Consider the following 140,876-nt stretch of genomic DNA (forward strand, 5'->3'; position numbering starts at 1 on the left):
GAATTTTTGGGCAGTGACATTTACATGAAATACTTGGACCAAACTGTCCAACTATTTAAGGAGGGTGCAGCACCATACACTCAAACTATTCAAAATATTGACGCTAATGAAGATGTTAAAGATATTAGCTTTACTCTACATGAGGATCCGAATAGTGAGCAATTTGCAAAAGAAACCTTCAATGTGGAAAGCCTAAATAAGCCATTTAAATTAAAAGCTACATTACAAGACGCTAATATTTTGTTACAAGTTGAATAAAAAATATTTAAGTATAAATTATAGTTCTGTTTTTATTGAACACTCGTTAAAACTAAGTTATTTATTATATAGATAGCAGTATTTTTTTCATGTAGATAATAAGCTTGTAAAAGATAGTAAGCTATACTTGTCTAAGTTATTATGAACTTTGTTATAACTAGCTGGAGCACAATATAATACACCATGCATTGTGTTCTCTATGTTATAATTATTTAATTATAAACAACTAGATGTCCCGCGCGGCTTCGCCCGCGTAAAGGAAGGAATTTCACAGAAACCGTATATTTTCGAATAAAAATAGCTATAAATACTCCCTTCACGTGGTCTGTGCCAAATATTGCTATAAAATTGCTCCAGTAGTTCGTGAGATAAACCCTTTCTAATATTTTCCCCGATTTTACTTTTATTTTAGTCTTTTTTTTTTACCCGATTTTACCCGATTTTAGTCTTAGCGTGATAATATAATATAGCCTATAGCCTTACTCGATAAATGAGATATCTAACACTGAAATAAGTTTTTAAATCGGCCTGTAGTTCCTGAGATTAGCGCATTCAAGCAAACATACCTACTCTTCAGGTTTATAATATTAAGTATAGATTTTTTTTAATTATCGCTTGGCAAACTCGAGCCTCGATCTAAAAGACTATGAAAAGGCACATAATCATGGGACGATGCATGGTATTATATAATGGTAGTGATGATGATGATGAATGTAATTTGCATAGTAGCATATACTTTCCGTTCTTAAAACAACGCTGAAACTCCCAAACTTGTATCTATAAAAAATCAAGAGTTCTCTCAGCACCTTCCGAACCACGGTATACCAGGTATACCTCGGTGCAAAATCTTACTTGTTTGTAGCCATATGCTTAGAATACTTCTCACGAAACCGAAGTCACCACATGTTTCCCCATAAATTTTATTTGAGGAGTTCCCTCGATTACTTATGGATCCTTCATCAAATCACCACTTTTGTGAATATAATACCAAATTGGGATGATACCCTACATACCAAAAGAAAAATTTTGAAAATCGGTTTACAAACGGCGGAGTAATCGTTGAACATAAGAAAACGAACATAACACCTCCCCCATTTTGAAAGTCGGCTAAAATTGTAGCCTATGTGTTATTCTGATGTATACGTGGGAGAGCCATGCTTCGGCACGAATAGGCCGGCTCGACCGGAGAAATACCACGTTCTCATAGAAAACCGGCGTGAAACAGCGCTTGCGCTGTGTTTCGCCGAGTGAGTGAGTTTACCGGAGGCCCAATCCCCTACCCTATTCCCTTCCCTACCCTCCCCTATTCCCTTCCCTTCCCATCCCTACCCTCGCCTATTACCCTATTCCCTCTTAAAAGGACGGCAATGCACTTGCAGCTCTTCTGATGCTGCGAGTGTCCATGGGCGACGGAAGTTGCTTTCCATCAGGTGACCCGTTTGCTCGTTTGCCCCCTTGTTTCATAAAATGAAAAAAAAAAAAGCTATAGGTATTATTGTAAAGTTTCATTAAAATCCGTTCAGTAGTTTTTGCGTGAAAGAGTAACAAACATCCATATATCCACACATCTATACATCCAAACAAACTTTCGCCTTTATAATATTAGTAGGTTACACTATTTTTTGTATACAAGCTTAAACAAGACTTGATTTTTTCAAGTACCTAAGTACTCTTAATTGTTAAACTTTTGCATAAAAATTAAAAAATGTAAAAAAAATCGGCATTAATTTTGGCGGGAAACGCATTTTTTTCAATGTGAGTCAAAGTTAGTTTGAATACCGTATTGGATTATTTTTGAACAATTTTTAATTAATTTAACTTATTTAATGGCGAGGCAGAATGGATTCAACTCAGAACCTTAAAAAATTCTCAGATGAACAAATAAAGAATTTAGTTAACAACCTGTCTAAATGTAAACTTGTTAGTATGAAACAAGTTTTATAATTAAATTGTTTACTATATACCTACTTAAGTATTATCCAGAGTGAAAAATGACAGGTAAGTATCTATGTATTTTAGGAATATACAAACTGGAAAGAAGAGTGTAAGAAACTAGAGGAAACAAAAAAGAAGTTAGAAATTGAATTGAAAGAGGCAGTTGAACTTGAGAAGTCCCATCGCTACCATTTGCTAACTTCTCGAGAGATGATAGGTAACCTGCAAGACACGGTGACACAGTTACTTTATTTGAAGAGGGATGTGAAAAAATTAAAGGAAGAAATTGGTTCTAAGGATATCACAATTACTTCCATGGAAAAGGTAAACTTAGTTTTCTAATATCATCGCGGATTCTTGGAAATCTGTTGTTATGTTGTCGCGGTCACCCAGGTCACCGGTGTCGTGTCCTTAATCCTTGATAGGTTAATCTCCCTGCTTACCTTATTACAATTATTATGCTTAATTTAGGATAAAGAAAACATTTTGAAACAATACAACCACAAAATAGATGAGTTGCGTAGTCTGCATGAAAATGAAATTGAAGAAGTAAAATCTATGCATGAAGAAAAAGGTAAGAAAGTAATATCATGATCATAAAAAATGAGCAGTTAATATAAATAATTGAAATATGATGTACCTACCTAATTAGTTACTTGCGTGTTTGGTGTAAGAAGATAGGTAAGTAATTAAAGCTCTTTTATAATTTTTCCTAGGAAGTAGTTTACTTTTCTACCGCCTAAACTTTTAAACAAGCTGTGTCTTATTATCGTTGTGGTCATATTATTTTCGTAGGCGTTCCACGTTTGCTAAATTTAAAGTAGGTTTGAATTGTACTCAACTACCTACTCACTTCTTCATTTGTTAGGTTGTGTACTCTATATATGCAAAGATATTATCTTAAAATTTTCATCTTTTTAAAGTCCAACAGGTGCAAAATGACTCGGAAACACAAATAGCACAATGTAACTGTCTCATTGAAGAGTTACGAGCCAAAATGAATGATATGGAAGTGGAACATAAGGAAAAGGTAACTTATATAGTCTTCTAGGTATAATTATATGGATAGGAATGCAAATAAACTAAAAGATTGAAAAAGATATACCTAGGTACTGATTCTATAAATCCAACTTACGGTTCTCAAGAACCCCCAACTTAGCCCCTATCCTCAGTTACTCCAGTTCCTCTTTCCAGATGAACATTCTGGTGCTGGAGTATGAGGAGAAGGTCCAGCGCAGCGCCGCCCAGGTGGTCCACCTGCAGGAGCAGCTGGAACACCAGGCGAGCCGCACTGATGCCAACATCGACGCCTACAGACGGGTAAGACGCATGATGATGATGAACATGCTAGTGCTGGAGTGCGAGGAGAAAGTCCAGCCAAAATGGTTTTTGTTACGTAATTTAAAAACCATAAATACATTTCATAATTATAAGCTATGGAGTATGGGCAAAATAAAGTGTATGCTTGAACCAATTTATGTACAAATTTTGGAAGCTTAAATCACTTTTGACAAAATAGGAATCCCTTTTTTTACAGAGGTCTTTTTGATTGATTATTCTGTGTTATAAAAGTTGACCAATCGTGTTATGCTACGAGTAATTCAAAGACAAAGACATGATGAATACTGACAATAAACTATAATTTCTTAGCTTTAGTCATTGCTGAGAAAAATCGACATCGCTACAGCCAAATTATCAAATAAAAGCGTCGCCTTAAGCTGCTGATATTTCGAGTCGTCAATCGGGAACCTTATTTACTAATTCTTTGTACTTTGTGACTGCTTAATAATAAATATTAATTTTTTATATCAGTATCCAAGAGGCTGGCTGAAAACTGACGTCAGATAACATTCTTTATCTGAACCATTTGTTTTAGAAATTGAAAGACCTAGAAGACAAACTCAAGCAGAGCCAATTCAAGGAGTATCTCGCCCAAAGCAGCTATCCCTCGTATGAGAATAGAGTAGAGAGACCTTATTCCGAAACCAGAGAGTACTCTGAACCGGAAACAATAGTTCTCCAGAGTCCAAGTGATAGAAATAGACTCTATGACAAACAGAAGAAAGCAACACCTATGTATAGAGAAAACAAACCTAAAGTAGACAAGAAAGGTCCATTCAATATTACAAAGAAGAGAAAACTTTATACTGATAAAGATTTTATGAATTAAATTTTGGTAGAGTATAGTTTGGCCACATGACAGATGACTATTCACTCTTTCCTATCGCTATTTCTTTTCATACATCGTGTGACGGATCTAATGCTAAGTACCTACTCACATACGGTTTTGCTATATTATAAGTCTATGGTTTTTCTCGATTAAGAGCCCATATGACCCTAACTTGACTACATACTTTAACCTAGATCTCAAAATCTGTAAGGTCTAGAAAACTGATTTTTTGACACAAGTAACTTCAGTTCATAAAGATTAAATGCTCAAGACGAAAACACGATTACTCAAAAAATGCTCGATAGTTTCTTTTTTACAAAAAACCTTGTTTTAGAAACATTTTTGCTTGGATCTTCGAAGTTTGCCGTCATTGCTTTAATATTTGTTAATATCTAAAAAGGTATTGATAAAACCTAAATTTGCTCAAAACACTTTTTTCATAATCATTATAGTTCGTCTTTTATTCAAGTAAAACTAACTCGGCGATGATTCCGCGCCGTCCTTTTTCACCTGGCATATGAAAGACGGGCGTGAGTGTGAAGAGAGAAGGACGATGTTTGATTTTTACAGTCAGGTGAGCTCTTAATAGTTTTACTCCGAATCGAAGGAAATTACATATTTGACATATTTAATTCCATCGATCCGGCTCGACGAGTCGAAGCCAGCCTTCGAGCTGTCAGTTTTGCGGTCCACACTAGGGTTGTTGAGGAAGTGATTATGAGGAAGAGGAGGAGGAAGAGGAATTGTCACGCGCAAATTTTGAGGATGCGGATGAGGAAGAGGATATTTTATGAGGAAGAGGATGCGGATGAGGAAGCGGAAGAGGATGCGGATGAGGAAGCGGAAGAGGAAGCGGATGAGGAAGAGGAAGATAGAAAATTATAAATACTAGCGGACCCAACCCAAACTTTTGTCCTGTCTGTACTTTGTACATAACGTACTAGGTACATACATTACACAAAAATTAATTAAAATGGCATTTTCCAGTGAACCAAACTATGAATCTAAATTCTAAACCATTCTCAAAACACACACAATAAAGAATCATCAAAATCAGTCTAGCAATAAGGGCCGTGCTACATCGGAATGACAGCGGCGAGGCGAGCGCTTTCAGTGTGTATATGATTTTAAACTTTATCTTCATTATTGTAATACATAGTACCGCTTGAGAAGTCTACGGCCGCCCGTGGCCGCTGTACTATGTATTACAAAAATGAAGATAAAGTTTAAAATCTTATGACACTGAAAGTGCTCGCGTCACCGCTGCCATTCTGGTGTGTCGCGGCCCTTAGGCTGTTTAGACACACGCCACAGCGGCGCCGCTGCAATACTCATCTTTACACTTCTATGGGCCCTCAGGGAGAAACCACACGGGTGCGGTGCGGCACCGCTCCGGCGCCGCGCCGCCGCGCCAGAGCGTGATTGGATACGCGACGCGCATGCGCAGTGTAATTCCTTATAAATTCCTCTTAAATTTTGAGGAAGCGATAGCGGAAGAGGAATTTTTATTTTTATTTATGAGGAATGCGGTAACGGTTGAGGAACCCAAAATATTGCGGAACTTCCTCATTATGAGGAAGCGGAAGAGGAATCCTCAGCAACCCTAGTCCACACTGTGGTTATTGCTCGATTTGGATTAAAACTATCGAGCGAAACCGTATGTCAGTAGGTACTTAGCATAATAAAATATTATCTTACTGCAATGTTTTCACGCGAGAGGCAGCACCAGCATTGACAGTAAACAAAAAGTTTTGTTTGACGTTTGACAACGTTTCTATCAAATGACATGTGTGATTTGCGACACGTCGGATTTTGGTCGGATTATTTACTGTGTGTGCTAGTAACGCCCTCTGCTCCGTACCTACCTTTGCGTAAGTAATGTTATCTGTTTGGTGCGCGTGGAACCGAGACAAATAGAGACCAATACCTTCTCTCTATCCGGCGACTGGACTTTAATTAAAAAAAAGCCCACCCGCGGGCGGCGGCTTTCAGGTTCATTAAATTGTTGCTTGTTTCTCTATATTTTTAGTATCTGCAGTATCCAAAGTAGGTAAGGTTATAAATTATAATATAAGTTAGTAACTACTAATCTTTAATTCCATTTGTGTAATTTTATTAACTTTTACCCAAACTTAGTTGAATTACTTTTACGATTTCCTGCATGATGCATCATGCATCGGCTTGACCACATAAACTAGGTACCTACCTAACTAGTAACTACTTACCTACTAAGTACGAAATATAAGTACTTACCTAAAGCTTTTCATATTCATTTTAGTAAGTATAGAATATTATAATATTGTAATCGTTGGTACAAAATTTTATTTGTTTACTAGCTGTTGCCCGCGACTTCGTCCGCGTGGACTTCAGTTTATAGCGCGCGATGTTCAAACAACAAAATTGGTGTCAAAAGCTTTTATAAAAAAACCCTGGTACCCTTAACCCTTCAGTAAGTGCCAAAATCTTTGCAAAAATGTAGGGTACGTGGTTTGCAAAAAAAAATTGCGCCCGGCCTACCCCTTTTTGTACAAATAATGTAATAACCTTACATCTAATCCATATTTTATGTTTGTGTGAAAAATATTATAATATATGTTAAATTTTCTATCTATCAAGCCATCATAATATAGTATTTAGTATTTAGTCAAAACACCCAAAAACAGCTGTGCAGTGTGCACATAACTTATTTCATTTTTTTAAATTAAACTTTATTTATGCCAAATTTTAAAGTATATTTAGCCCCCCAATTACACAACTTCACTCATAAACTATTTATCATTGATAGGTTTAAGGTTACGTCACTCATCACTGCATAGATAAAGTACAAAGTTATAATTTCATAAGGTAAATAAAGAAATGACAATCGAAATAACCGATAACCAAATGTAAGATGATACCACCTCTTATAGAAAGACTTTTGCGCAAGCGTCAGCGCGATGTAGGAGACGGCACGGCGCCATCTATTATGTTTTTTTGGAAGTAACTTAATTTGAACAAATTTACGGATTTTTACCCCCTTACAACCCTTTTTTCCAGTTAAAAAGTAGCCTATGTCCTTTCTTAGGCTTTAGACTATCTGTGTACAAAATTTCATTACAATCGGTTCGGTAGTTTTGGCGTGAAAGCGAGACAGACAGACAGACAGACAGACAGAGATACTTTCGCATTTATAATATTAGTATAGATTATGAACTCCAAACAGCTTTACCGTGTACTAGAAACACAAGCTATACCATCACAGTTTAACCTACATTACCTAATTGATATAATTTATATGCTAAACAAGATAACTAGAGTAATTAAAACATATTAAAAATCATTGCACGATTCTTGTTGATACTTTCTATACTTTCACTGTCAAGATGCTAACGCGAGTTAACAGTGACAACAGATAAAGAATTCACGCGAACACCTGTAATGTAAGTTGATATTAGCATGATAATACATTACAACTTGCGTATCCATACTAATATTTATTAAACGCCTCTGGTTCAGTGGTTAAAGTGACAAAATCGTTTTGGATATGTTTTAGATCGCTTATAGAAAACAAGAAATGGAACAGCAAGAAATGGAAAGGGCATAAGCGACAAAATGGTTTTTGTCACGTAATTTAAAAACCATAAATGTATTTCACATAAGCTATAGGCAATTAATAGTGTATGTTTGAACTAATCTATGTACAAATTTTGGAAGCTTAAATCACTCTCCTCTGTTGGCAAAATTAGAATCCCTGTTTTTATAGAGGTGCTTTTTGATTAATTATTCTGTGTTATAAAAGTAGACCAATCGTGTTATGCTATCGGTAATTCAAAGATAAAGACATGGTGAATACTGACAATGAACTTTAATTTCTTAGCTTTAGTCATTGTTAAGAAAAATCGATATCGCTGCAGACAAATTATCAAGGCGTCACCTTAAGAGGGTGGCTTTTGATTCGGCGGTCGTAGGTTCGATTTGGAATATATTGTTTTTATGTTTGGTTTGGACAATGCAAGTTGATCCTCTGATTGGCTGACAAAATGATCCATATGTCGGATGGGCCTATAAAAGTCTTGCCTCTCACAACTCACTAGTCAGTCATCCCTGCAGGTAGAGGTCTCCCTCTACCTTTACTTTCATAACTCATGACTCTTCATAACTTTTTAGAATTTCATAACTCACACACTTGGGCATTATAAAACTCCTACTTAGCTAGATTGGTTTCAATAAATCCGGCCACCATAACGGATATAGAATGCATTGTTATTTATAACAAAAAGTGTTAATTTCGTTGAAATACAGTACAGATAGATATCCCGTATCTGTACTTTATTTCGACGAAATTAGCACTAGGTAGTAGGTACTCTTATACATTATGTGGGTACCTACCTACTATTCTCTAAATTCTCATATTAATACGATACCTTGTGACTAGCTGAAAAAGGATACAATATGATAAATTACGTAGGTATGTTTCTTTTCTGAAAATGTAACTACGTTCTTTGCGCGATAAACTGCGAGAAATATCTAGTAATAATTTACAGATGGATTAATCATACATTCTGTTTGGCACTTCAACTAAAAGCGTTAAAAATATCAAAGTCATGGCATACTAAATTTTAACGCGTATATCTGCTAGAATAACGTGTTCAAGTTACATAAACCAAAAGTGATCAGTATAATTAATTGTAATTTGCCGAACAACTAACAAGTGGGTTAACTTAGATTACGTTAGACGAAATATGAAAGTCATTTTATAAAAATATAAGGTAAATTACTAGTAGATTGGACAGTACCAGACATTGGAAAAAGCACAAAAACACAATATTTATTAATGTTGCTTTAAAAATTTCCTGTTTTTAAAGTAAAAGAACGCCTGTTTTGAAAGAAGAACAGTCAGTTTTTAAAGCAAGTAGCAACATTAATAAATATGGTGTTTATGTGCTTTTTCCAATGACTAGTAATGTCCAATCTACTAGTCATTTACCCTACATCTTGGTATTTTTGTAAGGCTCCACCTTCATACTGTACTTATAGGAAAAAAATATTATATTTATCCACAGCCAAACAGTAGTCTTGTTTCTTAGGTTCTTGGTTGTAACAATAATAATAATATTAATATATATATCGAGTATGGACCCTTCACACCACGTCAGTCTGGCCCCGTGCTAAGTACCTAAAGGACTTGTGTTACGGGTACCAGACAACGAATTTAATACTATACATAATATATTTCAGATTTTTATTATATGACTAGATGACGCCCGCAACTCCGTTGCGTCAAAATTCGTTTATCACGCGGGTACCGTACATTTTTCCTGGTATAAAAAGTATCCTATGTCCTTTCCCGGGGCTCAAACTATATCCATACCAAATTGCAGCAAAATTTGATTCAGCGATTTGGGCGTGAAATGGTAACAGACAGACAGATAGACAGACAGACAGACAGACACACTTTCGCATTTATCTTATATCTTTTTATTGGAATCTCGGAATCGGCTCCAACGATTTTCATGAAATTTAGTATATAGGGGGTTTCGGGGGCTATAAATCGATCTAGCTAGGAATCATTGTCAGAAAATGACATTTTATTCGTGTTTTATCGAATACCGAGCAAAGCTCGGACAAATAGCTAGTAATATTTAATACACAATATCCATGACCCAGGAACTATTTGAAAACAAACACAGATTACTAAATAGTTAAATTACACGAACTTGAAAGTAGACTAAATTTATTAAGTGTGAATTATGAATTTATTACCTAATAGATTACTACTGCAGTAATCTGTAAAGTTTGTAAAATAATTTATTTACTACTATAATTTTATTACTTTAGTAATACACGTACTAAAGTAATAGAATTCTTGTAAACTTCCGTGTGTTATAAAATACTCGACTGAATTAAAAAAGCCAAGTGCGAGCGCAAATACTCGCGATGTAGGATTTCGTGTGAATGCATCCTGTTTTTATAATATAGGCATTGTATTTTTTTCGGCATCTCTTATCTCTGCCGCAAAATGCGTTTTTAATTTTAAGGTTAATCTTATCTTATACTTTAAACGAGCAATTCTTGTATATATATAATTGGAATGTCGGAATCGGCTCCAACGATTTTCATGAAATTTAGTATATAGGGGGTTTCGGGGGCGATAAATCATTTTTAGAAAATGTCATTTTATTAGTTTTTTATCGAATACCGAGCAAAGCTCGGTCAAATAGCTAGTAAGTATAATATGAATAAAGCATACCTTGTATAAAATTAAGATTTTTCTATATTTTTAAATATCTAACAGTCTACCTAATTATATATTACAGTCGCCAAAGGCATTACAATTTCCATAAACCAAAGTCTAGATTTATTTCTTGCACAACATAAGCTCACATTTTAAGGGTTTTCTATTGTTACCTACGGAACCCTAGAGAGATGAAGTGATGACATAGTTTCATAGTTTCATAATATGTGAGTTACTTACTGTTACGCTTAGGTACAAGTGCTACTTATGGGTACTTTTATGTACACTGATTATTTTATTACCTACTTATAATAATTTAAACACCTATTGCTCATTATATAATGCGTAATATTCTAATCTTTAAATCTCTAAATGCAATAAAAATGTTTATAGTTTAGACTTTAGTTTATTCCGTACGTGTTGCACGCAAATTCGTTTCGCTCTTCTGATGTTACGAATGTCCACGGGCGACGCTAGTTGCTTTACATCAGGTGACCCGTTTACTCGTTTGCCCCCCAAATTTTATAAAAAATTGTATGAAAAATGAAAATTTAAGTATCTACATATTATACACAGGATGTGTACCAATACTTTATAATATTGTGTTACTTGACTACTACGAGTACTTGACTAAAATACTTACCTACTGTTACAGTAAGTATTTTAGTCAAGTACTGTACTGTACTGTAGTCGACTTTTTGAACCTACAGTAGGTTCAAAAAGTCGCATTGCTCTTTTAAAGTAGTATTAAATGTAGCGTCCCACGCACTAGGAAGAGAAAGTGTCAACTCTCCTTAATAAGCTTGAAGATAATCTAATGGAAAGTGAACCGCAAGCAAAGAAATTCGTGTTATTATCAGTTTTCCATATGATACTCACTTATTACAGCATATAAAAGAAAGTTATATTAAAACCTCTTAAGCGGCCTCTCTACATGGGAAGTGTCTGATTCGTCTAAGATTGCCCATCAACGTTGATTGTGCTAGACAGTTTAGCAATAATAATAATATCTCCCACACCGATGTCGGTGACGGAGGCCGGTTTCATTGAAACCAGACCTAGTAGACAAGTGGCAAGCGATTATCGTAAACGCTAACAAAATGTATGCGATTTGACATATTATGTCATCGCTTCGCTAGCGAATACTAATGTCAAATCCCATACATTTTGTAGCGTTGGCGTTAGCGTTTACGATAATCGCTTGCCGCTTGTCTAGGCCCTCAGGCTAGTTAGGTCGGGGTAATTTTATAGTGCCCAAGTGTGTGCGCAGTACACAATAGCACTCTCAAATCTATTCCTTTACTCTCATAACACATTGGGACGGAAGACCAACAAGACTGGCGAGAGATCATGTGCAGGATCGACTTTTTACATGCCCATCCGTGATCCGACGCATGGATCACCTTACTTGTCAGACAATCAGGTGATCACTGATCAACCTGTATTGTCCTGACCAAAATTGGAAATTACATGTTTCCAAGTCAAGAGTCACAATCTAAACCACTGGCCCACGGAGGCGTTCCAAATTCGCAATCATGGTTATCCATCAAGGACCAATGTAGAGAGGGGCTTATAAACTGTTTTAAATTGCCCAAACTGTACAACCTTCAAGAAGAGAGGGTATTCCCTCTTAAAAGGCCGGCAACGCACCTGCAGCTCTTCTGATGTTGCGAGTGACCCATTTGCTTGTTTGCCTCCTTTTTTTATAAAAAAACTGTACAATATTATATCCATTTTCACCATGTATCTACCATCGAAGAAAATGATTCCTAGGCAGTTGACGGACATAAGGTCTAACAGAAACTGATGGCAATTTTTGACAGCAGATTTTCAAAAAATATCCTTGGTCATTGGATAAATTTTTATATTTGCATGTTTAACACACAGAAATCAGCCGCTATAAGAAAAAAAAGGATCAAAATGTTTTATTCCAATTTCTAAAATGCATTCTCTAATAAAATGACTCTAGGTCAATTTATTGTCTCACTTTTTCCCATCACATTCTGATAGACATATAGGTACGTCATTTGGTCGGCTTATGAGTTATGTCAACTCAATGTTAGCTGTCATCTGTTCGGTTTTGACGTAACCCAACCAAATTACAGGTCCTCCATATCTGCCTAGGAATCAACTTCTCTGATAGTACATTTGCTGAAAGATTTGGTGCTATTTCAGATCTATCAGTGATTTGTGTTTGTGCTATTCTCTTCTTTGGATCTTTATAAAATATATTTATTATCAAGTTTTAGAAAACTTTAATATTCAAAGGGTCAAAACTAGTAAACCCCATTATTTACTACTAGGTACAATGTATCACTAAATTTTACTATCCACCATTAATATTACCAGCCACGCAGGCATCTCAAGAAAATTTAATATCTTATAGGTACTAGATGACGCCCGCAACTCCGTTGCGCCAAAATTCGTTTATCGCGCGGGAACCGTACATTTTTCCGGGATAAAAACTATCCTATGTCCTTTACCGGGACTTCAAGTATGTCTATGCCAAATTTCAGCAAAATCGGTTCAGCGGTTTGAGCGTGACGAGGTAACAGACAGACAGAGGGATGAAAAGTTTCATATGTCCTTTCCTCCTTTCCTACTCAAAGTATCTCCACACCAAACAGCAAAATCGGTTCAAAGGTTTTTGGCGTGAAGAGGTAACAGACAGACATACACACTTTCGCATTTATTATATTAGTGTGGAAGTATGGATTTCAACTGCATTAATTCCTAAAACATCTTTTGTACAATGCCGTTTCAATATTACAATTTTCAAGTATTAAAAATAGGTGTGCACGCGTTGAACTCTTTTCCTTCGTGCAATCTTTTGACCTCAAACTATGATTGTTTCGAGTTGTTTAGAACTACAGACAAAATATTATTTATTATTTTGTTTTTATTACATTTATAATTTAACGTACTCTAAATAAGGTTAACTTCATTACAATAAATTTGCGACGGGAAAATAAAAATGAGTTGTTGATATAAATTTTATTAATCTCTTTGGCCAGTGCATAAAACATTATAATTAGTTATCATTACTTATTAAAATAATACAGATTAATTACAATATTAATGTACTTAACTACGTAAAAGAAACATCATAATGTTACTCATAAAAACATTATTTTATATGAAACAATGAATTTGATACCTCTTTATTCTCCAACTAAATACTCATTTCATATACATAATTCAACGGAAAAGACATAAAAATGTAATAAAATCAAAGCAGATTTCGAGATTCATTTCAATGATGTAAACTCTAAAATTAAAAATGTCAATCATAAACTCTTAAGAATACAAGAATAACCTAACAAATTATTACTATGACATTACTTTTATTAGGACGAACTTAATATAAAATAGGATGTTTACTAACAATAGGCTAATACTAACAATAGATAAAAGATTTAATGTTAGGAATGTATATGTAGGAAGGTTTATTATTATATAGAAGAAAAAAACTGACAATTCAGTGCTTGGTGATGAAAATTATCTATAATATATTCTATTCTAGCCTCTAGGTCGGTAACCTAGTCTTAATAATTCTGTCCAGCGATTTCCTGTAAAATATTCTGCGAAAATGTCCGCATCGTGATCGCAAAATCAGCATGGACACAATAGAAATGAAAAAATGGAGAAGACAAGAGAATTGATAAAATATGATGTGACTGAACAAACTGACTTCATTCATTGTCAAGCTGTCACTTCGCCTATTCTCCCTAAAGCTAATCAGTAATCACACATTTGTCAGCACCGTACGCGCCGTAGGGCCAGGCCACGACACTGAAATGCGATGCGATGTCGGAGCGCAAAATTTCATTGGAAATAGTCACTGTCGCATCGGAAATTTCCATGGTGCGTTCTGCGGCGTCGTAGATTTTTACGATGCGATGCGCAACGCAGTGTTGTAGCCTGGCCCGTACGCGCTGAGCACGCCGCATAGTATACAAAACGCGCGTACGGTGCGGACGAATGTGCGAGGTTTCACACGAGTGACGAATGTGCGTAAGGTGGATACGGTGCTGATAGCTTTAAGGAAATCTTTCTGTGGTCATGCTAAGCGTGCCAGTAGATGTTCATAGTCACAAATTACAAATTAACCTTTGCGATTCCTAACGTTACAGGCCCTTTAGCAAAGACGTTTTCTTTATCGCTCCTTTATAAAATTAACGATCAAAATGTATGAAATTGACGTAAGCGTTCGATAAAAGTTCAAGTCGACATTCGCCTCATGTCATGTCAATTGTAGATATTTTGATCGGCGATTTTATGAAGAAGTGACAATGAGTCTTGGCTAGGGGCTCAGTTCTTATTGGTTACTTCTTAACACCATATGGGCTCCCGCTCAAAACTGCGAATAAACATCGCATCGCAATATCATTTTTATTATGAGTTTTGTCGCAGATATTTGCGATGCAATGCGAATTCGCAGTTATGTGTGGGAACCCTCATGGTTGGGTACCGTTCTTCAATTCCTATTGGTTCCGTATAATCCTGTCGAGCGAGTTCCAGCTGCAGGAGTAGTCTATGCGCAGGTGTCCGTATCGTGACAGATGGAAGTTGTCCGGCGCCGCCTTCGGAGCCGGCCGCGCCCAGTCCTCGTACTCCGGGTTGACAGCTTCGTACGCGTATTGCTCGTACACGTCGGCAAGTCTGGAAAAGAAATTAACTTTTCATGAGGCTTTCTAAAGTCCGGTCGCTCTATAACCACACGTGGGAGAACCATGCTTCGGCACGAATAGGCCGGCTCGACCGGAGAAATACCACGTTCTCACAGAAAACCGGCGTGAAACAGCGCTTGCGCTGTGTTTCGCCGAGTGAGTGAGTTTACCGGAGGCCCAATCCCCTACCCTATTCCCTTCCCTACCCTCCCCTATTCCCTTCCCATTCCTACTCTCCCCTATTACCCTATTCCCTCTTAAAAAGCCGGCAACGCACTTGCAGCTCTTCTGATGCTGCGAGTGTCCATGGGCGTCGGAAGTTGCTTTCCATCAGGTGACCCGTTTGCTCGTTTGCCCCCTTATTTCATTTAAAAAAATATGAGAAATTCGTTCATTCACACGCGCATGTAAATATTGGTGTTCGGCTTAATGTGGGAACAAGATGTTGATCAATGATTCTGTTCTATAGAAGACAAGTTTGATGGCAAAATTTATCTGTATCTGGCGGCTGATTTTTTAAAAATGTTTCCTATGTTTTTGGGCATTCTTACATTGATACCTCATCTATATAAAATCGAATTTTACACGGTAGAATGATGACGAGTATAATGGCCGGTTTACATTAGGTATTTCAACAGAGTGATCCAATCCAACGCTTTTGTAAAATTGCATTCCAGTGCCTGTTTTCAGCCAACCAGCGCTGGATTTCACTGGATTGGAATAATGTGAACCGGCCGAAATAATTATTCTAATAGTAATCCAGCACTAGATTGGATCATTCAAATTTTATTGTTTTACTTTAAACCGGACATAAATATAATATTTATGTCCGGTTTAAAGTAAAACAATAAAATTTGAATGATCCAATCTAGTGCTAATGCTTTGTTTATTTTTCGACGGTCATTCTTGACATTTGCAAAATTGATTATTTGTTTAATTTACATACATTAATGATCAATTAGTTGCGAAATATCTTAATTACAATCCCAGTAGGTACTTATATAAATCTGGCGATTAGAAAACGTCCTTCGATCTTATCGAGTGTTAAACGCTGCATAATTTGTTTGTTACGTGCAAGCAATTTTAATTGAACTTTATCGAGTGATACTTGAAGATTAGGCAATGGAACACAACACCTAAAAAAATTTAAGTGCTTAAATTAGTTACCTACGCAAAAACATACAATTCTTTGCATCACAACAAAATATCCGCCAGTTTTCCGTACGTACGTACTATGCCTACATGAACCTTAATTTTTGTGACAAAAACATGATACAAGTCCAACAATAAGTTTATGATAAAAAAAGTTGTTGCAAAACAAAATATTCTGTAGACTATAGCATCTCAAGTCCTAATTCCTAATTGAACAGATTTTGATGCAGTTATTTGTGAAAGCGTCTTTAAACTTGAACGCGTGTCTACGCCGTAAACCGTTTCGGTTTAAAAATAAGAAACAGATGAAACTAATAAACTCTATAACTATAATATCCGTTTGTCGCTGATAATAATGATTGTTAACATTTTTCACTGCAATTAGTTCTCTCTGGAGAAAGAAATGTGCCACGCTTCGGTAGTCCCATGCTATTGATAGAGGATCGCTTAGTTTTAAAATTACGTTTTATCTGTTCTCGAAGAATGCACCATCATTAAAAACCTTGGATAATGAACAGCTAGCTCTACCCGCAGTATCGCAAAACCTATAAGGCGTCCATAATTACGTAAGGTGTTCTGGGGGATGGGGGGGAGGGGGTCAAGCTTAATCTTTCCAAATCTCACTTAAGGTGGAGGGGGGATCGTAGCAAGTATCACGTAATTTTATTCCAGACAAAAATTGTGCGAAAAATTTCTGGACTATGGCCAAATCTGAAGATTATCAAATTTAATAATAATAATCAACACATTTACAGCCAAAACATATATTTTGAAAATCTCACGTGAGTATGGAAGGGGAGGTAGTTGGTGAAAATCTCACGAAATCTCACCAAGAGGAAGAGGGGGTCAAAAAATTATTGGAAATGCCTCACGCAAATAATAGACGCCTTCTAAGTTATCCTAACTCTTGGGTTAACTCGGTATTTCTGGTGATTGTGTATCTTGCGACAGCAATGCAACAGGAGTTTGACAGCAGTTATAGTATTGCTATCGCAATTACCCGATTTGCGGGACCAAACTACTGCGCAAGTAGGACATAAAAGGATGAAGTTCAAAAACTACTTTAATTATTCTTTCTATTAATACAAGACACAATTTAGACCAGGAATCTCGGACCGAGAAATATTGTAATGTATTTTATACCAGGTATCAATTAATACATCTAAATAAGGTATACGTATACCTTTATTAGTTAAAAGAATATTATTAAGCTACATAGGACAAGTGTGTTTCTTTTCTGGACCTCGTTAAATTTTTCCCACATTATCCGGACCCCAACTAAAATTACTTGCCGACCCCTGTTCTAGGTATACCTCCTAAGTAAGTATCGTTTTAGACAATAACGCTTATTTAATTAGTTAACTCTACTGACCTGCGCCAATTAAACGCGTTACAAAACATTAACGATCGCATGTATTTCACATACATACCCCAAACGTTATTAGATAACTGTTACGACTTAGCACTCCAACAATGACGAGCAAACCCTGACTTTCTCCTACGTAACCTGTCACAATTAGGTCTCATTGTTTCCTGTATACTAATCTACATGCAAATCCATCAATACAGGTGATGCAAAACAAATCGCAGAGAAATCGCGAGAGAAATGAGTCTGTTTACTCCCACTTTTCATTGACAATCTGCGGAAGTTGTAATAACCTGTTTGATAGAAGTTAGCCTAAAATAGAAACGACAACTTTGTGATTAAATTTAAGCCAAGTTTAGGTACTTACACTAGCGAAAGTGAACAGATTTCATTAATATTTTGGCTTTGGTACTTTTAGAAATATAAAGAATCATACATTATATTATACTAGCTGTTTGACCGAGCTTTGCTCGGTATCCGATGTAAATGACATTTTCTAGAAATGATTCCTAGCTAGATCGATTTATCGCCCCCGAAACCCCCTATATACTAAATTTCATGAAAATCGTTGGAACCGATATATATATACAAGAATTGCTCGTTTAAAGATATAAGATACTTAATTAATTAAATAAAGGTTGCCCGCTATGCAAACGAAGAGCAACTAAAAATCCCGGTGGCATCATACCACCATAAGTTTATCATGTGATAAACTTATGGTCTTGGGCCAGATCTCATCAGCCCAGACTTCAGAAATTTCTTAGCCTATTCAATGCAAATTTAACTCTTTACTAAATTTATAATTATTCGTATGTCATATTATGTGGATAGTAAGTATATATTTTTGTCCAAAAATTTCACATGAAATTTCGACCAAGTAGAACAAGTTGACTATTTCTTAAACTTAAACCATCTGTCTTGATGAGCGTCACAGTGTTATCTAATTGTCTGAAGTAAGGTCAATGCTATGAACAAGTTTCTCCGGTAAGCAAAAAGTCGCCAAGTTTCTCACATGTAACTTTCATTTGGCCAAACAAGAACTTGGCTCGTTCGCACGCTCAATTGTTTCTGAATTAAGGTAAAGAACTACAATGGACATAAAAACACTTGGACTGTATGTAAGTACGTGATTACTATGTAAAGAAACGTCACGCCTGACTAGCGATTGCACTGCAGTGGACCAAGACTAAACTATTTTACTATCATTTAATCTGTTTAGCTATCATTTAACCGATTCATTGCGGCGCACATTTTTGAAAACTTTTAGTGCCGCATACAATTTTCTCGTGACACTTTAGCCCATAGAAGTTGTATAATATTATGTCTCGCCATAGATGTCTCAAACCTTTTTTTTCAATTTACAGAATATCCAGAAACGAAGCTTACCTATAGGCTTGTTTTACGTGGAAAATTAAGATGGTTTTGTTCGGAGTTAGAACCTTCTAAAGTGTAATTTGAGGGAGATACAATCGGTTTATAAAATAGGTCTACTTAACTCTTTTATCGCGCGGGAACCGTACATTTTTCCGGGTCAAAATACTTTTTGTCTTTTATATACTTTGAGTCCCAGGAAAAAAATATTAAAAAAAAAAAAACTTCCGCATGGGAGGTTGATATTAGCAGGTATTATAGTCAGGGCGAGCGAAGCAAGCCCTAGTAAGTATATCCCACAACCTGTACATTTTGTGGCACACTTTACGAAAAAACTATCAAGTATCAGGCCTATTGACTTGTGCTTTAAACATAGTAATTTTTATTTGTATGTAGATGTATAATAATCATCAGTCAGTCAAGGTTTGACCTAACAAAGCTCGGCTTTAGCTATAGTTATTATATTATTCAGAGTTATTTTAAAAGATTAATTTTTTTTACCTCACTTTTTTTGGTAAAAAAAGTGGGCCCCGTGCGAGTTTCTTACGCCGGTTCTTCTCGCCGGGATAGTTCCCGAACCGGTGCATGGTAGGCACCGTAGCTAATATTAACATTCTGAAAGTATTTTCTTAAAATCTACTCAGAAATAAAACATTTTTTATTTTATTTTGTGGCCTTTTTTGTTGTTGTTGTTAAAATAGTGCACATTTAGACCAAATTTTCTAATTTATGTTCAAGTTTGAAGTTGAGTGTTAATGTTTCATTAAACTTAATGTCACGCTTTATTGTGGGAATGGGAACGTTAGAGTTACTGTAGCAACCACGACTGTGATTTATCTATTATTAGTGCGATTAAGTAAAAGTTTAGACTTAAGATGTAACTCGATAGATTAATCGATTGATTCTGTTAAATCCATAATAATATCCATACATACTAAATTATAAATCCGCAAGTGTGTCTGCCTGTCTGTCTGTCTGTTACCTCTACACGCCCAAAAAATCGATTTTGCTGTTTGGCATGGAGATACTTTCGAGTCCCGGGAAAGGACATAAGTAGGTGATAGGATACTTTTATTCCGCAAAAAATGTAAGGTCCCGCGAAATAAAGGAATTTTGACGCAACGGAGTTGTGGTCTGTGGGTGGCATCTAGTTATTCAATACAAGTATGTACCATATTAGCATAAAATATTATAAAAGCCTAAATTAAATATCGTTAGAGACGAACTTCAATTCAAAACTCAATGAAGTCAAACATTTGAACTTAACTAGATATACCTCTAAGCTAACTAACGAAGTAGGTTAGTCCTAGTGTCTGCTTCATGTTTTACCTCTTGACTTGACCTTTTAGTGTCATGAGAAACATTTGAGTTACTTTAGATTAAGCTCTGAATGTGTCTATTGACTAAAATATTGTGTTCTTACAGTAAGAGTAAATAAAGTAACTTTACGAGTAACATACCAGATGTCACGCCAGTCCATCTGCCATTCTGTCAGTTTTATTGAATTCATAAATCGTGCATAAAGTATTGTGGTGGATGAGGACTCTTATTTTTTATGAAATAAGGAGGAAAACGAGCAAACAGGGCACCTGTTGGAAAGCAACTTTCGTCGCCCATGGACACTCGCAGCATCAGAAGAGCTGCAGGTGCGTTGCCGGCCTTTTAAGAGGGAATAGGGTAATAGAGGAGGATAGGGATGGGAAGGGAAGGGAATAGGGGAGGGCAGGGAAGGGAATAGGGTAGGGGATTGGGCCTCCGGTAAACTCACTCACTCGGCGTAACACAGTGCAAGCGCTGTTTCACGCCGGTTTTCTGTGAGAACGTGGTATTTCTCCGGGCGAGCCGGCCCATTCGTGCCGAAGCATGGCTCTCCCACGTCAAAACTCGTATTTTCTTTTCATTTCTTTGTATTTTTACAAGAGACCATCCTTTACAAATAACCGAAATTGGCTTTAAGTGATTATGGTGACGAAATACTAAATTAACCCTTTCTCTTCTTTACACTGCCAAGATAAATAATTTCATTTAAAACGTATGGTAACTTGATAACATCTCTGAAGAGATGACTTGGTTAGATGATTTTGATCCCATCGTGGACTCATAACGCGTAACCGTGCGTGGCTTGATTACACGTACCCAGAGACTAGATGCACGTACCGAGTACACTGGCGAGACAGTACCCTCGGCCGAGCACATTCATATAAAGTGAGTGAGTGCTTGACTGCTTGGCCGAGAGTACTGTCTCGCCACTGTACTCGGTAGGTGAATTTATGCCTGGGTTACATGGTGCGAGCTGACATTTTTTTTTTATGATATAGGGCAAACGAGTAAACGGATCACCTGATGGAAAGCAACTTCTGTCGCCCATGGACACTCGCAGCATCAGAAGAGCTGCAGGTGCGTTGCCGGCCTTTTAAGAGGGAATAGGGTAATAGGGGAGGGTAGGGATGGGAAGGGAAGGGAATAGGGGAGGATAGCGAAGGGAATTGGACCTCCAGTAAACTCACTCACTCGGCGTGTCACAGCGCAAGCGCTGTTTCACGCCGGTTTTCTGTGAGAATGTGGTATTTCTCCGGTCGAGCCGGCCCATTCGTGCCGAAGCATGGCTCTCCCACGTATGCATGCGAGCTGGCCTAGTCAGTTACTGAGGACAACTTTTAACACCGTGTGAGTTGTGACCGTATCATACGAGTTCCTTTCATGTACTAGTGGGTCAGTTGCTTGGGTGCGAGTTACTACAACACTTTTTATATTTTCATTCGCCACTCGCCTTCCCCCACCACGTCATATTATACAACTCGACAAGGCGATGTTACTGGGACATTGTACCTATATATACTGCGACGTCAGCAGCTTACATGGTGTGACCCAGGGAGGCGAGTCAAGCTGCTCTCGTGCGAGTATGTATCTACAGGCACAGTAGCTGCCTACTGTCACTTTAGCTGCTCGCACTGTGTAAACTTTCCTTTAGGCGTTATGGACATATCGTCAAGACTCAGGGCGCATGTAGGCAAGATGATTTATTACATTATCTAAGATTTTCCGATTGTTACGCTTGGAAATTGAGCTTGGAGATTTCTTCAGTCCGTATTTTCTCAACGGATAATAAGTTACTAGCTATTTGACCGAGCTTTGCTCGGTATTCGATGAAAATTACATTTTCTAAAAATGATTCCTATCTAGATCGATTTACCGCCCCCGAAACCCCCTATATACTAAATTTCATGAAAATCGTTGGAGCCGATTCCGAGATTCCAATTATATAGGGTAATAGGGTAGGGTAGGGATGGGTAGGGAAGGGAATAGGGGAGGATAGGGAAGGGAATAGGGTAGGAACTAGGGGATTGGGAGGCCCAATCCCCTAGTCCCTACCCTATTCCTTAACTAACTCACTCGGCGAAACACTGCGCAAGCGCTGTTTCACGCCGGTTTTCTGTGAGAACGTGGTATTTATCCGGTCGAGCCGGCCCATTCGTGCCGAAGCATGGCTCTCCGTCTAAAACGGTTTGCTAAAACGTACCTGGAATGTCTCCTATGTGGTCCATACACGTTAGCCACATACTCCGGATGGTGCTGCATGGAGACACGGTGCCTAGGGTGGATGTACGGCATTGGCGCGTAGATGCTCTCGTACAGTATAGGATGTGGCGCGTATATTGGCTCCTCTATATACATCGACGGTCGTCTTTCGGCTGTAAAAAAAAAACTCAATAAGATGGATTCAGTCGAATTTTTTACGCAGGTTATCTTCGGCGGGCTGGTACTATTGGACCTAAGTCAATAAGATAATCATTGCATAATATTCGAGACCAAAAAAGGGTACCTACCTAGTCCAGCGTTGCCAGACTTTTTTTGTGCCAAGTCGGGACTTTGGGACTTTTTGGGTGAAAAAGCGGGATTCTTCAGTTAAAAGCGGGACAAAGTAAAAAAAGGTATAAAATCAAAAGTTTTTGAATTTTTTATCTTTTTATTTGCGTTAAAATGACGTTTACAGATAGCTAAAGTAGCCAAAGAAATTCCACCCCTCCCCCTCTACCTCCCACATTCTTATGTTCATTACACACCTTTCTTTCTCAGCACGCTGCACGTACGTTCGGGCTTTCCCCGAAAAGCGGGACTGAGCGTGTCCCGCGCGGGACATTTAATTTTGATGAAAAAATCGGGACGTCCCGCAAAAATCGGGACGTCTGGCAACGCTGCTACCTACTATCAGAGAAAATTGGTCCAAATTATGTAAGTCGATGGATCGATACGACTTGAAAACGCACGACAAAATAGGTATATTCAGAAATAGATGTCATAATTAATCAATGATAGTGAATTAACTAGTTAATTTTTATGATCCTTAACACCAGTGGACTTCCTATATCAAAAATCTTTCCCGAATTAAATTAAATCCGAACCGTACCAGTAGAAAAGACGTCTTACCGCCGTACTCAGAGACATTTAATTGAGATTAACCTTCAATTTAATGAAGAGTTTGACAGGTATTGTATGGAGCTTAACTATGTCAAAATTTTGAATTAATTACATTTAAGTAATTAATGTTCCACTCTGAGTGCGGCAGTGAAGTGGTCGGTAATCATGATGATAATGAGTGATGGCTGGATGGATTCGGTGCTATCTTCTAAAGATAAGGAAGTGACGGTATGAACAAGAATTCCAGCAGTGCTTTATTGTCTACGCATCTGATTTTCTCAGGAATTTAAATAGAATTTTTGATTGTGTTAATATCCCTGAGAATAGATGATATCATTAACGAATTAACAATCATTGACCTACATTTGCATTTTACATCCGAAATATTGAGGAAATCTTGTAGTTTCGTAGTCTTGTAGTTAGAGGATTTCGTAGATAAAATTTTAATTACTTACTGTTTTGGCGTCTGTTGGGTCCAATTACGTCTTAGATATCTATGTAGTACTCGTATGTACACATGTCCAGATATTAAATTTGAGCTCGTACATATTATAGCTACAACCCCCGATTTGTAAATAGGCTGTAAAGGCCGCGGGCGGCTTAGGGGCAGAAACCTATACAATATACATTATACGGGGCCTCTTGATTTCATACATGGGTCGGCGAAAATAAGGTGGCCTACACTCATAGAAAATATTAATTCGGCACTGTATAGCTACATAGATATATGTAGGTATATTATATCAGACTTAAATTATTTCTTCTCTAGCGACTCTATCAAAATATTATACAGTCGTGCTATTTGCTACACGAGACCATTCTAAAAGTTTTTCTTTTAACCCTAATCAACTTGTTTCAATGACATAATACCACTTGAAACTCCCGCATTAGTTGGGCGTAGCTAGACACGCATTTAACCAGTTAAAAAAAAAACTAAGACACTGTTTACCTACATAATGTATGAAGTAATTTTTGTAATTCACATTGTTGAAAACCGGCTAAGACCTAGTCGGACACACGCGTTAAGAGTTCCGTACAAACGCCTAAAATTTACCTAGCTTAAAATATTTTCATTTCCCAAATCCCGTGATATAGGTACTCAGTATAATATTTTGTTCCATAATTCAAAACAAACCAAAAGAGGTTCCTCCATCAAAGAGTGTTTAGGTACGGTTAATTAAAAAAGACTATGGCACAGACAGACAGACGGCTATCCTAAGTTCCGGGTTAATAGGTCTAGGTTTCGTTTTGTCTTTTCTACGGAACCCAAAAAACGAGTTGTATCTGAAACCATTTACCCCAGTTTATGAATATTCACCAAACTAGTTGAACATTGCATTGCAATAATTTTCCAGCTAATTTACACTCATTAAAAGAAATTATTTGAACCAGTATTCTATTGCAGTAATGTCGATATTAATTAGAACTATTGTGTCGTTAAAATTCCTTTTACTTAATAGTTTTTAAATTTATCGATTTTGTTTGCAACTTTGAAGTTATGGTCAATACGACGCGACTAGGACGCGACGCAATAAATAATTTAAATCACAACCCACGTCACAACCATAGAAATTATTTAATTTTTGTAACATTTACGTAAGTAGGCAAGTAAAAAAATATGTAGTTATTGTTCAACTTAGGGAACGCTGCAAGTTTCAACAAAATCGGTTCAGTAGTTTTTGAGATAGGGCAGTTTAATTCTCAATTATAAAAATTTTGAAATCGGTTTTATCTTTTTAAAAATATACTATTATTGCACCTGTCATAAGTACCTACAGACTATAACAGCTGCAGTGTGGCAACTGGCAAGGCTGCTAAAAGCAATACTTACTATTCTTTTTGCAAACTTGATGTTGAAAAACGACGCCTGCCATTTCCATAGAAAAAGGAAGATAATTCTTCTCATGCTACAGCTTCGCATAAATTATTGTTGATAATATTATGATAGGTATTGGGTAAGTATATTATTTTGTTACGATTTAAATTTAAGTACTTTTACGTAAGGATTTTTGACTGGCTAAGAGTCGATTCAAGTTGCGGTGTCATTATTTTTAGAATACAAACAATACGCACCCATAAACCCAGAATCGGCTAAAACAAGCCTGTGCGGTAATTTGACAAAACTAATAAAAGTTACACTTAAGGTAAGTAAGTACTTACTTATTCAAAAACGTACACACAAAATCGCCTACCTACGGTTTGCTAAATGCAGGCTCTGGCTTTTGGGGGTAATATATTATGTCACATACTAAATCGCTAAAAACAATCCTAAGCGGTAATTAGGCAAAACTAATAAACGGATTAAAAAACACACACATTCATTATTATTTTTAACAAAAAATTAAAACCGACTTCCAAGGTAAAAACAATAATAATATGAACTAAAACGTATTAAATAACTCTTACTCTATAATAGTGCCTTTTTCAGAATTCGTCTAAAACTATTTCTGTACATACTTGTCTTCATTATTTGAAGTCGGTACCAGCTAATTTTATCGTGAGTTCAGTCAATGTCAGAATATCTGAAGCTTTTGAGACTGGTACCGACTTCAAAGTAATAAAGACTGTAGTATTTACAGATTTAGACGAATTCTGAAAAAGTTATTTAATAAAGTAAAAGTTATTGAAAAAGAAATTCGAATTCAGAGTAAGAGTTATTTAATACGTTTTAGTTCATATTATTATTGTTTTTACCTTGGAAGTCGGTTTTAATTTTTTGTTAAAAATAATAATTTCACTCTTTTTAGTTATCTACAAGATAAGGCTTTATGCGTAAATAACCACTACGAATGTTAACTATTCACATTATGTTACTGTACGCGAAATTGTGGTAAATGCTTGCAGTTATCTAAGCGATGCTGCAATTTAAAAACTTTTATCTTTAAAGGTTCAGGAGTTCTGTTCAGTGCCTTTGGACCAAGAGACACCTTCGTATGAACTTTCTCTTATTCGTAACATATGTTTAAGTTACTAGAAACAACATTTTAACCACTATGAGTCTTTTGATAAATTTCAAGGATTTCTCTCGACTGCTCATAGATCCCATCATCAGCTCACCACTTTCGTGATTATTATACAAAATCAAGATTATATCCTATACAACAACACAAGAATTTTGAAAATCGGTCCACAAACAGCGAAATAATCATCAAAAACATCTGCTTCGATGCAAAATATCACGAAAAGCATCAATAATTGGGTCATAATGTGATGACCCATGGCATAATTATGATTTTGATGATGATGATCAAATAAATTGATGTGTTGGCTTATGCTTTCAGTTATTTAAACAACGCCGAAATCCCCGAACCTCTATCTATAAGGATTCAAAAGTTCTGTTGGGTACCTTCGGATCCAGGGTATAACCTGGTGCGAAATCTTACTTTTTGGTAGCATTTACCTCGAATGCTTCAGAAAAAATTGAAATCACTATATGTTTCCATACAAATTTCAAGGAGTCCTCTCGATTTCTCCAGGATCCCATCATCAGATCACCACTTTCGTGAACATGGTACCAAATTCGAGTTAAACCCTATACAACACAAAAAGAATTTTGAAAATCGGATCACAAACGGCTGAGTTATCGTTGAACATACAAAAAAAAAAAAAAGATACATACAGCCGAACGAACGTATAACCTCCTCCTATTTGGAAGTCGGTGAAAATCGGCTAAACTATGCTTGAAGACTAGCTCTGGGGGTAATATGGCAAAATAAAAGCAACTTACGAATTCGCTTCTGGTAAATCGGAATATTGTCCTGCAAATTCGGCGCGTGGCGAGATATTCGTCTGCTGTACCCGTACACGGGTTCAATCACTTCTTCCTGGACCACCGACCTTCTTGGGACCTTCGGGGTCTCATCACAGGTCTTCGTGGGGACGTAATAAAAGCTGGCGCTGACTGGCTCCCCGGCGAAGGAATTCATGTTATCCTGGCTGGAATCCGACTCCCTCTGGGATACCCCCAAGGCCTCGTTATCCCAGGGATCGACGTACACTCGGTGGCTGGATGCGGGGGATTTCTCCTCTTCCTCGCTCTCAAAATCCACGGCGGCCCAGTACGGACTACTCGCGTGCCCCGGCATCGTCACAAACACATTATCAGTTTGGGCATGTAAGCACACTATTTGTTTTTCTCGACGGCACTCATTAGCATTCGAAGCACGGAGCGAAACCAGCGTGTACGCGCGCAGGTTGGCGCGCCCGTTTGTGAAGTAAGCATGTATGCTCAGCTGTTTTTTGCGTGTACATCGCCGTTCTATTGTAATAGTGGGGGTACAAATGCAAGAGTTTTGACTTCAGAGTGCGATTGAACGTATAATTTAGTAAATAATTTCTTCTAAATATAATAAGCCTTAGCTTAAGTATTGACATAAATTAAATAATAATCTATCAAGCCCCATAAGATCACCGGTGATCGCGACAAACAACAATAGAATAACAATAGATTTCCAAGAAGCCACGATTACCCTATCATTATTTTAAATATTATATAGATGCGAAACTTCAACGAAAGTGTGTCTGCCTGTTACCTCTTCACGCCTTAACCGCTGAACCGATTTTGCTGAAATTTGCTATCGAGATACTTTGGAGTCCCGAGAAAGGAGGAGTACCTTTTTATTCTGGAAAATGTACGGTTTTCGCACGATAAACGAATTTAGGCGCAAAAGGAGTTGCGGGTGTAAGATTTTATAGAAAAAGTATAAATATAAAAACATATTTAAAGTAAATTTTAATCAAAGTATTAAAGCAGATTTTACGTAGTAATAGTATTATTCATTAATTTATATTTATTCAAAGGGATTAAAAATATAAGAAAGCTATATAGATCCATTTAAGCATTTATTAAGCAAGGTTCATAACATTGAAACAACATAAATAAGTACTTAATAGAGATACATTTTACAAAAAAATACCTCACACCCTAAAAATTACCTTTTTTGCATAAATGGAGGCTTAAGGGCTGGACAAATGATTTGAAATAAAAAACTGTGCATTTTATGTGTAGCCAGATATATTTGGAAGGTGATGAAGTAAACACATCAACATGGTTTAAGTCTTAGGGCCCGTTTTTTGACCGCTAGTTAAGGTTACTAATAGTTAAAAACTGTTAGTTAAACTAACTATTGGTTAAAAATTACAAAATGTTGTTTTTCAATGGATAGTTAAGCTAACTGTAGTAAAAGTTTTGGACAAATTGTTAAATAATTTGACCACGCTCGGACTGCGTAGTTAACATTGACCATTAGTTTGATTTGTTTGTTGTAATTGTCATCGAAATGTATAAGTACATTTAAATCCATTATTTTTTATAAAAGCACTCTTTTTGGGAAGTAAAGTATTACAACTCGACTAGATATTAATCTAGTCGAGTTGTAATACTTTACTTCCCAAAAAGAGTGCTTTTATAAAAAATAATGGATTTAAATGTACTTATACATTTCGATGACTCGGAAAGTTCTTCTGATGAAGAAATCATTCTAGAATGCGTTTTAACACGCCGCGTCGCCCGAAAACATTTCGCTCTAAAATTGTGCAGCTAGCTGCTAGACTATTGGGATGAAGTAGAATTTTTCGAAAGGTTTAGAATGTCCAAAGAAACAGTACTTTGGATAGTTGCTGAAGTGATTAAGTCTATATTGTGTACTATTTACTAAATAGGTAAGTAGCCAGTAGGTACCAACAACAACGGTGCTGTATTACATAAATATTGAAACTTAGCTACCATAAAAACACAAAAAGGGATATTTTTATGCAAAAAGTTTAAATGAGTCATAAAGTTTCTAAAAAATTGAGAAAACACGTGCAAAAATTAAAAACAATTGTATTTTTTACAGAAAGAGTCCCCATGACCCAATAAACCCATCTTTATTGATTATTATAGTCAAAGAATTTGAGTTAAGTTTTAATTACGTCCATATGTCAAATACTTTAAGAGCTATTGTTCTTTGAACATTGGTTGTGCGTGAGCGCAAAAGGTTCGGTACAGCCGACGTTTCATAAATAATATTACCAGTAGTAAAAAAATTCTCCCGGCAGAATTTTGGGTTCCCCATGTTCCTTCAAATAGCAACACAATTGACGATTGTTACTTTTAAATAAACTCAAAAATCAGTTGAAACAACGTATTTCTATTTTAACAACTGGTCTATATCTAAAAAACTAAAATTCTATTACCTTTTTGCTATTTATTATTCGCAGCCTTTTTGGTAAGACACCTACACATTAAAATAAACCTTGTTTAATAGCCTAGCATAGCATCTAATCTGATAATAAATATAATCCGTGGATCCACCTCTTGACACATCTGCAGCGGTTCTGCATACTCAAAACAAGGGTGTCAATATCCTGTTGTGGAATACTGTCCCAACTCCTACTAAGATGCAAGAAAAGCTGGTTTTCATATCTTCAGGGAAATTCCTAAGAGCTCTTCTCTGAAGCATATCCCAGGCATGCTCAATAGGATTTAAGACAGAGGATTTTGCAGGCCAGTCTAAAGCATGGATATCATGCTGTTGTAACTAACTTGTAATACGCGCCGTATGTGGACATTTGTCGTGCATAAGCTGGAAATTTTGTCCCATTTGCTGTCTGTGGGGCAAGATTACAGGCTCTAGCACCTCATCTCGGTATTTTAGAGCAGTCATATTGCCTTGTATCCAAACAAGGTCCGTTCTACCGCCGAGTCGATATACCTGCCCAAACCTTAATCATGCCACCTTGATATGCATGAACTTGTGGGTGCTGCAGTCGATTCCAACGTCCACTATCTAGGTTCTCTCCAAACGCGTAATCTGCACGAATCAGGATGAAATCTAAACCTGGATTCATTAGTGAAAAGCACAAGTGACCATTCAGAATGGTTCCAGTTTTCGTGTGCAATAGCCCATTGTAATCTTCTTCCACGATTGCCTCTCCTTAGCGCTGATACCCAAAGTGGACTTGACTTCATGCAGTCGTCTTCTCAAAGTTTGACTGCTTACCAGCAAACCATACTCTCTCCGTAGTCTTTGAATCAATTGCATCGCCGTTACATTTGTTTGACTTCGTGCAGCATTTACTATGAATCGTTCCTGTACATTTGTGTTATGCGCTGAGGTCCTCGGTACCGTTCCACCACTACAAGTGTTTATTGTAACAATCATACGCAAAAATAAATTAATTTGAATTTCCCCCGTGACACGATAACATGACCAAAGCCTAGATATAACGCTCTGACTGATCCTCATGGCTTCAGAAACCTTAGTTTGGGTAGCACCAGCTTGAATCATGGGCATGATTAACATTTCGTTCCTAGTCAAGTGTCTACGTGGCATGATTAAATGAACACCGTAGATATGCGTTTGACAAAGATTTATAGAATGTCCGTATGTTACAAAATGTTACTTATTCTGTTCTTTCACTCATGTCTTCAATTTTTAGAGGCTGGGATAGTATATCAGTAGTCTGCTCAGTTTCACGAGCAGTTGCTTGCATTGCCATCTTTAATTCAGTGTTATTTACCAATAAAAAAATTTTATTTTTTAATTTTATTTGTTCTTCAATAGGAAAACCCCTTACAGTTCTTCCCATATTAATAAAAAATCCTATCAGAGGATCTTTTTCATCTGAATCAGAAATATTGGTGTCTCTGCGTTCCAAATATTCTTTCAATACTGATGCAGTTGATGGGTCTGAATCAAAATTTCTCGATCTTCCATGTCTGGTAGTTATTTGGGCTGAACAATCCTGATAATCGAGTGATTCACACTGGAAAGAAGACTGAGACTGAGGAGACAATGGGCTATTTACACTGGAGTGCTCTGTTGTATGATCAAGACTTAAATCATATTTTTGTTTATTTGTACTACGATTTTTGTCATCTTGCAGATGTGGCACCAAGAAACTTAATTCTTTGTTATATTTTGGCGGTTTCATTTTAGAAGCCGCTTGACCACTCTTCGTTCTGCGCAACTGCAATGCTTTCCGGTGATTTTCTCTTAACTTGGTCCAGCGCTCTCTGCAGGTGTAACCTGTAAAATTAATGTAGTTCATTTTTTTTTCAGATATTTGGCTAATGGACTTCGTACTTTGGCAGACAATTATAGGCTAGGAGAGCGTACAGTGAGAGAAATTGTTCAAACAACTTGATTTGGAATGTGTTACAACCTACTGCAATGCGAATGCCAGATGAAAATATCTGGATTGCTTCAGAAAGAGTTTTCAGTGAACGTTGGAACTTTCGGGTCTATTGAGGGCAAGCATATTATACTAATTGAAGCACCTCCGCTTAGTGGCACAAATGACTATTGTCACAAAAACATTTGCAAGCACTGTGCTGTTAGCACTAGTTGATGGAAATTATAAGTTCATTGTTATAGATGTAGGTGCATATTGGGAAAATCTAATTATTCTACAATATTTAGGGCCTGTTTCACCACTTTCTGATAAGTCCCGGATAGGCTATCCACAACTTATCTGACAGATACCTACTCCATCCTCAATCTGTCAGATATGTTATGGATAACTTATCCTGGACTACTATCAATAAATGGTGAAACAGCCTTTGTACAATAACACACACTACAAGCCCCTTAGAAACTGAAATTTAAGCAGAAATTAAATTCCAAATTCCAATGGACTGGAAATTCCAAAGACTGATATTTCTAATAAAATACCACGAGGAAATGTGGCATTGCCACACGTAATTGTTAGAGATGAGGTGTTTCAATTGAGCACCGCACCAATGTAATGAGACCTTACGGGCGTGATCAATCTCGAGAAGATGAAGGAATCAATTTTTCATTTTGCGACTTATGTCGTGCGAGAAATAGCGCTGGAGACACATTTTGGACAATTAGGAAAAATAATCGGCCAAGTGCGAGTAAGACTCGCGCACGAAGTTCCGTACCAGAGAACAAAAATAGGAAGAAATGGTGTTTTTTGTTTCTTGATTATTTATTTTATTTAAATTTTATTACTAAGTATTGAAATATAAATACAATTGAGTATTTTGTGAATATTTCAGGTGCCTATGTATTGCCATCATTTATATCGAGCAAAAAATGGCAAAAAAAAAAAAAACAATTTGTTGTATGGGAATGGGATATTTAATTTATTTTGTTTCTGCACGGAATCCACCATCAATCATAATATTTATGTCGTAAAACAAATCGTAGAAAAACTAAACGAATACTTATAGCCAAAAGTATTATATCGCAGAAACACCTGAAATGCTACAAACAATGCTAAACCATTAACCAACTAAGCTAAGAAAAACAGATCGCAGGCCTATCCATGAACCCAACGAAAACCAAAGTAATGACAAACGAAATAAAGGAAACAATAAAAATAGGAGAAGAAGCTGTGGAGTATGTTGATAAGTACATATATTTAGGACAAAATAATAATATCAACAACAGACCAGTATTCAAAGGAAATAGAAAGAAGAATATGTAACACATGGAAGAGGTACTGGTCTCTAAAAGAAGTATTCAAGAATGGAACTGTGCCAATGTATATTAAAAGTAAATTGTACAATACCTGTGTTCTTCCATGCCTAACATATGGGTGCCCAACTTGGCCAACCATGAGCAAAAACACCAATAAGCTCGCAGTATGTCAACGAAGCATGGAATGAAGTATGCTAAATATAAGGCTACGAGACCGGTGGACAAAAACAAAAATAAGAAAAATAACTAAGGTAACAGACATATTAATAAAAACTAGATAACTCAAATGGCACTGGATTGGACATATAATACGAACAGACAATGGGAAAAAATGGACCAAGGACTTAATGGAATGGTATCCTAGACAAGAGAAAAGACGAAAAGGACGTCAGACCAAACGACGGGAGGACGACCTTCCGAAAGGATGGAGGAGATTTGCCAGGGACAGAGACAAATGGAAGGAAATGGGAGAGGCCTATGTCGAAGGACAACCTGACTAAATGTGTTTTTTTATTGTTTTGCTTTAAAAATTGTATGGTTACAGTCAATGAATAAAGGCTTTATTTATTTATTTACCTACCTACCATACTTAAATCAGAGTTGTAGTCAAAGAGGGTAATCACTAATGGCCATTCCCAATATTCAATCTATCTCTGGTTTGACATACCTAAAACCGATCGCAGCTAACATTGAATTGACATAAAATATGTCTCTACTCTCTAATGTCTAATGTGAGCTATTCCTATCTCTAGTAGGGCAAAACCAGAGATAGATCAAATATTGGGAATGGACGTAAGTTGCCAGTTGGTTCCGGAGCTAAGTGTTCACACAAACATCAACCATGTTGTGTGCGTCATGTGCGTGTTTTATATACTACATTATACTACTATATTATAATAATATTAGTAGTAAATATATTATATATTTACTTACCACTTTCATTCATTTTGGTACCAATCTCGTCCCAAATAATGTCTCTTCTCTTTTGGTTATGATAATGTCGATGTTTTAGATTGTAAAGTTCTTCATATCTTTCCACTAAAGAAATTAAAATATCGTCGCCCATCCTGAATGTGAGTCTATTTATTTAGATTAAGTAGAATTTGGGAATAAAACACGGTTCATAATATTATTGTTTGGTTCACAATGGTCATTGGTCACACAATGGTCAAGTCTTCTTCTTCTTTTTTTTTTTTTTTTTTTCATATAATGGCACTTCGGCTATAACCATGGCCAGTGTCGAGTATAATATTATGGCGGGAAAACAATATTCTTTATACAATTTTTTCTATATTATCGTCAGGTCAGTCAGGTCTAAAGTCTAGTCAAAGTCTAAGTATAAAGTCAATACAGTCAAGAAGTCAAGTCGGTTGATTCAGTAAAGTGGTAGGACGCTTTACTGAAACTTTTGATGGAGTTTTGGAGGGAACACAAAAGAGCACGTTTCTGGTTAATAAATCACTTTTCTACACTTGTGCACGATAACGAATATTTAATGGTTAATATCCTACCAATATTACACATTAAAAACCCAGATAACACAATTTTAGAAAAATAATATAAAAAACACAACATCACTCTTTCACATTCTTCCAAAAATTCCCATCTTCTTTTTTTTCAGTGTTACCACCTCTCAAAAATATTTATCCCTAAATTGGTGTCAAAAACCCCTAAAATCGCCTTAATTTTTCTGTTTTCCCCCTAAAATATGCATATATAAATAAATTTATAATAGTTTAGAAATAATATACTGAAATATGTTTTAAAATATTTTTATTATAATAATTGATTTAATATGTTAAATATTTCATCTTCATCTGAAGATTCAGATGTTTTGAAGTCGTATTATTATTGAATAAATTCAACATTTTATTTGTTGGATTAAATGTTGCACAAGTGATATCATTACGATTTAATGTAAATCGGACCATCGGTATTGCCGCCAGTCACCACAGAGTGGTCATAGAATTACGTAATAGATGTCGCTAGAAGTCGCTAGGTCAAGAAATAATTAATATTAATATCAACAATTTAAAAATATTGAAAAGTAAAAAAATCCCTGTAAATACCCCTAAAAATTTCAGACCCCTAAAAAAATCCCATCTCACTTATTTAACCCCTAAATCTGGGGGGAAAACCCCTAAGTTGGGAACACTGTTTTTTTTCATAATATGGCGATTGGCGCTCGGCTTTTTAATCATGGCCAGTGTCAAGAAAAATGGCAGGAAAAAATTGGTGAAAAGTTTACAAAATTTAATGTTGTTTTTCCAGATGATCGTCAAGTCGAAAGTCTAGTAAAAGTCTAAAAAAGTAGCAGCGCCCGATCCAGCTATTTCGCCGCTCCGGGCAAAATAATAATTGCCGCCCCAAAAACCGGCCAAGTGCGAGTTGGATTCGCGCACGAAGGGTTCCATTATCCATACTAGTATGGAGCATAAAACTATAACAGACCACGTCATGGAAGCGATAGCGCGATGAAGGAGGGGGGGGGGGGGGGTCACGTAGTATGGGTATGGCTTTCCATAGCCGGCCGTGGATGACACACTCACTGCGGAATTATTAAAATACTTTTTTATAATTGAAAGAAAGGAGTTTGAAAAGCAACCTTCGGCATTTGCCACGTGGTCTGGTCTGGTCAATTTCATGGTTATCTGACATGAATTCTGTATAAATTCTGAATAAATGAAAAGTTACCTTAAATTCAATGATGAAATACTCAAACCAGATATGTTACTACCGCGCGCGTTGTGAAGCTTCAAATACGGCCCAATTGGGCCGTCTGTTGTTTAGTCTGCATTGAGCGCAGTCACGGACGTGCCGCGTCTTGTCTTACCTAAATAAATTGAAAATGACGTCGTGCGTGTTTCGAAAATGTACCAATTATGACTCGAAAGTAAACAAAACATATGGAATGTCTTGATTGCAATAATTACCTCGATTATTTACATTTTCAATTATTTTTTCGAACAATCTGGAAAAATCGAATTTTCGTCATAGCTTAGGCGAAGAAAGAGACAGCAATACGATTCGACGTTTAAAAATAGAACTGTCTCTTTTATGTAAATGGTTTTCGTATCTTTTGTTTCACTTATCTGTCAAATTTGTCAATGTCTGCAATTTTGAATTTGAAAATTGTTCGGAAGAGATTTAAGGCGGCAAATAGTATGGACGTAATATTTATATCTGTTTATGTAAAATATCATAGCTTAAATTGCAAAGAACATTCGGTACCTAACCTTAGCAAGGCGGAAAAAGGCAATATTAGGTAAAAACTATGGCACAAAAATTAAATTACAGGTATAAAGTATGATATCAATCAAGACTAAATAATCCATACTAATATTATAAATGCGAAGGTATCTCTGTCTGTCTGTCTCCCTTTCACGCCAAAACTACTGAACCGATTGCAATGAAATTTTGTACACATCTATTCTAGAGCCTGAGAAAGGACATAGGCTACATTTTGATGAGGGAAAATGTCTTATTTCCATGAAAATATCGATGAAAATTAATTCGCATTGTAGTTCCGTAAAATTGGCTGAATAGGGACGTAAGTGTAAATAGGGACGAAACCAATAAAAATATTAAAAAAAAAACCTTATAGTCATGCTATAAGGTGTCAAGTATTTTTTGGTTTTAAAGTGAAGTAGAATTATTATTCCTTTTAATGGCAACATTCAATTACCATGAAGTCGGCTACAAGACATTGAGACTTCAGTTCAAAAAGTGCCTTCAAATAACGGTGAATTATGTCGCTCCAAACTTTACCCATAAAAAAGTAAATAGTGTATTCTTTGTTGTAAAAGTGAATTTTATTATATCTTTATTTATTCTTAAATACAATGGCACATGGTAAGAACTTGTTTTTTACTTGTTATAGCTAGGAAACCCACATTTTTAAAAGTCATACATTTTTATCTTGAATAGTAGTACGTGGTCACGACATCAAGCGTAAACGGCTCGACCCATTTCGTTGAAATTTGGTATAGAGATACTTCGAGTCCCGGAAAAGAACATAGGATACATTTTGTCCCGGAAAAATGTATGGTTACTGCACAATATACTTTTATGATTTGCGCCAAAACTATTCAATCGATTTTGATGAATTTTGGTATGTACTTTGAGTCTCGGGAATGGACAAGGGATACTTTTTGTCCCGGAAAATGTGCGGTTCCCGCACAATAAGACATTATAAAAATAAATAAAAAAAAACTCTTTATTCAAACAAACAAAACAGATCAATTTACACACGTTACAAAAACAGAAATAGTTTGAATTGGCGGCCTTACTGCTGGAAGCAGTCTCTACCAGGCAACCGTAGAATATAACTAAAAATATTTAAAATAAAAATAAGATAAGATACTATTAGTATATAAATAAATAAATATAATACACAAATAAATATAATAGATACTTTATACCGAATAAAATAAATACATATATGTAATATAATAATATGAATCGAAGAAGAGGATAAATCGTAAGGGTTTAAGAGTTTGCAGCTAAATCTAAGTAATATTGTTTGAGTCTTTTTTTTAAATTATCAATAGATTTGGACTTATGTATGCTTTCGGGTAAATAATTCCACAGACGAATAGCAGAGACGGTGAAGGAAGAGTCATAGAAGTTAGTGTTGTGGGAAGGGAAGGCAAGAGTTAATTTATTGGCTGAGCGAATTGTAGGATGCTTGTGTCCAAGAAAGGTAAAGTTTTGTTTGAGGTAAGCAGGAGTTTTGGGATTAAATAGAATATTAAAAAGAAGATGAAGAATATGTGTATTCCGACGCAACTTAACAGGTAGCCACTTTAGCTCTGTCCGGTAGTTAGATATGTGATCGTATTTTCTCAGACCAAAGATGAATCGGATGCAAAGATTTTGCAGGCGTTCAAGGGAAGAAAGAAGTTGATCATTTAGATCACTGTAGCAGACATCTGCGTAATCTAGGATGGGAAAGAGTAGAGCGTGAACTAATATATGAGATTTTGGTTGATACAGGAAGGAAGTAACTGAGGCGTCTGAGAGAAGCAGTGGCAGCGAGGAGCTTCTTGCGGAGTTCTTGAGTTTGGGTGTTCCATGAAAGAGTGCGGTCAAAGTATATACCGAGGTTGCGAACGGAGGAGCTATAGGGGATGATAGCCCCGTCAAGAATTATTTCTGGTAAGTTAGCCCAGTCGACTTTAGCAATCAGCTGCCTGCTACCAATGATGATGCACTGGGTTTTTTTCGGGTTGAGATTAAGACCGTAATAATTGCTCCACTTTAGTATTTCTGACAAGTCAGTATTAAGTTGAGCAATCACGTTAGAAAGTGAGGAAAGTAAGGCCTGTCTATAGATTTGTAAGTCGTCTGCATACATATGGTAGAAAGAAGAAATTATTTGTGAAACAGAGTTTATGAAAATGGAAAATAGAAGAGGAGATAACACGCTACCTTGGGGCACGCCTGCAAATACATCACACCATGAGGAAATTTTATTGTCGATTTTAACACGCTGCCGGCGTCCTTGTAGGAAGCTGCGAAATCAGTTGACGGCCTCAGGAGATAGATTGAGCGATCTAAGAAGGAGTAATAAAATGTCATGGTCTACTGTATTGAAAGCATTGCTAAAGTCCAAAAGGATGAGAATAGTTAGATTTTGGTTATCCATGCCATGACGAATGTCATCAGTAATTTTAACTAAGGCTGTAGAAGTACTATGGCCGGGGCGAAAACCTGATTGCAGAGGATTTAATATATTATTTAAATTAAGGAAAGAGCATAGCTGTTGCTGTACTAAACGTTCAAGGATTTTCGAGAGGAAAGGAAGTATTGAAATTGGGCGGTAATCAGAGAAAGATAGGGGACTAGATTTCTTGGGCAGAGGAATTATATAAGAATCTTTCCAAGAGCTAGGAAAAGCAGAGGTTTTGAGGGAAAAATTAAGGATATGGACGAGGACTGGTGATAATGTGTCAAGCAATGGAACTATCATGTTACACCCAATGTTGTCACTACCCACAGCCTTAGATGAAATTGACAGAACAGCCTTTTTAACATCACTGATAGATAAATCCTTAAATGAAAATGGGGGGTAATCTGGTATAGGTAAGTTAGATATAGTATGACTTGTGTGAGCTTTTTTGTGAGTATCGTAGACATGTGCGGGGTTAGCAAAATGACTATTTAAGAGATCTAAATCAATGCCGGACGAAATTGAGGTTTTAGGATCTTTGCCAACAAAAACAAACATTATAATTATTTTTATTATTTTTTCTTTATTGTGACAACCCTGACAAATTTCCCTAATAACCCTGCTTTCATCCCTATTAACTGCCATCTGAAGTATAAATAGGGATGACCTTATTTTTATTAATATTACAAGAACGGCACAGCTTAAACACATTTTTACGATCTTGTAGCTTAATTCAAGAGTTAATTCAAAAATTTGAACAGTGCACGAAAGTTAGACTTTACACAGTTACAAGTATTTTCAGTTCAAAGTTGAAAACTGTCCCTATTCAGCCAGTTTTACGGTTCTTATGTGACAGCAGATGTCGTTTTTAATGCCGATGGCTCCGTAGCTCAGTTGGTCAAGCGTGGGTTAAGCGCGTGGTCAGGGCTCATCCCGGGGGTCCTGGGTTCGAGTCCCGCCGTCGGAACAAAAAGTTTTCAATGTTCTTGGGATTTGGATGTGTATTACATATTATATAATATGTATCATAATAGGTAATATTTCAAAAATCTTAAATATATTTTATGTATAATATTATAAAAATATTAAAATATTTCCGTTGTCTGGCACCTGTAAGCTGTTGTGACTGTCCTGTAGGCACTTAGCACGGAGCCAGACTGATGTGGTGTGAAATGTCCATAAATATTATTATTATTATTCATTCGTAATATTAATAACATTGTTTAAACATGCATGCAAAACCCAGTATTATAGTAATCTGTGCTCATACCTATCCGACATACCGTACAATGTTTAATACGGATAGATGTATAAGAATTTTTATGCAATTTTAATTTTTACTAAACGTACTTGACGTTTAATATATTACATAATACATTTAATAAAAATTAAAATTACACAAAAATAGTAATCTATACTAATATATATTATAAATTATTACATATTAAAAAGAGTGAAGTTTGGCTTTTCTCAGCTCTCGCTGGCATCCATCTCAGTCCCGCCCCGAAGCCTTCAGGGAGAGGGTACTGCGGGTTCGCCTTCGTTTGTTATTATGTTACTTCCCAAAACTTTTTAGCGTCCAGTATATCACAGTATCTATGGATGCTCTTGGCGATTATTCCTGTTGCTCCTATTACTATTGGTACGATGATGGCTTTGGTTTTCCAGAGTCTAGTTATTTCTTTTTTTCAGCAGATGGTACTTAGTTAATTTTTTCATTTCTTTTGCGCCAATATTGTAGTCGGTAGGTAGGTATTGTGACATCTATCAGGTAAGTGATGTTTTGTTGCTTATCCAAAGTACACATATAATAGGGTATTTGACAACATTTAAAATAAATTATAATTTATGGTCATCCTAATAAATTATAGGTAAATTAAACGTATTTCAATATAATTTCATTAAAATAATATGTATTTTCGGAGGATTTCGTAAGAAAAGTCGAATAAAATTGTCTTTGTTTTTTCGGTGATAGAAACGCTCTCTCATTGGTTGCAATCGTAGTGACGTCACACGCAAGTAAACAAAGCTTCTTGACTGGAGTTTAGTACGCCGTTTACGTGATATATAGTGTTTGATTAGATTTTTATGTGATTATTCACAATTTCTTGTACAAATATTAACTACGTTACTCACAACAGCTATAATAATATCTAAGATGGACTCCAATTACGTGCGAGCAGATAATAGCAACCTACCTAAGATCGATCCATTCATGGTAGAACTATTTTTTAAAAACAATGCAGTTTATTATGCTTCTGAAGTAAGAAATATAAAAACAGTAGTGTAAGTACCACTCGATAATTATAAATTTGGGTTTTGTACAATACATCATTCGTGTATTTTAGGTTATGTAGTGAAAATATTCAGTGCCTTTTCTGTTTTATTTGCAGGTCTGCAAGAGAGTCGTACGGTGATGATGCCGTTGGCTACGTTCAACTGTACCGCGACAATGGGATTTGTACAGTAAAATGCAAAATGTGCCCGGAACATAAAGTGCGCACCAAAGCTTACAATGTTACCCTGGTCGTAAATGAAAATGACGGTGTGATAATAAGCTGTGAGTGCCATGACTGTGCGGCTTCAGCCGGCGGATGTAAACACGCGGTAGCCTTTTTGATGTGGGTCCATCGTCGCAGCGAGGAGCCAGCATGTACATCGGTCGAGTGTTACTGGAAGAAGCCTGTTCTGTCTAGAGTAGGAACCACTTTAAAGTTCATCACTATAGAACAAATGACCAAGACCCCTGTTCCACACAGACCTAGCACATCAGCACTATACGAAGATTTTATTTCAGAAGCCAAAAAGAGAAAAATTAACAAGTGTGAATTGCTAAAATTTCAAGATGATTTTGTGCATAGTGACATTATGAAATACTCATTACATAGCTTTATGATAAATCTACCTCAAGAAACTAAAAATGATATAGACATGCTCTTAGGCATAATGAAAAGTACATTCACAAGTGACATTATCAAAAGTGTAGAAGAAGCAACAAGGCAGCAGAATAAAAGTAGCTTATGGTATGAGATGCGGTATGGCCGCATAACTGCTTCAAAGGCCCATGAAGCTAGTGTCTGCCACACACCTGATGGAACATTAGTGGCCACTATAATGGGTGCGAAAATTCCTGATACAGTGGCCATGAAAAGAGGTAGAAAATTAGAACTTTCTGTCCGTAAGACTGTAAGCAAGAAATTGAAAAAAAAAATAACTTCCTGCGGGCTTTATATCTGTAAAGACAATCCTGTGATTGCTGCATCTCCTGACGGTGTAATGAACGATGCTGTTATAGAAATAAAGTGTCCTACTAAGACCAAATCTAAAGGAAATTATATAAAAAATGGCATCCTTTCTGAAAAATGTAGAGCGCAGGTGCAACTGCAAATGTATGCAACTGGTCTGCAAAAATGTTATTTTTGTGTAGCGGACAGTAACTTCGAGCAGACACAAAAAGTTGACATCATTTTAGAATACTATGATGATGATTATGTAAATAACTTAATAAATAAATTAGATTCATTTTGGAAACACAATATATACCCCATATTACTATGTAATACAAATATATGTGAGTGAGCAATAAAAAACATTTTATAAAGGTAAAAATATATTATTTCATTTTGATTCCTTAACTAGCTAGCCACATTATTTAATTAGAGAATCCTGCAAATTAATTAGTGCACAAGCAATAATAATAATATGGTCAAGGAAACGACGCATATTTGTATTTATAACTGAATGTTGCTTTAACATGTGAAATTCCCTTAATCGTCTTATGACTCTTTCAATATGAATTCGTAAGCTTGCAATGATTTTAGTTTGTCGAACTTCAGATTTAGTCAATTTTGCACCAGCACTTACACTAGGTGGTCTTAATAATTTCATTCCTTTTGCATAAAGTAAAGGTTCAAGGTGCTTAAAGCCTCTGTCAGCCAAGATGTAAGTTCCTGGCTCTAACCCATTTATAAAGCTACAGTTTTCTACTATGGTGACATCACTGGTTCTGCCACCGAACCCTTGTGATACATAATTGACTAAACCATTAGGTGTACATGAAATTAAATACTTCACAGTATTCCCTTTTTTGTAGTCTGACCATGTTAATGCCTGATATAAAGCCTTGGAGGGTTTCTGTATATCGATTTCCAGACAATCAATGATACAACTGACATTGTAATAATTGTGCCTGAATGCAATTGGGAGATTCTTTTTTATGTTTTTTTTTGTCTAAAGCAACAATAAATTTGTTTAATACACTACTTAATATTGGGATATTAGACAAAAATATTTTACTTGCATATGATAGAGATATTCCAAAATTATCTTCTAATTCTGAAAATGTGCTATTTAGTCTAATTTTCTTTAAACAAAGTAAAATATGTTCAATTTTTATATTAGTGTGCTTATGAATTAACTGAATCAAAAAATAACAGTCTTTGGAAATACCAATATACATTGTAGGTTTGTTTTCAATCAAACGCATAGTATTTTTAAGGCACTGCATTTTTTCCATATCTTCAGTCTCGGTGGCAAAACTCTCAGAGTCAGTCACTTTTGATGATGATGATGTAGATGTAAGTACAAAAGGAGACAAATGGCCACTTTCCAAACAAGATATTTCACTGTCTGATCTTTCATCTTCAAGGATAATCTTTTTCTTCACTGCGTTAACAGCTCCTGAGTGTGATGGATGAAGACGACATGGTTCAATTTTCAAGGGTGAAGTGAAACTGGATGTTGTACACACTTTGGACGGTGAGGTAGAAATACTTTTATTTTGTGATCGTACTTGCACAGCTTTGCTCCTAAAATGTTTAGTCACTTTCGTTGTTACTTGAACAGATTTTTCAACAGTTACTACAGTTTCAGTAGAAGTTTCTTTGTCTAGAGTTTTTGGTATTTCTGAAAAGACAAACGCACAATATTGATTATTTCATACAACAAATTTTTAAGTTTCAGTATTATGTCATAATAAATACATAAATGGCATGTACCTTCCAGCATAACAGTATCTTGTACTATAATACTGTCATGTTGTTGATTCATACTTTCAACATCCGTTTCAGTAGTGCTTTGACTTTCCAAACATTCCGCAACAAGACTTTTTCTTTGCCTTTTAAGGGACGTATCTCGAGAAGGTCCAGCTTGAGGGGACAGTCGTCTCTTGCGATCCTCTTGACAATGAAATTTTGTCGGTACAGCCTTATCTGTCAAAAATATCTTCTGACTGAAGCCCATTTTGTATTTCAAGTAGTTTGTTGTATCTTTTTCTATCTGTAATAAAATAATACATAATAATATTAAAGGTTTTTTTGTTTTGATTGATGATCTTTTTCCCATAGTGCCCCGTTTCCTTTAGGCCAACCGATACCTCTATTTATTGTATTAGTAGTTATTGTATTTAGGATTCAGTACCTATGACATGGTATGTTTATATTTCTCTAAGACCCAACTATGACCTACTTATATCTAATTTACAAACATTTGCCAATGTTATATGTACCGTACCGTACGGTACCTATTTATCAATGTTGTGTTTGACACAAAAGACAATAATATTACTATCAACAGTCAACAATATGTGACAATATTTTCAAAACATAATACCTACATTAAGTACAGGTTATTATTATGATAATCTGGTATGAAATTCTAGATAACTTCTGTCTAGTGTCTTATTAACTTAATTTAAATACTTACTTACATCAAAGTGATCTTCACACATAAAAATGTTTGAATGCGATAAAACGCTCTTTGGGTCTCTTCGAGCTAATTGTAACCACATTTTTCGTCTTTTGGGATTAGTTGGAACAGAAACGAATATTTTTTCTGGAGTTTTTAAAGACGTATTTTTACATTCTGGCACTGCACACCATTTATACACCATTATCACGGATTAATTAAAGAAAAACCACGGAAAAACAGCTTAGCTCTTTTGATTGTAACTTTGTTTACTTGCCAGTGACGTCATCGACGTCATGTGATCGTCGCCATTTTCTAAATAGCGTTTTTCGCGCGACTTGGAGAATTTAAACTTTAATATTCATTTTCTTTGCTAATACAAAATATTTCCCGGAAATATTAATACAATATGTTTATTTCATAACAAAGAATAGTTTAAGAATATTTTTCAAAAATTGTCAAATACCCTATTAAGGCCTTGGTGAAAATTTCAAGTGAATACCTGTTGCCGTTATTGATAAAGAGCAAAAAAGCCAAAAAATCATGTGTCGTATAGTTACAACTTGTTTTGCTTATAAATCGTAAACTAATTAACCTATCCAAGTAATTCTTTCACTTGTATTTATTATTTTTGACAGAGAATATGGACTGCTAATAATCAAAATTAGGTAACATTCTCCATTCCGATGCGGTGGATGCGCAGCTCTAAAGTGCCCCTACGGCATCACAGTAGTTTGTAGCCAACATGTTGAGAAGCTCGTGAAAAAAATATTTTGACAGCTGTTGTCACTTGTCTGTAATTTTTCAATTTTCGTTTACGCGCCAGAAATACGTTAACGTCAAAAAGTCAAAACTCGAATGTAAAATTCATAAATGTTATTAGGTACTTAATTTTAATAAAGTGTTGTAAAGTAATCCATTTAATGTAGTTTTGTATATTAAAATACTGTTAGTCATATAAATTTAAGGTGTGTATATTTATATTTCTCGCAATGCGATACGTCAGTAAATATATCCATGCCATCAGCATCAGACAATACCTGTTTCATTGCGTTGGTACCTACTGGATAGGGCCTCTTTGTTACGGGTTTCATCAAAGTGTGGCGTTTTCAGGTTATTTAAAATAAAAATATTGGATTTAAAAGATATATTTATAAACGGTAGAATAAGTTCGGTGTGTGAAAGGTGATTGTTTTACGTTTTTATTAGGTACTCACATCGAGATACTATGTCGGGGGAAATAGCAGCTGGATTGGAAGAAGTTCTGGATCAACTAGCCGATTATACACTTAATACACACAACTTTCAGTCTATACACAATGCCTTAAATACTGAGAAAAGTGTAAAAACATCGGCAATTGATAAACTGCTATCAATATGCATACGTGCCTTAAAGGAAGACAGAAAATACACAGTTAACACGTTAAATATTGTACTGTCAATTATAAAAAAAGTCAATGTAAGTATTTCTCAATATTCTCATATAAGACTTCTCTCATGATTGTTACTTTATCACACCAAAGGTGGCTTGGTCTTAAATTAATGTAGGTAGTATTGGTTGTAAAATGTACAACAATTACAATAGATTTATATACTCTTCAATATCTCTTTGCTCTCTAGGGTTCTGTGCTTCCCTTTGCAATATCTGCTGTGCTACCTCGTCCCTGCTTTAAAAGCATTGATTGGGATCTTCGTCTTAAGGGGTTTACTAAATACTACAACTTTTTTCTTTTGTAGGATGGACAATGTACACCAGTACCTGACTTGGTACCATCAGCATTGGCTGTTCTTCATTTACTACAAACTACAGTTCTCTTCACTAAGGTGGAGGTGCTGAAGATATTATGTTTTGAAATATTACTGTCTTATCCTGAAGAAATACTTGTATCAATAGCGGTGAACCAAGGCACTGAGTTTATGGAGCTATTCAATTCTTATTGCCATCAAAGGATACCTGTTGATATAAGATTACAGGTAAAATTAAATATATTCACAAAATCAGTTAGCCAACCTTTTTTTTTATGAAATAAGGGGGCAAACGAGCAAACGGGTCACCTGATGGAAAGCAACTTCCGTCACCCATGGACACTCGCAGTATCAGAAGAGTAGCAGGTGCGTTGCTGGCCTTTTAAGAGGGAATAGGGTAATAGGGGAGGGTAGGGATGGGAAGGGAATAGGGGAGGGGATTGGGCCTGCCAGTGCAAGCGCTGTTTCCCACCGGTTTTCTGTGAGAACGTGGCATTTCTCCAGTCGAGCCGGCCCATTCGTGCCGAACCATAGCTCTCCCACGTCTATATTCGCAAAATCAGTTAACTAACCATTTTTATTGTTGACTTCCCTCTTGTTTTTGCGTAAATTAAGGGATAAAGCGTTTTCAATTTCACTTAAATATACTGGTTGTCAAAGTACTATACTGGAATTATTCAAGAAAGTTTAAAAAAGAAATACTTTTAGTTTTGAAATAAGTAAGTTTTGTATGATTAGAATATAGTTTTTTTTATTAATAGTGTTGTTTTATGACCAAAAAATGCTTTTGAAAATGTCTACATACTATAATCCGAATGCTACGTACATCCGAACAGGGTATATATTTGGGTGTTCGGACTATCGAGGCCCTACTGTATTTTGTTGTAATAAGAAACATCAATAAATAAATTATGAATTTTTTACCAAGAAAATTTCTAGTAGATTTTAGCATTTTTGTCATGCAAGTTGGTACTATATTTGGTGTTTGAATTTTTGATAGTATTAATTTTATTTGGCTTGCTATTGCAAGCAGACCTAATATATATCATGTATAATATATTTAACGACGAGATGATGATGATTTTGTACAATAAGTATTACATTTCAGCCTGTTAACTTACTTGGCAAACTCCTCAAAATATTGCCACCAGACAGGAGACGGCAATTTGTGAAACATGGTGTCAGCGTGTGGTTCTCAAAAATTGTGCCAACAGTAGTATTGTATGTTAATTCGGCGAATGCCAATGCTGATTATAAGCCAGTAGAAGCTTTAGAGATGTTGACAGAGGAGTTAGTTCATATTGACTATGTTGACAATCCTCAGTGGCAAATAGTACTAGAATGTATTTACACACCACAGAGGTGAGAATTATTATAAGCTTAATATATTATTGATAAAGTGTCTCCCAGCCAACATTTTATCATATGTCACCTACATAATAATAATTATTGCTTCTACTCAGCACACATATTAATTTGAAATATTAAGGCATCTTAAAATAAAATCTTATTATTTTTTAGACATAATGTGTTAGTCCTATGTAAATAATATAATATATATGTAGTTAATAATATGTAAATAATATAAAAGCTTGTTTTACCTCACTTTGTTTAATTATTATAACAAGACATAATCTTTATAATGTTCATAAATTTTTCAGGTATCCTTCAATCATGAAAAGCCTATTAGAAAAGGACAATGTTGTCTGGTGCCATTTATGGGTTATATTTATCAAGCTACTAAAAACTCAAATAACTAAAGTAAGCAATACAGTTAAAGGAAGCCCAATAAATTCAATGCTGCCAGTCGTTGAGTTAGCTTTCAAAATGAACCCTCAAAATAGATGTAGAGCATTTGAATGCTGGAATGTATTGATAGACAACTTCTCCACTGAGACGAGTGATTTGTACATTAACAAGAGAATAAAGTTACTGATTATACCACTGGTATCAAATAATGCTAAAGTTGTGGAGACTGCTGCGGCTAAACTGAACACATGGTGGCACCTCATCATAAAATTTACTGGAAAACTGCAAAATGTTGCAGATTTAGCTTTAATACCGTTTTTATATTTTTGTTTCGGTAAACCGAATACAGATAAGCCAATGTTGATACCTGGATTGCTTTCGGAGGAGTTGAAAATGAAATGCATTGAGGCTATCACTGAAATATTTGGACATACAAGTGATTGTGACTGTAGAATAGACTTGCCTAGGCTTAATGATAAACTTGTTACTGGAAATTTGCTAGTGAGTCACTGGAAAGAGTGGATCCATGCTGTTGACAATACAATAAAATTATTTGTTGCAACAAATTCAAAGCAAATTGAGTCTTATGTTAAATGTATTTGGTGCTCTCTTCTGTCTACGATTAGTGATCTAACAGAAAATAAATTAAAAAAGGATTTGTACTATGAAGTACTTAGTTATTTAGACAAACTATGTTTGGTAAGTCCTTTTATGAAAATGTTAAAAATCATCAAAACATGTGATTTTCCATTAAAATATTCTTCTGATGTATCAACTAGAATTCTATCATAATATCTTATTTTTTGAACTCAATTTGCATATTTCAGGGTGTGACAAACGCTATGGGAAAAGTGATTTTGGAAACTTTTATACCGTCTTTATTCAATCAGAAAGGTCTTGTAACATCAAAAATTAGAATAGATGAATGTCCACTTGAACAGAAAGTAATATCTATGCTGCTGCGGTTGCCAAGAGATGTATTAATTGTCAGGTAAGTTTTAGGGCTCTCTGCCTAAAAGTAAATATGGAATCCTTATCATATTGTATGGGTCAAGAATTGGGTACTTAGTATACTATAAACTTGGCCCTAAAACTAAATCTTTTACTGTCTTTTTTCTGCCCTTGGCTTAAGTTCTGTTTCCCACCAGTAGCCTTAGCACGGCCACCAGTAGAAGTGCGAAAGTATGGACAACCGTGCCGTTCCGGTCTTTACCGCGGCCAAACGCGACCGACAAAAATTCAATTGAAATGCCACTTTATGACAGACTATAGTATATGTCGTAGAGTAGGATATTATTTGAATTTTTAGGACTATACTCTGTCATAAAGTGGTATTTCAATTGAATTTTTGGGAACGAAAAAAGATCGGAACGCTACCTTAAGTTTATCTCCACAGTTTGTCCATACTTTCGCATTTCTACTGGTGGCCGTGCTAAGGCTACAGAACATCTTAACTCTTATTTTGTTTGATGGTTTATAATTTTATCTTTTTTTTTTACAGACCCGAATATGTGAATGAGCTCAAAAATGTAACAGATCTATTCCTAGAAGAGAAATCTCCTCTAACGCTTAACACAATTGAACTTGTTATAAAGGAAGTTCCAACTAAGGGCCTTCTTGTGTGGACGGCACTAGCTCAGAGTATGTGTAAAACAAAATATAATGCCAACTCAAAAGCGCTAAGTCAAATGTTACTGTGTCCGTTAGAAAAATCTACACTCAATGTAAGTTTCAAGTTTTTTATAGACTACTTCCCATTAGGCTAGTACTCGTGTCGGAGATCCACTTTGGGTCGCTAAGCCATCGTAGTAAGTAAACTGTACTTCCCATTAGGCATTTCTTCATAGTCTGGAGCCTTTCATATGCTTACAAAAATATTGATAGTTTGCACTTGTTTGGAAGCAATATACAGTTCGACAAGCCGTTTCGAACAACATTGTGTAACATTGTGACACGAGAATTTTATATATAAGATTTCAATTATATCTTTGCAGGTGACCTCATTTTCATCTTGGCTAGATTTGTATAGCCATGTGTTAGACCAAAATTCTGCAATAAATGATAATATTTTGAATATTATATCAAATAATGACAAGTTGGATTATTGTTTTGCTATGACAATTTCTCTGGAAATGGTAAAACAAAAAATAAAGAGCACTGATGGCAAAGGTTTGTAAAAATATTATATTTGTAACAATTAAAGTAAATTGTTTAATAATTCTCAGATCAAATAAAAATCAAAATGGCGCATGAGTATCTGTACACTGTATGACCATTGTAATATTTGACGCATCTATAGTCTGTCAAGAAAGTGAAGAAATTAAAAAGTGGCAACATCGTAGTGGTCATCCCTTTCAAATCAATCTAAGAAAAAAGGGATGACACTACGATGTTGCCACTTTTTTATTTCTTCACTTTCTTGACAGACTATATGTGCACTTATGCATTATAGTAGGCTACCTTGTTTTATTTTTCATAATACAATAGATCAACTGTTATTATAGTTGATTTTAACTTACACAGAAATTAATTTACCAGTCTCACTTTCTTGTTTCATTCTGACTATATTTTTTATTTGGTCTGAGTTTATGAGCTGTATTAAAATGATTAGAAAGGCGTGCTGAAATCAACACAGCGTGGATATTAAGGTTTGCCAACACTCAAATACCTCTCATTGGAATCTTGGTGGCAGTAGTCAGATATCTAATGACCATCGTAAAGGCAGTGAGAAAGTAATGAAACAAAATTATTGCATTTTAATCTACTTTAACACCTCCGTCGTGGGTATCGCAGACACAATAGATTTTCAATTGTTATGCGGCAGCTGGGGATTGATGGGTTAATTTATTTTTCTTGTAATTTTTTTCTTTTAACCAATAGTAAAGCATTGCTAAACAATTTAGATTAAATTGCAAAGATTTTGCTCAATGATATTACAGTGAAATTCTTAAACTATTTTAAGTTTTAATAGTTTTCCAGGTTCAATATCATACAGTTATTTTTAATTGGTGATTTAAGTGTTAAGCTTTTTTACCTCGTTGGAAATTTGATGATTCTTTAGTAATATGATTTTCTCTACAATCATACGAAAATATGCATTATTTTGGCTCTTTGTTAAAATTATAAATCTCTTTTTCAGGCACATCTTACAATAAGGAACTTGAAAATCTTCGTAAATTGTCTGCTTCCAAAGATCTGACTGTTTGGTTTTGTGATAAAGGAAATTTTGAAGCTATTATTGAAGTTGTAATAAATGTCTTCACAAAATTAAATCCTACCAATGATACTGATATTGAAAATGTTATCGGGATTGCTACTAATATCTTAGGACAACCATTGCAACAGATTCTTGAGGTATGTTTATTGTTTACTAAATCAAAATTATTCTTGTAAAATAATAATAATAATTATCATATTATATTCTTATTTAATTATTCCAAATAACAATTTCAGGAATCCAGAATATGTGACGATTTGGAAAATCTATTCAAAATTATAGAAATGGTAGTAAATAAAGATAAACACACAAAGTCCAAACTACAAATTATAAATGAAATTAAAGTCGTTGGTGCTAAGTTTTTAGACAAACTAGAGCCCTACCATAATAAGGAGGTTATAAAGAAATTAAAAACTCTTTTGGATTCTATTTACAGCAATGGAAAAACTGTAACAGACAATATAACAAGTTTTGTAGAACCTGAAAAAAAGGTTGCTATGAAAAAGTCTAAGAAAAAAGAAGCAACTATTGTTAATACTGTTACAGACCAGGGAGAAGAATATGTAGTAGTTAAATCAAACTGGAAATTTAATCCAAAAAAATTGACTGATAATCAAAAAGAAAAGTTTAAAAGAAAGAGGGAAGATATTCCAGCCTTGTACCAAGATCTATCACAATCCCAAGATGAATTCAAATTAATGGCTTGGAAAACTGATTCACAAGATACATCCTCAACAAGTAAATCTACAACCGTGTCTATGAACGAAGATGTGTCTTCAATTCTCAAAAACTTTCCTAATTCGGAAATTGTTCCTAAAATTTTAGAAAATATGAAGCCTACAAGTGAAAATAATATTTCTAATCATACTGACGATGTAGGCTTAGTTCACACTAGAAATAATACTGTTGAATTAAAATTAAAAAAAGATCTTATAACGACTCCAACACCAAGAGAAACTAAATCGCCTAGAATGGCACTAAAAGATCGCGTTTTTAGGAATGTCAAAAATCTCATTGAAAAGTCCAACATTCCTAATGCTAATATTAGCTTGAACTCAAATTTAATTGAAAGTGATCCCAAAACTCCTGTATCTAAGAAACCTGATAATATGACTGGCATCGTTAATTCCGCGCCACCGAAGATAAGCACAGAACGGCCGAATCGGCAAAAAAGGAAGCCAAAAAAGTTTGAAGATGTAGAATTATTTGGTATGAAAAAGAGACGACAATCTTTAGGACAAAATGATTATCCTTCTCAAACAGACACTGGTGATGAAAAAGACGAACGCAATGCAGATAATAAAAATGAAAACATTTCCAGCGAAAAACCAGTAGGTGTTGAAGGCGTTAATGATAATAAAATAGTACAAGAGTCAGAGAATCTACATTCGATATCGGTAACTATAGAACCTTCATTAAATACCGGTAGCGAAATACAAGACAATATCTCAATAGAATCTAAACCAGATGGTATTAAAGACAAACCTGAGACTGCTGACAAGCAACAGAACACGGCTGAAAATATGGAAATCGTAAGCGAAACAGATAAAGCTGGGCCCAGTACTGAAAACGAGAAGAAAAACACCAGTCTAGACGATTTCAAAACAGAAGTACCAACACCTAAATTAAAGAATAGAGAGCAAAAAGTTTCAGAATCGACAAAGTCATCAACAAAAAAAACCTGTTCTAAAAAATCGCGAATTGAAAAAGAATTAGCTATTGATATGGTCGAAGGTCATCCTTTATTAAATTCTCCAGCTGAAGCTAGAGTTACTAGAAAAAGACTTTTAAATACACCCAGTTCAAGAAGAAGTAAATCGGAAAGTACACCTAATAATAAACTCGAGACAAGAGAATTAAAATCTAAAAGTGAAGGAAAAATCAAAGAAAAACCTAAGGAAAATTTTCCACTTCAAAGAGAGGATACACTTAGTTCCGATGACACGCCATCATCACAGGACATCATAGAAAGTTCACAAGATTCCAGCATTACTACAATATCCGTAAAATCAACCATTTCGAGCAAGAAAACACCTACTGTTGTAAACAACAAATTAAACGTTGATACTACTGAAACTCAACATTTGATTAAAGATCATAGCATTGATGAGTTACAATTTGCAGATTGCAATAAAGATAAACTAGAGAATACAAACGTAACATTCAATGTAGATGGCAAGAATAAAGACGATACAGAGTTACCTAGAAATAAAACTGCAGTGGATGATTCGACGTTTATAGACTTAACAGAAAATATGGATACAGAACCAATCTCACAAATTAAGACTTTGGATGATGTTGTGGTTATTGAAGACGACCAACCCGAAGTAGTAGAAGTTATAAACACAGAAGTAGGCCCAGAAACCCAAGAAATAGCAGAAGCAGATACTCAATCCATGGATCCATGTGCTGCCGTGGAACCAGAAAATCCAGAAAATATTCCCGAACACATAACCGACAATACGGCAAATAATGTAACAGAAACAATAGATAATGTACTAGACGTAACATCAGACATAACACAATCGATTGAAGATGTAGAAAATAAAAGAAAACCTAAATTTTCACCGTTTAAAGACGAAGAACAAAGGAAAAAAGACTTTTTAAATAACACAATAGAAATATCTCCAATAAAAACGCTCAGTCCAATCGGGGAAGCAAAAACGTCGGCTCAAGACACGAGCGGCGATTTTGTTGTGATTAAATTAAAATCGCCTGTGCAATGCAACGGTGAACCATTTGATAAGTGTGACTCACCTGAGATATTTACAGAAGAGCAAAAGATTTCACCAGATAAAAGAAATATGTCGCCGCCGAGAGAAGAAATAACAGTTACAAACACAAGTCCAAGCTCATCTTTATCGTTAAAAAAGAGACCGCAAGTGCGTTCGGGTGGTAGAGGAGCACAAATGTTAGGATTATGTGTTCCAAATCGACTACAAACTAGTGACAAGACAGATGTCGAAGAAAAGAAGTCGACCCCTATAAATACATCGGCTAGACGTAATTTGAGGATAATGTATAATGCAACGACTGAAAATAATGATACAACTGAGGAAGAGGACAATGACAATTTTCTGAAGTTGAAGAGAAGTTTGCCCTCAACAGACTGTAGCCCAGCTGGTCCTATCTTGAAACGGAAATTATCTGAGATAACTGATGATGCTACTGTTTCACCAGCAAGTAAAGTAAGTTTTTTATATCTCCATACTATCCATACTATCAATTTTAAAACTCTGTAAGGGACAAATTTTTAAAAATTGATTTTTCAGTTTAGCAAAATTGAAAATAGATTGACTGGTAAATTTTATTTCTTTCCTTGTGAAATGTGGCAGCCGTTCAAGCCTTGTAACAGCGATTAATTATTATTTATTTACTATTTTCGATTTGAATATTGCTTGGAATACTTGCTTTTAAGTTTTAACGTTTAGTTAACCGGTGACTTATAATTTTCAGCGAAAGCGAGTGAGCTTCCATGACCCGCCGGTTTCGACGACAATATGCGTGAAGAAATACATTGAACCATGTGGCATACGTTCACCGCAGAACTCCGCAATCAAACGACAAGAGAGGCAGCTGCGATCTCAAGTTGCTACGAAATCACCAAAGCGGCTGGACAACCTCTTCAAATTAGATACCGTACTGACTAAAGCTGTAGAGAGTTTTGTTGAAGAAAATACCAGCACCAATGAAGACACAGAAATGAGTTTAGATCCAACACCAGTCGTAGAAATCGTCAAAACTAGTGAACTTAACGACACTGATCCGATTTGCTTAGAACTGATAGATTGTGAGGACTCTATTGAGAAAATAGCAGCTGAGCTATCTTCTAACACAATGAAGACGCTGTTAGTCAAAGAATTCGAAGGTAAAATCAACACAGTGGGTGATTTAGCAAAACTGACAGAACTGGAAGTGAATAGGTTATGTATAAAGGCGCCTAAAGTAGAAGTAGCAAAGAAGGTTCTATCGGAGTATGCATCGATGATAAAGCAAGCTAGTGAGGAAATAACGCCTACTGTTGAAGAGGCCATGTCGGAATCAATGGTTCCTGAATTCATGGCCATGGAGGTCCAAACCGATGAGGTTTTATTTGACAATGTTGCTATGCAGACTGACGTTCTAGAAACTTCGGAAAAACATGTTCAAAGTGATCCATTATCGGTATCACACAACAGTGCGCAAACCGACGAATCTGGTACCAAGTCTACAGAAGACTTGGTGAAGTCATGTTTAGAGGTAAGAAATTATTTACGGTTTATTAGAAAAACTCATTACATAAGAAGTCAGTTAAAAATCAAGTCACTTGTCAATAAAGTATGGAGTACAGATACACTGTACTTTAAATGACGTTGGAATTCCTATACCTAAGTGGGCCCCTAGACAATCAATTTTATGTTGCAATATTATTGAACAATTTATTTGACAATAAGATTGAAAGGCAGGCGCGTTCAATATTAACCCTCCACGGTCCGTAAAATAATTGGACAATACGTGATATTGCACAGTAAAATTGATCGTCTCGGGGCCAGCTTACTCTTAGTTTTCTGCCATAAATTTGATCGAATTCCGTTCAGGTGTTATTGCGTAAAGAAGTACAGTTTAACTAACATACCTTTTTACTGTATGATTTTTTTTTGTCTTTTTCTTAGAGGAAAGCCATAATTTTTTAATAAAAATTAAAACTGTCAAAATAAATGTAAATTAATAATTTTTATATTTTTTCAGAGAGACGATTTTACAACGCATCTTTGCGATCACACCGACAATAATTTCAAGAAGGACATTGCTGAGAAATTACCTGCTAATTCTCTAACGGATCTAGTATTGAAGAAGATGACAAGTACTAACTCAACAGAGGTAGTAAATGGGATTTTGGACCATAGACTAAGTACGAATAGTAAGGAAGAAAATCTCTCCTTGCTGAGAGAGTTTATCTGTGACAAATTCGAATCAAAAGACCTCATTTTATTCTGTAGTGAGATTCTAAAGAATGCCCACAGTAAAATCACATAATCAGGAGATTATTATATTCATTATGAATGAAGTACTTTAGTTCTAGCTTTTCTAGTTTTATTATTCTTTTTATTTTTAGATTTATTTTCATTACTTTTTCTAAAAAGTGTAAAATATAGATTATTATTTCTTATTTTAATACCTTTTTCAATATGCAGTTATATACTGATTTGTATATTATAATCATTTTATGATTTTGTTACCCCGAGGGAAACAAAATTTGTATTTGAAATTACTAGCCATAGTATTGTAAAAAAAATATAGAAATAGAATACACATGAGACTGATTATAAAGTATTTATTATTTAACTCCTTCAAAGATACTACATATTTTTTAATTAAAATACGGAAATTAAACTCTTGTCTCCTAAGATAATGTAGATCTATCTGAACATTTTCTGTGCAAAACTGTTATACTCGAACTTGCCTTATAATTTACTAGCTGTTGCCCGCGACTTCGTCCGCGTGGACTTTATAGTTGTTCCCGTACATCGATTGAGTCGTTTACGCGCAAATCAGAAAAGTATATTGTGTGGGAATCGCACATTTTTCCGGGACAAAAAACATTCCTTGTCCCAGATTCAAATTAGTATCTCCAATCTCCATGCCAAATTTCATCAAAATAGACTAAATAGTTTAGGCGAGAATCATAAAAGTTTATTGTGCGGGAACCGTATATTTTCCGGAATAAAAAGTATCTCTTGTCCTTTCCCGAGACTGAAAGTATTGCCAAACCAAATTTCATCACAATAGATTGAATAGTTCAGACTTTAGGCGATAATCATAAAAGTTTATTGTGCGGGAACCGTACATTTTCCGGGACAAAATTAGTATTCCTTGTCCTTTCTCGAGACTCAAAGTATCTCCCATAAACTTATAATATACTGTCGGTATCTCCATACCAAATTCCATCAAAATAGATTGAAAAGTTTACAGTCAAATCATAAAAGTATATCTGTATCCTATGTTCTTTTTCGGGACTCAAAGTATCATTATACCAAATTTCAGAAAAATGGGTCCAGCCGTTTACGCGTGATGACGTGACCACGCGAAATATAACATTCCGCGCAGCTTCGCCCGCGTAAATTAGATATTTCACAGACAAATAAGTCCACAAAAAATAGCATACGATCCTTCACGTGGTCTACTTCTTACCTGTGCCAAATAACAGAAAAATTGCTCCAGTAGTTCGTGAGATAAGCAATTTCAAATAATTTGCCCCGTTTTTTTCCACATTTTCCTCTATTTCTTCGCTCTCATTAGTCTTAGCGTGATAAAATATAGCCTATAGCCTTTCTCTATAAATGGGCTATCTAACACCATAAGAATTTTTCAAATCGGACCTGTAGTTCCTGAGATTAGAGCGTTCAAATAAGCCCTTTCAAATAATTTTCCCCCGTTTTTTCCACACTTTCCTCTATTTGTTCGCTCCAATTAGTATTAGCGTGATAAAATATAGCCTGTAGCCTTCCTCGATAAATGGGCTATCTAACACTGAAAGAATTTTTCAAATCGGACCAGTAGTTTCTGAGATTAGCGCGTTCAAACAAACAAACAAATTAACAAACTCTTCCGCTTTATAATATTAGTATAGATAAGTCTCTATCCTACGAATAATAAAAACTAAGGAAACGTAACACCCATACTTCAACCGTTTTGAATTTGGTCTCTTTTCGCACACTAAAATATGGCAATAGCAACGAAACACTTAAGGCCGGTATAAATAGTCAGTACTCAAGATGCATCTCGGTCCCAAGACACGGTTCTGGCCCTGTGATTGGTTGGCTGTCAAAATTTGGACCAATCACAGACCCGAACCGTAGTCTTGAGGCCGGGTTGTATCTTAAGTACCTACTGAGTACTGACTATTTAAACCAGCCTAAGTGTCTAAACCAAAGAATTCTATTAGAAGTCTTTGGTTTAAACACACTATGCCGAAATTCCGCGGCTGAAATCCCGCATGATTGCGTCAGCAATGTCAACGCATACAATATAACGCGACGGAATTTCGGCATGGTGTGTCATCGGCATTGAAAATACATTGCAGGCGGACCGCGGAATCCGAACTTCTGCCGCGGAAATTCGGCGTAGTGTGTTTCTAAACACACTATTCCGAAATACGAAATAAAGCCGTTGGCAATAATTGTCACTTTTATATTTCGACAAAATTGTGTACCGAATACATGCATAAAGTATGATATACAGTGTGTTAGTGTAAATACCGTTATCCTTGAAACCATCAAATGAGCCCGTCAAAAAGCTGGGAACTCGAAAAAAAATGCCGTCTTCATAACCATACGGATGCCCGGATCGGAAATTTGTATGGGTATGAAGTCGGATTTTTTTTGAGTTCCCAGCATTGTTCTCATAGAAAAAGTTGTTCATTTTGATTTGCTTATTTGATGGTTTCAAGGATAACGGTGTTTACACTAACATCTTACTATATCACATTTTGTAGACTCGTGGACAAATTTTTTGACACAATTACTCTTCCTTAGTTTTTATTATTCGTAGTCTCTATCACGATTCACGGTTTTACAGAATAAAAGTAATCAAGACACGCCGTCGCAACGAAAACGCATCATAATTTTTATTAATGACGCATCAGCAGGCCTACTACGAAACTGTTTTGAGACTCGAACAATCGGACGAGAATGCCGCGTCCTGCTCTAACAACGCCAATTCACGTTTGTTAGAATAGGACGCAGCATTCTCGTCCGATTATATTTTGAGTCTCAAAACAGTTTCATGGTACAAGGCCTGAGTTGCTTCGACGTGCGACAGCATAAAGCAATGCTTTAAACGCTGCGACGCAACTAAGCACTGTGTTTTGCAATATAACCGACTTCCAAAAAGGAGGAGGCTATACCTACATTCGGCTGTGGATATTTTTTTAAAGAAATCGTTATATAGACATAAAAGGCATATTGGCGCTCAAAACTTGATACATTATAATAATATGAATGTTGGCGTGAGTATAACATCGCTCTATCTTATATATAAAATTCTCGTGTCACAATGTTAGGCCGCGTACTCCTCCGAAACGGCTTTACTGATTTAAACCAAATTTTATATGCATATTCAGTGGGTTTGAAAATCGGCTACTGGCTACTTTTTATATTGATAAGTGCATTTGTTGAGTAAATTATTACAACTCGAGACTGACGGCGACCATTGTTTGTGCGACGGGATAGCGATGGACGTTGCCATGGTGACATACTTATTTAGTCACTTCAAATAAAATAATATGGGCGAAATACTTTATATGGCAAAGAAACGTTTGCCGGGACAGCTAGTAAATATAATAAAACACAAGTCAGTATATAAAAAACTTATTTATTTGATATAAAATAAAACAAGTATTTACAGTATCAGTCAATCTGACCCGGTATCTACCGGCGATCATTCATACATAACAATATCATATCCGAATATTGTATACAGTCGTTACGATATGAATGAGTTGGACAATTTATGACTTTAGTCACATAGAATTATTAGGACAAAGACAAGGCATGTCGACACTAGGCGAAACGCCTACATGTAACAAAATATTGTCTACAAGATACTACTTACATTTCATCCACTACATAGGACATTTTATTAATAATGTGATTCTTTTAATATAGCATTATTTAAATCACCCTTTTCTTACTCGGTATCTGTCATATTGAACAGTGCTCCACTGATAATGTGCCAGTCATTTTCAATTGTGCCCGAAAGGGACACTCAATAAAGACGTTGATAGCTTCGACATGCCCTGTCCTAATATTACATATTATGTTGTATAGTTAGTAGGTACCCAATTTGTTTACAACGCTAAAATTTACTAAATTATTATCGAAGAAGATAATATACATACATACAGTACAGTATACACTCATAAGTTATTTGTAAACTTGTATTACATTGGCAAGTTTACTTTCAATAGTGGACTTGAAAACAACATAAAATAATTGGCCAAGTGTGAGTTGGACTCGCGCAAGAAGGGCTCCGTACCGTTATAGAGCAAAAATAGGCCAAACATTGTGTTTTTTGTATGGGAACCCCCCCCTTAAATATTAATATAATTTTGTTTTTAGTATTTGTTGTTATATCAGCAACAGATATACCTACACAATCTGTGAAAATTTTAGAAGTCTAGTTGTAGCGGTTCTTGAGATACAGCTTGGTGACATACAGACAGACAGACGGACAGACAACGAAGTCTTAGTAATAGGGTCCCGTTTTTACCCTTTGGATATGGAACCCTAAATAGATTAATATTATATACAAAATGAAAGTACTTATTAGTAATATATAAATAATATAGTATATATTTGACTTTTGACATGAGATTCCAAAATGAAAATGGCATCTGAAAGTATTTACAGATATTTAAAGCTTTATTACATTAGTTTGTTCATTTTCAGATTTAAAGAACTTTTTTACAAATAATTATATGTTTCTACATTTAAAGGCTCTAGAGATTATTATCAAAATATTATGATAATAATAGATATTAGTGGATCAATAAATATTGATACTTTAATATGAAAAAGAGGTAGGAACATTTTATATAAATACATAATATCATTACATTAATATTAATAAATATTGCCTTACTTTTTTTCAAATTAAATATGGCTGGAAGATATATAAAATATAAATGTAAAATACACAATTTAATAACACAGGATAGTATTATTTTCGGAATGATAACATATAAATGTTAATATAAAATGATTTATTATGATGTTCAGTATAGAGAATATTAAAAGAAACTACTTAGGCGATAAAAACTATTATTTTACACGAATTAACAAAAATAATGGTATAATTTAGTCTTATGACACAAAAACTTAGTAACAAGGGCGTCGCCAGCCGATGGCGCAGGGGGGGGGGGGGGGGGGGGGGGCAAAGTCAACCGACGGTAAGGTCAACTGACTTTACCTACTACAGTCTACAATTCATACTTTACAAGTAGGTATGAATTGTAGGTAAAGTCGACAGCACATGAAGCTTTTCACTTGTAGTACGAGCCTTACATCTATTACCAGATTTTAATATTATAGTGGTCGTTGTTTGCATTATATTTGGCAACTTTTTTAGAGTCCCCTCTTAGAGGGGAAGGGGGGAGGGGGGGCAGCTGCCCCTCCCTGCCCCCCCTTTGGCGACGCCCTTGCTTAGTAACTATAAAACCTGATAGATGGAGCTACCTAGTCCTTCAGTAAACTACACCATCGAACAAACATGTTTGTTCATTTTCACTCAAAATATAGTTAGCAAAATAAAACTATTTCTATAAGCCTAACAGTCAATTAGAAATAATTGTACAAAATTCTGTCAGGTTTAAACAGTTTTCAATATACACTAGGAAATCTTAAAAATAAACTAAATTTGACTTAACGTAGACCCAAAATTCACTAAACCAAGTTACCACTTAAAATAGTCTCATTTACACAATTAAAATGTAAAATGTAATACTTTGGTCCACATTTGAGCACACTTAAACTCTAGTTTGTTGATTTACTGTCAAGGAAACCGCATTTCCGAGACGTAGTCTAAATGTTCTAAGCTGTGGTGTGAATTGCTACGTCTGGGCGCTCGGGCCTTCTGAAGGTTGTGGTGGGAGTGAGTCCTGGTCACTCTGTAAGCGCCCTCTCTGGGGTTTGAATCGCTCCCCTTTCTTTCTTCTTCTCTATGTCTTCTGTTGTCGAACGCCCGCCGATTCGCATCGTACCGCTGTCTTTGCCAGGTCCGTTCCGCGTCCTGCCCGTATAGATCTAATTCGCCCGAGGTCTGGAATTGGCTGCCACCTTGGCAGTAGTTGAATTTCTTCCAGCCTTCGTCGTATTTTTTCCTCGTATCGTCGTTGCCTATTTGGCGACGTTGGGATTGGTTGGAGCTGCTCTCGCTAGTATCTTCGCCTGACGTTCCCAAACCTAGGTCTTTATCGTCGCCGTATATCTTGTAAATGCCGTTTGGGTTTATGTTCTTCCCGTTATACATTTTATCGTGTAGCATCAGTTGGGGATGTGGCATGTACGGGTTGGGATAACACTTTTCTGCCTTCGTGATTTTCAAATCGGCATCTTTCGATCGAGTACAGGAGCCCGGACCAAACAGAGACAGAAGCACCGGTAGTAGGAATAGACCATGCATCGCCCCGAAGAATATAACCATGAATACCATTTTAAAGAAGACAGAGAATATGTAGCTGTCTGCCAAAAGTAGTGCGACCACTCCAAGAATTGTACTGAAGGATCCTTGAACGATTGGCAGTCCAAGAGAGTATAGACACTCGCTGACTCTTTCCTTAGGGTCCTTGGCCTTTGACGCCATGTACGCGTAGCAAATGTGGGCAGTAAAGTCTACGGAGAATCCAATGCACATGATCAAGTTTATCATCGATATAGAGTCCAGATTGATGTCCCATAAGGCCATGTAGCCGACAACTCCGATTTCTATTGATATTATACTGAATGCGACCCACAACGAGCATAGGATATTTGGTATGAATATGAAGGAGGTAATCATCATCATTAGAGCTCCGTAGCACAGATTCTGGATGGATGTGGGTCTGACGAGCTCGAACTGAAAAGGAAAAAACAGACATTAGGTAGAATAGGAAGGCTTGAAAAGGTAACATCTCAATGGGGAATCCCTGCTGATTGAATAATCCCTGATGTACAGATAGCGCTTAAAGAGGATATGAGTGAAGCCGCATGGACATAAAAATAAATATTAATGAGATGAGAAATATGCGACGGTGTAATCAAAGAATTTGTACATATTCTTATGATAATGAAGTTATTTCCAGATTTGAACTCTACATTGTCAAGATAACAATACAAAACGTTTACCTGATCGAAGAAAACGAAGTATGGATGGAACACGGAGGCGTTGAGCGGTGATTCTGCGACTAATTCTCTCAGAGCCTTAACCATCTCCTTCTCGTGATTAGTTCCACTGATATTGATGGCTTGTACCAAAAATCTGGACGCTAGTATCTGATCTCCCTTTTCGTTAAACCTCACGTCTAATGAAAATGGATTTGCTGGGAATAGCCACAACTGAAAAAAATGTTACTGGTTACAATTTAAATTACATAAAGTTATTGGTGATGGAATGGATAGATGAAGTGGCAGGCATCCACTAAACAGTCATTTTGGTCATACAGTGTCTAAATCAGGTCAAGACTAAAGACTTTTAGAGAATGTATGATAAGAGTTGTTACCTCTTTGAGATTCTTGATGAAGTCTTCTTCGCTTTCGATCGATACGTTCAGATAGTCGTTGTTTCTGTCGACGTACGTGATAAACGTCCTCAGCCAAGACTCCGTGTACAGCGAGTTCGATATGTACGAGGTGTTCTCCAGCCTCTGCGTCAGTACCTCCACCTCGTTCTGGATTTTCGGATCGGAATAGTTATAGTTTCCACTTATTACTACCTGGAATTGCAATTTTTCATTACTTAACTTGGCGTTTTACTTTCTATCTATTATTTAAAGTAGGGATAACATAATTGGCTATGCAGTATAGCATAGGAGCTTAACATAGGAGCAATACCAAAGGCGATTTAACCAGTTTTACCTTGTTTGGACAAGGTAAAATTAGTTTTATTTTTCTTCCAACTAATTAATGGTTTTACGAGTTACTTAACATTTCTTACAATTATGTCTAAAGAAGTGTTTAATCGTTACTCATCTATTACCTGTATTCTATACGGGAACTCTCTGTAATATAAATCTTCGCGATCAAAGAATTCGACAGAGTACGAGTCCACTTTCGACAGCTTCCGTCTTTCCAAACCTTCATTTAAATTGGTAACTCCATACCCGGCACCCGCTAAGTAGCACAAGAATATGACAATGACTAAGGCCTTAACGAGGCTGTTATTGAGCAAGTCAGCGACGGTGGTTTTGAAGAACGCCATAATGCAATGCTCCTTGTTGTCAATTGGGTTGTCTGGATCGGCTGGATCTATTCCACCGCTGCAGAACATTCGGTACAGCCAAGACTTTTCTTCTGAAACAAAAAGTGAGTGTATTATCCTGATACGGAAACTTTTCAGACAACTTTTAGACTTTTCAGTGCTACTCGTACTTTGTTGCTATCTTTAAGATCATTGTGATCTTTTGTATTTAAATATAAGTTTGTGTGTTATAATGTCTTTAGCGTAGGCAATGATTTAGGGGTGAAACTTTTGTAGTTACCTTTTATGGCTCTAGACTCAGGTAGCACCTTTAACCAGGTGATGGTATGTCTGTTCTGTTTCTCCCTGTAACCGGACACAGCGACACAACCAGCGAAGAATGTCAGATGCCATACAAAAGTGAAGCAGACTGCTAGACCTGCAAAACAAAGCGATTGTTGAGGGTATTTTCCATAACGCAAGCAAGATTTACATTTAAATAAGTCATTACTTTAAATATGTCATGTAACATCGTCATAACACTAGAAGAACTTCCCATATAGACCACACCTATTCCAATCCCATAGCTAATAAACGTCAGCAGTCAGCACCTTAACGACCTTAAAACAATAAGGTGGCTCTAACAATGGGTCATAAAAGCGAGTAAGATGGTAACGGATACACAAACCACTATTAAGCTTACAATCTAATTTAATGTGTTATGATTTCTTCGGTTTTCTTTTATGTTTTCTTCGTTTCTTACGTAGTGTTACATAAGTTTTTGGTATCATTCCGTTCTATTCCGTTAGATACGAGATTGGTAGGTACTGTTCCTTTCGAACATTCACAACTTGAGGATAATTTGAGCACTACATACAAAAATTTAAAACAAAGCTACGTGTCAGGTACTATCAGGGAAGTTGATTCATAAGCAGATTGTGGACCTACGTAACTTGGTCGCGGTATGTCAAATTCACCCGACAGATTGAATCGACATAACCCGACCGCATGACGTAGGTCTGTCATCTGCCTAATCAATTCCTTCGATGGTACAACGTCCAACCACAATAGACATAACGACCAGTAGTTCGACTGCAAAGAGACGGACAGGTTTCAATATCTGTCAAATTCGTCGGGTTTCACTAGGATTATGAACGGAATGTGCCTCGCGCTGGCTGATATAATTTATTTTTAAATATTTAAATTAAAGATTTCAAAATTAGATTCTGTCAATTTTAATCGCATGTGCCAAAACATAAACAACAATACGACCAAAGAGGAACACGTCCAGCGAATATGTCATAGTTTTAAATTCGTAGGTAACAAGTTAACAACCCTAGCGACGATTGTCGTCATAATACGTCAAATTTAAAAATTTCAACATCAGTTCTAAGTCGGCATACTCTATCATTCTGTCTACTCTGGTCCTACTTACCGGAATACATGCAGAAGATTTGCACGGACGGGAACGGTGAGAAGATACCGATGAAGAACGAGAGCATATCGGTAACAGAGGTAATGGTAATGGAGACAGCGGCTTCTGACAACATGATGGCCATCCGCTCAGGAACCGGCAGGCGTGGTGAGGTGCGCCGCCATGCTGCCAGCATTACGAAAGTGTCGTCGATGCCGATACCTGGAAATGTTTCGTAATGTTATGGTGTCTTACGGCTTTAATGGTATGATGTGTCGGATGTGGATTCTCAAGTTGACAAGTATAATTCGGATATGCTTGGTTACTAGCGTAAAGGTCTCAAGGTTCAGAGGCCCAACGCATCACAATGAAAATATCCTGTTGAATTTGTTTAATCGGTAGTATCTATATTGTTCCTTTAAATAAAGAAGAACTCTAATCTGCAAGAACACTTACCGATCATTAAAAATGGCGCAGCCAAGTTGATGCCAATAAACGAAATTCCCAAGTATATCGCACAGCCGAACGCTGCTAACGTAGCCATCACTGCAGATATATTTCCTAGCAGACCCAACCAAGGCTTCGATCGCACCCAATCCCCCATCATGCATGTCACTATGGAGAATATGCCCATGAGGATGAAGGTGGAACTGAAGAACGGTATGACGGTTTGCGCGTTTTTCTCCAACTCGTGGTCGAGGGTGCGTGAAGCGAATCTCGCTATTGAGATGTGTTTGAATCGGCCCGTGTCTTCCGCTTCGCCCACGCCGTCCAAAAACGCGTCCTCCCAATCAGCTCCTCTGTAAAAAAGAGTAAAGCCATGAAAAACGAAAAATGTATACAACTTAGGCCCACTTGCGCCAGACTGGGTTAACACGCTTAACTCTGAGTTAAATTATACTTCGAAGCACCACCAAGAGTTAGGAGTTAACCTCGTATTAATTTTTTTAATTTTTAACTCACCGATGTCGGAGGGTTAGATCAACTAACTCTGGGTTAGTAATATCAAAACTGAGATTTTTCGGTTATGACTTATGTAGTTTGTTGTGTTCAGTAATAGGTACCGGTTTTATTTTGTGTTCAACCATGATAAATGATCAGTGGTTGTTATCTGATGATGATGAAGAAATTATCGAATATATAAGTTCGGACTTTTAAAACATAAGGATTGTAGAACGGACCGATCTGTTTAGGGTCCCGTATTTACTCACAAAGAGACAAAGATTTCCATCGAAGATTTCGCCTAGAAAAAGAAACTGTTCTCTTTTTATTAAATAAAATTGAAAATAATTGCAATATACAAATGAGCATAAAAAGTAAGTCCCTACCAAAGTTCAATAATAATAATATCATTCATCCTAATTTATTTGCACAAAATATCACAACACGCACGGCACAATGCGACACAGAACCACGTGTCATTTCAAATCTGACATAAGGAGATAGCCTTATTTAAAGTACTGTGGAGCGAGAGAGAGCAGTACACTTAAATTATTCAGCATTCGCTCTATCATATTTGGCTGGGTGTAAAAAGAATGAATGAACATGACATAAGCCCGGGTTAGTTGACTCTGGGATAAATTCTTCTGGTGCAATATGTAGTAGGTATGAGTTAAAAATTAAAAACGTTAACACTGAGTTATTAAGCCCCGGGTTATTTATTTAACTCAATTTTGGGCTCAAATCACAAAGTGATAATATTATGTTCTTTAGGGTGTGTATGTGTTTCTATTATAGAGTTTACTATAAAAGTAGCAGCGACGAAAGCGCATTTTTTGTGATATTATGTGGGCTATACATACATAATAATAATGTACAATAATATATTTTATAGTCCTCTAGAATTTAGCACTAGAAATAATTATTTCCGCATTGAATTTGGACTAGGTAGTTACTTATTTGCTCTTGGAAGGATATACCTATTTGCTTGAACTGGGGCACGAAAACGATATTATAACTTCCTTTACAATGGTACCATTAATATTAAAACCGCGTCTGAAGCATTCGCCAAACCTAATAACCGTGACTTACAAATAATACAACAAAAGAAACAGGGTTTTTGTTAATTTTAACGCTTCTATTCTATGAGTGTGTATTGTGACATAGGTAGTTCTTTTAGTCTAATTATATTTTATGACTATAGTACTAATAAGTATAATAACTACCTATTAAGGTTCGCGCACACTTTGTCGGCGCGTGCCGGGGCGGGTCGGGGCGCAGCGCAGCGCAAAATGCGCTATAGTACACTATTGCCGGGTCGGGTCGCATCGCATTGACGGATTTTAACGCTCACTGTGCCGGGGCGCATGCATTGACGGATTTTGAGTAGGGAATGCAAATCTCGCGAGATTGGGGCTCAAGCGAGATCCCACGAGCTTATGAATACAATACCGCGAGATCTCGCCAATTTCGAGATCTCGCGGGATTAGCAGTTTGGTGTTTTTGTTTAGCAAATAATCACAATATTTGAATAAATTACGAAAAAAGTAATAATTAATATAAGTATTATAAGATTAACATTAATTTTCACGATTTTTTTCAATAGAATTTTATGCATCAAACAGAAAATCAAATATTGTTTGATGTATCTGTCTATAATTTTTAAGTAGTAAACTTTGACATACGTATCTACTATATCTATATATATATAAAACTCAAAGGTGACTGACTGACTGATTGACTTAGTGATCTATCAACGCACAGCCCAAACCACTGGACGGATGGGGCTGAAATTTGGCATGCAGGTAGATAATATGACGAAGGCATCCGCTAAGAAAGGATTTTGATAAATTCCAACCCCAAGGGGTTCAAATAGGGGATGAAAGTTTGTATATAATAATACTTCTTAACGCGAGCGAAGCACGGGCAAAAGCTCGTTCTGTCATATAACAAATGAACGAAACAGCTAGTCTTCTCTTATAATGCGCTTTTAAAACGATAACATAGGGAAGTAAAATGTATGGAAATATTATATTATGGAGACTCTTTGAAATTTCTGTCGACGATAATAACTTTTTAACGTGCACGTTAGAGGACATCACAACGTTTACACTAATTCTGAACCGCACAAAACGTCCGCGGTGCATAAAATCAAAAGGGCATTCCACGCTGGCGTCCACGATAACGTGACGTCCAGAATTATAAAAGCGCACTATCAAACACAAATCTTTTAGTATTAAAATAGTTTTCTTTTTAACTAACAAAACAACGAGAAGTCAAAATTCAGGACCTAGTTGAGAATCACAGTGCACAGTAATTGCTTAGGCCAGCTCCCCTTTGTTTTGACGCCGTGATCGCAACTCCGTCTGTGTCAGCCCGCGCTTCAAATAAGACATTTTTATGCTCAAGTGCAATCTCGGCAAACTTGCGAGATCTCGCCTTTTTTTCGTCCGAGATCAATCTCTCTAAAAAAGGCCGAGATCTCGCGAGAACGAGATTGCATTCCCTAATTTTGAGCCGAGGCTTGTCGGGCCGCATCGCATCACATCCGGGGCGCAGCGGGTCTCGTCGGGCCGTGTCGCATTGACGGAAATCCACCAAGCAAAAATCCGCGCCGATGCGCCCCGGCACAGTGTGCGATACGCGCATCCGCTTCCACACAAATTTATTAGGCGGATTTTTGCGATGCGCCCCGGTACGCTGAGCCCCGGCACGGCCCGTCGCAGTGTGCTCACTCCTTTAGTACACGATAATTTTGAAATTACAAGCTTCTCAAAACCTCAATTTTATTTATTGTAGTGGGAATATATTGGGTACTTTGAACTTAAGTTGACCTGTGATATCAAGATAAATAGTGAATAATATATTATGTACATATTTACAATATTACAGAACATAATATCATAACACAAATATTTTCCTACATAATCAATTGTGTAAACACTGCATTAGTATTCAATAATTTCAACACAATCAATACGTTGGTACCAAGTTGGTACTTTACTACCTTCTATTGTAAATGTGTATAAAAAACAAAATTATAATATAATAGGAAGTACATGAGCAATTTACACGCACATAGTTTAATTACTATTTGTAAAAATAGTAATTAAATATTATAGTCGAGAGTGAAGCATAGAGGAAGATTGTTAACATTTATTTTAATACTTCGTGTTTAAAGCCATTATTGAAAACTACTAAGGATGGTAACCACTGACTCGTACAATATTAGCGCTACTATATTTGTATATAGGCGAGCAATTCATCGTATTATATTGTTAGTTTGTTACTCGCTGCTTAGTTCGTGCAAAATATCTACCTTATGTCTTGTTCAAAATTGGAATAGATCCTACTGCATTGTCTTCTCCTTAACCACTGCTAAATCTCTCCAAAATCTGTCATTGTTTTTAGCACATTATATTTTAATAATATTATGTTGTGGCGTAGGTTCTGGCTATACCTTTATTCTGTGAATACTATTTATACCAGTTCTAACTCCACAGAAGGTATCACAAAAAGCAAGGGCGTCGCCAGCCGATGGCGCAGGGGGGGGGGGGGGGGCAAGTTGACTTTACCTACTACAATTCATACTTTTCTCATTCTCTATGAATGAGAAAAGTAGGTACTTATGAATAATTTGTAGCCGTAGGTAAAGTCGGTTTGATCTGTTGAGTTTGGTTTATTATGCCAGAATTTCTGCCAAAGCACGACTGTTGTTTATTATGCCAGAAAGACTTCAATTTTTATGTTTGGTAAATTCTAAAACTGAGCGATAGTTTTACAAGTTTCTGTGAGATTTTCGACTTGCATCGTTTGCATTTGTGCGGGGTGTAAATTGCAATTTAGATTTAAAAGCAAATGATGGAGTATTTTCTTCAGCAAAGCGTGTTCGTCACTCCCCCTCTCCCGCTTCAACGATAGAATAGAGCAGAGCGTAGTTGAGCCATAGTAAAAGGCGGGGTTGAGCGTACGGAATATTAGGAGTGGAATTGGTGAATTCATTCGAGTTTCGACGTACGGGAATGATTGTTCAAGGCTTGAACTTCAAGCACATCAACTCAAGGATTTTGGTTGCATTATATTTGGCAACTTTTTTAGAATCTCTAGGGGGGGGCAGCTGCCCCTCCCTGCCCCCCTTGGCGACGCCCTTGACAAAAAGCAGAAGTTTAAGATTAAAGGGCATTCTTTCGGCAATACCTTTCAATCTGGTGCCACAATCAACCTAGCTCCGCCCATGCAATTAAGAGAAGTTGTAAAGTGTCAATATTCAATCTGAGTGCCTTTTTGCGATTGTAATCTATTGCCATTAATGAAGTAACAAAGTGACCACCTTTCTATTCGTATTCTCGGTTCGTATTCGACACCGTTTCAAACCGTGTCAAGATCGATCTATTATCTTTTACTAATTGTTAGAAATTGACAAGAAAAAATACAATGGGACTTATCTTAATGCGTTCTTTTCTGGGACGTAACAGCCAAAACCTCGATCCTTTAGTTTGGGAGAGGTATAAAAAATATTTCAAGGAAAGAAGTTCCTTTGAAACTTCAAGTTACAAATGACAGCTATAAAGTTATAAAAGGTGTATAGAACTTTAACGACTGCATTAAAGTATAATAATAGATGGTGATTAATTTTTAAAAGAACTAGTAATTAGCAAGGCTAGCATAATGGGTTTCCATGTTTCCTTTCGCGTCTAAGCATGTCAACAAGGTTAGGTTTAACTAGCAGTTTTAAATCTTTAACTTTAGTCAATGACAACATAATAAATATTTTAATAATAATAATAATAATAATTAATCGATGTCGAAATATTCAATAAACTTCGGTGTTTGACCTAGCTGCTAGGTCAAAAGATTACTTACCTAGGTATTGTCTTTAAATCAAGATCTTTTTTAAACAGACAGCATTTAACTGGCTTTTAGGAGGTTTATATTCGTTGGACATTTATTGAATTTTATTTGATTTTAAAAGACTTGACTGTTTTATCTATGCAGGTATGTAAGTGAATTATAATTCTAAGTTCTTAGCGTATAGCGTGTTTTCGAAATCCATCTTCATGGCTTTTTTGTTTCAAAAAAATCTCTTAATTATTCGCTTATGCTTAATATTGCTTTCTGCTTTGAATATATTGCTTTTGCTGCCTATGTCCGATTATGCTTTAGCATTCTATAACAATGTGGTGGCAAGCCCCAAGAAAAATTTCCGACTGGGTCATGCTTATTCGGTCAAACCAAATACGTTTTGCAGTTGCGCACGGTTTGGTTGCAATATCTCACCTCTGCTGCTGCAGCGGCGTATCAGTCCTCAGAAACCACACCAGCTGCACCGCCGGGACTGACACTATGATGTCGTCCACCACTGTTGAGCCGCCGAAGTACACGGGGAAGGCGTGGGCCTCCCACGTCACCGGGTTGAACATGATGGGGAAGGTCAGGTTCAACTCGCCTCGCTCCACCTGTGATGATGAAGTGATTTTTTGGATTCCGTATAATTATTTTATTATTAAAATTATTTATATACCTATTAAAATGAAAATAGAATAACGTAAGCTCTTATACAAAAAAACACAATTTTTGGCCTATTTTTGCTCTATCACGGTACAGAACCCTTTATGAACGAGTCAGACTCGTGGGCGGGGGCGCTGCTGATAAAGGAGAACTGTCAAAAATTTGTTTTTGTATGATGGCAGCGTTAGTTGCTTTTTTCGCCACGTTCATTCAAAGCATTGTCAGCTGTAACGACAAAACTCAATAAAACTAAGTGGGTTTCGTTTTCGCATTTTTGGTTTCAAACATTTTTTTTTTCAATTACCAAAAGTAACGTAAAAGTAACATCTGTAGTCATGTCACATGAATGTAACATGCAAGGGTCAAAAGTAACGTAAAATGTTACAAAAGTAACATTCTGGCAACGCTGGGTAGTAGGCACCAGTAGAACCCAGGAGGAACGACGTTCTGAAAGTATTTGTAACAAATCTATTCAGAAGTAAACTATTTTTATTGCAAACGGAGGAAAAGCTTAAAAGCTAAAGGTACCAGATTATCTTTTAAGAATTATTGGGTTTGAACTTGAAAATCAAGGTAAGGGAGCTGAGAAATAGGTGAGTGTTAATCCTACTAAATTGTAATATCACAGATCTCGGACCTACATTGTACTATTATCTATTTTGTGCCTACGTAATTTGGCCGCGTTTTGTGAAACCTAGCCGAAATCGAAACTGATGACGACATTAATTGAATTTATATAATTGGACCAAATGACGTAGGTCTGACAACAGCCTATGAATAAATTTCTTCAATGGTACCATCTTATCGACTGGCCTGCAACATTTTTGCCAAACTCTCGCAGCTCGCTTGCTATTAGCTGCTTACGTTGACATTTTTATGGCTTTATAACAACTGTGATGAAAGATAGACATGACCTTTAGGTCATTCCCAAACTATTATGGTACCGCCATAACCTACTGTAATTATTTTTCTTAATACAAAGGATGGTTAATTTAATACAGAGCTAAACGACGTTGATATAGGATAACAGACAAGACAGTAAAGTTTTGTCGAACATCAATCAATTTTTCATGTGTTTCTTAAACAATTGAATACTAACGGTATAGTCATTGGTATTGCTAATAATATGTGACTAATCCCGCCGCATTTGTGAACTCATCAACTTATTATTCCAATCAGATATGACTGGGGGTAACAAAGACTGAATCAAGCAGATCTGTACATTCAAGAGACCATAGAACAACTTTTATGGTCCCGGAAATAAACGAGTTGGACAGTTTTGAATAAAAATATGTTGGAATTTGGAACTTGAAGGATTCTTTTTTAGGGTTCCGTAGTCAACACTCAACAAGGAACCCTTATAGTTTCGGTCTGTCCGTCCGTCTGTCTGTCCGCGGTTTTGCTCAGAGACTATAGAACCTACAAAGCTGTAATTCGGCATGAATGCACATATTTAAAAAAAAATAAGGTACCTCCCCTACACATCAAGCGGGGATGATTTTTTTTTCGCATCCACCCCACCCTGTAAAGTGTAGTTGGATAGGTTTTTTTTAAATATTACGAGTATTCAAATATCATTTTCCGATTTAGGGATCCATTTGTGAAATATGAAGTTTTAAAGAGGAAATAATCGTTAGCTAGATTCCAGTCCCCCCCCCCCCCTTCTATCAGCTAAACCGTTGCTTCTGGATTCTGGAAATATGAATAAATTCACGGAGTAGCAAATATGCTGAATTTAAAAGGAAAACTATCACGGCTAAGAAGACTTCATAAGTTATTGAGTAATAATCGATCAACTAAAAAAAAGCATTCGGAGAAGGAAAATAAACTTTTCGTTCAAATTCCTTAAATGTAACTGAAATTAATTAAGTGAGTTGCAAGTAAGTGTAAAAAACGTTATAAATGTAAATTCATTGACCATTAAAAATATCAAAAACTAGCGCTACTTACTACGGACCCTATATTGCGCGTGGCCCGACACGCACTTGGCCGATTATTTTACTCTTGTTTTTGCTAAAGAAGTAAACACAATAATGCAAGTCATCTCAATGGAAAGATGTTTTACACAAATGGTTATCTTGAATTAAAAGTCTAAAGTCTAGAACCATAACAAAATTTAATAATACAATGTAGACTTTAGATCCGGATGTTACGAAGATCAAGTCGTGTATGGATAATGGAACATTCAGATGAAGACAATGATACAATTTCAGGTAAATAGTTCGAGCTTTGTGAACAATAACAACAGGTACAAAATAAACGAAATCTCTTTTGAAACTGAATAAAATACCCCTTTTGTCACAACAAAGAACTATAATATTATGGAGAAATACGAGATACATTTTGTTAATAATATAAAACTTGGGTATGCGTTGATATTAATGCAGGACAATAATTTTTAATTAAGTATTTTAATGACTCAGCAAAAGGCGTTAATAAAATCTGCCTTGACACAATATCACAATACGATTATTTTTAAAGGGCTTATGTGGTATTTACGATTGTTGCCTATAAGGAAACCGTGTACTTTCAAGAAAACTCAACATCTATTGTTTAATATACCGCAAATCGATTGTTTTTCTTTTTACATTGAGTCATTAAGTGTCATTCGTGTACGAGGGAACGGCTTTTAAAATATTGACGCGTACTTCATTTTTTTCTAATTTTTAAGGTTGCGCTTAGTAGGTCGATAACCTGAGTTGCGGATAATAAGGATCATCAAAGATGTTCCATGCTTTGACATACAATAAGTAGGTTTTTCATCTGAGTGAGTATGAATAAAACAATAATTATTAATTAATAAGTATTTTAAAAACAACAAACAAGTATTTTAAAAAAAACAACTTACAAACAAACTTTGTAAGGTTTTTTTTATTACTTTTCGATAGTTGAATTTGATGTCAAGGCACGTATCATGGTCGAAAATTGAAATTGCCCTAAAACTTACAGATTTAAGTAGCCCTTTAAATATGTACTTATTATATTTTTACGACGTTACTACATTCTTATCTAAGCCTATTTATCACAATAAAAATAAAAATGTTGAGCAAAACATTATATTTACTATGTACTTGAATTACCACTTAATTTTGTTAGGTGCATGGCCTTGGCTATCTAGAATATAGAAAAAAACAAATCAGCATATTATTATGAAAACTTGAGCTAGGTCCACATATTCTGTACATCATTAATAATTGATGAACTATTCTTATAGGATACTACTATTAATAGTACGTCATGAACCTAATCTAATCGCTAATCAGCGTCCAAATTTTTACTAGATTTTTTTTATGAAATAAGAGGGTAAACGAGCAAACGGGTCACCTGATGAAAAGCAACTTCCATCGCCCATGGACACTCGCAGCATCAGAAGAGCTACAGGTGCGTTGCCGGCCTTTTATGAGGGAATAGGGTAATAGGGGAGGGTAGGGTAGGGAAAAGGGTAGGGGATAGGGCCTCCGGTTAACTCACTCACTCGGCGAAACACAGCGCAAGCGCTGTTTCACCCCGGTTTTCTGTGAGCCCGTGGTATTTCTCTCGCGAGCCGGCCCATTCGTGCCGAAGCATGGCTCTCCCACGTCAGATAACATTGAAGCACTGCGTGTTTGAACGCGATGTTTTGACGAAACTACAGACAGAAGATAATCTTTGCCTCTCTAAGCTCATAATAAAAAAACAAACCTCTCCAATAATCTTGTCCAAGTTCAGTATATCGTTGGTGAAGCATTGCCCTTCCCATCTCGCGCACTCCTCTCGATAAGTGAAGGTTTCTCCTGTGGGCAGGGTGACCGTTATATTCCTCACGAGCTCGTCAAGTTCTCGTAACTCCCGAAAGACTTCGGTCCTGAGGAGGTTGGTGTTGTTGTCCTTGGCTACGACGATCACGCGACCGAATCTACCTGTAACAATATCATGATCGTTTGACGATAGTTCTTGTTGGTTTAGTTACTGAAGTGGTAGTCATCATGTAGGACAATTTTAATAGAAAGTTTCAATGGTCGCGGAATAGAGAAAAATTGATAGCTATCAGAATTTTTAACATAATATCAAGAGTGAAAATATTTGTTTGTTTACATTGCAATAGTCGAAGTTACTCGTTTTTGATGGAAGACGCAGAATAACGTGTGATGTGTGATTTGTGACAAGGAGAAAAGCAAGGCACTTCTACTCGGATACAATAACGACCGGCAAGTGATTCAAGGCAAGGCACAGGAAATCTTCAGTATCACCCAATTAGGTGATCAGCCTGTATTGTCCTAACCGAACATGGAAATAAAATTTTTCTTCGTTCCACCGCAAGAATTAAACTCTGAACTTCGAGTACTAAACAACATCTAAATGATACAAGACCTTAATAACTAGCTAGAAGCTGAGCTTTGTGAGGGCTTGCGTCGTTTTTCTACGTGGTAATAGTCTTTAAGGCAGTTTTTTTATATATTTTAATAGTAACCAAACCATGACTGACCGATGATAACACATCATTTTATATAAATAAAAATTACTATGTTAAAGACAAATCATTAGGCGTGATAGTTTTTTCGGAAAGTGTACCACAAAATGTACAGGTTGTGGGATATACTAGGGCTCGCTTCATTCAACCTGACAAGACTAGTCAGATAATAAAGACCATACATACCAGGTCGTGTTATCCGTCCCACGCTGAACCGATGGCTGTAGTTGACCTTGAAGTGTTCCTCTACTATCCTCCTCTCCACCTTGCCCGGACCGCTGACGGGCGAGAACAGGTACTCTGGGTCCATCTCATAGTAGATCCTCTGGAAGCCCGTGATCATCAGCAGAGTGAGCAGGACGGGGATGATGATGAAGTAGCCCGGTCTCTTTCCCACTATCAAGCCCAGTTTGTAGAAGGATCTGTTGAGCATCGTGTCGACGAACGTTAGACTGCAACCCATCTGTAACAAGAAATGATTTGTCTAATATTTTGTAACGTACGGGTTGGCACGGGTCTATTGACAACGGCATGAGTTGAAAATTACTTTTTAGCGTCACTAAGAAATCATAATCTTAGTCTTGACATGAATTAAAATTAGGTTCATTTTTATAGCACTTGGCGGCATACCTAGGTATGCTGAAAATAACCTATTTCTAAATCAAAAAAACGTTTGTAAAATGTAGAAAAACACGTAATTTTCCATCTTTCCGCATTCATAATTTAAAAAAACAAAACTTTGCAGAATTGTATTTTTTATCTACATTTTCTACATTTAAGTTGAGGCTTTGTTTTCTTCTTTCCTTCGAGAGCGTTGTTGTCATAATTCATATAGGTAGCTTTGCGGTGCGACAGTCAGAAATCGATTAACAAAAATCCTTGTTAAACTGTAATTTAACTACATGGTGCTTAGTTGTTTTTGGTTAGAATATCTGGCCTTCTTCAATGTCTGACTACTGACCTCAATATAATTAATGTTTAACATTAATCTATTATAATTTATTTATTAATCGGTTCAAGTTATTTCGGATTAATTTATTTACCTGTCAATCTGTTTTGCAATCTTTTTTTACTACGTTCAACTAAATAATGTTAATCCTCTATTTAAATGTCAATAAGATTCTAGAGGTACTTATCGAAAAGCCAATTGGCTGCCACTATAGGATTAGAAAAATCGATGCTATACTTTTACCCTCTTACTAATAATCGCTGTATAAGCTTTGAATAGTTAGACAGTGTTTTGTCTTCTTCAATCCAATTAAAAATGTCACTTGTATGACAGGAACAAAACACTGTAGGTATATCTATTCAAAGCATATACAACGTTTATTAGTAAGGGGGTAAGTATCCAAACACACTATGCCGAAATTCCGCGGCGGAAGTTCGGCATGATTACGTCAGCAATGTCAAACACATACAATATAAATACGCGACGTAATTTCGGCATAGTGTGTCATCGCCCATCAGCCTTTTAGACTATGTTCTTTGCCCTTACAAGTGTTGGTTTGAAACGATACTAAGACTAGGGTTACACCGTACTCGGTTAGTCTGGCATCAGTTCAGTCCATCAGTCTGATCTAGACTGACATAAGAATGATCGTGTAACCGTGTTATTGGAGGGACTGTTTTTTTTATAATGTACTTTCTGCCTGCCTATCATACCTACGCCAACGAGATATCCCACTCTCGAGATAATTAAAAACTACTCGTCTCATAATGTCAAAATCTCGACATTTTCTCGACAAAACTCTATAAAAATGTGTTATTTCGATGATAGATCTACGCGAGAAAAAATGTTTGTCATGCTAGGGTCAATAGAGATGAAGAGACAAACCATCAAACATCAAGAAAACATGTAGAGTGAGATATCTCGTTGGCGTATGCTAGGCAGGCAGGCCGTCATTCTGGCATTAGTCTGACTGATGGACTGAACTGATGCCAGACTGATCGTGTAAGTCGTAACCCTAATCTATGTCTTGGTTCGAAACGTTATCTTGTTTAACCCTTTTAAAAACATAGCGATGCCTTTATAAGCGTTTTAGGTCACAAAATAATTTTCCTCAAGTCTCACAAATACAGTATAGATGTTTCGAGGTGATTCTAAGATATATGTAAAACACCCGACGCGGTCTGCCTTGACCAGCACCTGTCCTGCCTTTCACTAAAGACCATTAAATTACATAAATCTGTTATAATTATTATTGACCACGAACATTTGAAGTTTAAAAGAGTTAAGCTTTATTACCGTTTGGTTGTATATTGGTAAGAATAGTGACGTCATTTCTCTGTGGGTATTGTGTACCGATGCATTTTGATTTTTGAGTTAAAAGAATATTAAAATATTATGCTGTATCCTGGCTATAATTAGGTCATATGATTTTATAATGACCATAAAATACCAGAGAAAAGTTATTTTAAGTCACTGTAGAAATAAGTTATTTTAAGTAACAGAAATAAGTTATTTAATGCAAAATCTCGAGGAGACGAATTACGACAGTTAATTTCCAAATCGTCTCCTGGCTTGGACCATAGTAATTATAATCGGCGGCAAAATCACGGTAGCACGGGTTCGAATCCTCCAATGATTTGAATACCGGGGTCACACATAATTACATAAACAAACGTGTTATTTAACTTATTTCCAGTATCTATGAACACACAGGTTTAACCATGGAACCAGATGTACCGTACGTGGTGTGAATGGTTAAATAGAGGGATATCATACAACATCTTTGAATTTTTAAGGCTTTTTAAGATAGACTAGTCCGATTCTGTTTAATCTTCCGATGCAGTCTCAATATAATTAACCTCTTAATAATAATAAACGCGTTCTGTTTTGTAGGTAAACTAAAATATATTACGGTAGTCATGGCTTAAATAATTAATTACAGTTTCATAAACGATAAATATTTTTTTGCAAATTAGCCAGATTAGACTTCGGTCGTTGAAATCTTTTCCACTACGCAAGGCATTATAGCATGGTTTGCGTGATTATAATAATCTAATATTTGCTTATGTTTTGTCTTGGGCAAATAAATATGCGAAAGGCCTAAACATTTTGTAAAATGTATCTAATTATAATTTCCATGCAGAAACAGCTAGATGTGTGTTATGAAATTGATTGGATACACTCAGACATTAACTTACTAGTTACAAGAAGCCTTTTTAGTTTTGTTCTATCCGTCTGTCCGTCCTCCATTGCTGAAGCCCGCTGTACACATTGGGCCAACGCATTGGACCAACGCATTGGGCTCTAACGTGTAGATGCCTACTTGGCCATAAGTTGGGAGCAACATTTCATACTCCAATGGTTCGCGTTGGCACAATGTGTTGATAATATATTTTCGGAACGCTCATTTTGCGGCTTTTCTATGCTGGTCCGAGCGATTACGTGTAGATACGAACATTTGTCTATGATTATTGAATTGATTACCCATCATCGACGTCGATTGTACCATAGAGGAAATTGATTCCTAGTCAGTTGACGGTCCTACGTCATGTGGTCGGCTTATGTCAATTCAATGTTGGCTGTAATCGGTCGGATTTGTTTGACTTAACGCGATCAAATTACTTAGGTCCGCCATCCATCTGCCTAGGAAACAACTTCTCTTTTTTTTATGAAATAAGGGGGCAAACGAGCAAACGGGTCACCTGATGGAAAGCAACTTCCGTCGCCCATGGACACTCGCTGAATCAGAAGAGCTGCAAGTGCGTTGCCGGCCTTTTAAGAAGGAATAGGGTAATAGGGGAGGGAAGGGAAGGGAATAGGATAGGGGATTGGGCCTCCACTAAACTCACTCACTCGGCGAAACACAGCGCAAGCGCTGTTTCACGCCGGTTTTCTGTGAGAACGTGGTATTTCTCCGGTCGAGCTGGCCCATTCGTGCCGAAGCATGGCTCTCCCACGTATAAAGTATTTAGATTGTGAAGCATGTACTATCTCTGATAGTACATGCTTCACAATCATGATGAAAATCATAGTAATGCAACGTGAAGAACCCTCTCCAGTCTATCTTCCTAATGTTGACAAATTCTTGTCTAAATTTAGTCCACCCAAAATGTTGTTTTGAGCAGGTATTATAATTCGAATGTGCTCCATAATAAAAATTGTCCATGTCGTCATATTGTCATTACTGGCAACATATATTATGGTATATGTAATAGGTATGTAACTACATAGTATTATGTAAGGCTGTTGCATTAACGTTTGGCGCCACTTGAAAGGTACCTCATCAGCGTAATCTATTGATCTGTGTAATAGGAAGACCGAAATGACTAGGCAGATCAAATATTTGTAACTGTAAGCTAAATTTCTTTTTCTACTAGATGTCGCCCGTAGTTCGTTTATAACGCGGGAACCATCAATTTTTTCAGAATTAAAAGTATCATATGTCCTTTCCCGGGACTCAAACTATCTCCACACCAAATTTTAATCAAAATCGGTTCATCGGTTTGACCGTGATAGGCAGACTTTCACATCACATTTATAATATTATAAGTAGATATGGTTACTAAGCTTTGAATCTACGTAGTTCAAACTACGAGCACATAATACATAATTTGCTACGAGTAATAAAATTTCATAAAATGTGACTATAGCAATTAGCATCTGAAGGTTTTAAATCCGAAATAACGCTCTTTAGTCTTTCCTTTCTTCTTCCTTGTTATCAGTATTTATCTATCTATTTGATTTTTATTAAACTTTGTTACAGGCACATGTAGTTAAAAAATAAAATGTATGTACATTAAAAAAATAATAATAAAATATTTTCGTATCAGAAATTGTAGATAATTTATGTGTTACGAACGTAATAAATTAACGAGGTAAATAATGATCAGATACAATGTTATGTACTGTAATTACATACAATAATTGAAGTATATTTTACATTTTAAAACACAATTAAAACTTGTTTTACCCGAGAATGATTAGGTCAAGATTGAAGTTTTGGAATATATACAATTTTAAACAGGGTTTAATTGACTTCGGTAGTACATATAGGTATAAAGTATTACTTACCTAAATATAACTAAGATAACTTGAAAATATTTTGGCAAGTACAATTCATAATTTATTTTAATTTTTTGTGTATCGATAGGCGTTTTTTTTTATTTTTTATTATGAAAAAGGGGGGCAAACGAGCAAACGGGTCACCTGATGGAAAGCAACTTCCGTCGCCCATGGACACTCGCAGCATCAGAAGAGCTGCAGGTGCGTTGCCGGCCTTCTAAGGGGTAATAGGGGAGGGTAGGGAAGGGAATAGGGGAGGGTACGGAAGGAAATAGGGGAGGGTAGGGAAAGGAAAAGGGTAGGGGATTGGGCCTCCGGTAAACTCACTTACTCGGCGAAACACAGCGGAAGCGCTGTTTCACGCCGGTTTTCTGTGAGGACGTGGTATCTCTCCGGTCGAGCCGGCCCATTCGTGCCGAAGCATGGCTCTCCCACGTCAAAAACACAAAGTTTTTACACAAAGAGACTCACTATAACAGAGGTTTATCTTAACCTCTGTGGAAAACGACATGATTAAGACTAATTAATCATGTCGTTTTCCACATTCCATTTTTACTCAAGTAAGTGACAATACTTATGGCCTGTTTCACCGCTTCCTGATAAGGTGCCCGATAGTGTTATTTGACAGATTTTCCATACTCCATCTGTCATATTAAGTGGTGGATAGCCTTATCAGGAAGCGGTGAAACAGGCCCTTAGTATTGTCACTTACGGCCGTTCCCAATATTCAATCTATCTTTGGTTTGACATAAAACCGATCGCAGGCTGCAGCTAACATTGAATTGACATAAAATATATGTCTCTAATGTCTAATGTGAGCTATTCAGGTATCTCTAGTAGGGCAAAACCAGTGATAGATCAAATATTGGGAACGGCCGTTAGTTGAGTACAAATAGGCATTGGTTTAGAGATAGACAGTCTCCTAATATCAATAAGGAATGATTTTGTTTTTCGATTTTTAGCTCTACATATGTTATTAATATTATTATTGTGCATCCTACTCCTCCTATCTACTTCTGATTAATTTCGTTGCGGGTCCCAAGACAGCTTTTGCATTTCCCTCGGGCTCCCTGAGATCATATCAAAGGGTTTTCGGAAACAGGAGATACAACGGTGGGAATGTGTGGTGGGCCAAAGCCCTTTAAAAAATATTATTGGTGTTTAGTTTTCAGAATAACGTAGTCTAGTGAAAATGTCGGGTTAGCAACTAACTAGACATTTCTAGTAACATATAGGATGAGTAAACAGTAGTTAAGCACGCGATTGTGAAAGTAAATATTATTACGGGCGACGGCACGCGACTATAAACACGTCTGACTTGACTGACGTGTTGAGATGATGGCTTTATTGGAACACTAGAGATCGCCTTATGGTCGAAATTCGACCTTAGTTTCAATGACATTAGGACTAGTACCTATATTTTGTAAAAAAATATTGACTTTATCATATTTTTTTCAACTCTTGTCTCTAGGACTCAACTGATCTCAGACTGGCCGTGTAAGCATTGTCTATTAATAGTATCTCAGATTCAATAAAAAAAACTATAATCCATTTTCAATTTGTCACCTTGTTGTCAACAGACTTCAAACATAAATAATAGAGTTTAATTCGTATGTATACTGTATAGGCTTGTCACACAAAAATCTGTCATTTTCCTAGTGTGTGTGTTGTAGTGTGTGTAATGTTTTATTTGTTAAAAAAATGTATGATAAAAGCATAATTTCAAAATAATATTAGCTCGATGCACTCCTTCACCATATAAACTATAACTGTGCAAAATTTCATTCACCTACGTTTGGCCATTTTTCGTCAAAAGGGATACAAAGTTTTTGGCTCACGTATTAATATATAGATAGATACTTGCCAGCAATCAGAGAGATTTGATTACTCAACTTAAAATTAATGAAGATTTTGGAGCTCCATAGCTTGTAAAATTCTTGATTAAATTAAAGCTTAACCAAAGATTTACCTTACAAAATTAATTAAACAACCATTCATGTACTATCACATAAATTGATTCATAGCACATAGGGCAGATGGCAGATCAATGTGAATTTGGTCGAGTTATGTGATATGTCAAGTCAATGTTAATGTCTGACGGCTGATTTTGACACGACTCGTCCAAAATACGTAAGTAGGTCCGTAAATTGCCTAGAAATAAATCACTTTGATGGTACATACATAACATTTAAATACTTTTGTAGATAACAAGTGGTAAACACAATAATATGTTATATACAATACGTGGGAGAGCCATGCTTCGGCACGAATGGGCCGGCTCGACCGGAAAAATACCACGTTCTCACAGAAAACCGGCGTGAAACAGCGCTTGCGCTGTGTTTCGCTGAGTGAGTGAGTTTACCGGAGGCCCAATCCCCTACCCTATTCCCTTTCCTACCCTCCCCTATTCCCTTCCCTTCCCTACCCTCCCCTATTACCCTATTCTCTCTTAAAAGGCCGGCAACGCACATGCAGCTCTTCTGATGCTGCGAGTGTCCATGGGCGACGGAAGTTGCTTTCCATCAGGTGACCCGTTTGCTCGTTTGCCCCCTTATTTCATAAAATTAAAAAAAAAACTCAATGTGGTAGCAGCCTAGCAGGTTCCCCAACTTTATATGACCCCTCTGATATCACAAATTAGGACAGTAGGAAATAGTGTAAATATAGTACGTCTGGCGACAGTCATTTCATCAAGAACGTTCAATTTTCTATTATAAAAATGATATTGACAAAATGGAAACAGCTAAATAAGTATGGATTTTTAAACCGTACATAAGAATGTGTATTTCATTGTTCCTGCTCTTCAATTATTTTATTGATATCACGTGAACGTATTATTATTTTGATGATGGCAATAAAAATAATTGTTTTGAAAAGTTCCTGACATTTTCAATTTCTTGACCCACGGTCGCTTTCTTACTTCCCCTTCCTGTGACAATAAATCATACGTTACAATTATTTTAAATCACTGGTATACTTATAAAGTTCTTGAGGAAGCTGGAAAGTAGCCATTTTGATTATTTTTATTAAAATTGCACACGAAATGTAGAGGTTATAGATATAACCTCTACATTTCGTGTTAATGCGTTTTGGGTCCTTTTTATTTTATTTTTTTAGCTTAGTCGTATTAGCTATAATGCTACGAATTTAAATGTTACTTATAACCGTGCCGTAAGGAAATGTAATGATAATTTGGTCCAGGTTGATTTCTTTTGTTTAGATTCAGATTAACCTAGTATAAATTGATATATATTATATCCTGACCTGTTCACTGAATTAAGGTAGAAAAGGTATGTGCTTTTAAGTCGAGTACCTATTTAATATATTTTATTGTACCTACTTACATGACTATGTTCTAATGGCACTAAAAAAGGTTCATCTTATAGATTACCTAAGTGTAATCTCAATTATGTCATACAATAGGAAGTCATTTGATGAGAAAAAAAGTGTTCTACTTTATACACTTAGTTAATGATTAAGCATAGAGAAAGAATATACGTTTAGGAGTTTACTGGTAGGCACTAACAACTCTTCTTACTGCAATTTATACTTTACTAATATTTGCAAAAGTATGTCTGTCTCTTACCATTTTACGCTCAAACGTGGGAGAGCCATGCTTCGGCACGAATGGGCCGGCTCGACCGGATAAATACCACGTTCTCACAGAAAACCGGCGTGAAACAGCGCTTGCGCTGTGTTTCGCCGAGTGAGTGAGTTTACCGGAGGCCCAATCCCCTAACCCCTACCCTATTCCCTTCCCTACCCTCAACTATTCCCTTCCCTTTCGTATCCTCCCCTACTACCCTATTCCCTCTTAAAAGGCCGGCAACGCACTTGCAGCTCTTCTGATGCTGCGAGTGTCCATGGGCGACGGAAGTTGCTTTAAATCAGGTGACCCGTTTGCTCGTTTGCCCCCTTATTTCATAAAAAAAAAACCGCTGAACCGATTTTGCTGAAAATTGGTATCAAGATGAAGATTGGTATGTTATGAAGAGAAGCTTTGGCACACGGGAAAGGACACGTCATAATACTTTACACAACTCGTAAAGAATATCTTTAGTCGAACAAAAAGTAAAAACAATTAGATATATTTTATTTATGTACTTCAGTGTTTTTGCGATACTTTTCGAACAGACCATGGCCTATAGTCACAATTAATGCATTTTTAATTGTACAAAATTGCACTGATGCAATAAGTCTTGTTTTTTGAGGGCTCTATAACCGTTAGGAAATAATACCTTGACATCTGTCATTTGGGGTAAATGTTTCCTAATCTTGGACAGATGAACTTGGTGGATTCAAGGCTGTATGGCTTCTAGCCATGCTTGTTATGCTAATGACCTAAGTATTTAAGTAGATCTAGGTAACCCAGGTTCTTGGAAATAAGTCAAGTTGCATTTAGGGTTGCCAGGCGTCCGGATAGAGCCGGACACAGTCAGGCTTTTTGATTGCGTGTCCGGCCAAAATTAAGAGGAGTCCGGCTTTTGTAGAGCTTTGAATCAATAATTTTATAATTATGAAAATCTACTAATTTTAGAAAGTTTTACACCTAAAAACTAGGCCTTTGCATCCGTTGTGGATGATTTTCAGAGCGAAGTAACCACTCTTCAAATACTGTAGTGCCTGGGACAAGATTTTTTAAATGCCTGTAAGGTTGCCCAAGCGCATACGGCATTCTCGCAACATAGTTGGCCTAGTCCAGAGGAAAGAAAGGGTCAATAGGTCTGGGACCAACCATGTGCGGGTTTCTTCACGATGTTTTCCTTCACCATATTACGAGCGTCCGTATTGTGTACTTGAGATCAGAAAATATCTCATTGGTACACGCCTCCACCCGGGATCGAACCTACACCCTCTGCGAGTGCGAACCAAAGGTCTACCCAATAGGCCACAGACGCTCAACCTTTCGCTTAATAAAATGTAAAATTGTATGTTAAATTGTTTTAATAAAACAACGTATTTTACGAACGTATTTCTAAACTAAGAGTTCAGATTCTAAGTATTCGATAGCAGGACTTTTCTGTACAAAATATGTCCAGCCAAGCTGGCTGCTTTGTCCGGCTTTTCGGTTGAGCGTCCTGGCAACCCTAGTTGCATTCGATAATTTCGACAGCGCAGTCAGATGTCGTTTGTGTGTGGAATTACGCATCGCAAGCGCTATGTCCCTGGTATATCGAGTTCTTTACGTTTTGATATCTAACTGCACTGAAAAATTATTGCATTGATATTAAGTATATCAACTTAAGTTATGAATTACAGCAACCCCAAGATAACTACTTCTTCTTACGATATTAATTTTTCTCAGAAAATTACGAATGCCATTTTTCGTGCAAACTAAAAACTACTATCTCTTGTATGGCACACATCGAGGTGAAGGACACTATGTTATATAAGCTTATTCGCAAGAGTTGTATAACAAAAATCAATGTCAATGCTTAACCTGCTTGCTATGGGCGACGCGTATTGCAGCAGTGGCCAACTTAACTTTGTTTGGTAACTATAGTTGCTGATTTGATGTTTGATAGTAGTTTTTTAATTGCTCCTAAATGGAGGGTAATGTTTTTTACGCGCAACGTTTCGTTTATTATTAACACGGGCGTATATTATATAGCTTAAATAAGGGGGGGACCCTAACGTAAAAAAGCGGCCAAGTGCGAGTTGGACTCGCCCATGAAGGGTTCTGCAGCAGCCTAAATACCTACTCTGCCTACGGACACGCTCCACAGTATAATAATAATTATTATATTGTAAATAGAAAAAAATACATGTACTATCAGAGAAGTTGATTCCTAGGCAGATGGGGAACCTACGTAGTTTGGTCGCGTTACGTCAAACCCAGCCGACAGAATATCACAGTTAACATTGAATTGACATGATCCGACCAAATGACGTTGGTCTGTCATCTGCCTAGGAATCAATTTCCTCGATGGTACCTCGCCGATGACAATCAGTGGGTACATAATATAATATTGTCGATTGGACAAGACGTAAAGATCACAGATATTTTCCTGTTCTGAGCGTAAGATGGATAGTAATGGGGGGGGGGGGGGGGGGGGGGGGGGGAGGGGTCCGGACCCCCAGCCCCCCCCCCCCCCCCCCCCTATATACGCCCATGATTATTAATAATTACCTTATAATGTATTATGTGTATTTAATAATAATAATTATTTCCTGACCTGTTCACTGAATTGATTTTGCTATCTATTGATTTTAGATTGTTATATATACATCAATAGAATGCATGACAATAATTATTTATAATTAATTTAAAACAGCTTTGCGAACAGATTACGATGTCTTGAATTATTTTAGATGAATCTAAAGGGTAAACCTATAGGGATTGAATAACTTTTCATTGAAATAAGGCGATCCATTTAAACGATGATGATGATAGAATCCGTTGTCGCCGTGGTTTTTGAAACTTAAACTTTACTTTTAGCTTACATTTTGTAGAGCTCCTTGTGATCCATTCACTGCCAACCACAAGCAATTATTGCTTTACATAAAATTGATACAATCTAAAAATATTGTTTTGACCTTACCCTTTCGTGTCTGACATCGTTGATGTAATGTAGCATAATTCCACGGTAACACTTGTAATATCTTGCCAAATGAATATTGTGTAATTATTAATGCAAATTACACATCGTTCTGAATTATTTCACCTCTGACAGGACCCTATGCGAAGGAAATAAGGATCAGTATTGTAGAACTATCAGACAAATTTGATTCCGAACGGACAGCAATGTTGAATGTTGATGCTGATTTGACTAACTAATCTAATAATATGGCGTCCTTGTGTTAATTTAAGATTTTTAACCAGAACTACAAAATTCAAGTCGTAATTTTAACCAATTTAACGAAAATATTTTTTCCTTATAGACTAGGTCAGGGTTTCCCAAACTTATTTGTACTATGACGCTCTTGGGAATTTGCCATTTCTTTACGTCGCGACGCCCCTCAACCCAACCCCCAAAAATACTTTATAACCAGCCTACATAGGTTATCATATAAAGTATAAACACTTGGATATTAATATTTTTATTAGGAAATAATAACTACTTAAATCAAAACATAAGCATAAAAATTAAAAGATATATTTATGAAAGATATTAAAGCCAACAAGGCTGGCTAATGTAAAGGCTGCGCTTGCTTTTTTGTGCATAGCTTCTGAAACCAGGGATTAGGGTTAAAACCCTAATCCCTGTCCATAGCTTCTGAAACCAGGCTTCTGAAACATAATATAGGAACAAGAATCTCTTAGGCCTAACGAATGCACATACTGAATTTCAATAAAATCGGTTGAGCCGTTTTGGACGAGTTCGCGTACAAACACTTTACACTGTGACACGAGAATTTGTTGAGTCATTAACTCTACTGAAGCTTATATACAGTAAGTTGTAACTTGTAAGCATGGCTTACAGTTTACTCACAAAAGTAAAAAATTTTCTTTTCATCTGCCTAACAATGTAATAACCTCAAATCTGTCTAACAATTTTGCCAGATTATGTCAACAGATGGCGTTGTTTTGAAAACAATCGCGCTATAACATAACGTTTACTTTCTTCAATACTCGCATAGGATTTAAGGCCGGCCTAGAGGTTTCTACATAATATTAAGGTCGCACGCATTCGCGTGATCACAATCATGTGCAATTTGTTCCTCTCGAAATTAAGTGCAAATATCTCTAACGCAAACGCATATTATTACTTCATTAGTAAATATATCTCAGTAACTTACAATATTATAGCAGCGTATTATAAAGTAATTTTTATATAATAAGTAAGTATACTTTTTTATACTTTTGTGTATACTTATGTCCAATCGGAAGCCTTTTAATTTCTTAAACGCCTTCTGATTGGCCAAAACTGTGTGGTGTGACATTTTACGAGAATACTATTTTTTTGGTGTTAAAACTTTATTCGAATCTTTATTATTTTAAGTAGCTGAGTCGTCCTACCAAACGCACCATTGTCCAAGTGACAAATCTTCTTGATTCAATGATCAAAGTATACAAAGATCAGACTTTTATAGTTGCCAATTATTTACACCTTTAGTAAATTCTTTAAGCCTTTAGTGAGTTACTTTTTAACAAGTGTTAGATACAAAAAAAAAACATTTATGATACCAAAACTCGCCTGATGAATAGGCTCGATTTTTCTAACAGTCGATTTTTTTTTTATTTTTTTGCGTGGTGTGATATCATGTTTATTTTATAAAACTCAACTTTGTAAGACATAATATGATAATATGACTAATTCGTTAAAGCTTTTTGTTCAAAACATGTTAAGTAACGTTTTTTTTCTTCTATTATTTCTTAACTTTAACACTATAAACAAATATTTATTTAATGTATTGATGCGAGTTTTTGCAATGTGTTATCACAAAAAAGATAGAAGCTTAATAATTCGCAAATAAAGAGAATATTTTTCAATAGCCGCATCCGTATTTCATACAAAGAGCAAAATGTTGTCACTGGTTCATTGTTTTGATTTCATGAACCTATCGTTCACTAGCAAAAGAAAATTTATTGTAATATTATAATTTTTTTATCTAGTTTTGTGTGCTTTATCTTCAAAATAATATTCCTCAAATATATACTAGACATTGCCGAAACTTCTATTATACTTACATGATGTTAGTGTAAACACCGTTATCCTTGAAACGCATCAAATGAGCCCGTCAAAATGAACAACTTTTTCTATGAGAACAATGCTGGGAACTCAAAAAAATCCGTCTTCATACCCATACAAATTGCTGATCCGGGCATCCGTATAGGTATGAAGACGGCATTTTTTTTTGAGTTCCCAGCATTGTTCTCATAGAAAAAGTTGTTCATTTTGACGGGCTCATTTGATGGTTTCAAGGATAACGGTGTTTACACTAACACACTGTATATAGGTAACTAACAGATACACATTAACAACATCTTTGCTGTTGTCTTTTGTAACAATATATTAATACATTTTAAATCCTCTCCGCATTTTGCAAGTCTTCCAGGATACAGTTTTCAGAATTACTATTGCAAAAGTTATCAGGCGGGGCTTTACCCATTAGTAAAAGTTGTTCCATGTCAACATTAATTACAACATGATGAGGTAAATGCCCCACAATTTACACGGCCTTGATTCCTCAAACGATAGTAAAAATAAGTGGCACTCACTTTCCAATTTGCATTTTGAGCATTCGAAATTAAATTCAGCATATTTCCTACTCCCGTGAATTTTTTCACATTTTCAGAAGCAACCGTTTAGTTGGTAGAAGGAGGGACCATGGGCGTACCCAGGTTCTGGGCCAGGGGGGGGGGGGGGGGGGGGGCAAATTACCCAGGTTCTGGGCCAGGGGGGGGCAAATTACGCAGATTCTGTGCCAGGGGGGGGCAAATCAGATTTTTTTTAAGCTAGGTGCTTATAAAGAATAAAAAATTAATAATTTTTAGTTATAAAAATATTGAATTGCAAACAAATGACAAAAATTCGTTTTATTATTTTTAATTTTTATACATGAAAGTACTAGATAATATACGTCCCTAACGTCAACATGATCGGGGGGGCCCCCCTCGCCCCTTTGCCCCCCCTCGGTGCGTCCATGGGAGGGACACTGGATATATTATTTTTTAAGATTTTATATGAGTACCATTTTGTCGGCATCATTAATATGTGCATTCATGCAGAATTGCAGCGTTGTAGGTCCTATAGTCTCTGAGTAAAACCGCGGACAGACAGACAGAGAGACAGACAGACAGACGGACAGACCGTAACTATAAGGGTTTCTTGTTGACTACGGAACCCTAAAAATGGAGCTAAGTGTTTCAAAAAGTCCAGTCCAGTAAAAAAAAACTTGTTGAAAAAAGTTACTAGTAAAGGAGCAAAATATCATAAATATCTAAAGAGTTTACAACTACACTTTGTAAGTAACATTTAAAATACAATTTTACAACATTTTCAACAATTACAATATAAAATTTGTAACTTAGTTGGACTTTTAGTTTAAACAGAAAACGCTTAAAAGTCGTCTTCAAACATGTTAATTGCTCAGGTCAAGTCTACCATATACAGTAAAATCCGTTTAAACAACGATAAACTGTGTACACTAACCATTTGTTAAGATTACGAGTTTACTCGACCGTGTGATTAGCTAATTATGTACAGAGTACTTTAGATTATTTAAATCTTGTAGGTACTATCGTCAACGTAGTTATTTGTCTTGCATGATGAAATTGATAATCGGTCTTTCCTACTGCGTACTGTCTCCCTTGTTTTTAGAGGGGTAATTTGATTGCCCGTTTTCCTAGCCCTGATGGAGAACAATTACCGTCGCCCATGGACACTCGCATGAGTCGCAACATCAGAAGAGCAGTTGCTGGTGCGTTGTCGGCCCCTTAAGAGAGGTTCTCTCTTCTTGAAGGTTTGCTTCAAGGTCTTGTTTCTAGACAACAATTTCCTCGGGTTCCCTGAGATCATGTCAAAGGGTTTTCGTAATCGGATACTGTCGATTCTGGCGACTCAGGAGATGTAGAGTGAGAATATGTGGTATGACAATACAAGACATGAAAATCGCTTCACAGCACAACTGAATCATGCCCTCACACACAATATGTCAATATGTAGTTCAACCACATTCAGTCGTAATTGCGGTCAACATTTATGCCAAGAAACTATACAAACTAAGTTATTATTCGTCGAACAAAAACCGTATAATAGTTTTAAAGTATTTAGTAACATTAATAATGTTTCTGAAATATTATATCCCGGATAACACAAGTGTACATAACAAATGCATAATACATAAGCCTATATTACACTTATTACTAAGTACATCCAATAAAGGTGCACCGGGAGCATTCGCTTGTAATGTAACGTTGCAGAGTCGAGCATTACATCAGTGAAGGAGGAGAACCGAGCGTTACAATGCACACCTTGTAAAATGAAACAATGTTTGGTACTACCATAGAGTAATAAATATACTGGTCTCTGGTACTACTAATATAATTATAATAGACTATATTATATTAGTATAATATAATCATACTAATATAATATATTCTGTGACAATGTGTAATATCTTGATACTACTTGTAACATCAATGGTACGTGACAGCGAAGTCAACTTGCTATGTAATGCTTTTAAAGTCGAATCTATAATGTTAATTTACACGCGAATGCTCCTGGTGAGTGAGCTGTAGCCTGTAGTGTATTGATAAATAAAGATAGGCACGCCACTGGTGGTGGGGATGATATTGGAGGTTCCGGGGGAGACTCCGGAACGAAGCGAGTCACGTCGCCGGCAAAATGTGACAGTGTTAGTTTTTAAGTATATATAAAATATGTATCAAAATATGTATGTTTTAAGATATTTATTATATAATTATATGTATGTTAGATTTAAGGTATTTGTTATATGGGCCTCTGATGCCTGAATTAAATGATTTGATTGGATTTGATTTGATTAAAGGAATGGTCGCCCAATATTCCCTTCTTGATAATCCACCAGCCGGAGTGGTAGTGCTGAGTGATACAGTGTTCTGTGTTTAATTTACTCGCCCTATAAGAGTGCACTTAATCCTATAGCTGGAGCACCTTGATGTTTGTATAAAATTATGTAGGTACTTGTTATTTTTAATTTGTGTGGTCAATATGACGAAATGCTCGCGTGTTGCCCAGGGTCGCTTCAAGGGTCGATTTATTGAGGAAAGACTTGACCTTAAGGACACATTGTAAAAGCATTAGTCTGTCAGTGACTGGAATATTTTCCCAGCTAATTAGTAAAGTACCCAATTACTCATTATTTTATCTGTCTACCCACTTACCTCAATTAGGTTCTATTAGCGATTCTAGGTAGAGGATATCAGTTTTTGGTACATGTACTATGAGAGAAGTTGATTCATAGGCAAATGTCATATCATTGCAGATGGCGGACCAGCGTAATTTGGTCGTATTATGTCAAACCCAGTCGAAACCCTAAAGTTAATATACCTAGTGGAATAGAGCAACAATCTCGAGCTGTCAAACGAAACCAAAATTGGTTTTCATCTGTGTGAAAAATATGTACGTAAGTATACACTTATGCACAAGCATGATTGAACATGAATTCTATGAGATTAAATTGTCAACGTGCGGCGCACGTGCCGACTGGAAGTCAAAAAAAGAGTGCTGCTGTCATGTATCACACGTCTCTTTTTACCACGCAGTATTACTGATAGTGACATCTCTCTTGCTCAGGCCTTTGTTTCTCTATTCCGCTAGGTATATTAACTTTATGGTCGACACATTGCAATTAACATTGAATTGACATAGCCCGCCCAATTGTCGTAGGCCCGTCATCTGCCTAGTGCCTATGTATCAAATTCTTCGATTGTACATACTAATGTTATAAATAAGAAAGTATATTACTGTCTGTAATTTCTTTACGGTTAAGCCTCAACCGATTATGAGAAAATTTTATATCTTCTTAGGGCCCAATATCACCAACGCCTGTTAGTGTTAACAGGTTGTTAAAATGCCATGTCTTCTCTTTCATTCATATGAAAAAAGAAAGAGGTAACGTGATATAATTACTTCGAGCATTAACTTTGACAGTCGTTGGTTAAATTGGGCCTTAGCCCTTAAGGCCCAGTAGTTCCTAAAATTAGCAGGTCGATGTCTGTCAGTACGAATATCGACGTTAAGGACATTAAAATAACATTCATATCAGCGCGCCTTGTACAGTGGCTGTTACGCGCTCGCCGCGTGCCTTGATAATAGAAAATAGGAGTAAAAACCTTTTGTTTTTAGTATTACACAATCAAATATATCAAATCGTTTACGTTAGGTTACGACACATATTATACAAAATTTTTTGTTTTTTCTAGAAAGTGTGTAATTTAGCCATAAAATGATTTAATTATGAAAAACAGCGTTATAAGAGTGATCTTTCAGATTTTTTTCTATCGAGCAGAATTTTTCAATTTGTGTACTGATATACCTTTGCGTATAGGAAATTTTCTCAATTTTAAGACGGTACTTATTTTATACTTAAATAATGACATTTCCTTTACTAAAAACGTTATTTAAAAAACCTATTTTACGTAGTTGCAACAACCACAGCGCCTTAACATACAGGAAGTGTGATGTTGATTGTAAGTTAATACTTATTAACTAACATTACGATTTACGTTTAAAAACAATAAGCTTAGGCACTCAGGTTGAATTTTCGAGAAGATTTAAGTTTGTATGTACGTCAATATGCATAAAACGTGTGTATGATCCGTGTAAAGGGCTTTTGTGTTGTGCAAAAGAGGTTAATGTTTACCAACCGCAAAGGTTTATGTGTCACCTACAGATGGGCATTTACCCGGTAAAAACCCGAGGCTCGGGTAAATACCCATTTATACGTATTTTTACCCACCCATTTTCATTTTATACCGGGTATAAATTAAAATCAGTTTATATCTCTAAAATATTAGCTAAAACAGATAATGTGACCCTTCTGATAAATAAAAATGACTGTTAAAAATGGCGTTTACGCTAAATACACCGACAATCACGAGCGGCCATTGCTTACGTAGTCGATGTTGAGGAAATACACTTCTCGTGATTGGTGGATTCAAGTGGTGTCCTATACAACTTAAATACACAATAATTATTGGTTTAATTAAGTTATTTTTTTAATTAAATTATGAAGACTAGATATTATATGTATGCTGTACACGAGTATGCGTAAATTTTATTTTTTATACCTGTATTATTATCTAGATTATTACTTGGAAGCGAAATTCAAAATCATTGTTATAGTAAATATTCACATACTATATATTTTTGTTATTATTTACATGTACTAAATCTTGTATATAGCGATTAAAAAAGTGTTACATAATAATATATAAATCGTGCACGACAAGAGTTGTAAAAATTATTGTGCCTTTTTTTAATCTGTTGTATGTTATTTTTAATATTAAATTAAAATTTTGAGTTTTATAACTCAAAATTTTACATAGTAAATCGCAATATTAAGGGTTTAGCCAATAAAGTAATGTTTTACATATATTTAAAGACTCGTCAATATTTACCCGGTATTTTTAATTTATACCGGGTAAGAATGGGTATTTTTTAATTTTTACCTATTCCACCAATTTTTACCAATTTTTACCTATCCGATTTTTACCCACCCGCCCATCTTTAGTGTCACCATAAAGACATTTATTTTAAGGACATGCGGTGAACTCTATTTACCTCTGATTTTAAATGGTAACAGTACTAATTATATTGCAAAGTGTTTTGAGTTTTATATATGAGTTAATTCTTCATGAAAAACTACAGAACTAAAGATAATTTGATAAAGGGGTATGAAGATTTTGGCCGACCTACTGTCCTCTATTGTGTTTTTTCGCGTTAACGAATATTTTTTTCAAAAATGGATAGCTAACATCAATACAAACAAAAAATTATCTCGGACAAAACCACGTAAAGCGTCACTTACACATAGGTCAGACAGACTCCATAATATTATAAAAAAAATCATCATACCCCTTTGGCATGGTTGTAATGTAGAGTCTGCATTTTTAGCTTTAGATCTTGTCCCGAAAAGTACATTGTTACCGTATGCTACTGTTGTAACTTGAAAGTAGTTTCCTCAGTTTCCCTAAAACTATCTTTTCGAATAAAGCAAAAAAATATAATATTGTCCTATTAATTTTATCGAAGCATGGCTATCCTAGCACAGATTACTAATTAAGTAACTGCTATGTAAATTCTAGTCCTTAGTCCTTACTTACTTTAGCTAAGCATATTAATAATTATTTTCTTCATTAGTGCATAACTCGACCGTACGTAAAGTGAGAAAGAGCTAAGACGAAGAATTTGTAATAGAAGTTCCATCTCGAATTTTATTTTTATACTTCTTTAATTATCTATAATCTATTTTATTACTTATTATACTATTTTTGTATTAGATAGGTAGTAGTCCTATCTATTATAAAAAATAATTGTTTGCATCGTAAAGATTTCAAAACTATATTGGACTGAATTAGATATATATTAAGTCTATGTAGATGAGGACAAATTTGAATTCATGACTGGAATTGACAAAGGCTACCTTTTTTCGTTAATAATAATTGTACAAATTCGCAGATACCCAGGTATATTAACGATCAATAGTATAAGACTTGGTCATTATGAGCATGTAACCTAGACTCTTAGAAAATCACAATCCAAAAAGAGGTTAAAATTACGCAAGCACTTAAAGTTCGTAAAATTAAATATTTTTGACTGACACGAGCTTAAGAATTTAAGTCCAATTTTATGTAATTTGTCTGATAAAACTCGGTCATGATATTTTGTAAACACCGGATACTCAAATTTTCGCATCATAGCCGTCAACTCTTCAGGGTCAATTCAGACCGCGACGCGACGCGTAGATGCATTTCCAAAGTATGGATTTGACAGATTTGCAAGACGTCTCGCGTAATTGAGATCTGTCAAATCAGTACACATAGATGCATTTCTGCATCTACGCGTCGTGTTACTGCCTGAATTAACCCTTATGTTGTCTGTTTGTTCCTGACATAGACTAATTTTTGCTCTAGGACACCATGATTATTACTTACATGGTATAAATAACAATATACAGTAGACTCTATACTACCCGGAAAACACACACACACACACAATATTTTTACGTTACTTCAAATAACTTTAAAGGGAGCTGAAATCTTATATTCATAAGTAATTGTAACATGATCTGAAATTGTTTGTGTATTTTTTTATACTTTGCATTTATTTGGTATACGTAGCTGCCTACAAATACTCATGTTTACCTCTCAGGACAATATGGTATCACGCTCAGTATTTTACCAATAATATGGTCTCAAGAAGTCAAGTTACTCTACTGTATATAATGCTAGAGGACAGAGGTTGTTCCGAAGGCTGCGCCGAACGTAACGTACAACGAGGCTGCGGCGCTTTCCTCATGATGACACTTCCGTCGTTAGAAATACAAATTACAGGATATGGCTTCGGAAATAATATGATGATATTCAAGTTGGTAAATTTTGGTTAAGAACTTAGAAATATGTTGTTCATACATTTCAACTGTTTGGCTCTATGTTCGTGCAAAATATCGCTCTCTCTTCCACTCCTATGAAAATCATGGCCTACGCGATCCCGTGATATCATTCACGACCAACTCAATTCCATGGAATGTTCTAGAACAAATCAAAAGAACGCGACGTTTCTCTAAGTGCAAATAATAGGTTATCACTTTTATAATATATTTTTTATTGACTAAAAATTAGAGATGTGCCGATCATGACTTTGGCCGACTAGCCGACTAGCCGATTAGTCGGCTGCAAAGAAGCCGACTAATCGGCCGACTAGTCGGCCAAGCCGATCATGGTTTCGGAAGTTTTCGTAACACTTTTTTACTGTCGCACACGCCGCCTGCAAACGTTTCGAATTGAGTTAAGTATGTTTACTTCGCGTACGTTACTTTATTTTGTTTAGCTATGAATTATGATACAGTTGATGGTTTCCATTAAATATTTCATGTTAGTACATGAAATCTCGATTTAATAACACATTCTTAATTTGTTGTTAAAATTATATTTACAAAAATAGTTTCTTTACTAGCAAGTAATTTCAGAAACACTTCATTTCATTTTAAAATGTGTAACACTGATTGAGTGTGATCTGAATACATTATAAATAATAATTAATAATCAAGGTTTTTTTTTAAATATAATTTTAATAATAGCAGAATAGTAAAAAGCTGATTAGTCGGCGCTTTTTGCCGACTATTCGCCGACTAGTCGCCGACTACAAAAGTGGCCGGATAGTTGGCTTTACCGACTAGTCGGCGACTACAAAAGTGGCCGGATAGTCGGCTTTACCGACTAGTCGGCACATCTCTACTAAAAATACATAATGATACCTAGATGCATATACTTAGTCCTAGAAGGAGATCTTTCCACGCTTTATGTTCATGCATTGCTTCCATTTTAATTATTTATTTTTAATATTTTAATAATATCATTATGATTTTAAATGTTATGTTTTAAACATAATTTTCCGCAAAAATATTTTTATATCCCCTAATTGTGTGAACAATTTTTACAGAGAATATGAACAAATTATTTTGGTATATAATTTTACTGCCATTTATTTTATTTTATTTACTATTAATTGTTTTGGGTCCTTTAACCTTTTTAGTGAGGAATAAGAGGATGTGTCGACCTCCATAGCGACCTCTCTCAAGAACACAAAGGTTAGAATAAAATAATATAATTGATATTCAGCGGTTGTACTTAATCGGTGAGCTATGATGGTAAATCGAAACATAATAATATATTTTTGTAATGTAAGCTTCTTTTTTAAACTGCATCAGAATGAGTTTATCTAGTGGGCTTATAAAAAAAAATTGCAGAGGGTGGGGAGAATTCATTGAACAAAAAAACTCCCCCATGGCAATAAGAACCAAAGAAAAAATCTTTACTTCAAATCGATTTCTCTACATAACTGGTACTGGTATTTTTTTTATTGATGACTATTATTAATTAAGGTTTTTGAACTTTAAAATACCATCACGGGTTCAAGGCCTTAATAAATAATCCTATATCATAAAACTTAGTTTATTTTTTTATACCACCAATCAAACTTTTTTACAACGCCAAATGCCAAATGATCAATATAAATCGTTACTTTTTGACCTCTAAATATGTTTTAAATGATCTTGATAAATTATCGACTTTCTGTACAGAAATGTATCTATATGTTACTCCCTTAAGCCAACTTTAAGCCACTAAAACTATTTACAAAAATGGTATGGAGACTTTGAAATTATGGTGATAAGTGGAAAGTGTCAAAAAATTCGTATTGCCTGTCATCGAAACTACGAACACACCTGGTTTTTCGTGGGTATAACATGAAGTTAGTAGTCTAGCACAGAATAATATATTAGTAGTATCAAGTAGTAGTATGAGGTTACACTTCTTATGTCAAAGTACATAGTTACCATTGTTTGCCACTAGAGGCGCTGCCTCGTGTCAAAATATTTTTCGTTTTCACTAAAGAATCCGGGCCGATATTCCCAATTTGTCGGGGATGCGTAAAGCATTTCACCATTTAAAAAAAAGGTGGCAAAAGAAAAAATCGAAAACTCTCTTTTCAAGTGCAATTATAATCGCGTGTTACATTACAACTAGTTAATTTAACTTATATAGCGTTAATTAATAGTGTTGTAACGTGATCTGTCGTAACACGCGCCGCTGTGGCGATCGTAAACATTCTTGTAGAAGGTTGGCCGAATTGCGAGGCTGTAGTAGACGAAAATATTGTAGCTAAAGTAGTAAGTAAGTGAGTACGAATCAGTCGTAAAGACTTGTAAGGGTTCCCATTCCAACATGGAGAGCAGATTCGTTGAGACTTGAGAATATGCGACGCAATTTAGATGAGCCACTCCAAACTGAAATGTATGTAAATGTAATAGGACAATACAAATCAACAGACTTGCCGATCGCGGTGTTGGGCTGAAATCTAAGTGATTAAATTTTGAATGGTTCATTTAAAAATGTATCATTTACATATGTTTAACCTTTCCATACGTCGTCTACCTTTCTCTATAAACTAAGGGCCACACACAGATACATTTTAGTGATGATTATAGTTCAAATTACATGCAATGCAATAGTAAAATAGTTGCAGCACGAATGTTATTGTTCTTGTTAAAGAGTAAATAATGATTGAAAGTAACAGTGGCGGCGTAAAGCGCAGTGCAAGGCCCTCTGCGTCCGGAGAAAGTTCGTTCTTGACCTACGAGCACATGACGGACCTACACTGGCCAGTGGCCACACGTCGGACACGACGTGTCATGCGACGTACCTACACATCCTACTGCGAGAAGGTGTCAAATATAATATGTTTACAAAAATGGCACAGATGGCAACAGATGGCACTTTCATGGAGGCATGGATGAAACATCTGTCACTCAAACTGACTGATAGCTGTTTATCAAAATATGATAATGAATTATCAAAACTATCAAACTGATGAATGTCAAATTAGTACGAAGTACTATACATAATAATAATAATAATAATAATAATATCTATGGACGTCAGTCTGGCCCCGTGCTAAGTACCTAAAGGACTTGTGTTACAGGTACCAGACAACGGAAATATATTTAATACTTTTATTATACTATACATATATTTAACATTTTTATTATATCATACACATATTTAATACACATCCAGACCCGGGAACATTGAAAACTTTTTGTTCCGTCGGCGGGATTCGAACCCGCGACCCCCGGCTTGAGCTACCGATGCGCTCACCACTAAGCCATAGAGGTCGTCATACATAATATGACAAAATATGAAAGCAGACTCTGCTTGCAATTCATCGCAAAAATTGCGATTTTAAGCCCCAATTTCACCAACGACTGTTAAAGTTAACGCTCGAATTAGTATCACGCCACCTCTTTCATTTTTCTTATGAATGAAAGAGAAGACATGACATTTTAACAAGCTGTTAACACTAACAGACGTTGGTGAAATTGGGGCTAATCATATTATGATTCATAATATGATTCTCCAAAGCGACCATTTTAGCCCCGCAGAGCTAACATTCAATTCACATAATCCGAACAAATGACGTACTCTCGCCAGCTGCTTAAGAATCATTTTCTTCGATGGTACATAGAATGTTCCGGCAAGTACGATTGTCAAATAAAAATGGCGACCCACTTATGTCAAATAAGGTCATTATCCACTTGGGGGACTCATTAAAGCGATGCTATTTGTTGATAAAATTATTTTCGCTCACTCCTACCTCAATCAAGCAATGAAAAATATTAGAGAGAGCGGATAATGATAATTGAGAATTTCCTGTAAAATCATGTCGTTAAACATTATTGGTCCAGGAAAGTTTTTAGGACTTGGTGGCAAACATTTTATGTTAACTTACAGCCACATTCCGGGAAGCTTAAATATAGAGTTTGTTAGAAAAATAATGTCAAATTATATTGTTTTCATTCAACTATAGCTAAGCAAATATTATTTAAGTTATATAAATTACAGTCAGAGTAGACAGATTATGTCTATTGTGTTACAGTTGTTCAAAGTATTTACTATTAAAATATTATTCTCTTGTGACAAAAATAACTTCAAGCTAAATTGTTGTAACAGGATGATCGGCAAATCATTATTAAAATAACGTGTTATTATCATTAATCAATCAATCAATCGTTGGGCACTTATATTATTAATCTTGTGTTAGTAAACAGAAATAAATTGCTATAATCCTAACGTATTGCAAAAAGATAAGATAAAAGGTAGTCGATTTTTGCGCGACACTTATTTTTAGTGCAAAAGTTTTGATAGACTAGTTATTTTTGTTAATTTTGTTAAGTTACACGGTTACACGAGTCATTTCAAATTTTCTCTTAATTTTTTAAATTGTTTTATGGTTGTTTATTTCGACTCTAACTATAAAACTAAGTACTAATAGGTCAGATTTTTTTTTAATCTTTATTTTTTTTAAAGGAATTTCTGTACAGAAATACGATGTCAATCCCATCGTACCTTATGCTAAATATAACAATTTATAAATATTATGCCGAATTATATCTAAAATTATATAGCATTCTAGCAGCATCAGAACAAGGCTCTGCTAAAATGCTATGGAATATGCCAATATTACATTTGATTAATTTAAAATCAAGAATCAGCTTTTCCCTTAAGTTTGCGTTCCGGGAACACTCCATCAAGCGGTGGTAGATATCATCCCGCACACCACATTCCTCACAGTTGGGCGACTCCACTTTCTTCATTAAAAATCCTAAACTGTTACCAGGGATGTGCTCGGATCGCAATCTACATGCAGTGACTATTTGCTGCCTACTTAAATTAGAAACTGAGAACCATGGTAAGTATACGAAGAGGCTCACACTGAATGGTTTTATACCATAATTATACCCTTGTGTTTAGATCGCTCATCGAAGTATTCTTTAAAAGAAGCAAAACATTTTAATTTATATTTATAAAAAATTTCAGAATAGCTAGGCAAAAGACTCACCTCTTCACCCTCCACCGTAGCTCTTTTTGCTAATTTGTCTGCCTCTTCGTTTCCATACAGACCAATGTGGGATGGTGTCCATTGGAGAACTATGTTTTTACCTTCTCTATTGGCTTGGCAGAGATTATCTAATATATTATAAGCTAAAGCTACACATCTGTTACTAGAAGTACATCGCAAGATATGAAGAAGGGCACTTTGACTGTCTGTTAAAATCAGTACATTACAAACATCAAGGCTTATGGCGTAAGAGAATGCCTGTGAAATAGCGAACAATTCAGCGGACATTATAGAAATAAACTTATTTTTAATTTGATTAATTTTATAAGTATTTTTGTTTGGGTCAAAAAACGCAGTACCGAGACTATTTGAAGATTTAGATCCATCCGTTTAAATTGTGTAATATCCATTAAATTTGTGTCGTAATTCATTAATGATTTCATATCTAAGAACGGTGTGATCCAAGAATTGCGATTTCGACCCTTGTAAACTATCTAATTTACTAAAAATATAATTTTTTAAATTAAAGCTGGATACCCATGAACTTAACTTAAACATTTCTAAAGGATATGAAGAAGATACAGCATCAAATTTCATTTCATCGTTACTTAAATCCAACAATGGTTTCTTTTTATTCAATAATATTTTCCTGTTTCAAAATACTGTATATACTTACTTACTAAAAATTATTTTCGTAAGAAGAAAATATATACTTACGTACTAGCAAGTGCGTAATTCTGTAAGACGGGTTAAAGATCAAAATAGAAATGACGGTGGTGTTACTGAAACTTTACTTCTTGACTCTTGTTAACAGATTAGAAAAAAAAACTACAAAATATGAAAATCTACCTTAGAAAAAGTTTACCAATAGGAACAACACTAGCCTTTCTTTTCCTTGGTGACTGATATAAACAACTAACATTAGAATAAAATATGAGAATAGAAAGGTGACAAAGAAATCACAAATCTGTGGACTTCTCGATCTTCTTAACTATAGCTCTTGCGATTGTGAGTCATTCGGAATAAAAAGTCGTAAGTATGGAATTTCTTCCATAAACTTAGAATCGCTACCCTTTTTATAATTTTGCTGTGGACTTTAATGCGTTTTTACATCTTTATCTATTGCGGAAATTAAAAAATATATATTTAGACTTGGTCGTGTAACACCTCTATCCTTTAGCATGACGAATTTCTCGTCATAGAAATGCCATGTATTCTAGACCCGCTACACCTTACATGCTTTGTTTGTAGAATTCGCCGAGATTTGGTATTCTTATATTGGTATTCTTTTGGTGTTATCACCTTTCTGTGACATCTATAGTCTATGGACAACCCGCGACATTCATAATTTTTGGCATGATTGATCAAGTAATTTTACACCTTTATCTATTGCCCAAATTAGCAAAAAATCCTGTGGACTTCGTCGTCTAAAATCTTCTCTATTTTTTACGAATTTCACGGCATAGAAAGTCATATTTCTTAGACCCGCAGCTCTACACCTTACACGCTGTCTGTAGAATTCGTCGAGATTTTACACCTATAAATAACTATTGCGCAAATTAACAAAATATCCTGTGGACTTCGTCGTCTAAAATCTTCTTTATTTTTTACGTATTTGTCGTCATAGAAAGCCTTATTTCCTAGACCCGCTACACTTTTTATGCTGTGTGAGCAACAGATTTCCTCGAAGGCGGTGAATGACCAAATGTCGCAAGTTGGTTCACCGTTCTGCAACAGCTGACGTAACGCTGCGAATCCAATGCAACGCGAGCCGTAACCGACGAATAACGTCCTACCGTCGAATATCCTACAGCTAGTAAGAATTATTGTCCTACAACTAGTATAATCGTAATATCCTACTTGGTAGAATTATAGAGCTGTCCCAAAAGGTACGTAATAATAAGTGGATTAATCGTAGTTTGTTCCTATAAAGAATAAAGGTCTATTAAAAACTATCCCATTGATTCTGATTAAAAAAACCGGCCATGAAGGGTTCCGCAGCAGCAATAAGGTTTATTTCTATGAAATTAAAAGGTATTTGATTTATTTTTATATTTCAGTTGATTTAAGTCAAATTAAGGTTTACCATTTATGACGTATAAAAAAAACTACTTGCTAAATCTTGTCAAACCAATTTTCGTTGGTAGTTTTTATAGTAATGTACATCATATATTTTTTTAAGAATTATCATGGCCCTACTTTAGAAGTTAGAGGGGGGGGGGGGGGGGGGGGGGACGCACATTTTACCACTTTGGAAGAGTCTCTCTCGCAAACTATTCAGGTTAGAAAAAAATGATACAAGAAACCTCAATATGATTTTTGAATACCTATCCATAGATACCCCATACACATAGGTCAGATGAAAAAAATTTTTTTTTGTTTCAGTTGTACCTATGGGGACCCCTAAAATTTTTATAATTTTTCCATTTTTGTATCAAAATCTTAATGCGGTTCACAGATTACATCTACATACCAAGTTTCAATAGTTTAGTTAGTAGCTCTTATAGTTTCGGAGAAAAATGGCTGTGACATACGGATGGACAGACAGACAGACAGACAGATAGTCAGACAGACAGACAAACAGACATGCCGAATCTATAAGGGTTCCGTTTTTGCCATTTGGCTACGGAACCCTAAAAAAGAAAATGGACTTAAATAATTTGTTGAATTATTCTTAATAGAAAAAAATCTGCGGGGTTAAAATGGTAACTTTTAGCAATTCCTCTCAATCAATTCAGCGACGATATTACGAGCAATATCGTCGGTGATTCATCTAATTTTGTAAAATAACGTCCTACGTCAACGGCAATTCAATTCATTAGCAGATTCATAATTGAAACTGTATTGCCATTCTGAAAAACATAAAAACGAACATGACCGGTTTTTTTTCTACATTTATTTATGATTTTATGAATGAGCCACGAAATATTTGATATAATTGTTATATTTTATGTATTAAACTGTACATTTATTGTATATTTGTTCATTAAAATCATTTTATAACTAAAAACAAAATGTTGTTTAGTAATTTCACCATAATCTTCAAATATCGTTATATTTTCGTAACGTTACTGCCGCAAGGGCATCTATGCCCATATAACAATATGAAAATTTAACCGATACTTGAAATTATTAATTATATGGAAACATAATATGGTGATTTTGATTTAAAGAGAAGTATCCTAAGCATATGCTACCAAAAAGTAAGATTTTGCACCAAGGTATGCTATGCTTCCGAAGATACTAAGAGAACTGCGGATTCCTTATAGATAAAAGTTTGGGGATTCCGGAGTTGTTTTACGAACAAAGCATATTATTATGCTACTATGTAAATTACATTCATCATCATCATCATCATCACTACCATCACATATAGATGTCCGCATCTGGCACAGTAAAATTTAATACAGACAGACAGACGGCCTGAGAGACCGAAACTATAAGGGTTCCTTGTTGACTACGGAACCCTAAAAAGTAGGTAAGCACAAATCTTGCGAAAAAACTTTGGTGCTCGAAGTTGGGCTTTGAGTGAGATTTCGTGCGTCTACTAACATGAACGGAAGGTGTCGCGTCGAATTGGCATCGTTGCATACCAAAAATTACCGTTTAAAATATCAGTATTAATAACGTTATTTTTATACCTATAGGTATCTAAAAATGTTACCCACAGACTTGTATGAATATTAACGAAATGTGTCGCGTCGAACTGGCAACGTCGCATACCAGAAAATAACGATATTTTTACCGGTAATAATAAGGGCATTTTTAAAACTATATTTAAATGTTATGTTACCTACTAGATATCGTTAAAAATATCGTTAAGCTACCCTTATAAAAATAACGGTACATAACGGTAATTTTTCTAGTAATCGATAACGTTATGAAACCATGCTATATGCTGGCAACATTTTTTACTTTAGTCATGTTTGTATACAAACTTCAAAGTTTTGAAACCGACTTTGTAATTTTAAATTTCTATAAACAATTTCTATAATGTATTACGATATACGAATAGTTCTAAGATCAAAGATGACGTTTATAGTAACATATTTTGATGATTCTGCTATTTGACAGAAAAGCAATTCGGATTTATTGGACCATTTTTACGACTTTTCATAGAAAAATGTCAAACAAATGAATTGCTTAGTACGAATCATTAAATGAATTGCACGTTAAGAGAAGTTTAAAAATGAATCGTAAATGATTCATTGTATGATTCAACTAAGCGACCATTTTAGCCCCGCTGGAATTTTTTAGGGAAATTCAATTCGTTTTGACATGAAACAGATAATATATATGACTTCCATAGTTTCGCATTTCACTAACCACGAAACCGAAGACATTTGGTCAGTAGTTTCCGATATAAATACGTGTGTTATATAAAGCAATAGGATCTATGTGATTATGCAGTTTACCTCAAAAGGACCTTACCGGAGGTTGTGAGAAGGCAAATGTTCATGTTAAACTATTTGCATGTCCTTTGTTGGGTCAAGAGACATGCCCTACAGTAATGTCCTTGAAAATTATGTAGGGTACTAAATAAACAATGGTATATAAACAAAAAGTAAGAGAAATTTGTTGCTTTTGCCACTATAGTAGAGGTAACATTGGATTGTCTGGAAGCATGAACAAAGGCATTTTAAAATGACTACAACAACGCTTTTACCAATTTGGCGTTAGTTTGAATATTTTCGTAAACGCCTAACATAAACGCTTAATTTGACTATACGTACCAATTCAGTCACACAAAACGTTTTACGTTCAAGATCAAAACGTTTTACCTACGCTTTGGTCAAACTAACGCAGAAATCATAAGAAACAGCTGTTTCTCACTGACATTTTTTTATTATAACATTAGGGGGAAAACGAGCAAACGGATTTCACCCGATGAAAAGCAACTACCGTCCTACATCGCCTAGTTCCTGGTCGCTACAGTTGCAGAAAGCTACTACGTCTGAAGACTGCCACTCATCAAGGTGATGAGGATGGTTTATTATCATTTTAGATAAGTATAATTGAGTGGCAAATTGGAATGTTATTGTAATTTTAGTGACAGTTGTTTAAGATTCAAGTGCCGCAAGGTCCTTGCAGGACTGTCTACGGATTAAAACTATAAACGTAATAAAGATGAAGTAAATCGTTAGATGTCGAAAGGTGCATAAGTCGACCCTATTGCACGCTGCAGTTGCAACACGCGCTAATGACATACATTACATTATCAAATGTAAGTTGTATTTGTTGTACTATTTTTTGATCGCTAGTTTGTGGTGTCGCAAGTTCTATCCGAATACGATGTTACGAATCTAGAAATCGCCGACCGAATTCGGATATTTCTCACTAGTCCGATCGCTGATCCAAGTCCTTTTTAGGAGCCGTCCATGTTTGGCTATTTTTACGGGGTCACAAATAAAAAACAAATTGTAAGATTTTATTGTCTAATTTTAAATACTTTCACGTGTCAACTTAATACTCTATCAATTACCGTTGCATCAAAATGAATTTATTTTGTAGCCAAAAAAATAAGAACAGATCAGGTACTAAAGTAAGGTAAGGTTGTTTAACCCATGAAGCCCCATAAGCTCACCGATGAGCGAGACACAATAAAATAACAATAGATTTCCAAGAATCCACGATCGAAGGATTAAAATGTTTTTGTGTGCAATAAACTCTTAAATATATAAATAAGGGTAGTCTACTTTCAATATTATTTTAATTTGAACTTTTTCTTTCCTTTTTAAACAATATTTGCATCTTGTACGCAAATATATTATCTTGACTCTCAAGCAGTGTTTTGTTAATCTTGCGATTAAGTAAAAGGAGAAAGTTTTATTCCAAATACACCGTATATAATATCTGAAATGCTAAAAACATGCGCTTTCACTCACTTATTTTTATAAAAAATACGATGTATTTTGTTTTTTGTTGTTGTTGTCATTGCTGTAAAGAACCTGCTATATAAAAGCAAAAGTTCCATCTTCCACCTATGTGTTGGAAGGAATTGATTCACAAGCAGTTGATGGGCTTACGTCATTTGGTCGGATTATGTCAATTCAAAGTAAGTCATGACCTTCATGTCGGCTGGATTTGACATAACTCGACCAAACTACGTATATCCTAAGATTTGTATTACGGGCTTTCATTTTACTCAATTAGAGGTACTTGCGGCTACTTTTGACAAGGCAACCCAACATTAATCCATTCTATACGTTCTAAAGATTATTTTAAAATAAATTTGATCGAAAAAAACGATTCCTGCAGGATTTTACGGTCGGATCCAATACTAGTAGGTCCGCCATCTGCCTATGAATCAACTTCTAACCGACGAAATTTTTTTTCGAAGTCCGACCTCTTTTTATTAAATTCTCTTTGCTCGTAAGTGTCAAGAGCAGACTATTTATACGGGTCTAAGGGCCAGGCCACAACAATGCGTTGCGGCGTCGCATCGTAGAAATCTACGACGTCACAGAATGCATCGTGGAAATTTCCGACGCGTCAGCGACATTTCCGATGAAATTTTTGCATTGTAACAACGCATCGCATTTCCATGCGATGTTGTTTTTGCAATACGACGCCGCAATACAGTGTTGTGGCCTGGGGGGCTAAAATGGTCACATTTAGCAATTCCTCTCAAACAATTCAGCAAATGAATTGTCAAAACTGTCAAACTGACAAATGTCAAATCAGTACAAAAATACAGAAATGAATTGCAAGCAGAGTTGCATTTTGTGATTTTAGAAAAATGAATCATATTATGATTCATATCATGATTCTTCAAAGCGACCATTTTAGCCCTGCTGGCCCTAAGCATTAATGTATAGAGATTGCTTGTAATCCTTCGATAGTGGATTCTTGGAAATCTATTGTTATTCTATTGTGTCTCGCTCACCGGTGAGCTTATGGTGCTTGATGGGTTAAATTATATTTAGTGACCTACTTTACTCACTAAAACACAATATAACCAAATAGAAACTATGTAACGGTATATTTGTAAAATATTATTTTCCACCTAATAGGTATATTTTCATTTGATGTGGATCGTAATTTGTATTTTCCGCGTGCGAGCGGCGCTATCGCCTGATCTGACCACGGACCGTGTAATTAATAAATCTGCTGGCTTTCAAACAGTGTATCACAATATCACTAATATTATATTTTTTAATTGAAGTTGGAATAACAATTGTCAATTTTTTGCGGAGAATTCTACCGCGGATAACTAGGACTAGCCACCAGCTCTGGATTTTTGTATTGGCAATATGGCGTCCTAAAACTTAACAAAACTATCCGAGAAACCTTTGATGTACCGACATCGAACGGATAGTTCGGAAAATATACACGAGACAATATAGGCGAATATGCTCTGCACTCGTATTCGGCAAGTCTCGTGTAGGTCAAGACCTCCGAGACTCCGGCAACAAATCGGAGTCCCACATTATTCCTTATATAAAAACTCACACTGAAATAGTTATGTTAGAACCAGTGACAGATTAAGACTACTTGATGCCCTAAGCAATCCATGCCTGTGTACCCCCCCCCCCCCCCCCCCCTATCCGTCTGTAAACTAGAAACTGTCTTTAAACTTTTACCACCTAAAAACAGGTTACAGTTTTTTGGAGACGTGATGCCCTAAGGACGATTTTTTTGTCCTTCGTCTGGGGCCCTAAGGACGGATGGATTTTGTCTTTCTTCTGGTGCCCCCTCAGACGTGATGCCCTAGGCAATTGCTTAATTTGATTAGGGGTTAATCCGTCATTGGTTAGAACGATTTTCAGAAAAAAAACTTTGTTAGGAAGGATATTGCAACATAACTTACTTATTTATAGAATTAGATGTAGAGCAATTTTGATTATTATAACTTTTTATGAGCTATAAAAATAAAATATGAATACCAACAATATTTCCGCGTAACTAATGCCCTTGCTTTTTAATATGAAATCAAGGTTTGGACAATCGCCGAAGTCTGTGTAATTTTATGTAACAGTAATCGCACCAACTAGTACTAATATATTCTAATTTCTAAGTAGGTACTTATACAGTAGGATGGGTAGGCATCTATATAATACTACTTAATATATATAATGCGAAAGTGTGTCTGTTTACCTTTACCTCTTCACGGCCAAACCTCTGAACCGATTTTGCTGAAATTTGGTATGGAGATACTTTGAGTCCCGGGAAAGGACATAGGATACTTTTTATCCCGGAAAAATGTACGGTTCCCGCACGATAACCGAATTTTGGCGCAATGGAGTTGCGGGCTTCATCTAGCTCTATTTAATTAATATAATATTTTGACTGTAATCGCAACGTAATTACAATAGAACGTCTTTATTTGTGAAAATGTTCATGATTTCGAAGCACGCTATTGGTACATTAGTAATCAGACGGGTCGGTATTGGTTGATCGCGATCAAACGGTGGCACTTTATTGGTAGATATTGTTCACAAACGACTGGCCCCTTTAGTTTCTCTTTAGTGTTAAGAGATCTTAAAGTTTTCTGCGGTGTTTATGAAATACTTGAAATGAAGTACCCCACTACTCAGTGCCTGATTTATATTCTAGAGTGAGGGTCACTTTATTTCGGTCGCCCCATGTACGAAATCAGCCCCTCCCCCTCCTAGGACGCTGCCGCCCCTAGGGCGCGTCCTAACTCCTATACGGCCTATTTTTAAATCCAGGGCTGCTACTAATTCTCGAATGAATATAATTTATATGGAAAATATTAAATTGTATACTATAATAATAATACATATAATAATATCTATGTACGCTTCACACCACGTCAGTCTGGTTCCTTGCTAAGTACCTGTAGGACTTGTGTTACAGGTACCAGACAACGGAAATATTATACTCATTTAATACTTTTATACTATGCATATATTTAAGATTTTTATTATATAATACACATATTTAATACACATCCAAGACCTAGGAACTTTTTTGAAAAACTTTTTGTTCCATCGGCGGGATTCGAACCCGCGACCCCCGGCTTGAGCTACCAACAGCCCACCAACTGAACCACAGAGGTCGTCAAATACAAGGAAGCGTCATTTTAAGTAAAGACAAACTCTAACAGCAAATTACACAACAAACTTCTCAGATTTTTGAAGGCCCATAAAAATCGTCACTATTTCTAACCTTGACGTTTTCGTCACATTCGCCGAGTTCAATTTTAACGAGCTACGTGATGCGAGTACGAATTACGAGTATTGTACCATGGTGAAATAAATCAATACGATTAGCTAACCAACGGACTCAATGTTCATATTTCGAATTTCACTTCGATCGCAGGTGGCACGCGCTTGAGGGATTCGAGGTATAAGGGCCAACCCACACGTACCACAACCACACCACGTCGCAACGACAAAATGCCGTCAAGCAGTGGTTACGTGTGAATGGTGTCGCTGCAGCTTTTTGTAGTTCCGTTGTGGTAGCGACAAAATGTCGACGTGGTTGCGTTGTCGCCAGTAGTTGCGATATGATGTGAAACGGAGGGGGGAAAAGCGCGGGAGGTGTGCGCGCACCGTCATTGCATCGACGCAACGTTGTGGTTGCGATGTGGTCGGCCACTAGTTGTTGTTGCGATGTGGTCGGTATCACACAAGTGGTCGACAACGACTGCAAAATGTGGTACGTGTGAATAGTCCAGTTCAATTAACAATACGAAATATTCGCCGGACCACGTGGTGTGGTTGTCGTGTGGTGGTAGGGGTTGGCTCGATTCAATTCAATTCAGCCTTTATAGGGTTCAATTTTCTTGCATTCGATCTTTTGTACTACTATAATTAATAATTCTTATTTCTTGATAGCTAGTAGCATGTATTTATACTTATAATTTTTTTCCCCAAAGAATTCGCCATCGGCATAATAATTATTTTCTTATGGTTTGCAGGTCAAAAATTAATAAATTTTGTTTTCACTCAAAATTCTACTTCTTTTAGTATCATAAATTCACATGATTAATTTAATCATATTATCATAAAAAAATAATAGAGGCACACCTGTTTTACGTCCTGTTTGAAGCAAAAAATATATATTTCAATAATAATTATGTGAAATAAATAATTTGAATATATAATAAATCATAAAAAATATATGAATTATAATTATACATATTATTTTGAACCGGTCGTCATTATAGGGCAAGTTTTTGGCATTAAATTCGCAAAGAATGAAATAACAGTTTTGGCAAATTCTACGTGGTGATTTTTTTTTAATAAGTGCTTATATTTGAAAGATTTATGTAAGGAAATAAGTTACATAGACAGTCGCCCAAGAATTTTAAGTAAGTATAGTAAGGACCTTACGAGAAGCTGGCAAGATATGAATTCAAACAAAATTAATTGACAGACAAAGCAGCTCATTAAGCTTTATGAATCACAATAATAATTAGATTATGCAATGAAAACAGTAATTTATTATGTATTTTTTGGTTATTTATGTAAATCGCACAAAAATGTTACTGTACATTATGTCATGTTAATAACGGTTACTTAATATTTTTAATTTATACGAAAATAAACATATTTTTTATGTACAAGACTTAAAGACTTAAGAAGAAATTAACTTATATATAGACGAGCTTTTGCGCGGGGCTTCGCTCGCGTTAAGAAGTATTATTATATACAAACTTTCATCCCCTATTTTAACCCCTTGGAGGTGGAATTGATCAAAATCCTTTCTTAGCGGATGCCTACGTCATAATATCTACCTGCATGCCAAATTTCAGCCCGATCGGTCCAGTGGTTTGGGCTGTGCGTTGATAGATCACCATGTCAGTCAGTCACCTTATATACATAGATTATAGAGTTTCCTTAGAACAAACTCTGCGTGTAAAATAAAACGAAAGAATTAAATGTTTGATAAAGTTACTAAGAATAATAAATAAATCGATAATTTTTTTACTAAAGTGAGTTTAAAATTATAACTCGGCTACTAAAAAGTTTTGACTTAAAAAAAAAGAAGTAAAAGTGTCTGAACTTTTTGTTCTTTTTTTTTAATCAAAACTTTTTAGTAGCCGAGTTAAAATTTTAAACTCACTTTAGTAAAAAAATTATTGATAATGAGTAACTTTGAGGAAGTAGGTATATAAGTCGCCGGCGGCGCGGCGTAGGAAAAAATACAAATTATATCCCTCTTTTTTCCACTCTGCCGACACTCACGAAGTGCAAACCTTTTATTTGTTTATTCTTTATTTGGAAGCGGTACTATAAATAAAGTAATAAAAAAGAATGAAGACTAAACAGTCGTAGTTACCTAATACTAAATGGCTTTCTAGATGTCTTTCAGATTAAGCGCTCTATTTTATTTCTCTCAACTAGACTAAATTAATTTATGATCACAGATGTAATCTTAGCAAGTTTCTGATAACGTATTTGTGACAAAAGCTATAAAAATGTAAATGTCGTGTCGTAACTACAATATGGGTAAAGTTGCATTATAAAATATCTCCGAAGGTAGCGTCGGCAGAATAAGCAATTAACACAACATTAACACCTGAATATTGCTAGAATGCTAGATGCTGCTAAAATATCATTTTACAGGCGTAAAGCTACTAATAGTAACCCAAATAATAGTAAACCTTCATAATCAAGTGGTTTAGTGATTACTGACTTGGCTGTTGTTGTTTCCAAGTTAAGGACAATTCAGGCTGATTACCTGACATTAAGAAAATGATCCATGTGTCCGATTTCGTAGGCAAAAATTAGGTTCTGTGACTTCTGCACAGCCTGACCTCTCAGGGGCGCGTCAGTCATACGTCCCACTAGCTTTGTCCACACTGTGCCTTTTTCTGTTCGTCAAGGGCATGCGTTATAGCGCAGTCAACAGCGCACGTGAGACATGCCAGCGACGCATGCCCTCTGACCGTATCCAAAACTTCAAAAATGACAATATTGGCGTATACAAAATTGATATGTATCAGGCTATTTTACATTTAATTTTTTTTATTGCTTATATGCATCAAGCCACGCCTCATCTAATCTAGTTTCCGTGTGGATAGAACCTTATTGTTTTGAAGCATTTATGCTGTCTGTACACCTTTCTTCGTTACGTAAGAGTGTACATGGCTAGGCAAATGACCTGCTCGGCGCTACGGTGATACACTTTCTTTAGATTGAGATTAACTTTCGACATGAATGTCACTAGATAGTAGATACGACGAGGAGAAATAATGGAGCAAGTGTAAAGTATAGTAGGTATGGCCCGGCGAACGTTGTTTTGCCATACTTTTCGTCAAGTTTCACACCCGACGAAAAGTATGGCAAAAAAGAGTTTGATTTTCAGATCTACCCGATAGGTACACAACCTTTGTACACATTTCATTAAAATCCATCCAGCAATTTCGGACACATTTGGCAACAAACATCGAGACACGGTAATTATAATACATATTTAAATATTGACTTAGTAGATATATCGATGCAAAATAATTATTATCCTTTGAGTACTCCTTAGTGACATGTTGTAGCAGGACAAGAGTTTCAAAGTCAAAAAAATCCGTAATATATTTTTTTTATGAAATAAGGGGGCAAACGAGCAAACGGGTCAACTGATGGAAAGCAACTTCCGTCGCCCATGGACACTCGCAGCATCAGAAGAGCTGCAAGTGCGGCGGTGCCGGCCTTTTAAGAGGGAATAGGATAATAGGGGAGGGTAGGGAAGGGAAGGGAATAGCGCAGGGGTTAGGGGATTGGGCCTCCGGTAAACTCACTCACTCGGCGAAACACAGCGCAAGCGCTGTTTCACGCCGGTTCTCTGTGAGAACGTGGTATTTATCCGGTCGAGCCGGCCCATTCGTGCCGAAGCATGGCTCTCCCACGTATAAAAAAATGTGTTACTTTTAATATTTAAAAATGTATTTAAGATTGACAATAAAGGGTTATACGATTAAAGGTGCACATACCTTCGAAGATGGAAAAAGGCGATTATTTTCAACAGAGTGGAAAGCGACTGGCATTGTTAATCGATACTATAAAACTGAAGATGGAGTAAAAAGTTATTCTTTTTTAGTTGAGGGAATTTCCCGCCAGCAAAATTAAGCTGGGAAAGTAATTATAGTGACGTCATTATTGTTCTCATCGTCAACTTTAATCGGTGTGAAATGCCCTTTAGGATGTACTATCTTCAGGGATTCCCTTGTAGAACCCGGAAAAAATAATTTTGAACGTGCACGATTAAAAAATATTATATAAATAGGTGCTTGTTACTTGTATAAGGGCAAACTACTCAATCAATCAGTGCCTATTAAAGATGAGAGCCAATGCCTAATTTGAAAATAATAGAAATGCTTAGGGCCGATATTTCAATCGTCAGATAACTTTTACCTAAATCCGTTCCGTAGCCAAATGGAAAAAAACGGAACCCTTATAGATTTGTCATGTCTGTCAGTCTGTCCGTCCGTATGTCACAGCCACTTTTCTCCGAAACTATAAGAGCTATACTATTGAAACTTTATAAGTAGATGTGGTCTGTAAACCGCATAAAGATTTTGATACAGAAATGAAAGAATTATTCAAAACTGTCCCGGTGAACTTCGTGTCACTTTAAAACCTTCCCTGGACTTCTACGAATATTTTAAGACTAAAATCAGCCCAATCCGTCCAGCTGTTTTCGAGTTTTAGCGCGACTAACACATTAGAAAGTCCATTTTTATGTATATAGATTTTAGGGGTCCCCATAGGTACAACTGAAACAATTTCTTTTTCATCTAACCAATGCGTATGAAGTATCTATGGATAGGTCTTCAAAAATTATATTGATGGTTCTAATATCATTTTTTTCTAACATTAATAGTCTGCGATAGATACACTTCCAAAGTGGTAAAATGTGTGTGTGTGTCTGTCCCCCTCTCTAACTTCTAAAGTAGGGGCATGATAAGTCAAAAAAAAAATATATGATGTACATTACTACAAAAACTTCCAACGAAAATAGGTTTGAACGAGATCTAGCAAGTAGTTTTTTTATACGTATTGAATGGTAAACCTTAATTTAACTTTCATTACATCAATTGATTGAATGATATAAGTAGATGAATAAAAATAAATCTAAACCTTTTAATTTTATGAAAATAAACCTTATTGCTGCTGCGGGACCCTTCATGGGTGAGTCCAGCTCGCACTTGGCCGACTTTTTTATATAAATCTGTCAAAACACCAAATTTATTCCAGTCAGCGTTTGTCAGTCCTTAAAAATAATATGGTTTTCTGCTACATTTTCAGTAATACAAAATATAATAATTGGATGTTTCACGTTAACACTTTTTAATAACGAGTTCATTACTTACATGAAAATTCTATCAGGAAATTGTAGGTTAAAAAACAACAGAAGACGGTAGTACAGCAAAAGATATAATCAATTTTACAAATTTGCATGTCATTTAACTAAAATTAATGATCTCAAAAACAAATAGGCAATATTCTAATTCAAATAAGTATATTTAACCGGTTATGTTATTTGTTAACTTTATCAAAAGACTAGCATTCTGCCTGTCTTCACATGGGCGTAATAATATAATATCATATTAAATACGAAAGTCTGTCTGACTATCTGATACCTCCTTCACGCCTAAGCCGGTGAACCGATTTTGCTGAAATGTGGTAATGAGATATGTACTTAGAGTCCCGGGAAATGTTCTCATATGGCTCTGCAATCTGCATCTCACTGCGCAACGGAGTTTTGGGTAAATGCTATACTATGAAATACTTACGATTTTTGTAAATACGTCACTAATTCACTAGTCACTACTATATTATGCAAGTATTTACATATAAAAAACTTTCGCTACAATCACTCTGTCTTAAAAAAACTGCGTCAAAATTCGTTGCGTATTAAAGATCTAAGCAAACCTAATTATGTTATATGTATAGGTCTACCAGGATATGATGGCAATTTTTGATCGCAGATTTTCAAAAAATATCCTTGATCATTGGATACATTTTTATATTTGCATGTTTAACACACATAATCAGACTCTATAAGAAAAAAAAGGATCAAAATGTTTTATTCCAATTACCCCGGTATTGCGAGAGTCAATTTATTTTCTCACTTTTTGCCATCTTCCCGTTGTATGTCACCTTCATAGTGATATACAACGGGATGCGATTTTGTTAGTATGTATGTTGTGATGACAACAAAATCGTGACAAGACAGCCTTTAAATAAGGAATTAAAATAAATCACGAAGTTTTTTTTTAATTCAAGATGGAAGACACTAGACAGCATAACGAACATCAATTTGTTAATAGCATGAATGAATTTAAAATATTACAACTAGCAAAACCTGTGGCAACTAGCAACAGAAACCATAATTATTGATAGATTTATATGCTAATGATGAATGTTCAAAGTTTGAAGGTCAATGAGGAAGTAAAAGCTATGGGATTTGCCTAACACTTGAGGGGTCGTTCGAATTATAGAGGTATTTTTAGCTTGGGTACTGTTATCGAACATCAGAATACAGAGTGTTACAAAACTAAGTTATAATACTTTAGGGTGTGTATGTGTCCTTTGAGTTCACTGTGAAAGTAGCAGCGCTGTAAGAGCAACTTTTTTTCACCTTTGTAAGGAAAAATCATAAAATCAAATCAAAAACAAATCACAAAAATTTTTTGCTCTTTCCGCGCTGCCACTTTCACAGTTGACTATATAAGGGACACATACACACCTTATTCCTTAAGAAATATCACTTACTTTTGTTACACACTGTAATCGCGAAATGAGGTGGGTAACGTCCTAACAAGCACAATCGACCATAGACATATAGACCATATTATAATGGGTCCATAGGCCAACGTGGGGCCTTTACTTTTAAAGGTACAAGTCGAGTAGTAAATCAAGATTAGTCCAGGTATTGTTACATACAATGGACTCACCTGGTTCCACCTGTCCCCATCTACCTGCTTATTGTTTGCTCTGAGATTTGTGATGCTGTCTGTCGGTCCGTCGCCACTCGTATCAGAGTAGCTAATGTATTTTATCTTTATGACTTAAAACTCTTGGTTGAAGTTTTATTAAGCACTTAAGACTAGCTAAAAGATATTAGAGTTAAATCACAAAAAAATACAGTTTGGTAAAAAATTGTAGAAATAATATGTTAAGTATGTATTATTAGTTCGTTAAAATGTTTAAGTTATTAAATACGACCTCCTTAGCAAAGAATACAGACAAAAAAGAAAAGTGTATCTGTACCCTCCTTTTTAGAAGTTGACTAAAAAGTTAAAGTTATTAAAGTTAGTTAAAGGTATTAATTAAACTTTAACCTTTTTTTTTTTTAATGAAATAAAGGGGGCAAACGAGCAAACGGGTCACCTGATGGAAAGCAACTTCCGTCGCCCATGGACACTCGCAGCATCAGAAGAGCTGCAAGTGCGTTGCCGGCCTTTTAAGAGGGAACAGGGTAATAGGGAAGGGTAAGGAAGGAAAGGGAAGGGAATAGGGGAGGGTAGAGAAGGGAAGGGAATAGGGGAGGGTAGGGAAGGGAATAGGGGAGGGTAGGGAAGGGAATAGGGTAGGGGATTGGGCCTCCGGTAAACTCACTCACTCGGCGAAACACAGCGCAAGCGCTGTTTCACGCCGGTTTTCTGTGAGAACGTGGTATTTCTCCGGTCGAGCCGGCCCATTCGTGCCGAAGCATGGCTCTCCCACGTATAACCTTATAAAATACCTCTTTAAGGCAGTCAGGACTCAGGATTGAGTTTTAAGTGTGCCAGTGTGATAAATGATAATAATTTATTTGTGCAAATATTTTTTAAGCTTAAAACTTATCTTGAGATCAGGTGTAAATAATTCTGTGCCGATTTTATTGGAAAGGAGGACCGGACAAGTAACGGTTAACACAAAAACCGAGAAGATTCTTAAATGTTTTGTATCCTCGTTTGTTGTTGAGCCTCTGAGAATTTCACAATACAATCACTTTACTGTTTAAAAAAATAATTAAGTATTATTTTACTTGTTAAAAACGATTAATTTACTAACGAAAACGTTAAATTATATGCGACTAGATGACGCACGCAACTCTGTTGCCCCAGAATTCGATTATCGCGCGGGAACCGTACATTTTCTGAGATAAATCATTAAACAGTATCCTATGTCTTTTCCCGGGACTCTAATTATCTCCACACCAAATTTCAGCCAAATCGGTTTGCGGTTTGGGCGTGAAGAGGTAACTAGGCATAAATCAATTGAACGATAGAAATTTCATTTTTTTAATGAACAGTGTTTTTCTTAATTCAATAGGTAGTCAGAAAGATGAGACATTTTGTCATGTCTATCTTTCAGTGACGCTTTTAACTACATTTGACTGGCTTCTTTGATCTCCCGGGAATGGAATAGAACAGATTTTATCACGGAATAATATACGGTTCCAGCTTAATCTGTAAATTCCTTCGCGAACAAAGTTATAAGCAGTAAGTATATTGTAATTTGTAGTGTATGATAGACCGTGTTTAAAGGAGAGTTCTAGATTAGTGAAAACTTGTTGTTTATAAAATACAGGGCGTGTGTATGTGTTACTTGTAGAGAGTTCACTGTGAAAGTAGCAGCGCTGAAAGAACATTTTTTTTTCACTTTTGTATGGGCAAGCGCCCCAGCGTCATGAGTTTCCCCATACAAAAGTGAAAAAAATGGTCTTTCAGCGCTGCTACTTTCAGAGTAAACTCTATGTCAGGAACACATACTCACCCTAAAGTTTTGTAACACCTTGTATATAGGTACACTGTACATCCAATTAATATACAACCTCCTTGCAGATTCTGCGAGGAGGAGGACGAGACACCTATACACCTCCTCCTTGACTGTCCTGCTCTACTACAGAGCAGGAACAGGCACCTTGGTCGCCACGAATACTCATCCACAGAGGAAATTCGTGGCATCAACCCCAACCGCATCATTCAATTTATCAGCTGCAGTATAGTCACAATAGATCCTTAAGGGTCGCAGTGACATCAGGGCTATAATGACCTGCCTCCAGAAAATATAACAAAAAATACAACCTCTTGCATTTTGTGATTCAATTTAACTAGAAGTTACTAAATAAATACTATTACCAAACCAACATCAACGATTTCTTGATTGGGTAAGAGTTTTATTCTAGACTATTTTTACATTGTTTCTTTCGCTGTTTTGTTCTTTTTACTCTCATTGGCATACCTATTAACCTTAGCAATTTCTATTTTCTGACGAATTAAATTAAAAAGTTATAAAACCCCTATTTTTACGGATAAATATCGTTGAACTCTTTTGCAGGGAAGGAAGTCGTTTATATTATTTCGTACTAATTTTGATTTAAAAGTTTGAAAGTACAATTTATACAAATTTAAATATTTTTTTTATTCAAATAACAAGATTAAGTAGGTACTAAAAAATTTAATATAAGTTCTTAACATTGGTGTACGCAGTATGGTACACCTATGTAACATTTTATGTACGCCGTATAATTATATAACTTACAAGTGCACCATAAAATAAAATAATATACGATTTTAATTATGAGAAAATATCTCATAGTTAAAAATTGTTTATTATTATTGATACAAATAATAATTATTTTCATTCGCAACGTGAAAGTAGGTGACCGGACGCGAAGGAGTTTATGCGATCGTGTTGCAATAACAATAATAAATAATAAAAACAAATTACCTTGGATGATCACTAAAAATCCTAAGTCGGTTACACTGAAAAAAAAACACAAACACGAATCACCTGAGCACTTCGGAAAACATTATTCGAATTTGGAACGAAAACCTGCGCGTGCGCAGTGCGGCCCCGAGCGCGGTAGAGCACGGAATGTTCACTTACTCCCCCACTCTCGCAGATAAGGACTACAACTGCTTTGGATAAGTTTTTATAAAAGGATAAGTGTTTAGCCACTACTAAGCCGCTGGAGTTTTTTGGAGATAATTGTTGGTAGGCTTGAGTGTGATCGATGACTTATGTTTGTTAATTGTTAATAGTGTAATCAAATAATTAGTTTATTACTCAAATGTGTCACTGGTCAAATGCGAGCATAATATTGTTAGGTTAGTAAAATATCAATTTAAAAATCTTTGGGCTAAATGTCTACGTTGAAGTAGAAAAATATTTGCCAAACTTTATAGAAAATCTTTTAAATACACTAGAACAATGTAGAGTCACTTTTTTCTATAATTATTTTTTTTATTGTTTGTGCCTATCATCATCTTAAAAAGTATTTATTGATCTTACTAAACCTTATAATATCAGTACATTGTATTATTATTTATGTACCTATCAGATTCATAGGCAGTTGGCGGACCTACGTACGTTGGTAGTGTTATGCCAAAGGAATCGGCTAGCGATTCCTAAAATAAAAAAGGCGATTACAGTAATCATTAAAAAATATTTTTAATTACTATTATCACCTGAAATATTTGGTACTTTATAATATTCGCAAGAGTTTTAATCCCCTTGGCAATTTTTCACACATAAAAAACAGTTTAAGGTTTTTAACAGCCATTAATGTTTTAATTATAACTAGTTTTACATGATTATATAATAGGTATGATAAAATTAATAGTGACACGCAAAAAGGACCTGTTATTTAAAAAAAAATAAGTATGAATGATAATTACTGAATGAATTATTACTTTAACATAAAACCTAATTATTAATTGCTTAATAGTTTAGGATGACGTCGTCCAAACCAGAATATTAATAATTAGGAAAAGCGGCAGCCATTTATTTTCAAGAAAATGAAAACGATTTAAGAAAATATAATAGGTACTAGATGACGCCCGCAACTCCGTTGCGCCAAAACTCGTTTATCGTGGCGGAACCGTACATTGTTTTTTCCCCGGACTCAAAGTATCTCCATGTCAAATTTCAGCAAAATCGGTCCAGCGGTTTGGGCGTGAAGAGGTAACAGACAGACAGACACACTTTCCCATTTATAATATTAGTATGGATATACTTAGATGTTGTTTGAAAATTAAAATTCTGTTTAGCGGTTAGAATTAGTCGGGTGGTCTACAGACATTACAAAACAAAAGACATAATAATATTATTGTTGACATATTATACTTTTGAATATTTGTATTCTTAGTGGGGACGAAGTTATGAAAATCATAAGCAAGCCAATAGTCAACTCTTTTTCTTCTGAGCCACAGATTAACATTACATTCATTTTTTTTTGTATTTTTTTGCGTCCACCCACTTCGTGCCTCCATGAAAATTTTAGGGACAGCCCTTATAGGAACGTGCGTAACTCAATAGAGAAGTGATGACAGTATCGATTACAGCAACGATAGCAATAATTATTATGTAACGACCTGTGAGGTCTTTTCTGGGTATATGAAGTGCCATGTACCCAACATGAAGCGCTTTATGGTGACTTAGCTCACCAAAACATGAGTGTCTTCCACCGTGCGTTTTTCGCGTAACTTTCTGCCACATTTAAACTCTGGAACGAATTTTCGCCATATCTCCGCACCAATACGACCTGTATACCTTCAAGAAGAGAGCGTAGTTCCTATTGAAAAGCCGCCAACGTATCTGCAACTCTTCTGATGTTGCCAGTGCCCATGGGCGGCGGTAGTTGATTTCCATCAGGTGGCCGGCTGTTTGCTCGTTTGACTTTGAAAAAAAAACTTTGGCAAAATCGGTTCAGTCAACGAGTCGAACGTCAACACGCTTATGTCAATTCCATACATTTTCATCGGCGATTCCGAAAAGATTTTGGCTCACCCAACAGCACTGATTTTTTCCCAAGCCTATCATCTAAATCCAGATTTTGGCGAATTTTATTGTTCAGGCCACTTAACTACTGAATAGACAGGAGCACGTTATAATGCTATTTTAAGTGAGCAGTGGAGTTTCCCTTCACGTAAAAGAATTCACTAGAAACATCGAGTTAAAGCAAAGTGGGTTTTTGGTCATTAAAGGTATGGTTAGTTATGTTAGTAGTGACAAGGCAAGCCGGTGCAACTGCATTACTCAAATCGCACTCAAGGAAAACTGTTTACAAACATACATTTAATTTGTATATTTTAGGGTATGGATTTTTATCTGAAGGGTATCGAATTTTGATATATTTGTACAGAATGTTTCATGAAGATGTATTGGTATATTAATAAAATACTCTTGTTTGTCGTCTTTTTGTCAAATCCCTTTAAAAGTAAAAAATTTTGGCATAAAATCATACTATGTCATATGTCCTTTCCCGGTCTCAGATTACCTAATTTCATCAAAATCGGTTGAACGGTTTGGGCTTAAAGAGGTAACAAACAGACACACTTTCGCATTTATAATATTAGTTTGGGAGTATGGACTATGGGTGCACCAATTTTAAGTTAAAATTGACATGTTAAAATGACAAGGAAGTGTCCTTGTCAAATCCAGTGGGATTGTCATCCAGATTGCCATCTTTATTGGCAATTGTAATGTAACTTGACCTTGCCAGTTGCTGAAATTGCCTGGAGACTGACGGCAGACGGTTTCGGCATTCGAGGTCTAAGCCCACGTGAAGATTAGCCATTTAACTAAATGGCTTATGATGTTATGACGGAATGCTCAAACGCTTATAATAAGATGTCCTTAAGTAGGTCGATTAGGATTTAGGACCTTTAAGGTCTTCCCACTTTGATAATAATAATAAGTGATTCAGGGTATAGGAAGTTCATATCATTTAAGTAGTTTAAAAGTGTTTTTTATAAAACTGATAATATATAGTTTATTAATCGGGAGCCGCATATTTTTCGGCATAAAACTGTCCTATATCCTTTCCCGGGTCTCTAAGTATTTCCATACCAAAGTTCATTAAAATCGGTTCAGCGGCAAATCAAACAGAATACTTTCACAGTTTTAAGATTTATTCAGTATGGATTTTTTAGTTATTAAGAATGTATGAGTTGTTGATTAAATACTTTACTTAATTATGGCAATTAATTAAGTAATTGCGTGACAACCCATGCTCGTAATTGATTTAATTGTATCTACTTAAATGACTAACGATAATAATATTTTTGTTATTATTATTCATGACAAATAGTATATTGTTGTCTTTTTCAATTGTAGAGAAGTTCAGAGAGCGTTGAAAATTTAGGGTTAAACCACATATATTTATACAACGTGAAATTTTAGTGGTTGTTTTCCCGCAGCAGAACGATTTACCTATAGTAGTACTATCGAATCATGCATGTTAATATTTGAAAATAAAAAATATTTTGTATGACGTACCCCGACCGAATATTTTGTATGACGTACCCCGACCGAATATTTTGTATGACCCGGCCGAATTTTATTTATGACGAGATTTTGCCCGCGGCTTCGCTCACCTTAAGAGGAATTATTATACAATTTTTTTTATCCCCTATTTGAACCCCTTGGGGTTGGAATTTATCAAAATCCTTTCTTAGCGGATGCCTACGTCATAACATCTACCTGCATGCCAAATTTCAGCTCGATCCGTCCAGTGGTTTGGGCTGTGCGTTGATAGATCACTATGTCAATCAGTCAGTCAGTCAAATTTGAGTTTTATATATATAGATTTGAATAAAAAAAACTTCACAAATCTATTGTACTACTAAGATAGAATCATTATACTGCGGGAAAACAACCATTAAAATTTCACGCAGCATAGCTTGTTACCTTTACCCTCGAAAGAGGACGAGAAGGGCTATGTTTTCGAGTGGATGTAGATATTGCATATAGGTCACGCTTATTACCTATTTTTGTAACTGGCATTCTTTGTAGTCTAGACTCTAGAGTCGAAAAGTGATATAATTTGATAAGCGCCCTTTAGTAATCAAATTAAATCTGACCATGTCCACTATAATGTCAATGTCTACAGATTATCGAATTTAAAATCTAGAGCATTCTCTTAAGTACTAGATGTTGCCCTTAACTTCGTTGCGCAGCCTGGGGGGTGAGCCAAGATCTTTTCTTTATCGCTTCGTTATAGAATCGCCGATTAAAGTGTATGGAATAAACATAAGACGAGTCGAACGTCAACGTCATATTAACGAACGCTTCTGTCAATTCCATACATTTTGATCGGCGCTTCTATAACTAGGGTTGCCATCACCCAAATTCCCTTCGCCGGTCAGGCACGACAACATTTGGCCAAAATTAGTTATTTTCCCGGACACCTCTTAAACAGTATTATAATTTTAAGATAACGTCTTGCCAATTTTTGCTTTTCCAACAAGAATTTGTAAAAATCTGACTAACTCAAGTCCGTGCATGAAACCGTGTGTATGCTTATTGCTTAGCGAGTTCTTATCTTTCGTTTATTGCCGCATGACTTAAAATTTAAATTTCTCTCATCAAAAGTGTCTGGATTTCAACCGGACACTTTTCAAAAACCCGGCCGGATGCACCCTGGACGCCCTTCAAACGGACGATGGCAACCCTATAATATGTAACGAAGCGCGATAACGAAAACATCTTGGCTCACCTCCAGGAATAAGTTTCTGTCTAAAATATATTGTCTTTTTGCGATAATAACTTCCTTAATTCTGCTTAACCAGAACTTAAAATATCTTTATTACCATCACAATCGGTTCAGCGCGTTGATCATGACGAAGTATAAATACTACTAGCTATTTGAGCGAGCTTTGCTCGATATTCGATAAAACACGAATAAAATGACATTTTCTAAAAATAATTCCTAGCCCCCTATATACTGAATTTCATGAAAATCGTTGGAGCCGATTCCGAGATTCCAATTATAAATATATATATATACCTATACAAGAATTGCTCGTTTAAATATATAAGATCTCGCATTTAGGTATATTGCTTCTTGGAAAAGAACAAATCCACTTTTAGCTTTCTTTCTCTAGGTATATTATATTATAGAGAAAGAAAGTTAAAGCGACTATAGGCTTAGAATTTTATAATACTATGCAGAAGGATTTTGGTTAGGTTTTGTTTAACAGATAGTGATACAAAAGATACGGGCATAAAATATGCAAAATATAATCTATTTATTTATTTCTATACTAATATTATAAAGCGGGAGAGTTTGTTTGTTTGTTTGAATGCGCTAACCTCAGGAACTACTGGTACGATTTGAATATTTAATATAATGTAAGTTAATATAGCAAAACTTTTCATGCCGGATCAGCTAGTTTATGTATAAAGTATTTAGTATGGATGTAATCAATTATATTGTATTGGCTTACGCGACCGATCATCAGCTAATAGGTATCAGTCGGAAATGTTTCAATCAGTGAACACGACGTTTTGTTACGAATGCTATGGGAAAATCTACTGGAAAATGTGGAAAGTTCTGACTTTTCTTACGTTATGTGACATATTATTGTCTATGATATAATATGTTACCGCTAGAATCTAGATCTATTGATCTGCGGGAAGAAATGTTAGCACACTGTTAGTGCCATGCCACACGATGCGGTGCGGCGGCGGTGCGGCGTCTGACCGGTGCGCCGTGCGGGGTACCGCTCCGGTTTCCTACATATAAAAATGTATGGTATGGCACACGGCGCCGTCCGGTGCGCTCCGGCGCTGCACCGCAATCTAGACGAGGCGGGGAGGGGTGTATGCATTGGTGGAGCTCGAGTTCGTCGTTGCTACGGTACTGCAAAACGTTGCGGCGCGCCGGCGCCTCACTCCCCGTGTGGTCGGTAGTCTGGCGAGATTTTTTTATACGTGGGAGAGCCATGCTTCGGCACGAATGGGCCGGCTCGACTGGAGAAATACCACGTTCTCACAGAAAACCGGCGTGAACAGCGCTTGCGCTGTATTTCTCCGAGTGAGTGAGTTTACCGGAGGCCCAATTCCCTACCCTCCCCTTTTACCCTCTTCCCTCTTAAAAGGCGGGCTACGCACCTGCAGCTCTTCTGATACTGCGAGTGTCCATGGGCGACGGAAGTTGCTTTCCATCAGGCAACCCGTTTGCTCGTTTGCCCCCTTATTTCATAAAAAAAAGAGATGGCCTCCGGTGCGGCGCCGCACCGCGTCGTGTGGCATGGCTGTTACGCATGAGAAAATACAATTAGTAATTACTAATTAGTTTACAATACGGTACAATACTTTGGCTCGCCTATGAGTGCGCAATGATTGTATAGTTGTCGCCTTTTGTAACACGCTGTGTATACCCTGTTTTAATTAATTTTAAACTAAATGGAAACAAAAAAAAAACAACAATGTGCCACAGTATTTCTCTATTGCTTACTCAATAGTCAATATAGGTACGTACAGAAACCCCAATAAGTTTAAACTCTATCTTATTGTGAGAACATAAATAAGTTGAAAATAGTTTTTCCTTTTCTCTTTTTTTTATAAAATAAGGGGACAAACAAGCAAACGGGTCACCTGATGGAAAGCAACTTCCGTTGCCCATGGACACTCGCAGCATCAGAAGAGCTGCATGTGCGTTGCCGGCCTTTTAAGAGGGAATAGGGTAATAGGGGAGGGTAGGGAAGGGAAGGGAATAGTTGAGGGTAGGGAATGGAATAGGGTAGGAGTTAGGGGATTGGGCCTCCGGTAAACTCACTCACTCGGCGAAACACAGCGCAAGCGCTGTTTCACGCCAGTTTTCTGTGAGAACGTGGTATTTCTCCGGTCGAGCCGGCCCATTTGTGCCGAAGCATGGCTCTTCCACGTATGAACGTCTCCATTTCAGATTCTCAAACCATACAAAAACTTGTTACCTGTTTACGTCGAGAGTTAAAAACTGGATGTAATAATATAATACAAATATTTTGTTAACCTACTTCCAAAAAGGAGGAGGTTTCCAAAATTCTTTTATTGCGCGGGAACCGTACATTTTAAGGGTGGAAGTATCCTATGTCCTTTATGACTTAAAGTATCTCCATACCAAACAGCAAAATCGGTTCAGCGGTAGGGGCGTGAATAGGTAACAGACAGACAGACAGGCAGTAAAATTAAGGGAAAAATAATGGAAAGTGTGCCTGTCTATCTGTAATACTATATGTATATAGTATATAATATATGTATATAATAGTAAATGTATATACTCCAGAAATTCTATTGCACATTTCCTTTCGTCCTAACTCCTATCTAATCCAGCGAGGAGACATGTTAATGTCGAAATACGAGTATCGTATTATCTAATATCCCGGCCGCGATGTGTTTCCGGTGTTCGGGAGATGTTGCGTCATTTGTTAGTACATACATACAATTCATGTATTATCAGATATGATTAAAGATGGTCTTACTTTGGACAACATGTATAAGGACAGACATGTAGTATTAGAGAAACTGACGGACCTACATTATTTGGTTGAGTTATGTCAAGTCAATGTTAGGTGTAATCTATCGGCTGGGATAAACAAAGCAACCCAACCATGTTAAATAGGTCCGCCTTGTCCCTGTCCATCTTTTTCTTTGATAACACAATCAGGAATTTTTCAGGTTAAGCGTTTACATCATTTGCAACTACTTACTAGTTACTTGCAATATTCTGTTTTAACGAAATGGATGAACCATCTGATGGTTAATAATAATTACCATCCTTGAAAACTCACAACACCAGAGGGCCCAGACAAGCGGCAAGCGATTATCGTAAACGCCAACACCAACGCCACAAAATTTATGGGATTTGACATTAGTATTCGCTAGCGAAGCGATGACTTATATCAAATCGCATACATTTTGTTAGCGTTTACGATAATCGCTTGTCTACTATGAGTATCAAAGGGTGGTGGTAATGGCTTATGCTTCTGGGCCTTTTTTCCCGTAGGGGAAATGCGTTTACGCATCCACTGCAATCTGGGGCGGGAATGCTTCTGAGCCTATTAAGTTAAGCCTATATTCCTGCCCCTTACTATATTACACAATAATACCTAAACACATCAGATACTTAGATAGCACTGTAACCACTTAACCAGGAATATACGACACTGTATGGCGTATAGGTTACAGGTTAGGGCCAGAACATGGGCGAGAAAGTTGAAACATACAGCACTGCGTTTTAAGGGATGTCGTGCTTTCTGCATTAATTCTTCAAGCCCCATAAGAGCACCGGTGATCGCGACAACAATAGAATACAATAGCATTTCCTGGAAACTGTAATCGAAGTATTAATTAGACAACTGTCATGGATCGACAGCAGATATTTTCGCCTTTTACATTACTGCCGCAAGATATAATATTTTGACCCTGTGGGTTACTCTTTGCTGAGTGCTGGGTAAAATGGACTGTTTTAGAACGTGAACGGAATGGAAGCTGACAAAATTTTTATACAGTTTTACGTCATAGATCAACGTCACCAAAACTATGCGAGACATTTGCATTCTGCGTCTTTAGCCAAACTCACTATTTTTACTGTAGAAAATACGAAATATTAAATGTGTTGAGTTTTCTATAGAGCTATAAGATACCGCAAATAATTCGCACTAATACATTAAACGATTATGTCATATTCCATTCGTAATAAATTTCAACAGGTAGGAAAGAGGCATCTTACTAAGGTCCTGTGTCGCTTCAATTTTGTGCGTTTTTCCCGCAATTACACATCAGTATGTTTTCAAGCCTTGTGACGCAAGTCGGGAGGGCATTTCGCAAACGGGCAACTTATTATATAACTCTGTCTCGAGTGTTGCTATTATCACAAATTATATTCAATTATGCCACCGTACAGTCTCCGATGGATTACCACTTTTGGACCTTATAAATACTATGATAAGATTGAAATTTGGTAATCTCCGTCTGGTATGTTTGTACCGTATTTTCAAGTAAATAGGTACTTAACCGATTACTGTGTCACATAAAGTTAACATTGATGAGTACGGGAAAATATTTTCTAATAAGGAAAAAACATTATGTAAGTAAGCATTTTAACTTATAAAAATACATAGTTTACACTTTTTAGCAGTAATTTAACTTTTAAGGTACCTCTGATTAATAAATAACGGTTTTTTACATATAAGTACTATATGTACTCAAACAGTTATTTGGTAACTAAACGTAAGTCCGTGTGAGTTTATTATTAATATGGGATCGTTAACCTGTGGTTGTAACGAAAATGTTAAGAAAAATGTTGCGTCGTGTTACTAAAGAGTAAATAATGCTTACTACAAGCATAGTATAAATAATAATTATGTATGAGTGTGTGTGTGAACTAATCTTTTCGTTTCAACGAAACGCCCAACACAGATGCAAAACACATTTTACAGATATTGTTAAAGAGTAGAAAATTTTAAAATACAGTATCATAAATCATAATACTAGTGGCACACACGTAAATCTGATCTCTGTGTTGCAAATATTTTCAAGGACACGGCTGAGTTACTCTACTGTACATTTGTATTGTACTACACCTAAACTTGTAGAGCTAAAGCTATTATATTGAAAAAATATCAGATTTTTGCAATTTTCTTTTTTTACCTTTATTTTTCTATTGACACAAAAAACCTGTCTGCATAGTGCATTCCGTTCGTAGTCGGCTAACAAAATATATCAACAATAACAAACCCTTAAAGGTCAGTCAGGGTTGTTGACAGCAACCTGTCTGGCGGGTGTAAGTTGCCGGAATTCGCGGAAGTGAATCAGGAAAGTCATTATGCAGAATTCGCGCAATAAAATGATACGGAAGTGGAATTTGAATGATCCCTTTTTGTTCATTTCACTTTTTTGTGTCAAAGCTTTGAGTCTGCTTTGAATTCAATTAATACAGTCTCGACATATTCCGGATTTTCTCAGAGTTAGAAAAAAATCTGTCTTCGTTAAACATAAAAACTTTTATACTTTTATACTAATCCGAATGCGTTGGACATTATTTTCATATTCTGTGATATTTTTGTGGTACAGCGACGATATATAAACTTTACTGATGTTGGATTAAATTGCAGAATCGAGATATAATATATGGGTTTTTCAGTCAAAGTGACTGAAAAAACCGCTTGGAAATGTTCTCTCTCTTGACGCGGACGTAGCCTGTAAACATAGAGAAATAGTTAAGAACTGTAATTATACTAGCTTTATTTTAGTTAGTTAATAATTCAAGACGTGAGTGGAAGAACCACAGATTTTAGAAGTAAAGAACCATGCAAGTAATATAAAAATATTCCCGTGTTTTACCGACTTCCAAAAAAGAGGAGGCTATTGCATAAATTAAGGCTTTAGGGCCGGAAAAATTATTTGGAATAGAAAATCTGTGATTATATTATGTGTAGCCAGGCCATTTATCCGAAACTTTTTCGTTTTCGCTTCGTTATAGAATTGTCAATAAAAATGTATGGAATTGACATTAGACGAGTCGAACGTCAACGTCATATTAACGAACGCTTATGTCAATTCATCGGCGATTCTATAACGAAGCGAAAACGAAAAGATTTTGGCTCACCCCCCAGATATATTAGCTAGGTGATGAAGTAGATAAGTTACAAGGTTAATTAAAATAATAAAGGAAAAAAAAATAGTTATATTGTTCGTATGTTACGAATTAATGTTACTTATTTGATTTTTCCATACACGTTTTTTATTTAGTTCATTGACATCCTAGTTAGTTAATTGATATCCTTGTGATATGCTCAGTAGTTTAGTGCTTGGCCCTCGGCTCGAAGATGTTTACGATTCCAAAGCAGGAGCGTTGGTACAACTTTAAAAAAAATGTATTTTTAGCTATTACTTTTATTACCATTTGTCTATTTGGATGCAATCGTCTTGCATTGTGAAAGCTATTAAGGGCAGGGTCAACCCATCAATACACATGTTGACGGAAATAGAAGTGTTTTCGTACACACCATCACTGTCTAACTTACGGCGTGTGAGAGGGACGGGTAGATATTATGTCAACGGTTTATGTAACTAACGACCTTTGCTTAGCCACGACTCACGGTATCGAAATCAGGTGAGCGCAGAATTGCTCACCCTCCCCGCTAGGCTGACCTAGTGAGTTGTAAGTTTGTACAGATGATTAAGAGGATACACCAGCGCCTAGAGAAATGAAAAATAAGTACGTGTAATATCTATAGCTGTCTCCTTTACCTCAAGCCTATACCGCAGAACGCGATAGAGACAACTGCAGAAAATCAACGATTCGTTGTCCCCTGATTCCTTCTCCAAAACTTAACCCATTTAAGTACTTTTTTCATAAAAGATTAAAGAAAGGTTTGAGCTGTGTTCCTATGTTTTGCTTTTCTTTGTATAATCTAGCCAAATCTGTTTTCTGAACGTTTGAACACAGCGGAAAATCTGGCCATTTTTTTGGGTTTTCGAACGTTCATATCTTATTTAATAATTAAATTATGAAAAAAAAGAAAACATAGGGACATTGTATTAGTGGCCATATAGATATTCAGGAGAAAAATTATGACTTTACTAGCATTATCCAGGGAGGAAACAGGGGACAACGTTTGTATGGAAAAAAGGGCGGTGTGGACTCCTCTTAACCGTCTTTCAAAGAAAGGTGGATGTTATTTACAATTATAGTAAAGTATGTGATGAGGTCTGTAAGAATGTTGTAGAGCTCTTAAAATAATTATTTTAAAAAGTATATTTTGGATGCTAATCGCATTTTTGTTGTGTCGACACTCGACATTGGTTGTCCAGAAACTGAAAATTTTTTCAGAATAATAACTCAATACCAACTGTAATTTCCCGGGACTTAAGCTCTATGCCAAATTTCTTCCAAACCGGTTCAGCGATTTAAGTTTAAATCGGTAACATAAAGAAACTTTCGCATTTATAATATTATTTATTTAAACACTTCATGCAAATATTTACATACTCGTAGGCGGGCTTAATGCCTAGTGGCATTCTTTACCAGCCAACCTTAGGGTGATGATGAGAATGTTGAATAGGCGCATTCTAAAACAATATTACTTAGTTAAATATGATGTGATAAATAGTTTTATAAACATTAATGTCTGATAACTTTTATTTTAAATACATTTTATTATAATAAACCTACTTATACCGTACTTACCTATTACTTACATACTAATACATATATTATGATAAAACCATACATATTTAAAATAAATAATTAAAAAATTTACCTACATAAAATATATGTTCATAATAAAATACTAAATTACCAAAAGAAAATATGGAAACAAATTGTTAAATATGAATTCCTGTGGAAACTAAATCTAATCACTTATTATCATTCAACTGATTTTTTAAATATAATTGACGAACTCTATGCTTGAAGATATTTTTGTTAGGGGACATCCTGATTTCTTGAGGGAGGGCGTTCCAAAGGAGGATGGACTGCACAAGGAAGGAAGAGTGGACAATGCTGGAATTATGAGAAGGACAGTGAGGCCCAAGTTTTTGGATGATCGTAGTTCCGTACTATGGGTATTACTGAAGAATTCAAGGTGGGACGACAAATATGGAGGAGCGCTAGGAGAGTAAAGGAGAGAGTACAAAGTACACAGTGCACGCAGTGATCGACGTTGACGAAATGTCAGCCATTGCAGCTTAGATCGGTATTGAGAGACATGATCAAACTTACTTAATATTATCATAAGATGACAATATTATTATGGGAATTTTTATTTTGGAAATGGAAAAAAATAATCCTCAAAGTATATTCATCAAGAATTCAAACAAGGGTCAATTCAGACCGATACGCGACGCGTAGATGCATTTCTAAATGTGCGTTACGCTTACGCGTCACGTTGCGGTCTGAATTGACCCTGAAACATACCTCCTCTTTTTTTGGAAGTCAGTTAAAATTAGGAACAGATTAGCTGAACTAGAGTTCTATTATATCAAACCGCCGGGGCTCGGCAAATCGTGTCAGTAATGGCATGGCGGTTACCGGTTATCAGTAGGTTGTACTTTGACCCGCAACCCGCTAGCCTGATAGGTAATATTTTTTTATAAAATTACGGGACAAACGAGCAAATGGGTCACCTAATGGAAAGCAACTACTTTACTACTACAGCCTTTTTTCTAGTCTATTCCGTTCATAATCGCTCCTATTGATGTGCCAAATTTTACTAAAATCGATCCATCAACTTATTTGTTGCAAACATGATCTATAATATTAAGGTTCATTTAAACTTTTGAAGTACCTACTAATGTTTTAACAATAATTTGAATGTACTTGACAAACTGTGGTTTACTTATTAACTTATTAAACTAAACCTACTACCTTTTATTTTATTTTAGACCTTAAGAGGATACACCAGGGGCTAGAGAAATGAAAAAAAAGTACGTGTAATATCTATAGCTGTCTCCCTTACCTCAAGCCTATACCGCAGAACGCGATAGAGACAACTGCAGAAAATCAACGATTCGTTGTCCCCTGATTCCTTCTCCAAAACTAAACCGATTTAAGTATTTTTTCCATTACAGATTAAAGAAAGGCTTGAGCTGTGTTCCTATGTTTTATTTTTTTTGTGTAATCTAGCCAATTCTGTTTTCTGGATGTTTGAACACGGCGGAAAAATGTGGCCATTTTTTTGGGTTTTTGAACGTTCATATCTTATTTATTATAATAATTAAATTATGAAAAAAAAGAAAACATAGGGACATTGAATTAGTGGCCGTAAATATTCAGGAAAAAAATTATAACTCTACTAGCATTATCCAGGGAGGAAACAGGGGACAACGTTTGTATGGAAAAAAGGGCGGTGTGGACTCCTCTTAAGGACGGGACATGTTGTAAGTGTGAATGTTCAGTTGCCCAACACCCTACGAAGGTTCACCAATAGAAGGATGAAGACGTTAGTCTTTATTTCATTTATAACGGCTGGTATTTCTTTTGCCTGAAGAAATTAGGCTCTTGGACGTTTGTATAAAAAAACTGGTCAAGTGCGAGTCAGCAAAACAGGGAAAATAAATAAAGGTACAAGTTGGAACCGAGCGACACGCGACCTACTGGTTTCTATGTATTTCTATGAAACACCCTCTGCAACTAACGACACCGAAGTTAGCGACACATTCATAGAAATACAGAAACCAGTACCTAGTGTCGCGACGACACGTCGCGTAGTCTGCTGCCGCTTCATGTAGCCGGCTTCCAACGTGTACCTTTAGTTTGTTATATGAAAACTCTCCCCTAAATATTTGTTTTATTTTTGTTATATGTTGTATTAACAACAATGCATAATTAGTGTAAAATTCAACTGTTTAAATACCGTGGTCCTTAAGGTGCAGCCTCGTGATAGACGGACGGATAGAAACGAATGGAAGTCTTAGAACTTGTCCAGATGAGGCGTTTTACGCGCGAGTGAGCAACTCGCACGTTTTACGCGCGTAACCGATAATACTAGAGCTACGCGTGTATACATCGCGTCCAGATGCCTATGCGCGTTTTCTTACTCGCGCGTAAAACGCTTGCAATGAGTGAGACTCTCGACTCGCCCGTAAAACGCGCGAGTGACGGGCGAGTCTGATACTTGGGTGCCATTGCAGCGTCCAGAACTACGCGCGAGTCCGTTGCGAATAGACGTATTTGATTGGAGGGTGATAACTTCGAGTCCATGTTTGTAGCGTAAAAACGCGCGTAAAACGCGGTATCTGGATGCAATAGAAATTGAAATGCGCGTATGGACTTCGCGCGTAAAACGCCTCATCTGGACAGGCACTTAGTAATTATAGAGTGCCGTTTTGATCCTTTGGGTAAGAACTACAAAATTGTCTGATGATTTAAAAATTAGCTTCAGGATTTTGCCACCTTTGCTTAGAAACTTTATCACAAAAGAACAGTGAGGGCAAACCGCTCTAGAATTTATTAAATAGGGCTTTAGAAGTACCAATGTTCGCTCATACAACGCTGGCCTCACCAATTCATGGTCACACGGTCATATCTAGGTAATAGGTACTCGTACTATCAATAGCCCTATGTGGAGAGTTCATTCACTAACTCGTACTACTAGCGGCGGACGTGGCCAATTTGGCTAGCCCCTCGACAACACGTGGGTTACAAGTATCATCATCATCATATTGTGATGCCGAGAAGGAAGATAGTACGTTGACCTGTAGGACCTGCTGTAGCAGCTACTTGTCTGAGCCAAGAGACTTGATTATTGACTAAAAATACAGTTTTTCTAGTCGAGGAAAACTGTTTTTCTAGTGAGCAAATTTCTCTTTCTTATTGTGAGTTCTGAGAGTAGCTAGTTCTTCTAGCGAGAAAAACTGTTTTTTTAAATGTAGCTAGTTTTTATACTGAGAAAAACTGCCTTTTTAGTCAAGAATCTAAATGCATTTACAACGGCGAAATAGTGGTGAAATAGGATGAAATTGGACTTAGCATAATGCGGTCTTTATACGTTACAAGTCAATAAGATACATTATAAATTGATATCAGATACTAATTATATCATGATTTATAACCATGATTGCTATGCCATGTCATAGTGCAGACAAAACGTTCCCCTATTCGTTAGTAATCTCTTAAATTGGGCAATTATTGGCAAATGTCAAATACTATCTGGACAAACATAAACAAATAATATAATTCCCTCTACACGTTCATAATTGCTATTACATATTATTTATTGGGGGAGGCTTTATAATTCTGTCACAACAACAATATTTCATGATGATTACTTGTCATCATGATTTTCATGCCACTCAGTTCTCTATTATAATAACAGCTCGGCCGATAAATACCATGCTAGTATGTCTTGGCATCATTAGCAATTGTTGCTCATCCAAATGAGGTTGGGTTAAAATATTGATATCATCAATATCCACTAGCTAAGGCACTCCTGGTCATTAAGCCAAAACTTTTTCGTTATGGCTTCGTTATAGAATCGCCAACCAAATGTATGGAATTGACATAAGCGCTCGTTAATATGACGTTGACATATTTTGACTTGTCTTATATCAATTCCATACATTTTGATCGGCGATTCTGTAGAGAAGCGATAAAGAAAAGACTTTGGCTCACTCCCCTGAACTAAGACGTTTTATCGCTTCTTTGTAGAATCGCCGATCAAAATAGTATGGAATTGATTGACATTTAGACGAGTCGAACGCTTCATATTATCGAACGCTTACCTATGTCAATTCCATACATTTTGATCGGCGATTCTATAAATAAGCGATAAAGAAAATATCTTGGATAAAGGGCCAGGTGACATCAAGGTTATGATCGCGATATATTATGCGGCCAAAACGGCAGATGTTTTGGTTGTATTGGCTTGTTAGTAGTTACTTTAGATTGCATTACATTATCTACGGGTTTTGACATTGGATCCTGCTGTTATAACTTATAACCCTTCTAGTCCTCCATGTGAAAATGATTCTGGGGATAAAAGAGACACTTTACTCTTTTAAAAATGTACCAAGGCCCCGTAAAAATGATTGTTCCCACTTTATAAATGGCAATTGATTCGGCCATATATTAGGAACCAAGTCTCTCCAAGCCCCTAGCAGGTAAGGGACCACTTGTAAATGTTACAAAATATGGTCACTTGTATATCAAGGCCAAGGTTACCATCGTCAATTTGTTCCAAGGGTACAAACGCCAGTCCAGAGGACCAAAAACACCCAAACATGCTAATTCGCTAGAAAACATGAAGAATAGGCAGGTGACGCAAGTTCACGCTTGGCCGCCAATCGGGGACACTTGGCCAACCTCTGATTACGGCGCAAGCATTTTTTCATAGACAATCAAGTGTTATTCATTTTAATGGCGACCTAAGGACACGCGTGTCGTAAGCCCTTTGTACCTTCGAGATTAGCATGGTCAATGACTGTACTTGAAGCCTCTTCGAAACAAAATAACCAGTGTATTAATTCTCTGTGATAAAGTCAATGTATGCATTTATAATTATACGAAGAGTTACATACTCATTCCTAAACGCAAATGAAGAGGGCGACTAACCCCAAAAATAAAACATCGTCCTTCTCTCTTCACACTCACGCCCGTCTTTCATATGCCAGGTGAAAAAGAACGACGCGGATTCATCGCCAAATTAGTTTTTTCTCAATAACTCGATAAATATACAACATTTTAAAAATCCGCTGGGTCGGTTTCTTAATGATAGAATTTTATACAATGTGTTAAAATATCAGTGAAACTAAGTTCAATGCACGGTTTTGACAATAAATGAAAAATTTCTTTGTGATTTTTTTCTATCGAGAAAATTTTAAGATAAATATGATTTCCACCATGATGTTTTATCCTCAATTTTAGGTGTGTGTGTTTCAGTGGAAAAGTGATCAGAGATATTCTCGCAGTGAAAGGCTGATCACGATAGGATTCTCCTGCGGCTTTCACTCACATGTATGATCCGATTTATTATCGTTGAGAAATATAAAAATTATCTGTCCAGTGTCCGGCAATAATGATTTTATTATCCATTTGGAAATTCAAAACTGAAAATTATGTGTCGAAAATGTCTTTACCAGTGAAAAATAGGTCTGCAAAATAATGTAGATTATCGAGTCCACAATAAACATGGCCACTACAAAGTACAAACTTTGTTCTGTAGCAATGTGGCCCCACATGCACAAGTCTGAATTACAATTTACAACGCTAATTGTCGATTCAAATATATTTTTTGTTAATACTTGTTAAGGGGGCTACTAACCCTAAAGTGTCGATTTTATAATTCATTTTTATACTTGAAAATAAGCCCGGAATTGTTTCATTTTCTAAAATTAGATACACATTATATTTACGGGTTTAAATTAATGATATTATATGAATGTTTGAATTAAGTTAAAACGTTAGGATGAAGCGTGATTATTCGAAAAACGTTTCTTCGTCTCATTACCGTGGTACGACTTACGAGAAATGTAAATAAACTAAAGTTTCTTGTAAAACTACATGCAGCAAATAACCGGCGATAAATATTGAAAACCGGCGTGAAACAGCGCTTGCGCTGTGTTTCGCCGAGTGAGTGAGTTTACCGGAGGCCCAATCCCCTAACCCCTACCCTATTCCCTTCCCTACCCTCAACTATTCCCTTCCCTTCCCTTCCCTTCCTTACCCTCCCCTATTACCCTATTCCCTCTTAAAAGGTCGGCAACGCACTTGCAGCTCTTCTGATGCTGCGAGTGTCCATGGGCGACGGAAGTTGCTTTCCATCAGGTGACCCGTTTGCTCGTTTGCCCCCTTATTTCATAAAAAAAAAAATGGTTAACAGATTCATAGTCAAAATAAATTTTGTAACATGATTATTATACCTAAGTATATCTCATTAGGTATATATATGAGTTCATAATTAATTGTGGTACAATCGGGAAAATACTTTCAAACAAATGAAAATCGAAGATGTCTTTAGGATTTTTAGCCACAAAGAGACTTGGCTAGAAGTTAGAGTAGAACGTAAATACGTGTGACACTCGGGGACTGCCGCGGTAAAGCTATTGCATAGCATTAGCTAGTCTACACGCATACGTCTAGTCGCACGCACACAAACATTGTGGCGAAGTCTGCGAACGATGTTAGATGATTTGTTAGGTTAGTTCGTTACGGAATTTCTTGATTCAGTCGCCGCACTCAAAACCCGCGATAAAAGCTATTCAATAGCTTAAATAAATACAGTGTGTAACAAAAATAAGTGATAATACTTTAGGATGTGTACGTGTTTCTTGTAGAGAGTTCACTGTGAAAGTAGCAGCGCTGAAAGACCAATTTTTTTCTCCCCCGAAAATATGTACACATATCATAGACAAACATACGATATTATATCGTTTAAAGTATATAATTAATATTGTTTAATATGAAACACCTTCTAAGTTGTAAAGAAATGCTGTAACAGCGACAATCTCACGCGTCGGTAATGTTACATTACCACAATTACAGTTTCTCAACTGTGAGTTGTGACAACACCTCAACACAATCTACACAGTCATTTAGTGGAAGTCATACCAACAATTATTAAAAGTTGCACGCCGTGAAAAGAACGACACGAATCGTATATTTTACAGCAAGAGCAGGTATCCAAAAAAGTGGTGTCTTTCTTTTTAAAATGCTGTTCTGCATTCAAAATGAAATTGTGACTTCCACCGCGGATGTTTAGGACTCTCGCTGCGCCCTATTAGTGATGGTGACGGAAAATAGGACGGTATTCCATCGTCTCCATCGCCGAAGGCCGAATCCACGGGAACTTTAAGACATTCGCGACTTAGTAGCAGTAAGAAAGTATGGATATGGGATGGGATGCGGTCGTTTTTTCCATCCTATCCTTCACTTGTGCTTCTCGGCGGATGATCCGGACAACACTGGCGTTGCCAATGTGGTGATGCAAGGGATGAAGCTTTTCATTCCGCCCTCTGTAGTGCCAACTTGCGGCAGATTTCGTCCCTGGTTTGGTTCATCCTCCAAAAAAGCTTCTCGCCGGAAGTAGAAGGCTTACCAATCTTGGGAAAATGCAGCGACTACTCGGGATTTAAATACCAGCAGATATTAAATGTAGTACTCAAGAAAGAGATCACTCGGGCAAAGAATCAGCACGTCAATAGAATTGGTGAGAGACTCGAGCGCCTCCCTTCGAGAACCAGTGCACTGGTTCTGGTCTCTGACCAAATCTATTGAAGGGAATTTCTGCAAGCCAACCCTACTATCCCTACATGTCGAAAATGGATCGTTGGCCATGACGCCAAAGATAAAGCCGATCTTCTGGTTAAGTTCTTTCCGTTAAACTTGTCACGTCGGATATTCGTTTTTATCAACGCTCAATGCAAATAGCCC

The 140,876-nt window shown here is 36.1% G+C and overlaps 7 protein-coding genes across 10 annotated transcripts in view; 3 read left to right on the plus strand and 4 right to left on the minus strand.

The window, feature by feature from the left end:
• Window positions 1-277, plus strand: part of LOC121731851 (heat shock 70 kDa protein 14) — a 1,616-nt gene extending 1,339 nt beyond the window's left edge. Inside the window, exon 1 of the mRNA XM_042121524.1 lies at window positions 1-277. This exon is cut by the window's left edge and continues 1,339 nt beyond it. Within this exon, the coding sequence (XP_041977458.1) occupies window positions 1-258 (258 nt within the window). The 3' untranslated portion in view covers window positions 259-277.
• A 1,820-nt stretch (window positions 278-2,097) lies between these two features.
• LOC121731862 (tropomyosin-2-like) lies at window positions 2,098-4,363 on the plus strand. Its single transcript, XM_042121536.1, has 6 exons — window positions 2,098-2,178; window positions 2,278-2,517; window positions 2,665-2,767; window positions 3,117-3,223; window positions 3,388-3,513; window positions 4,070-4,363. The coding sequence occupies exons 1-6, from the start codon at window positions 2,098-2,100 to the stop codon at window positions 4,361-4,363; spliced, it is 951 nt and encodes a 316-aa protein (XP_041977470.1).
• A 9,455-nt stretch (window positions 4,364-13,818) lies between these two features.
• LOC121731914 lies at window positions 13,819-27,827 on the minus strand. The gene is made up of 3 exons (XM_042121602.1): window positions 27,283-27,827; window positions 22,657-22,828; window positions 13,819-15,239 (listed from the first exon to the last, which is right to left on the minus strand). The coding sequence occupies exons 1-3, from the start codon at window positions 27,638-27,640 to the stop codon at window positions 15,062-15,064; spliced, it is 708 nt and encodes a 235-aa protein (XP_041977536.1). The 5' UTR covers window positions 27,641-27,827; the 3' UTR covers window positions 13,819-15,061.
• A 1,982-nt stretch (window positions 27,828-29,809) lies between these two features.
• LOC121731913 lies at window positions 29,810-34,126 on the minus strand. Its single transcript, XM_042121601.1, has 2 exons — window positions 33,920-34,126; window positions 29,810-31,567 (listed from the first exon to the last, which is right to left on the minus strand). Exons 1-2 carry the CDS (start codon window positions 34,050-34,052, stop codon window positions 30,942-30,944), a joined length of 759 nt encoding a protein of 252 aa, XP_041977535.1. The 5' UTR covers window positions 34,053-34,126; the 3' UTR covers window positions 29,810-30,941.
• An 8,685-nt stretch (window positions 34,127-42,811) lies between these two features.
• Window positions 42,812-44,735, minus strand: LOC121731602. 2 transcript variants are annotated; one of them, XM_042121111.1, is made up of 4 exons: window positions 44,365-44,735; window positions 43,655-43,934; window positions 43,091-43,562; window positions 42,812-42,935 (listed from the first exon to the last, which is right to left on the minus strand). In XM_042121111.1, coding segments are annotated over exons 1-4 (936 nt in total). In that variant the 5' UTR covers window positions 44,548-44,735; the 3' UTR covers window positions 42,812-42,934. The 2 variants fall into 2 exon arrangements, with proteins under 2 accessions (XP_041977045.1, XP_041977044.1); XM_042121110.1 differs by having other exon boundaries at window positions 42,812-43,562.
• Window positions 44,736-45,191: 456 nt separating this feature from the next.
• Window positions 45,192-56,117, plus strand: LOC121731601 (telomere-associated protein RIF1). 2 transcript variants are annotated; one of them, XM_042121108.1, is made up of 12 exons: window positions 45,192-45,310; window positions 45,552-45,801; window positions 46,080-46,316; window positions 47,197-47,450; window positions 47,750-48,536; window positions 48,665-48,828; window positions 49,339-49,561; window positions 49,832-50,006; window positions 50,977-51,191; window positions 51,291-54,242; window positions 54,511-55,293; window positions 55,783-56,117. In XM_042121108.1, exons 2-12 carry the CDS (start codon window positions 45,571-45,573, stop codon window positions 56,068-56,070), a joined length of 6,309 nt encoding a protein of 2,102 aa, XP_041977042.1. In that variant the 5' UTR covers window positions 45,192-45,310; window positions 45,552-45,570; the 3' UTR covers window positions 56,071-56,117. The 2 variants fall into 2 exon arrangements, with proteins under 2 accessions (XP_041977042.1, XP_041977043.1); XM_042121109.1 differs by lacking the exon at window positions 45,192-45,310 and adding an exon at window positions 45,430-45,455.
• Window positions 56,118-61,226: 5,109 nt separating this feature from the next.
• Window positions 61,227-121,094, minus strand: LOC121731776 (patched domain-containing protein 3). Of its 2 annotated transcripts, none has more exons than XM_042121397.1 (11): window positions 120,965-121,094; window positions 76,464-76,740; window positions 75,509-75,726; window positions 71,597-71,775; window positions 65,837-66,180; window positions 65,402-65,602; window positions 64,268-64,405; window positions 63,766-64,076; window positions 63,290-63,502; window positions 62,916-63,125; window positions 61,227-62,646 (listed from the first exon to the last, which is right to left on the minus strand). In XM_042121397.1, exons 2-11 carry the CDS (start codon window positions 76,738-76,740, stop codon window positions 61,585-61,587), a joined length of 3,153 nt encoding a protein of 1,050 aa, XP_041977331.1. In that variant the 5' UTR covers window positions 120,965-121,094; the 3' UTR covers window positions 61,227-61,584. The 2 variants fall into 2 exon arrangements, with proteins under 2 accessions (XP_041977331.1, XP_041977330.1); XM_042121396.1 differs by having other exon boundaries at window positions 63,766-64,079.
• Between the last annotated feature and the right edge of the window lie 19,782 nt (window positions 121,095-140,876).

The sequence above is a fragment of the Aricia agestis genome, chromosome 11 (assembly GCF_905147365.1).
Source record: "Aricia agestis chromosome 11, ilAriAges1.1, whole genome shotgun sequence".
Taxonomy (NCBI): domain Eukaryota; kingdom Metazoa; phylum Arthropoda; class Insecta; order Lepidoptera; family Lycaenidae; genus Aricia; species Aricia agestis.

What these genes read in the sequence shown, in the direction of transcription:
- LOC121731862 (XM_042121536.1), top strand. Translation starts at nt 2,098, where the DNA reads ATGGATTCAACTCAGAACCTTAAAAAATTCTCAGATGAACAAATAAAG. An exon ending in ACCTGTCTAAATGTAAACTT is followed by an intron (nt 2,179 to 2,277) that starts GTTAGTATGAAA and finishes TATGTATTTTAG; the next exon opens with GAATATACAAACTGGAAAGA. An exon ending in CAATTACTTCCATGGAAAAG is followed by an intron (nt 2,518 to 2,664) that starts GTAAACTTAGTT and finishes TGCTTAATTTAG; the next exon opens with GATAAAGAAAACATTTTGAA.
- LOC121731601 (XM_042121108.1), top strand. Translation starts at nt 45,571, where the DNA reads ATGTCGGGGGAAATAGCAGCTGGATTGGAAGAAGTTCTGGATCAACTA. An exon ending in AGAGATGTATTAATTGTCAG is followed by an intron (nt 48,829 to 49,338) that starts GTAAGTTTTAGG and finishes TTTTTTTTACAG; the next exon opens with ACCCGAATATGTGAATGAGC. An exon ending in TGGTGAAGTCATGTTTAGAG is followed by an intron (nt 55,294 to 55,782) that starts GTAAGAAATTAT and finishes ATATTTTTTCAG; the next exon opens with AGAGACGATTTTACAACGCA.
- LOC121731776 (XM_042121396.1), bottom strand. Translation starts at nt 76,740, where the DNA reads ATGGGTTGCAGTCTAACGTTCGTCGACACGATGCTCAACAGATCCTTC. An exon ending in GGGACGGATAACACGACCTG is followed by an intron (nt 75,727 to 76,463) that starts GTATGTATGGTC and finishes ATATTGTTACAG; the next exon opens with GTAGATTCGGTCGCGTGATC. An exon ending in TGAGTCTAGAGCCATAAAAG is followed by an intron (nt 64,080 to 64,267) that starts GTAACTACAAAA and finishes TTTTTGTTTCAG; the next exon opens with AAGAAAAGTCTTGGCTGTAC.
- LOC121731913 (XM_042121601.1), bottom strand. Translation starts at nt 34,052, where the DNA reads ATGGGCGACGATATTTTAATTTCTTTAGTGGAAAGATATGAAGAACTT. An exon ending in TACCAAAATGAATGAAAGTG is followed by an intron (nt 31,568 to 33,919) that starts GTAAGTAAATAT and finishes TTAATTTTACAG; the next exon opens with GTTACACCTGCAGAGAGCGC.
- LOC121731602 (XM_042121110.1), bottom strand. Translation starts at nt 44,547, where the DNA reads ATGGTGTATAAATGGTGTGCAGTGCCAGAATGTAAAAATACGTCTTTA. An exon ending in TGTGTGAAGATCACTTTGAT is followed by an intron (nt 43,935 to 44,364) that starts GTAAGTAAGTAT and finishes ATTTTATTACAG; the next exon opens with ATAGAAAAAGATACAACAAA. An exon ending in AGATACTGTTATGCTGGAAG is followed by an intron (nt 43,563 to 43,654) that starts GTACATGCCATT and finishes TTGTCTTTTCAG; the next exon opens with AAATACCAAAAACTCTAGAC.
- LOC121731914 (XM_042121602.1), bottom strand. Translation starts at nt 27,640, where the DNA reads ATGCCGGGGCACGCGAGTAGTCCGTACTGGGCCGCCGTGGATTTTGAG. An exon ending in GATTTACCAGAAGCGAATTC is followed by an intron (nt 22,829 to 27,282) that starts GTAAGTTGCTTT and finishes TTTTTTTTACAG; the next exon opens with CCGAAAGACGACCGTCGATG. An exon ending in CCACATAGGAGACATTCCAG is followed by an intron (nt 15,240 to 22,656) that starts GTACGTTTTAGC and finishes TTTCTTTTCCAG; the next exon opens with ACTTGCCGACGTGTACGAGC.